The sequence below is a fragment of the Oncorhynchus clarkii genome, chromosome 6 (genome assembly GCF_045791955.1).
Source record: "Oncorhynchus clarkii lewisi isolate Uvic-CL-2024 chromosome 6, UVic_Ocla_1.0, whole genome shotgun sequence".
Lineage (NCBI taxonomy): Eukaryota > Metazoa > Chordata > Actinopteri > Salmoniformes > Salmonidae > Oncorhynchus > Oncorhynchus clarkii.
Genome location: NC_092152.1, coordinates 25,588,992 through 25,729,845, shown reverse-complemented (window position 1 = coordinate 25,729,845; position 140,854 = coordinate 25,588,992). Strand labels below are relative to the sequence as shown.

Below are 140,854 nucleotides of genomic sequence, written 5' to 3'. Positions count from 1 at the left end.
TGGGAACATGTTGCTCAGTATGGACAGAGCCAAGGCGTGTTCATGATGTGTTAGTGTGTAGACAAGCTTGCCAAAGCTGAGAAAAGCAGTCATGCAGAGAATTGGCTGTGACAGTCTTCAACTGGCTATACTCAAATAGGTTTTGTTGCTCTCTCATTTTGCATAAGGACTGAATTGTTTATTTCTTAAGGTAATAGTCTTGTTACTAGGTTTCCGGATTCCACTTTAATTCTTTATTTACATGACGTGTTTATTTAGAATACTGTCTGAACCAGGGTGATTAGCAACCTAGGATGATAATTATATGTAGACATTTAAATTAACCTTACCCTTACCAAAAAAAACAGGCTTCTGGCAAACAGTTGTGGCAAACTTTTGGCAAATTTGCTGCAAATTTGGGCTTCCCAGGAAAATGTTGCAAACAATTCACCCTTCACTAAACCCCGCCCCACTTGGTTACTGTTGCAACATTTTCCCGGGAAGCCCAATTCCCCTGTCACACCCTGACCATAGTTTGCTTTGTATGTTTCGGTTGGTCAGGGTGTGAGCTGGGTGGGCATTCTATGTTACATGTCTAGTTTGTCTAGTTCTATGTTTGGCCTGATATGGTTCTCAATCAGAGGCAGGTGTTTGTCATTGTCTCTGATTGGGAACCATATTTAGGTAGCCTGTTTGGTGTTGGGTTTTGTGGGTGATTGTCCTTAGTGTCCTTTTTCTGTCGTGTGTATGTGCACCAGTATTAGGCTGTTTTGGTTTTCGTTACGTTTATTGTTTTGTAGTTTTTGTATTGGATTCGTGTTGCTTCAGTTTCATTAAACATGGATCGCGATAGCCACGCCGCATTTTGGTCTGACTCTCCTTCACACCTAGAAAACCGTGACATCCTGTAACGGTTTTCTGTATGAGAAGGAGAGTCGGACCAAAATGCGGCGTGTAGATTGCGATCCATGTTTATTGTGACTATAGCAACACGAATCTAAATACAAACAGTGCAAAATAATAAACGTAATGAAAACCGAAACAGCCTAAACTGGTGCAAACTAACACTAAGGACAATCACCCACAAACACACAGTGAAACCCAGGCTACCTAAATATGGTTCCCAATCAGAGACAATGACTAACACCTGCCTCTGATTGAGAACCATATCAGGCCAGACATAGAAATAGACAAACAAGACATCCAACATAGAATGCCCACCCAGTTCACGTCCTGACCAACACTAAAACAAGGAAAACACACACGAACGATGACAGTACCCCCCCTCCAAGGTGCGGACTCCGGACGCACAACTTAAACCTATGGGGGAGGGTGTGGGTGGGCATCTGTCCGCGGTGGCGGCTCTGGCGCTGGACCCCACTCCATAACAGTTTTAGTCCACCTCCTTAGCGTCCCTAGATAGGTTAGCCTCCTTAAAGACCGCTCGGGACAGAGGGGCAGCTCGGGACAGAGGTAGCTCGGGACTGATGGGTAGCTCAGCACTGAGAGGAAGCTCAGCACTGAGAGGAAGCTCAGCACTGAGAGGAAGCTCAGGCAGGTGGTTGGATCCGGCAGATCCTGGCTGGCTGGCGGTTCTGGAAGATCCTGGCTGACTGGCGGATCCGGAAGAGTCTGGTCGACTGGCGGATCTGGAAGAGTCTGGTCGACTGGCGGATCTGGAAGAGTCTGGTCGACTGGCAGATCTGGAAGAGTCTGGTCGACTGGCAGATCTGGAAGAGTCTGGTCGACTGGCAGATCTGGAAGAGTCTGGTCGACTGGCAGATCTGGAAGAGTCTGGTCGACTGGCAGATCTGGAAGAGTCTGGTCGACTGGCTGCTCTGGCTGCTCCATGCTGACTGGCTGCTCCATTATGACTGGCAGCTCTGGCTGCTCCATGCTGACTGGCTGCTCCATGCTGACTGGCAGCTCTGGCTGCTCCATGCTGACTGGCTGCTCTAGCTGCTCCATGCTGACTGGCTGCTCCATGCTGACTGGCGGCCCTGGCTGCTCCATGCTGACTGGCGGCCCTGGCTGCTCCATGCTGACTGGCGGCCCTGGCTGCTCCATGCTGACTGGCGGCCCTGGCTGCTCCATGCTGACTGGCGGCCCTGGCTGCTCCATACTGACTGGCGGCCCTGGCTGCTCCATGCAGACTGGCAGCTCTGGCGGCTCCTTGCAGACTGGCAGCTCTGGCGGCTCCTTGCAGACTGGCAGCTTTGGCGGCATCCTGCAGAAAGGCAGCTCTGGCGGCTCCTTGCAGACTGGCAGCTCCTTGCAGACTGGCAGCTCCTTGCAGACTGGCAGCTCCTTGCAGACTGGCAGCTCCTTGCAGACTGGCAGCTCTATGCAGACTGGCAGCTCCTTGCAGACTGGCAGCTCTATGCAGACTGGCAGTTCTGAACAGGCGGGAGACTCCGGCAGCGCTGTAGAGAAGGAAGGCTCTAACAGCGCTAAACAGGCGGGAGACTCCGACAGCGCTGGAGAGGAGGAAGGCTCTGGCAGCGCTGGACAGGCGAGGCGCACTGTAGGCCTGATGCGTGGTGCTGGCACTGGTGGTACTGGGCCGAGGACACGCACAGGAAGCCTGGTGCGGGGAGCTGCTACCGGAGGGCTGGGGTGTGGAGGTGGTACTGGAAAAACCGGACCGTGCAGGCGCACTGGAGCTCTTGAGCACCGAGCCTGCCCAACCTTACCTGGTTGAATGCTCACGGTCGCCCTGCCAGTGCGGCGAGGTGGAATAGCCCGCACTGGGCTATGCAGGCGAACCGGAGACACCGAGCGCAAGGCTGGTGCCATGTAAGCCGGCCCAAGGAGACAGAGCCGGCTTCATGGCATTAGGCTCGACGCTCAATCTAGCCCGGCCGACACGCGGCCGACACGCGGAGCTGGAATATACCGCACCGGGCTATGCACCCGCACTGGAGACACAGTGCGCACCACTGCATAACACGGTGCCTGTCCGGTCTCTCTAGCCCCCCGGTAAGCACAGGGAGTCTGCCCAGGTCTCCTACCTGACGTAGCCATACTCCCTGTTAGCCCCCCCCCCAATAAATTTTTGGGGCTGCCTCTCAGGCTTCCATCCGCTACGTCGTGCTGCCTCCTCATATCTGCGCCTCTCAGCTTTCGCCTCCTCCAGTTCTTCTTTGGGGCGGCGATATTCTCCTGGCTGAGCCCAGGGTCCTCTTCCTTCTAATTCGTCCTCCCATGTCCATACCTCCTCTTTGGGCTGCTCCTGTTGCCTCTTCTCCTGCTGCACCTTTGGGCGGCTACACTCCCCTGGTTTAGCCCAGGGTCCTCTCCCGTCGAGGATTTCCTCCCATGTCCAGAAATCCTTATTGCGCGTCTCCTCGCGCTGCTCCTGCCTGTTGACACGCTGCTTGGTCCTTTTGTGGTGGGTGATTCTGTAACGGTTTTCTGTATGAGAAGGAGAGTCGGACCAAAATGCGGCGTGTAGATTGCGATCCATGTTTATTGTGACTATAGCAACACGAATCTAAATACAAACAGTGCAAAATAATAAACGTAATGAAAACCGAAACAGCCTAAACTGGTGCAAACTAACACTAAGGACAATCACCCACAAACACACAGTGAAACCCAGGCTACCTAAATATGGTTCCCAATCAGAGACAATGACTGCCTCTGATTGAGAACCATATCAGGCCAGACATAGAAATAGACAAACAAGACAACCAACATAGAATGCCCACCCAGTTCACGTCCTGACCAACACTAAAACAAGGAAAACACACACGAACGATGGTCAGAACGTGACACATCCCTATTCAACCACTTGAGAAACCCCCTCATAATGATCTCAAATTTGAATACACAATAAAACTGAACAAATCAGGAAACTCTTGTTTTTTTTGTGATGGACTGTGATTACAATTGCTTCATGGCACCCTTGTCAAGTTATATTTGTAAGTGTAGCTGAATGGCTCTGAATGGCTCTGAATTCACAGTCCGCATACAGTCAAACCAATAGCAACATTTGAAGCAAATTAGTGGTCTCAAATGATATTCTGATGTCAACAGCAGATGGGAGTTGTATTCATTACACTGCTACCTTCGCTAGCATACATTTTGAGAAAACAAGTTATATTTAAGGAGCTAGCCAGCATTAGCAATGTTTGGTGGTTAATTAGACTGAGAGCTAGCTAATAAGCTGACCTAGCAAACAGTGTTGAAATGTCTTATTTTAAAAAACAAATCACAAATAACTTTAAATTAATTTGCTACTCACAGAGGAAACTAAACTAAACATACTAAATGTACTAAAAATACTAAACAGCATGTATTAAGTGTCTTAAAAAAAGTGCTACAATATTAACCTTGAAAAAATCAGCATGTGAATAAAGAAAGAAGCAGACTGAATATTTCCTCTTTAAACTGTTTATTTGATCTTTTTTGAAATGTAATATTTTTGTGTAGCCACAACCTTTACATGAGAAAATGTGAACGCTATGGGGATGTTAACCTTAGGATGTTTAAAGAGACAATGTCAGAATGTACATTAGCTAAGTGATAACTGAGCAATGAGCTTTCAACCATTGGAATTTTTAAAGAGTATGAACAAAATGAAATAATTAAATCCACAAGAAATACAAAATCATACCCAGTTCAGAACTATTTACTTTATGAGTGAACTTTGGAGATGGCAGCCCTCTAGAAGTCCTTCGGCCAAAGCTTGTTGAATACATACACTAAAACAATCAAAAACAACATTAAGATACACCGACTAAAAGCAATTACTGAAAACATTTTATATTTTGGCATCTTAAAATTTTGACTCAGCAGCTAATGTGCAGGTTTGGCATTAGAAAAGCAGGGTTATCTGTTACAAAGTTGCCTTGATGTTGCTATGCTTCTCACTGATACTGCCATTCTCTATATTTTTTCAGCAAGGAAACAATCTGCCTTATATAAATGCTATATTATAAACTGGGACACATGCTGTGTTTATAACCAAGTGGGAAGGTGGTAATTTGCACTTGTGAAGTAGTAAAAACGAGTTGGATGCATTAATGTGCTTAGAACTCCTTGAGAAACACTGATTGTCTAATGACAAATAATAAACTAAAAGTACAACTATAATGCTCGCAAACAAATGATGGTGTTCCAAAAGCATATTTATAGATTGCTTTTTATAAATAATGTTTTGTCTTCCTATTTAATTGCCGGAAATGCTGTTATTGAAGTCAGCATGTGGGAGAAGTCAGAGCACAAGGATGATAGACGAGCTTCCCACTACTAATTACCAGTTGCAGGGGCGTTCAAGTGGATTTTTCCCAGTTTTATTCGGTAAATACCACCTTCCCACTTGGTTATGAACATGTGTTCACCAGAAACAACTAGTAAACTGATTGCCACTGGCAATACATTGCCAAAGGTTTTGCCACAGATTGAAATAGAATTTAGAGATAATTGTTTGCCTTGAGGAGTGATTATGCCTCCATTAGCAGCAATGAATATAATTGTTGCCAAAGTTTTCCCGCAAATTCATCACTAGTGGCAAACATTTGCATACTTCTGGCAACATTTTGTGGCACTCTATTTAGTTTGCAGCAAATTTGCCACAAATGTACAGGAAATTTGCAGCAAGAAATAACATTTTGTAAGGGTACTAGACGGTTATAAATAAATATAGTTACTTGCTTTCCAATAGTGAGTATGTAATAATAACAAAATATTAGCAGTTGCCATCATTCTTGCTCAGACTGTTGGTTTGTGATACTTGATCAAAGCTGACTGAAGAGAAATATTGGTCGGCTGAAACAGCAGGCTACAACATGTTACCATATTATAAATGCTACACTGTTATGTAAGCATGTTATTTCTCTGCTTTTATTGGAGCTTGGTGTAAAATAAAATCATTAAGTAAAACTGTGGGTTTTTACAATGTACAGGATGTCTGGCTTTTCCCTTGAGCTACATACATTCTAATGTGATTCAGATGTTGCCTCTCACTGCTATAGGTATACACATGAGACCTATAGGCTATTTAGCCTCCCGTCCATCAGGCAAGACCTAACCTCTTGTCGACCAAATAGTCAAATTAAGATTTACGTTTATAATCCTCCATTGTTTAAACACATAAAACATTGTTATGAGTCAGAGGGAATGTGATACTTACAACACTGAAATGCCAGGCTTTAACTTAACTGCAACCTGAAATATAGATTAAAATAGCTAAAACATCATGTTTATTGCCATAGCTGAACACATTTTTCTATTTAGAGTAGGCATTTTGCTTTCACATCATGACACCAACTCTTATAACAGTGAAGTTCTTAATTTCGCAGCCTGCCTTCATTGAGATTCTACTGATTTGCTACTTAACTGTTAAAATGCAGTAGGCCGACATCAATGAGCGTTTATGAATGAAAGACAGTTTGCATTTATGCATTTCTAACCAGAAACACGTTTGTATTATTTGCAAATGAAACCTTGAGTTCTCATTTCTATACAGAAAAGGGCTCTCGAGTGGTGCAGCGGTCTAAGGCACTGCATCTCAGTGCTAGAGGTGTCACTACAGACACCCTGGTTCGAATCTAGGCTGTATCACAACCGGTCCTGATTTAGAGTCCCATAGGTCGGTGCACAATTGGTCCAGTGTTGTCTGGGTTTGGCCGGAGTAGGCTGTCATTTCATATAAGAATTTGTTCTTAACTGACTTGCCTAGAGGTTAAAAAAATTAAAAAGACTGCATTGAGTAGAACGCTCAGTTGGGCACCAGTCCTAAAACAAACATTCAAAACAATATATTGTAGTTAAATAAAGGTTAAATATTTTAAAAAATACCGTAGTTTGGAAAAGGTGAAGAGAGTGCTCAGGTGTTCTTCTTGGCATTAGCTTTACTGAGCTGAGCAATTCCTGGAAAATTGTTGACTTTATAAAAGTAAATGCATATTGTGGATTCAAAGGTATTGAAAATGAACCCACTGAACGACAATATCTCGAAGCCGTTAAGATAAAGTAGCAGTTAGGTATTTGGTGGAGCTTGCAACTAGCGACTACTTTGAGAGTACTTTGACTACTTTGAGTTTCTTCTCACTCACTTGAAGACTGCATGAGATCCATCTACCCAATGAATTGTCTTTATAGCTCCAAGAGCCATCCTTCACTGAGCCAGAGCAGGTGTTTTTACTGGACGGACTGTGTGTTCATCATTATTGATCACTTCCATGAATGTCACTTCCATGAATGATCCTTCTCTGTCCGCCAAATGTGAATGGGCTATACTCTGCCTTTTCTCAGGGTGCTACGATGATATCCCTTTGGTGGAGTGGGGGATGTGCTTTGGTAAAAGTGGGTGGGTTTATATCCTGCCTGGTTGGCCCTATCGGGAGGTCATTTTGGATGGGGCTACAGTGTCGCCGTCGCCCCCAGTGTCGCCGTCGCCGTATTTCCTTCATGAGAATGGTTTGTACTGTACTTACAGTACCTATGGAAAGTATTCAGACCTTTTGACTTTTTCCACATTATGTTACGTTACAGCCTTATTCTAAAATAGATTAAATATATGTTATTTTCTCAGCAATCGAAACAACATAATAACCCATAATGACAAAGCGAAAACAGTTTTTTTGCAAATGTCTTAAAAATAAAAAACTGAAATACCTTATTTACATAAGTATTCAGACCCTTTGCTATGAGACTCGAAATTGAGCCCAGGTGCATCCTGTTTCTATCATCCTTGAGATGTTTCTGCAACTTGATTTACCACCTGTGGTAAATTCTATTGATTGGACGTGATTTGGAAATATATAAGGTCCCACAGTTGACAGTGCATGTCAGAGCAAAAATCAAGCCGTGAGGTCGAATGGTCTGTAGAGAAGGGAGGTGACGACGCCGGGGTTCGCGGCCACATGTAAAGCCCAAGAAACAGCCCAAATGTTTTGGGAGGGGGCACAAGGGGTGGTCAGCGGAGCCGAGGAGTGAACCAGAGCCAGTCTGGGAGAAGAGGGAGAAACTGGAGGAGAGTGAACGGAGAGAGTCAGAAACTGTCAGTGAGTGGATGGAGATATTGGAGGAGAAAGAACAGAGAGAGTTGTTGAGTTGGTGGAAGATGCACGACATTTGCCCTAAGGAGCGTGTTATCAGTTTAATGCCACCTGAGTCAGCTCCCCGTACTCGTCCTGAGAGCCCTTGTTTCTCTATGGTGGAGTAGGTCAGGGCGTGACTAGGGGGTAGTCTAGTTTAATATTTCTATGTGGAGTTCTAGTTTAATTTTTCTATGTTGGTGATTTGTATGATTCCCAATTAGAGGCAGCTGGTAATCGTTGTCTCCAATTGGGGATCATATTTAGGTAGCATTTTTCCCACCTGTGTTTGTGGGATCTTATTTTGTGTTTTGTGCATGTGCACCACGTAGTCACGTTTCGTTGTTTCTTTATTGTTTTGTTGTGCGGTTCACTTACTTCAATAAAAAAGATGTGGAACCCAGATCACGCTGCACATTGGTCCGAGTATGCTTCCAATGACGACCGTGGCAGGTGCTTCAACAAAGTACTGAGTTAAGGGTCTGAATACCTATGTAAATGTAATATTTCAGTTTTTATTTTTTTTAATACATTTGCAAAAAATTCTAAAGACCTGTTTTTGCTCTGTCATGGGCTATTGTGTGTAGATTGATGAGGGAAAAAACAATTTCATCCATTTAGAATAAGGCTGTAACATAACAAAGTGAGGAATAAGTCAAGGGTTCAGAATACTTTCTATGCTGCAATTGTCTATGTGCTGGGGTTTTAGGGTCAGTCTGGTATAATTCTCCAGTCTTATTTGGGGTTCTGTGTGATATTAGGTATGCTCCCTCTAATTCTCCAATCTCTATCTCTCCCCTCCCAGAGGACCTGAGCCCTAGAACCATGCATCAGGACTACCTGGCCTGATGACTTCTGTCTGTCCTCGTCCTCAGTCCACCTTGTTGTGCTGCTGATCCAGTTTCTGCTGTTCTGCCTGCAGCTGTGGAACCCTGACCTGTTCACCAGACATGCTACCTTGTCCCAGACCTGCTGTTTCAACCATCTCTTTCCCTCTCTAATCTTTAAGAACGATCTGGTCTTAATGGCCATGTAGTTGTATAATCTCCACCCGGCACATTCAGAAGAGGACTGGTCACCCCTCAGAGCCTGGTTCCTCTTTAGGCTTCTGCTTAGGTTCCTGGCTTTCTATTGAGCTTTTCCTAGCCACCGTGCTTCTACATCTTGCTTGCTCGTTGGGGTTTTAGCCTGGGTTTCTGTGTCAGCACTTTTTTTATAAGCACTTTGTGACAACATTGGACTGATTGATTCAATGCCATAATGGTTGTTATGCATGCTGTGTTGATGTAAACTAGGTATACACTAAACCTTTTTTCTCCAACTCATCTACTTATGTACTAAGCATGCATTGTTCTTTTTTTCTCAAATGTGTTTTGTCACATTCAGTATGAAAGCAAATGTACATATTATGAGATTTAGGGTTTAGGCTAAACGTTAAAAGGTGAAAGGACGGTCGTTAAGAGGGGACATTGCAATGAGCCGCCTTCCCTATCCACAGAAAATCATGGTAATGAGAGGCCTATACAAAGAAAAAGAGGTCTGCACTGCAGATCATTCACATACAGCTCACATCATCACCACATGGTGGGAGACAGGCTCAGGGACTTGTCACAGCCTATCAAAGACTCCCTTGCTAAGCAGTATCTATTTAGGGATGGAAGAGCATCTCATACAGAACACATTGTGCAAAGTTATTGTGTTCCACATTAAACTTAAAAGAGTTTGTGGTGGAAAGTGAAGGAATCTAAGTCTGAATACAGGCAATGGTAATGGATAAGCAGATGATTTGATGTGTTGCCTCTTGGTTTTTGGCCTATGCCTATATCAACTTTGTGTTGTCTTGCTGTTACTCTAAATGCATCAGGCCCTTTATCATAAGTAAAGCTTTATCCTAAATCATGTCTGTATAAGTAACAGAACTGCCCAAAAGAATCCCTAAGGATTTTGGTATGGATTTTTACTATGGCAAGAATCAAGTTGCAGCCTTTTCTTTGATCAATACAGGGAGTGAATTTGAGAAAATGTACTGTATGTTGTGCTAATCAGCACTGCATCCTGGTAACTGTGACATGAAGTTCTGAATGCCGTCTGATGCCCAGGGCTGAAGTTCAACAACTTGAAGTTCCTATCTGTCTTTATCCCTCTCTTAGTTGAGGGATGTACTGTAGCATCAAGCAGTAAGCAATAGGCCATGGGAAGATAAACAAGAGTGAACAGAAATAGGAAAACAGCAGAAATCCAAGCTTCCATTTTACAGAGACACTGTGACACACAACATTGTTTTTATTCATATCACTGTGATCAGTTCATCGTGGCTAATACAGATGGATTAACTGGCTTTCCAGTGTTCATGAGTATAAGCTCCCAGTTACTGTCGATGTGGCTGTATGTACTGTCAATGAGCAGCAGTGACCTTATTCCAACTGCAGAGTCATGACATGCAGTACTGTAGCATAGATATACCGTCAGAGTCACCGAGTGTATTCATAGGACAATAGGTATGATATATTTAGGAAAGAGAGAAAACATAATCTTACACAAATCAAAGAGATGGAATAGAGATGAGGTAGACATCTCTGTGATTTAGCTGAACAGTGTGTGCCTGATGTGTGCCCTACTGTGTCAGATCACCACACACACACACACATAGTGTGGTATGCATGCTGCTCAGCCCCTGCAGGATAAACATGGTTCTGCTGAACCACAATGCCAGAGTGTGCCCCTGTCTCCCTGGCCATGATGGATGGTTCCATGGTAACCCTAGAGACCTAGTCACCCCTGGGCTGCTCTCAACTGTTACTCACTGTTTGGAAGCCCTTAGTTGACTGACAGCTCTCGGACCAGAAGAGAAATATAGGTTTCTTTTTGTGTGGAATCTTAGCATCAGAGCATGCTTATTCCCTCTGGATGAAGTATTGGGTGGGTGAATTTCTGTCTGGAAATTATATTTATTTCTGGGTGACTTGTTTACTTACAATTTACAGTACAGTGCACTTACTGTACAGACTGTTCCACTCCTCACACACAAGCCCCAGAGCTAAAGTAAACAGTCAGTTGAACACCTCATCATCACTCAGTTTCAACTATCATGCATCATGAAGAGAATTACAGTCTGGTAGAATTATTGATATCTGTTTCACCTGTTCTGAGACGCAGAACAGGCACTCTGTAACTACAGTCTCTTGTATCCTCCCCCTAGTTGCTCACCAAGACTGGGGCCTTTTCCGTGTAACACTTGAGTCATTTTCCATCCTCTCATGTACTTTTCAACTTTGTGATGTTTTTATTTTTTATGAAATGGATGGCTCTATTGGCTGTGCATCTGGTGATGTGCCTGAGGAGGTCTGCTGTTGTGGAGCTGTAAAGACAGCTGGAGTTGCTGGGAAGATGGAGTGTTCTGGGTTAAGACTGACTCGGACGCAGGTCACATCTCTAAGTGAGTCACAGGATTTGCTTTTTGAAGAAGAGGGCGGGGAGGTCAATGATCTCACTGTTTGTACACCATCACACGGCATATGACTATTCTTTCATGATACATTTAGATGTTCACATGCTGTTGTTTTATGTGTTTTTTGTTATCAGGTCATTTCACATTAATCATATGAGTAATCCCACTTTGGACTTTCTCAGTGATGCAGGGGAAAACTGGCCTGCCTATCTTTACATAGTATGGTTCCAGCCATTGCATGTCAGTTGGGAAGGACTAAATGCTGTGCCGGATGTGATTGTTAAGCTGGAACCTGGTCTGATCCTATGAGTTAGAAATGTAGTTTTATGATGAGAGTGGAAAAAAAGTGTCTGGCTCAGGATTCTGTCAGAATCACACTGACTGTTAAAAGCCTCAGAATGAAACCACCAAATGTGGAACGTGTGAGAATTCAGAGGAATGGGATTTCATTTAAATTTTATGAGTCTGAAGTTGAAAGTGTGAGTGGCTATAGGAATGTAGGCCTGTGTGGCCTAGTCTTCAAATTACCTGCCCATAAATCCCAGCTTGTATGATTTATTGATTCATCACCACAAGTATTGAAGCTGCAAATGTCACATTTCAGGGATCTAGCAACCTGGTCTCCCTGAACTACATCCTAACCCTGTGCTGTTCTTCAATTACAGCAGGTTTTTACAGCCATTCAGCTTGACAGAAATCTTGACTAGAGATAGGGAGAATAGTCACCCTTCTGCAATCCTCCAGGATTACAGAGGAGCAAGCTCATCTAACTCAGTACATCTGTCCTCTAAATGTATTACATTTGACAACATACTATGTATTCCAAATCTAAAAGCCATGCCATTTCAAGTTCAAGGTTACATTTGTACAGATGTAGGATCTTAATTTGATCACCCTGTTGCTGGAGCAAATGTAAAACTTGTAGTATATGTCAGGTTTAAAAAGGTTTCTGAAGTTTGTAATGTCCACTTTCAGATTTGATTTTCCCTTAAGAAAAACCTATCAACCCCTACAGGAATAACATTTCATGTTGCTGCAGAATTATTTTCCTTCTGTAGCAAACTGTCTCAAATTAAAATCCTATATCGGTAGGCCTCAAAGGCTTCTAAAGCCATACCTTATGGTTTCGAGTCATGCATTTTATGACTGACTTCTGTACATTACTGGGAAGGAAATCAAAGAAAACAGAGTTAGGTAAAGATGTTAGCAGGTGCTCCATGTCAGGAAACATTGTCACCGTTTCAGAACATAATAACAACAAATAGAAGGACGTGCCATATCTCTTGACTGCCTCACCTAAACCGATAATGATGGATAAACTAAACGAGGAGATGAAAAGGCAATGGTAGCTGGACCAAATAAACATTATAGTGAAGGGATTTCCCTATCGCATACCTGATGGCATGGGACCTCGTGAGGAAGGCCTGGTAACGCTGGAGAGTTTCTTTCAACAGGAGTGGTCATGATAAACACTACAGCTTCCAGCTTAGCTGTCAGGTCTTCATCTCACACCACAAAATCATGCTGTCAATTACTTAATTGAATAGTATCAGAATATTTGACATCCCCCCCCCCCCCCCCCCCCCCTAAAAACACATTTTCTTTAGTTGTTGAAATACCAGCTTGATTGAAGTGGATGTAGAAAACCTGAACTTTTCTGTAATGATAAAATGACATGTATATACAGTTAATAAACACAATAAATGGTAAATGCCTTTACTTAGATCATTCCAGTGGACTGTTCTGTCTTAGTTTGTAGAGGAGTGAAGAATAATACTACCTCCAGTTTATTAGTTACACTTAGTAAGGCAAAACAAGACCCCGCTTCTAAGTTATCCCTAAAATCTTAATACAACACGCCCATGTGACAGCTCCGTTTTACAGCCTCTCGAATAATTATGTTTTACACCTCAAATTCCTGTAGTCGGTAATGTTATGCAACCTTTATGAGGAGAACAACATCATTTTGAAAGCAGTTTTGAACAAGCTGGTCTTCATGCCAAGTGTTGCTTGTAGTGGTGTTAACATGAATCCCATTTCAGTGCTGCCTCGACTGCTTGACTGTGGAGAACAAGATGTGCTCTGCTGGTGTGTATTTAGGTTCAGGTCTGCTGACTTTAATGGCTGATATCCTGGGGACAGCCTAGTGATCAGTGGGAACAGCGGTATGGGGGGGACTCCTGTCCTGATCCATCCATACCCAATTTCCACTGTGTTTATGTACCTTGGTGAGCAGAGCTCCAATCCCTACTGAAGTGTGGTACCATTCTGAGACAAAACTTTAAATCTCCAGTAGGCTTCACTGCTTAATAATAGCGAAAGAGTTCCAGCTGAAGAGTTACAGGAAGCAAGGTTAGGCAGAATATCAGTAATAACAATGTCGCTGAAGTGTTTTATTTTGCATGTTGCAGTCAAAAAGGTTGATGTAGATCTAATAAACCCCAGCACCAACGCTAAATCTGTAAGCAGTCTGAGGTAGTTTTCTGTTAGCTGATAGAGCTCAGAGATTCTGGAGCAAACTAAACTGGGTGATTATTAGGAGATTCTGGTGGATCTACCATACTCTAAGGACTGAGACCACATACCTAAGCAGCTCTCCCAGCTAGCAATGAGGAATCGGCCCAGAAGCGGCCTAATGCAAATTTAAATTAAAGAATACAAAATTACCCGATTTAGTCATTTTAAATATTATTGTTATACATTTTATACATACAAATTATACCCATCCACAAAAAAAACATTTTGTGTTGGAGGAAACACCATACAACTGGTGACCGTGTCAGCGTGCACACGCCTGGCCCGACCACAGGAGTCACTACAGCGCGATGGGACAAGGACATTCTGGCTGGCCAAACTCGGACGGCGCTGGGCCAAACGGCATGGGCCAAACGGCATGGGTCTCGAACCAGAATCTGTAACAAAGCAGTTTGCACTGCAATTCAGTGTCTTAGACCACTCGGGAGACTCTACCCAGAAAGTTTTTAATGCTTATCAATTGCCTTGCACAAAGTATCAAAATACTAAAATACTACTTAAACAGGACTCTTAAATAAATTTAATTTAAATCTTAATTGTATTTTTTTTAACACAGAAACAATGAGAAAATATGGATAAATAAATAATGAAATGTTAATTATATAAAACAGCCCGTGCAATCATCTGTCAGAGAGTAGCCCAAATCGGGCCGAGCCACAAGTAATATATTTGGGCCAGATAACTCACACCGGAATCGTCCCGAGCTCAATCCTCACATCCTAGCCATAAGTAATACTGCTGAATGCGGCCCAGACTCGGGCCACATGACGTAGGCCAAGTCTGAATCTCAGCCGAGTGCCCCGACTCTCAGCGGGAATCAGCCCAGATCCACTGTGCTAGCTGGGCTATTGCTTTATTTATGCACTGTCCTGTTAGCCATGTCTCCTATTTAAGCTATATTCTACCTTCTGTCACGATCAATGATATACACAATTGGTTAATGCATGTACAGTAATCTAAAAGTCAGTACTCATACAGCACTTAGTGAGGGGATTCCTTTTTCTTCTTGATTGGAATGAAAGTGGATGAAGTTGAAACGACTGTAGTTATGCTTAGCCGCCAAATATCTGACAGAACTTGAAGCCAGGAGACTTTCTTTAATGATGTACTGTATGTCTGATGTGTCTTCACTCACTGTCCTCCATTTCACATTAGTCTGCTAGCCATCCACCATTTTATTCAGATCAATTCCTGCTTAATGAGTATATTTCCAAGCCACAGACAGTGACCCTAAACACCTGGGCGTACACTCTGTCCAGTTTATTTGGCCAAAGTCACTAAAGTGTGGTGTTTTCCTCCCCAATGTTTGAGAATAGCATCTGTATTTGTGTGTCCCTGCCAAGAAACACACAACTTTCTGTGGTCACAGAAGCCCAGTCGCCTTGTGCAGAGATGCATCAGAGCAGAGACGCTGATGACTGATTTCAACATCTCCCATTGAGAGACCTTGACAACCGGAAACACTGGTGACCTTTAACCTGACCAGGTCCAATCCTCCGCTGGACAGTGTTATATTGCTCTATATAACCATTTTTAGATAGAATCTATGTAGCCCTCCCCTACTGGTGGTTCACTGGCATCATTCTGGCACATTGTGGGCAGAGTTAGAGTCGGGCACTACTACTGCAGTCACACACAGGTAGACCACACTGAGCTCTTTGAAAGCTCAGCCTGTTTGTCTTGGATCATTAGAACTCAAATAAGCAAACCAAAAGTTGGGTAAAATACTCAGGCCACCATGCTCCCTAGCTGTTCCATGGGGTTCATCCCCAGACCAGAGAGAGTTACAGCATGGACAACTTCTAATGAGATACTGATGGTCGAGAACATTTAATCACCAAGACCTACAAAACTGCGGTAGAGGATCATGAGGTAGTAGGATGTATAAAGATGCACTGGTACAATGGGATTAATTGACTGTGACTGACATTTGGTTGTTCTGTATTCTTGCTTTTTATAGGAAATTTCTCCACACTTGACAATGTCAAATTCACCACAAAGAGAAGGCTGTGTTGGCTGGGCTTTTTCCTTTATGTGTCCCCACTGTGATTGTGTTTGACATGAGCTTACAAATCAGTCGTGATGATTTCCTCTCTGAAAACAATAGTTAATCATTTTCTGGAAGGCCTTGGCTGCCTAGATGAGGAAAGCAGAAGGAAATCACTCTGCTTAGAAAGACTTTGGAAAAATAAGTCATTCTTGACCCTGTAGCCTCAGCTTCCTCATTATATGTAAGCAATAAGGCACAAGGGGGTGTAGTATATGGCCTATATACAACGGCTACGGGCTGTACTTACGCACGGCGCAATGAGGAGTGCCTGGATACAGCCCTTAGCCGTGGTATATTGGCAAATACCACAAACCCCGACGTACCTTACTGCTATTATAAACTGGTTACCAACGTAATTAGAGCAGTAAAAATACATGTTTTGTCATACCCCGTGGTATACAGTCTGATATACCACGGCTGTCAGCCAATCAGCATTCAGTGCTCGAACCACTCAGTTTATAATGCCATATTAAACATGAGGGAGTCCCTGACTGTCTGTGGGTTATCCACAGAGAGATTCCCACTCACACCTGTCCAGCAACCCTTCATAAATAACTGGGCTTTTGGATTGACAAACATTTTACATTTAAAAAACATATGGTTGAGCTAGTTAAGAAGCTGAGAATTAAAGTAGGTTTATTTAATAGATATAACAACACAAGGCAAGACCTAAATGCAGACATGGGAGGCAGATGGTTTGATCTCTGATATTTATTATTTATTTATTTATTTATTTTATTTCACCTTTATTTAACCAGGTAGGCAAGTTGAGAACAAGTTATCATTTACAATTGCGACCTGGCCAAGATAAAGCAAAGCTGTTTGACACATACAACAACACAGAGTTACACATGGAGTAAAACAAACATACAGTCAATATTACAGTAGAAAAATAAGTCTATATACAATGTGAGCAAATGAGGTGAGATAAAGGCAAAAAAAGGCCATGGTGGCGAAGTAAATACAATATAGCAAGTAAAACACTGGAATGGTAGATTTGCAGTGGAAGAATGTGCAAGGTAGAGATAGAAATAATGGGGTGAAAAGGAGCAAAATAAAAACATAAATAAATACAGTAGGGGGAGAGGTAGTTGTTTGGGCTAAATTATAGATGGGCTATGTACAGGTGCAGTAATCTGTGAGCTGCTCTGACAGCTGGTGCTTAAAGCTAGTGAGGGAGATAAGTGTTTCCAGTTTCAGAGATTTTTGTAGTTCTTTCCAGTCATTGGCAGCAGAGAACTGGAAGGAGAGGCGGCCAAAGGAAGAATTGGTTTATATATACAGTATTATAGTCCAAGGGGTAGGCAAAAGGCAAGAGTTCATAACCAGGTCAATGTCAGAGTCCAAAACGGCACAGGGCGGCAGGCAGGCTTGAGGTCAGGGACAGGCAGAATGGTCAGGCATGCAAGGGTCAGTAGCAGGAGGATGAGAAAAACAGATACTGGGAAAAACCAGGAACTAGGAGAAAACGCTGGTTGACTTGGCAAACAAGATGAACTGGCACAGACAGAAAACACAGGTATAAATACACAGGGGATAATGGGGAAGATGGGCGACACCTGGAGGGGGGTGGAGACAAGCACAAGGACAAGTGAAACAGATCAGGGTGTGTGTGACAGTACCCCCCCCCCCCTCCCCCCTCTAGGGACGCCAATCTGGTGTCCTACCCGGGTGTATACTTGGTTGACCAGGGTGCCGGCGGTGGAAGTCTGCGATAAGGGCTGTGTCCAGGATGTCTCTAGCGGGGACCCAGAACCTCTCCTTCAAGGCCATAACCCCCCCAGTAAACCAGATAATGGCAACCCCTGCCCCGTGGTCGAACACTCAGGAGGCGTCTCACTGTGTACGCCGGGTGGCCATCGATGACACCGGGGGATGGGTGGGCCTGGAAACAGAAGACAAAGGGCTGTGAGACACGGGTTTAATCCTAGACACATGGAACGTAGGATGAATACGGAGAGCACGGAGTAACAGAAGACGGACAACTTTGGAACTAAGGACTCTAGAGATGGTGAAAGGACCAATGAAATGGGGGGGAAAGTTTGCGGGACTCCACCCGAAGGCGGAGGTCCAATGTGGATAGCCATACCCTCTGCCCAATACGATAGCGAGGAGCCAGAGTCCGGCAGCGGTCCGCTTGTTGATGATACCTGGAGTTGGTCTTGAGAAGAGCTGCCCGAGCTACGTCCAGGATCCAGGAATGTGAAACCCCATCCTCGTTAATCCGGACCCGTCCCGTCAGCTTGTGGTTGAGGTCGATGCTTCTGACGTTGGAGTGGGGGCTATCCTGTCCCTGTGGTGGACCAACAGCTCCATCCCTGTGCCTTCCTGTCCCATTGTCTCAATTCTGCAGAAAGAAACTATGACGCAAGTAACTGAGAACTCCTAGCGGTCAAGATGGCACTAGAGGAGTGGAGGGATTGGCTGGAAGGAACAGAACATCCATTTTTGGTTTGGACCGACCATAAGAATTTGGAATATCGCCGCATAGCCAATCGCCTTAACTCCAGGATGGCCCGGTGTTCTCTGTTATTCACCAGATTCAACTTCACCATTTCCTACTGCCCAGGATCCAGGAATGTGAAACCTGACACACACTCTCTTGCCTACACAGTTCCGCTGCCACACCCTCTGACCCCGAGACCATCCTCCCTACCTCATGCCTTGCGACTTCAGTGGGCCGGGGTATTGAGACCCTGGTCCACAGGCACAACGTTCCCAGCCTGTCCCTGGAGGGAGCCCAGCTAACCGGTTGTTTGTCCCTAATTCAGTACGGTCCCAGGTCCTGAAATGGGCTTATTCCTCCAGGCTTACCTGCCATCCGGGTTCCCGTCGAACACTGACCTTCCTCTGACAACATTTCTGGTGGCCCACAATGGTTCCTGATGCCTCTGCCTTCGTCACATCATGTACTGTTTGTGCTCAGAATAAGACTCCGCGGCAAACTCCGTCTGGCCTCCTTCAGTGTCAGGTTTCACATTCCTGGATCCTGGGCAGTAGGAAATGGTGAAGTTGAATCTGGTGAATAACAGAGAACACCGGGCCATCCTGGAGTTAAGGCAAGGCAGTTAAGAACAAATTCTTATTTTTCAATGATGACCTACCCCAGCCAAACACTAATCCGGACGACGCTGGGCCAATTGTGCATTGCCCTATGGGACTCCCAATCACGGCTAATTGTGATGCAGACTGGAGTCAAACCAAGGTCTGTAGTGACACCTCTAGCATGGAGATGCAGTGCCTTAGACCGCTGCACCACTCAGGCGCCTAGTACAGTGTGCATGATGGACATTTTTTTTGTGAGACTGGGGGATTGCTGTGGTTACTGTGGTGGGTTGAACCTGCAGACTGCAGTGTATCAAATCTAATTTATTTGTCACATGCTTCGTGGACAACAGGTGTAGAGGAACAGTGAAATGATTACTTACTGGTATGTTTCCAAAAATTATAAGTTAAAGATAAAATAACAAATTGAAATAGTGACACAAGGAATAAATGTACAATGAATAACGAATAAAAATAAGTTAAATAACATGGCTATACTGTATATAGGCAGTAGAAAAAACATGGCTATATACAGAGAGTACAAGTACCGAGACGATGTGCAGGGGTACGAGGTATTTGAGGTAGCTATGTACTGTACATATAGGTAGGAGTAGACAATAGAAAGTAGCAGCCTGTGTGTGTGTGTGTGTGTGTGTGTGTGTGTGTGTGTGTGTGTGTGTGTGTGTGTGTGTGTGTGTGTGTGTGTGTGTGTGTGTGTGTGTGTGTGTGTGTGTGTGTGTGTGTGTGTGTAGGCAGAAGGATAGATAATAGACAGTAGCAGCTGTGTATGTGGTGTTTGGCATCAGTATGCATGTGTGTGTGTTGGGGTGTCAGTGTAAATATGTGTGAGTGTCTGGGTATAGTCCAATGTATGTGCATAGAGTCAGTGCAAGAGAGTTAGTGAAAAAAAGGGTCAATGCATTTCTATTCCTGCTCACAGAGCACTCTGGATAGAAGAGGAATCCAACTGATGTTATTGTTTCCCATGTTCTGCAAACCCCTGCAATACTTTCCAGATTAAAATATGGACTTCTATCCCCAAAAAAGACTCCAGGACGAGACTCAGTTTGGAGGGTGAAACCAGAGGAACCACAAAGTGGGAATTTTCTATTTTCCACTGCATATGAGATGATGGACTACTGTACAATTGGTGTGCCTGGATTCAACAACCACAGACTACAACATTATTTCCATACACGTTTCACAAGGCAATTTGGAAAAGTAATTTCTATTTCAGGCTGAATTTCCTGTAATCTGAAGGGATGGTAATTAGATTTAAATATTGTTAAAATTATATCACATAATGTATCATCATACCATACTTGTGGAAACTGTATAGGATAAAGTGCATTGAATAGGTGTATCCATTGTCCATATCATATACTTGAATAAGAATTCAAAACCATTTAGAGATCCATTTAAGAAGTCTATCTCAGGCCACAGTACTGTAGTTGTCATGTTTGTCGTACGGATCGGACCAAGGCGCACCGTGAGTAGAGTTCCACATAATTTTAATAAATCGAAACTCACTGAACAAAACAACAACCAAACGAAATGTGATGCTACTGATGTGCACTAAGGCAACTATACATAGACAAGATCCCACAACACGGATGAGGAACATGGCTACCTAAATATGATCCCCAATCAGAGACAACGATAAACAGCTGTCTCTGATTGGGAACCATATCAGGCCAACATAGACATACAAAAACCCCTAGACATACAAAAACCCTAGACATACAACAACTAGAGTACCCACCCTAGTCACACCCTGACCTAACCAAAATATATAGAAAAACAGAGATATCTAAGGTCAGGGCGTGACAGTAGTTGGCTTGAATTCAAGTAAAGAGAAGAGACAGTTACCTAAGAGCAGGGGTACGGTGAGTCTGAATGGTTATGGCTGTGGTTCTGGACTTGACCAACCACTCACTCAACTGCATAGAGGCGCTCAGTGGACCACATCAGAGGGACAGAATAGGGTGGAAAATATCCCCACAGCCCTAACACACACACACCCCTATCCCCTCGGCTCCCTGGTCCAACAGGCTCTGCTTGAGCTCATAGTTTGGCCCCACCTCTGCAGGCTCTTTGTGCTCATTGAGGAGCTCCTCCACAGCTACAGGACACAGGCCCACCATTCCTCATTCTTCTCCACAGCTACAGGACACAGGCCCACCATTCCTCCTTCTCCTCCACAGCTACAGGACACAAGCCCACCATTCCTCTTTCTCCTCCACAGCTACAGGACACAGGCCCACCATTCCTCCTCCTCCTCCACAGCTACAGGACACAGGCCCACCATTCCTCCTCCTCCTCTACAGCTACAGGACACAGGCCCACCATTCCTCCTCCTCCTCCACAGCTACAGGACGCAGGCCCACCATTCCTCCTTCTTCCCCACAGCTACAGGACACAGGCCCACCATTCCTCATTCTCTTCCACAGCTAAAGGACACAGGCCCACCATTCCTCCTTCTCCTCCACAACTACAGGACACAGGCCCACAATTCCTAATTCTCATCGACAGCTACAAGACATAGGCCCACCATTCCTCCTTCTCCTCCAGCTCCTCTTGCTCTTAAGATCAAAGAGTACTGTGTTTAACTTGGCAGCACTGAAGAGTGAATCACTTTCTTTTACTCCTTCAAAGTTCTTCATTGAGAGTTATAAATGCAACTAAATGGCAATGATGACTCAGATTGAATGGGTTCTTCTTCCGGTGAGGATATGAACTGATTATATCACTGACAGCACACTCACCCATTCAACCCTTATCAAACACAACAACATTGTGTGAAACTGCCAATGAGATGTTCAACATGAAATGCTGTCAATCTCTAACTGACTCCTTGGAGTTGATGTGCACTGTACACCTTTAAGAGCAAACTAGGGCCTCCTGAGTGGCGCAGCGGTCTCTCGACCTTCGCCTCTCCCGAGTCCGTATGGGAGTTGCAGCGATGGGACAAGACTGTAAATACCAATTGTGGAGAAAAGGAGGAAAACGTTTTAAAAAACAAATAAGAGCAACCTGGTCTTAGGGCATTTCGTATTATTCTGTACATAAATCCAAGACACTCTATTTAGTGTGATATGTTAGGTTTCATATGGTATGTATTAATTTGTGGATGACCATCACCCATTTCGTATTATATGTTACGAATTACAATTCGTATTATATGTTATGAATTTGTAAAACATACAATACATTACGAAATTTCACAATGTGTTATATGTTGCGAATTTGCTAAACGTACGACATGTTACAAACTTGCAAAATGTATGACATGTTAATGCTCTTTAAAGGGTCTTGATCTTTTGCTCACTGAGTCGAATGGAATCATTTCCGTTTTGAAAGTCATTGGCTCATAAATCCACAGCAGTCTTCTAAATGAACAATAGATTAACTGTTCACCTGCAATGACTACATCTTGTTAGCATGAAAAGTGGTGTCCTGTCATTGCGGACATGTTCCAACAACATTTACAGGAAAGTATTTTAGGACTTTATTCTAGGCAGGAGTTACAAGAACTGCTTGTCAGATAAGATGCCAGCCCCAAGAATATTTATATTTCTAAACGTGTATGGGAGAGAGGGAGAAGGGGACAAATCCAGTATAGATAGAGTGAGTAACTTATTGGCTATAGGCAATGTGAAAACCTGTCATGTGTACGCTGGGAGTCGGGAAGCAAGTATAGGGTGTGCAAATGTAATAATAAATAGACCATAGTACAAAACAAGAAACATGAACCGCGTACAGACATGAAACAGATAGAGAGACAATACTCCCTGGGGAATGGAACTAAGGAGGTGACATAAATAGGGGAGGGAATCAGGAAGGTGATGGAGTCCAGGTGAGTGCCATGAGGCGCAGGTGCGCGTAACGATGGTGGCAGGTGTGAGTAATGATGCCACAACTGGCGACGTCGAGCCCCGGTAAGGGGGAGCGGGAGTAAACGTGACAAAACCTTTATTTTACCTGAAATGTTTCTTTCAAGGTCAGCCTCTACCTCGGCAAAGGAAACAATAGTAATATGTTCAAAACTCCAAACAAACAGGTCAAATACTTTGCCTTGACTTTTAACACAACTCACAGGAGCATTCCACTGTCATGACCTCATATGAGGCAACAGGACCAGAGGGTAGTAAACGCCACAGTGACTGCCTCTGTGGAGATGGCTTTTCCATCCGTGTTCTCGTCTCCACCCTCAAGGACTGTCTATGAGGGTGTGAGAGAGAGTCTGTGCGATGCAACAGCAGTCACCGTCCTTTACTCTGCACTGCAGACTCTGGCTTAAGTGGTTCAAAGTTACAGTACATGTACTGTGAGGACCACTTCACACTGGGTTCTCTTATAAAACAGTAGCAAAGCCCCGATTGAACATGAATGATTATGTAATAAGTGATGGATAACAGGCACACAAGCAGACATATGAATAAAGGATTGATGCCACTGAATGAAAGTGAGAGTACATTCCCAGGGTGTATCTGTCTGCAGAGTTCTACCCCTTTGGAGAGAGGGGTTTTAAGGACACTGCCAAGAGAAAGCCAGTGGAAAGAGCTGACACATCCGTGGAAGCTAAACATTGGCTGCCACTTCATGGAAGGTATGAGTAACAAATATTAGGTAACTGTGCTTTTCCTTCTACTTTCAAGTGGTGAAGATAGTAATATGAGACATACAGTGCAATCGGAAAGTATTCAGACCCCTTGACTCTTTCCACATTTTGATTTACGTTACAGCCTTATTCTAAAATGTATTCAATTGTTTGTTTTTTCATCAAGCTACACACAATACCCCATAATGAAAAAGCAAAGACAGGTCTTTAGAAATTTTTGGAAATGTATTTACATAAGTATTCAGACCCTTACTCAGTACTTTGTTGAAGCACCTTCGGCAGTGATTACAGCCTTGAGTCTTCTTGGGTATGCTTGGAGCACCTGTATTTGGGGAGTGTCTCCCATTCCTCTCTGCAGATCCTCTCAAGGTTGGATGGGGAGCATTGCTGCACAGCTATTTTCAGGTCTCTCCAGAGATGTTCGATCGAGTCCGGGCTCTGGCTAGGCTACTCAAGGACATTCAGAGACTTGTCTCGAAGCCACTCCTGCATTGTCTTGTCTGTGTGCTTAGGGTCGATGTTCTGCTGGAAGGTGAACCTTTGCCCCAGTCTGAGGTCCTGAGCGCTCCGGAGCAGGTTTTCATCAAGGATATCTATGTACTTTGCTTCGTTCATCTTTGCCTCGATCCTGACTAGTCTCCCAGTCCCTGCCTCTGAAAAACATCCACACAGCATGAGGCTGCCATCCCCATGCTTCCCCGTAGGGATGGTGCCAGGTTTCCTCCAGACGTGACGCTTGGTATTCAGGCCAAAGAGTTCATTCTTGTTATCATCAGACCAGAAAATGTTGTTTCTCATGGTCTGAGAGTGTTTAGGTGCCTTTTGGAAAACTCCAAGCAGACTGTCTTGCACCTTTTACTGAAGAGTGGCTTCTGTTTTGCCATTCTACCATAAAGACCTGATTGGTGGAGTGCTGCAGAGATGGTTGTCCTTCTGGAAGGTTCTCCCATCTCCACAGAGGAACTCTAGAGCTCTGTCAGAGTGACCATCGGGTTCTTGATCACCTCCCTGACCAAGGCCCTTATCCTCCGATTTCTCAGTTTGGCTGGGCGGCCAGCTCTAGGAAGAGTCTTGTTGTTTCTAAACTTCTTCTATTTAAGTATGACGGAGGCCACTGTGTTCTTGGAGGACCTTCAATGCTGCAGAAATGTTTTGCTACCCTTCCCCAGCTCTGTGCCTCGACACAATCCGGTTTCGGAGCTCTACGGACAATTCCTTCAACCTCATGGCTTGGTTTTTGCTCTGACATGCACTGTGGACTGTGGGATCTTATATAGACAGGTGTGTGCCTTTCCAAATCTTATCCAATCAATTTAATTTACCACAGATGGACTCCAATCAAGTTGTAGAAACATCTCAAGGATGATCAATGGATCAAGGATGATCAATTTCAAGTCTCATAGCAAAGGGTCTGAATACTTATGTAAATAAAGTATTTATGTTTTTTATTTTTAATACATTTGCAAAAAAAAACTGTTTTTGCTTTGTCATTATGGGGAATTGTGTGTAGATTGCTGAGAAAATAAAATATATTTAAACCATTTTAGAATAAGGCTGTAACGTAACAAAATGTGGAAAAAGTCAAAAGGTCTGAATACTTTCCATAGGTACTGTAAGTACAGTACAAACCATTCTCATGAAGGAAATATTTTGGGGATGACAAATTCTGGAACGATGATGAGCATGCATTGGCAATCATGAGTTAAATTACTGTATGGGCACAAAATAATATTCACCAGGACTTGCATATTAATCCACATTAAATACATGTTTACATTCCTTAAGCGCTACTTATAATATGGTTGAATTAGAAGCCTACATGTAGCGATTCAATTACATCCCAGTGCTTTGTTTTGATTAGGTGTGTGACTAGAGAAGCATTCTGCCCATGTGCAGAACAATAATGCTTTTCAGTAGGAGCTTTGGTAATTACAGCTTTAAACATCTCCAGGGGTTCAGTAACATCCTGCCAGGAAAAGCAGCCACTCTGTTGGTTGGCTTCAGAGTAGCAGCCTATATTATGAAGTCTACCTAGTTGTGAATTAAATCAACAGGCCCCCTATTGTTCCAAACGGAAACAAGCTGCCAGGTTGGCTGAGTAAAACCAATGAAATGTTTCATTAGAAATTGGTACTGGATGAATGCAACTTTTGAGCTCTCAGCTATATTTTTATGTCTTAATGTGAAGTCTACAGAAATGACATGTGATCTTTACAGGAACATCTGTCACAAGAAGTTAGAAAGGAAATAATAATTTCTCATTCTGCCACTAGGAGGAAATTAAACACTTCACTATCTTAACAGCCTGGTCTCAGTGTGATTAACAGCAGCCATGGACATTTACAGACTTCAAGGTTCATGCAGCTTGAAATGTAATGCACACTTATATTTAGCCTCTCCTGTTTGTACTTTTACAACACCAATTGGTCTTGCAAACCTCTCCTGACTGTTGCATGAAATACTGCTGTGGATGGTTGTAAAATGTAGCAAACAAACCCTCTGCAACCTCACTGTAGCCATTTTGGACTTACAGTATACTGTAGACAGGCTATAGTCTAACGACAATATGGAATGTATAATACGTTGTCATGACCTGTGGTGGACTACAGTGTTTAATAAAGGTGTTTAGAGAAATTTGATCATATTGCCCTGGGATGTTTGCACTGTGCAGTAGTACTCTATCTTGCAGGGTGTGTGGAGTACAGGCGTTTTACGAAGACAGAGCCATAACCATGTATCTAAATATACCAAGGTCAGTCAGATACAGATTCACAAGAATAACTCTTGGGAATGAGAGAGAGGACTTGTGGTGTACATTCTCAATGGATCAAGCCTGATCCTTGAAACCATTCAAGGGATCATTGCAAGGTTGAGTCAAGAATAGACGGATGATTTCACAAACAGCCAGTTGAGCTCTTCAGGGTAAATGGCACTTTGTTGAAACCTTCAATAATCGGTAATTAGAGCTCCCTCCCCCACAGCAGAGATCAGACAGGTGTTAGCTGCAATGGTCAATGGTTTCAGGCAGGCCATGCCAGCGAGAACACACTCCAGGCTTGCTCCTCAGTCTGTTCCAGGGCACTGGCAGTGATGGATGGTTATCAGGCCCCCACCACCAGCCCTCTCCCTGGGGTCATGTTGCTGGAGGCACTGCCCTGCTGGAGCCCAGCCACCAGCACTCTCATTTCCAAGAAGCTCAGCTCTTATCCCATACATCCTAGACACTCTTAAAGTCTCAAGTCTCTCAAATGGAGCCAAATACGGGGGAAAAGATAGAGGATTGATCATTATTACTGAATGACTGCTCTGCCAAGACAAGCAGTCCTTTACTGTGTTATGCTGGCTTTTATTTTCTCTAAGTTGTTGGTACATATAAGACATTGGCCTACTTTTAGTTGTGGTAAAGACTTCAATTTATTGGATTCTTTTTTTATGTGCCATTCTACATTGAAACAATACTTAAGCAATAAAACCCAACTCTTTCTATTTTGAGACAAAGTATATTTTATTGAGCCTGACCACACCACTATAAGTATATACTATATTTTTACAATCTCAATGATGATATTGATCAAAGATGGTTTTCACAAACTTTAGCTACATGTGTGTATCCACTTAAATCAAGCTAGAGATCTGCATCGAGGGAAGTCTGGTCAAGTGTCCACTTCCTTATTTAAAACGTGTGAAACAGCAGTGAAACAGATTGTGTATGTTGTAGGTGTTAAACACTTGCTTGCTGTTGTTGACTCTCTACACATGGTGCAGGTAGGCTGTCATGAGTGAGCAGTAGGCCATTCAAGGTCACCAGGCTACCCACTGCATTTTCCCTATGATGAATGTGAGGGTCAAGACCTCTAACCCTAACCCAAAGGTTGCGAGTTTGAATCTCATCACGGACAACTTTAGAATTTGAGCTAATTAGCAACATTTCAACTACTTACTAATTTTTTACTACTTTGCAACTGCTTAGCATGTTAGCTAACCCTAACCTTTACCTTGTTAGCTAACCCTAACCTTAATAATTTTGGCTAACCCTTCCCCTAACCCTAAACTTAACCCTAATCTTAAACCTAACCCCTAGCCAGAGCTAACATTAGCCAGCAAGCTAACATTAGTCACCTATTCGTAACATATCATACATTTTACAAATTGGTAACATATAATATCAATTGTATTCGTAACATAGCATACGAAATGGGTGATGGACATCTACAAATTAATACATACCATACGAAGCGTTACATATTGTATCATACTAAATGGAATGTGACGGATTTACGTACAGAATAATATGAAATGCTCTGAGACCAAGTTGATACCACGTGTATTACACAAATTACTACCATTGCTAATGGCTGTATCCGTGTTACATCGTGCATAAGAACAGCCCTTAGCTGTGGTATATTGGCCATATACCACACATCCTTGGGCCTTATTGCTTAAATATAACCTATCTAGATGTGTACAATGTCATTGAGTCCTTGGCTATTTGGGTCCAGTAGTCTGGCAGAGCATAGAGGAACAGCTGTCCAAAACATGAACTTTTGGTAAAAAAGTTCATTTACAAGTGTCTGGTTACAGGCGTTGCCAGCATGGCATCTAGTTCAGCAGCAATAGGAAGGAAGAGTGGTTGGGCACTCCTGCTGTTACTGAGCCTGAAACAACCAAATTCAGTGGGGTTTCTACCTTGATCATCACATTTCTGCCACATATTATGCATATGTTGTGGTGGAATCCACCTACCAATTTTTTTGTATAAAAATGCCCACTGGTTAATTGTCTCTCACAACTGCCACCCTGAGGGTTATCATACGGTGGCCCAGAGTGATCAACACGACACCACAACATGGTCCTATTTTCACATTATGTGACCTGTGTCATGTCTCCAGTGATATTTTAACGTAGACCAAGGTGTTCTCGTTGCTGGTAGACTTCGCCTTGGCATGAGAAAGCAGACACTGTTCCAGCAGTGAACAGCATGGGGCTTGCCTGAGCATAATCACCGGTGCAGGATTGACAATTACCTGCCCAACAGTGCTGTAAATCTCAGCCTACTGATTACTGGACTGGGACTGGAGAATGGAAAGTTAACTCATGCTAACGGGGCAGAAGGCTGCAGAATAACCCTAAGGGGGTGGTAAAGTTCCACTGATTATCATTACATGCAGGCTGTGTGGCAGTGTGTTGAGGATGCAAGTGTGCCTCTTATGCAATATTTTTGCCACACATTACATAAAGAATTCATGAAACAATGTTAATGCTGCTGGGTTTGTAGATTCATGAAAGGTTTTGACAATCCCCGGAAAAAATGACTAATTCTATCTTCTTTGTTCTGTTTCTTTCATATTGGTGTAATTGTTTTTCTACTTTTTCATATTTCTCACTGAGAAGAAAATAGGAAGGGCACACCTCTTTTGAGTAGTTATGTATGTTGAGTTAGATCTTTGTGTAAAACTCTCATGTGCTTTGTCTATTTGTAAGAAGGCAGACTATTTCTCCATCACTTGATATATTTGAATTGTGTGGAAGCAAGTCCTGGATGGGAAATTGATGAGCAACAACATCTGACCTGGCATGGTTACTATTTTTATCAAATGTCTGTGCTATTTTGCCAGACATGAACTAGAATCAGACCCAAAACAGTAGCGGAGCATGTTTTAAATGAAATAAAACTGGATAAATATGGTCCAATTCCTTGTGGTATTATCACCTACTTCTACCATGTATGAACATTTTGGGGATTTGTAGTGAGCCTCTTTTTCTCCAAACTGCAGTCCCTGAGTATAATGTTAGGAAGCATTGCTGGCTGGATTGAGGGGACACACACACACACACACACACACACACACTTTCATCCAGGTCTTTTGTACAAATGAAAGAACAGATCCCTGAGTGTGATCCAGCCTCACATATTTTTAAATTGACATTTCTGAAAATGTTGACTCAGGCCCTACTCAATAGCCTTCTTTATACCTGCTGCTTACAAGAAGCCTTGTGATCTGATTGTGATCCGATCTTCCTGACCACCTCCGGAGGTAGTCAGTCAGGCACACATTGTGTCTGGATGTCTTACACGTGTAGAAGGATCTGGACAGTGAAATTATTTAAATAATTATACCACCCTCTAAAATCATTGACAGGTGGCAACATTGACTTAGGCCATCAATATGTGTCATCAAATAAATAAATATAATTTGGAAAGAATAGCAGTGAAATAGTTAGCATAAATTGTGGGACCAGGACATCAGAGGGGTATCCTACGAAGCAGGTTATATGGCAAAGAATCCTTCAGAACTAACCTGCTCCGGGGCAGGCTAACTCACAAGTAACTCCACTTACCCTGAATGAAATTACTAAGGCACAAGTTAAGGACCAGTGAAATCAGATTCCTCTCTCTTGCAAAGATTGAATCAGGATAAGGTAAAACCCAGATGCAGACGGTGTCGAAGTAACAAAGTTTATTACAGCAACAGAGGCAAAGGTACAGGACGGCAGGCAGGCTCATGGTCAGGTCAGGCAGAGGTCGGAAATCCAGATAGGGGCGATGTTACAGGATGGCAGGCAGGCTCAGGGGCAGGCAGAGTGGTCAGTGCGGGCTGGTTCAGGGTCAGGACAGGCAAGGGTCAAAAACCAGGAGGGTGAGAAAAAGAGAGGCTGGGAAAAGACAGGAGCTGACAGGACAAATGCTGGTAAGCTTGACAAACAAGACGAACTGGCAACAGACAAACAGAAAACACAGGTATAAGTACACAGGGAACACTCGAAGGGAGATAGGCCCATGGCAGCGCAGGGAAGGGTGTTGTGGAGTCCAGGTGGTGGGGTTGGCGGAGACCAGGCAGCACAGGGTGGTCTCGAGGTCCTGGTTAGCTCGCTCCGACTGGCCGTTGGACTCGGGGTGGAACCCAGAGGGCAGGCTGGCCGACAACCCAATGAGGGTGCAGAACGCCTTCCAGAACTGAGACGAGAACTGAGGACCCCGGTCGGAGACCATGTCCACAGGCAATCCATGGATCCAGAAGACGTGCTGCACCATGAGCTGGGCTGTCTATTTGGCAGAGGGTAGTTTGGGGAGAGGAATGAAGTGGGCGGCCATAGAGAACCGATCCACCACGGTCAGGATGGCAGTGTTGCCATCAGATGGGGGAAGACCCGTGATGAAGTCCAGGGAGATGTGGGGGACAGGCAGAGGTTGGAGGAGACCAGCCGGAGATTGCCAAGGAGTCTTGTTCTGTGCACAAACTGTGCAAGCGGCGCGAATGCGGACATGTTCGGGACCATGGTAGGCCACCAAAAGCGCTGTCGCACAAGGGCCAGGGTCTGACAGGCGCCCGGGTTGTAGGCCAACCTGGAGGAGTGGAACGATGTCGGGAATCAGGCCCCCCAATTCTTGGATCCCGGCCGGTACGAGAGGGAGAAGTTGAACCGTGTGAACAGCAGGGCCCATCTGGCTTGCCTGGAGTTGAGATCTTTGGTGGTGCGGAGATACTTCAGCTTCTGGTGGTCAGTCCACACGTTGAACGGATGTTCCGCACCCTCCTGCCAGAGCCTCTATTCCTCCAACTCCACCATGAGAAGTGAGTGCTGACAGGGGGGAAAGCCAGGGTGCTGTAACCCCAGTTAAAGCGGACATAGAAATTGGTGAACCCCAGGAAATGTTGCTGCACCCTGGACATAGGCTGAAGCCAATCAATCACTGCTCTCATCTTCTCGGGATCCATCTGGACACTCCCAGCAGAGTTGATGTAACCCAGAAAGGGGATGGTGGAGACAATATAATCGTATTGGCCACTGTCCGTATTGAAGGCTGTCTTCCACTCGTCCCCCTCTCGTATCCGCACCAGGTGGTATGCATTCTGTATATCCAGTTTGGAAAACACAGTAGCCCCCTGGAGCGGCTCAAAGGATGAGGAGATGAGTGGTAGTGGGTAACAGTTCTTAACCGTAATGTCGTTGAATCCCAGTAGTCAATGCACGGGCATAGGGTCTTGTCCTTTTTCTCCACGAAAAAGAAGTCTGCGCCAGCGAGAGAGGAAGAGGGATGAATAAATCCAGCAGCGAGGCAGTCCTCAATGTAGGTATCCATAGCCTTGGTATCTGGTCCCGACAGAGAGTACAGATGTCCCCGGGCAGCATGGTGCTAGGGAGAAGGTCAATCCCGCAGTCATTGGGCCGGTGCAGCAGAAGCAACGTGGCCCGGGCCTTGCTGAACACCTCCCGGAGGTCCTGGTGCTCCGCGGGAATGGTGGAGAGGTCCGGGGCATCTTCCAAGCCCACAGGAAGACATCCCAGGGCAGGTTGTGCTGACTTCAGGCAATAGAACAGGCTCCAGCCCATGATGGCACCAGTAGACCAGTTAATGAAGGGATAGTGTCGTTGGAGCCAAGAGAATCCCAATACCACGGGAATCAGAGGGGACTTAATGAGCAGGAACTGGATAGCCTCGCTGTGGTTCCCAGACACGCATAGGTGGATGGGAGTGGTGTTGTGGGTGACTCGGCCTATAGAGCGCCCGACCAGCGCTCTAACGTCCATGGGAATGGAGAGGGGCTGAGTGGGATGTTCAGCTCAGACGCCAGGGTAGCGTCCAAAAAAACTCTCGTCGGCACCAGAGTCAATGAGAACACAAAGAGATCTGGACTGGTCTCCCCACAGCAGAATGGTATGAAAAGGGGTGCAAGCAGGGGAAGCAGGAAGATTCTCCATATGGCCCACTAGTGTCCTTGCCCCTACCGGTGAGCCTGGCTTCTTTAGAGGACAAGAGGACACGAAATGACCAAGAGTCTTTGTGTCGATGCTGTATTGCCGTTCCGCTGGCGACAGCCCAGCTCTGCCTAGTGGCATAGGCTCAGGAAGTGGTGAACCGGTTGTCTCCGGCAGCCCTCGGGGCAGGTCGGGAAGCCTCGGGTCCTCTTGGCAACGTGGCCATCGGGAGCTTCCGGGTTGACTCGTAGGCAAGGTGGGATCCCTGGGCGTGCGAGCAAAATTGAATTTCATCTCCCTCCGTCGTTCCCGTAGTTGCCCATCAATTCGGATGGTCAAAGTGATGAGGGAATCGAGATCTGTAGGTAACTCCCAAGCAGCAAGCTCGTCCTTGACCTCCTCCAAGACGCTGTGCAGGAAAATATAGAACAGTGCTTCCTGGTTCCAAGCACTCTCCGCTGCCAACATTCAGAAACACGGCATAAGCCCTGCCGAAGCTGGATTAGCCTCCAGGCAGCTTCTCTCCGGGAGAACGGGGCGTAAAAAACATTCTTCACCTCTGTCACGAATCCCTCCAGACTAACACATATGGTCGGCTGCTGTTCCCATACAGCAGTAGCCCAGGTGAGAGCCCTCCCGGACATCAGCGTGATGAGATAGGCTATCTTGGAGCGATCCGAGGGGAAGGAGTAGGGCTGAAGCTCAAAAATGAGGGCACACTGAACTATAAACACTCAACAGGTGCTCGACTCTCCATTGGAGCGTTCCGGAGGAGGGGTAAACAGGGCTCCCAAGAAGGTGGAGCGGCCGATGAGACGGCACTGCTAGCAGCTGGGTTACGAAGGGGCTGTGGGGCTGCCTCCCAGACAACCCGCAGAATTGCTCCAGCAAACCGTCCAATGGTCATGGCGTTCAGCCAACTTTTGGACCCCTCCACAAGGCCACAAAGCAGCTCCTCGTGCCTCCCGATGGTGGTTCCCTGGGAGGAGATGGCGTCACACAGCTGGCCAGGGTTTGCTGGGTCAGTCACGTCCAGTTCGCACTATCCGGATAAGGTAAGACCCAGATGCCGACTGCGTTGAAGTAACAAAGTTTATTACAGCAACAGAGGCAAAGGTACAGGACGGCAGGCAGGCTCAGGGTCAGGCAGAAGTTGGAAATCCAGATAGGGGAAAATGTACAGGACGGCAGGCAGGGGCAGGGGCAGGCAGAGTGGTCAGGCGGGCTGGTTCAGGGTCAGGACAGGCAAGGGTCAAAAACCAGGAGGGTGAGAAAAAGAGAGGCTGGGAAAAGACAGGAGCTGACAGGACAAATGCAGGTAAGCTTGGCAAAGAAGACGAACTGACAAAAGACAAACAGAAAACACAGGTATAAGTACACAGGGGATAATGGGGAAGATGGGCGACACCTGGAGGGGGGTGGAGATAAGCACAAAGACAGGTGAAACAGATCAGAGCGTGACATATTGTGTCAATCAGAATGTGGACAGGATCAGAACATAGGACCCATGTTAGCACCGGGTAAAACGGGGCTTTTGACATCACCTCTTCTGGTCACCCACACCTCTAAATCCTTGTAAGGTGAGTTTTGTAAGGTGATGATGCCAGTAAATAGATGCCAGTAAATAGTTGTATTGTGCCAAAAAATTTAATCATTCATTTCCAAAACTTCATCATCTGTCTGTACCAGCAGTGGGGCAAACTCACCAATTTCTTTTTCAGATGCATGCCAGCAAAGCCACTACACAACCCACACTAAACAATACATTAATTACACTATAACAGTGACAAACAGAGCCCACAAACTGTTAGGGGCTACATGAAGCTGTCCCAACAGCAGACCCAACACCTTACCACTGCTACACCTGGCTTTCAGTGAAGCCTTGTCTGGCAGCGAAACAGTTCATTCAGCCTCATTTACTGCCTTTAAAAAAACATAGCTGATATGGCTGACTTGCTTAATAAACAAATGTGGTTTCTACTGACAATTGAGATGTACAAACTCCGGCATAAGGGGACGATGAGCGGATGCGAGGTAATCTGTTTTTTCGATTAAGACATTAATGAGCGAGCTAGGACGGCCGTAGTCCATAGAACTATTTGTTCAGCACTTTTCAAATGTACAGTGACAGAATTCAGAACATGGGCCGTTCTTATAGTATTCTCGGGGTACACCAAGTCAGAACTGTAGGATAAATAAAGCGGCATAAGCAGACAATGAAAGCTCTTACAATATTTGATTATGCCATTTCTCTAAAACATGTTATAGGCTACATGTGCACCACCAAGTCAGAACAGTAGGCTACATTATGAGGGGAAAATAGACCAAATTATTATGGTGAGGCACATGGGCTACTAACAGCTTACTACACAACTTACATGCTGACCACGCCATGAGCGTTGCAAAATAAATTTAAACATACATGTTATTCAATTATTGCACCTTCACTGCTCGCGCGCACCAACAACCATCTGCGTTGTCAAGAGTTAAAATAGAAGTCAGTTCTATTTCTGATGCTGAATGCGATGAAAGTCCTGCCTCTCCCATCTCCTCATTGGTTTATAGAAGCAGATACCCACGTGTCATCTCCTCATTGGTTATACCCACGTGGGTGATTGAAAGATGAACTGAGTTCAGTCGGTCGTTGTGGTGACTATGAAAGTTAGATGCCAATCACCATATAAAGTCCAAAGAAGAAAAAGCCTGGAAGGGGGAGAGATGACTAGAAAATATTTGGATGACTGTTTTATGTGTGGATTAATTGTCGGAGTAGAGGACCTTGTGCATTTCAGGTAAAATAACAACTCAATGTTTATATCCCAGGACGAATTAGCTAGCAACAGCAAGATGGCTAAATATGACAAATTGGCTAGCAACTGCAAGCTAGCTAGCTAAATTGCCATAAATGTTTAATGCTTTTCGACCTGTCCCCAAATTAATATAATTGGTTCAGAGATTGTTTTGTTATTTCAACCTGCGTGTCGTGATCGCTTTGGTGTATGGGGACAAAATCAATTTGCGCACGACGGCACGCGGCCGGTTTGGGTACGGTGTTAGTATTACTTTCTTAGCTACAGTATACATATCTCCCTGGCATATTGCATCATTTATGCAGCAGCATAAAATACATTTTTGGACTCGTTGTGCTGTGCTCACTTGAACAGGAAGGTGGCGCGGCAGTCTTGCGTGGGCAAATTTTGTCATCAAACTTTGTCATCAATGTCTGGCATTCTCTGGATTTATGTTAGATAACTCAGACAAAAACTAAGTCAAATCATGATGACATCAGTGATCTTCAGGTCGGAGCTCTAGAAAGGCCAGAGTTCCCAACATGAAATTCAGAGTTAGATGACCATTTTCCCAGTCAGCGCTCATTTCTTTCAGAGTTTCAAGTTGTCTTGAACTCACTGAAGTCTGAGATTTCCCAGTTCCAAGTTCCCAGTTGTTTTGAGCACAGCATAAGTCATGCTGGATTGACATCATGGCCAATGTTGAATGTTTATCCTTTTAAGCTTGGAAAAGAGACCTTTAAACACAGACTTGGACCACATATCCACTCCACTGAATAGCATTGCTTTGCAATGTTTACAGTTAGCCATTGATTCCTTCAAAACCACTCATTGTTGAATTTGCAATTTCCAACTTGTGTAAAGTTTATGTCCAATGGATGATGAGCACCGATATATTTAATCTATAATTTCTCTTCATTATTTATCTTCCTATGACAAGGGTTGAAAAGTATTTGCCAGTAGTTGGTCAACTTGATTCATGATGATAACTACCATGATGATAACTATAACTATCAGTGCATTCAAAGATACTGTACATATGTGATTTGATGTAATTTTATCTGTGGCCAATGACCTTGAGCCTTCTTGGGTGGGCTCTTGTAATGTAACTCTATGGCACCACCCAAGGGGCTTGAATTTTCGAGCTCTACCCGTAGATTGACAGAACACTGAGCCAATCACGGTGCAACTAAAGAACATTACCAAGACCTACGCTCCATATTTTCTGCTGGCTGTCCCATCACAGAAAGCACTGAGCTAGGCTGGAACACCAGCATTTTGGAGCTGCCTTACTCAAGGGAAAAAAAAGAGACCAAGTTTGTATGCGGCTTTATAAGTCAATTATATATATTTTTGACATTGTTTGCAAACTGACATGTGATATTTACTGCCAAAACAACATGCAAAACAGGCCCAAAAAATGAAGGGTCTCTACTGACCAGCAGTTGTTGCTCAGCATCCAGGAAGTCTTGTCCCTGCAGACAGGTAAACGGTGAGAGGGATGGTAGGGTGGAAAGTGATGCTCTCTTAAACAGACGGGGATGGAATGGGATGGGGGCAACTTGATATGGGTGGGTATGAGTGGGTTCGGAGTTAATGGGAACATGGTGGGTGGTTTTAAAACCAAGTTGTGGGCCCCCTCTCAACAATGGAATATGATGTCATCGGCTACATATTCTATAAGCAGACATATGAAGCTTTAATACAGGCCAATGAAAATAGATCCTGACCTGAAACTAATGTATAATGTACATACTCTCATATGTTGGAAGGGAACATTGTCTCGCGCCGTCAAGGAAACTGCAATGATTTACCAGTACCACCCAGGGGGCATGTTTGAGACTTGATTGAGGGGGCATGATTGAGACTTGATTGAGGGGGCATGTTTGAGACTTGATTGAGGGGGCATGTTTGAGACTTGATTGAGGGGGCATGTTTGAGACTTGATTGAGGGGGCATGATTGAGACTTCCAATGAAATCTTGTCTGTTGCAGCACAACTTTTTACCCAAAGTTTGTTTGTTATATTATTATGAACAGTAATGAAGGAGAAGACTATATGCTCTGTTACATAGTAGTTTCAATTAAATGTATTACACAATTCATATTTTTTATTTTAGTCATTTAGCGGACGCTCTTATCCAGAGCGACTTACAGAAGCGATTAGGGTTAAGTGCCTTGCTCAAGGGCACACCTACAGATTTTTTCTCCTAGTTGTCTTAGGCATTTGAATCAGCAACCTTTCAGTTACTGGTCCAATGCTCTTAACCACTAGGCTACCATTGCAAATTTGCAATTTGTGCGTGCATCACTGGATTTAATGGCTGCACATTGAGTGGTGTGATGGCGTTTAAGGTTCTCTCAATGACCCAGTTATGAGGATTGTTTTTCATAGCTGCCATAGTGACCAGTAAACATTACCATCTCATCCTTTATGCCTAATTGGTGGGCCAGTGGAAATGGAATGACTAAGAATAAGAATATGTTAATCAACACATTCACTAATGTCTTTAGTAACTGGGCTGTGGGAAATTATTGTAATTTAGAAATATTTGGCTTCATACATTTGGCTTCTCGGTTGAGCATAACATTGACTAAACACTTACTAACAAATCTTGTTAATGGTTCTAAAAACATGTTTCCAACAGCTTTGTATTTATTCCCCCTCTTATATAGTCTGAGAACATGTTTAACTTTAAGCAGTAGGACAGGAATGCACTTGGACTGATTCATTGAATACTGAAGAACATTGGAAAGAACATTGGAAATGACTCAAGATTTATACAGGCACGCCATTGACATTTCTGTCAAGACTCATGGCAGGCAAACATTGCATTACCCAGGTTTGTCAATCAGATGCAACACCACCAGAAAGTATGCTGTATTAGTGGTCACCTCAAAGTTTTGAGAAGTGCAGCGTCACATACAGTAGGTATTCTCAATGTGTACAGGAACAGTATTGTTGTCTATTTAAAAAGATTGCTCATTCTGTGGCTAAAGTACCTACCCTCGGCTGAAGTCCTCTACCACACCATGTCATGATGGTTGAGAGTATTACTTAAACTGCCATGTAGACAAAAGACCGATGAGTTATTCTGATGGTCTGAAGCAGATGACATTACTCATGCTGCTATTTTTGAGGATTCCAATGACAGAATGTACATGATTTTGTTATTTCATTTCTGACCTGTGATAAGATGTGTGTTGAGTTTCTACAGTGGTTGTTAGACTTTTTGTGCCATGAGTTAATTGGGGGGGGGGGGGGGGGGGGGGGGGGGGGGGGGAAGAAGTCAAGGGGTCTGAATACTTTCCGAATGCAATGTATTTTTAATATTTGGATATTATTTCCTACCGGTATTTGGGATACAGTAGACTAGACCTAGTAGCCTCACTTTGCTCCCAAACCTCTCTTTTGCTGGAAGGCTTAAAGTTGTAATGCCGATGGTTGCGGTCAGAGTTCCATAGCTTCCACACAGTAATTGGATAAAATGTTGTGCTCATTAGAGTGGAGCCCATAGTGTGGCCATGTGTCCTGACATCCTGACTGTTAAAAGCAGTAAGGGAGACGTGGTTAGAAGCCATCCTCAGCAGGAACAAACCAATGCTGCTTCACTTCCACAAATACTCTACTTTTTATAGCACTGTGGAAAAAGACCCCAAGACTGCCGTGATTGCATGTGTTAGTAGACATTTGTAAACGTAAAAACTTTATAAGAGGCCTACATTTATTTTATTCAACCCAAATGAAGTGTAGTCATGCTGCTTTTCCCAGACAATGATGTTGATTTCCCTTTGATGCAACTTTTACTTGATTTGTGTGATTGCTATTGTCCTAATGATCCTCCTCCACCCATTTCCAATGGTTCAGACTGCATATTGACATGCTACTAGGTACACATGTTCTACTTGGTAACTAACTACACATGTTCTATAGGTTTTATAAATGTCTGTCTAGAAGCAAAAGGTGGAAGAGGTAAGGCCCTAATGTGTGCTTATCACAGAAGATATACTGTACAACAGTGCATGGAGATGTTGGACCAATCAGTTTGACACAGTGGCTGAGATATTGTTTAATCACACCATCATTTATTGCATTGGATGAATAGCAATGTTTTAAAAGCTTTGATTTACTGTACATTGTCTTCTAAAACACAAGAGGGCACTATTTCTCCAAGTATCAACACGGTTCCCATAGAATAGCCTCACTTGCCATGTTAACAAGACTGCCCACTGTGCAAAAACTGGTTGAATCAACTAGTGTTGTCACGATACTGAAATGTTACTAATGATAAGATACAAGGCCAAGTATCAATACCGAGTTGTATCATGATACCAAGGGGGAAAGATTCAGTTGTGGGTAATATGGCACTAGCAAAGTTGATAGGCTATGTAACAAAACAGATAATTAATCTGTAGGCTACTTGCATATGTAATGCATGTGTGAAACTTACTCCTCAGCCTTAGTGTTAGGGTTAGGGTTAAGAAGAGAAACTCCTGGGGATAGGGACTGACAATGCCTCTGTTATGACGGAGATTAAAAATGGGGTCCATAAAGTGCTGAAGGAGGAGTATGGCCTCAAATATCTTTATTCGCTGTATTCTTTATTCGCTGTGTGTGCCACTCTCTGCAGCTTGCTGTAAGTCATGCTTCCAATGACACCATCCCTTGTAGTGTGGAGTACTTGGTACGAGAGACTTATACCTGGTTTTCAGTGTCTCCAAAGTGCAGGGAGGCCTACAAGGCCATATATGAGACCATCAACTGTGGGGAGAAACCTTTACAGATAACCAAGGGGTGTGCCACACGTTGGCTCTCCATTGAACCCGCGGTTTCACACATTTTGGACCAGTGGGAGGAGCTTAGGCTGCATTTCGCAGTCACCAAGTCCTGTGAACACTGCTACATGGCTGAGGTTTTATACTCCATGTACAGTGATCCTCAAAACATATTGTATCTGGCTTTTTTTAAGTCAGTGCTGGGTGAGGTACAGTTGGCCATCAAGGCTTTTGAGGGAGAGCAAGTAGATCCTCTTAAGCTACTTGGCAGCTTGGTTAGTCCGATCAAGTCTGCAAGCAGCAGGGTGCTGAATCCACTGGAAAATGTTGATGTACTCAAAGGGTTAATAAATGGATACATCAGTTCCAAACCGTACCTTGGTTACCTTTGAGTCAAAGGCAGCTGAGCTCCACCTTGCGCCTGAGGATGAAAACAATGTCCGAAAGCGGTGTGTAGCCTTCACCATCTCCCTCACTAATGAGTTGAGGGTGAGACTGCCGGACAACATCGAAGCATTGCAGTACATGTCAGTTTTCAATGTGGAGGAAACTCTAAAGCACAATAAGAGCCTTGGAGAAATAGAAAAAATAGCCAAGCTCCTTGGCTACTCCCCTGCAGAGATAGACAAGATTGTCCAGCAATGGCGTGCCATCCATCTTAGTAAATGGAATGAGACAAAAAACACACTGGGCTTCTGGAGTGAGATTTGGAAGTTCAGGGATGCTGCTGTGTCTGTGTTGTCCTTGCCACACTCGAATGCTGAAGTCGAGAGAGTATTCAGCCAGATGAGTGTGGTAAAAATCTAATTTGGAAATTGGATGTCCTTGCAGACCCTTAACTCCATCCTGTACATTCGATATGGACTGAAGCTGTCTGGTGAGGCTTGCTATGAGCACCAGCTGCATGATAATGTTTTTCAGCTTTATGGCACCCCAGCTGCTTACTCATTTAAGTCAGCTCCATCAGTTGCTGAACCTGCCATAAAGAGCCAGCACAGCCTGTGTGTGTGTGGAGGGGGGTCTTAACCTAAATTAGGGCCAGACCAGTTACCATAATTTTCTCACATTGTCATTGACAGTTTTTTCTATTTTCTCTTTTTGGTCTATTTAGATTGTTAATGTAGATTGTATACAAAAACATTAATAAATTGTTATGGTTAAAAATGTTCATGTTTTACTGTGACTTGTTGTAGGCTCCTAAGTGGACCTAAGGTTAAAAACCAAACCAGATGAAGAAAATAAATAAATAAATAAAAACATAAAATTAAAAAAAACAAAGTGACTCCACCAGAGTGTCTCTTTTGCTACATGGATGCAGCAGTCGCACCATTGGAAGACATACCTTGGATTGTAGCCTACAAAAGCATATTCCTGCTTTTTTTCCCGCGATCCATCAAACACATTTGGTGTGACATCATAGTGGTCTCTGACTTGTGCTCAGACTCGCTCAGGTGGAACAAATTTAAAAGTGCGCCTTTTTTTAAATTCTGATTTGAATGTCATTGAGAAAACTTTTTTTTGCAAACATCCTTTCTGAATTTAAAAGTCATCCTCAAAGTAATCTACTTTTTCAAAAGTATCAGTAATCTGATTACAATGTTTTCACTGGTAACATAACGGATTATAGTTACCGTTTTTTGACCCCTCCACAACCCTGCTGATATTCAGAGTTTAAATGGCCAAGTTGATTAGTCACAGAAATTAGGACTAATAAAGCCAATGCAACGGCCTGTTTTATAAACGGTGGGACTACAACATGGATCGGTATTCAAAATTCCATTGTGGGCCGACATGTTACCTCGTGCTTACTGGGGTGTAGCCTGCCATCTTTTGGACATATTTTTTCGTGTTTTACAAACGGTAGGCTTACCACAGATGCAGCACTGTAGCCCTCAGTAAGCACGGACCAACTGCGATGCCGTTTGAACGTCTTTATGGGGGGTAGAAAGTCGGCCTTGATTTCCACATCCACTGACATTGGTTTTTGGTCCGGTCTGGACCAAATCAGGACCAATCATAGATGTCTATGTTTGGTTCAGATTTTGTCCGGTCATAACATAGCTGTTTATAAATTACTTATTTCCAACTTTCATTCAGAACCAAAAACTAGCCTGATTTCAATATCTGGAAAATACATATTTTCAATGTCTGAAAAATATGAATTTTCAACGTCCTGGAACATCTATATTTTAAACATATGGAAAATACCTTCTCACCTTTCATTCAGAACCTACATTTGAACCGAACTTCAACCTCTGGAATATACGTGGAGGCGGCGGCATTTTTTGGTATCGTCACGGGCAACAGAACAGCAAAGACCAGCCTCGGAGGTCGTGCTGCAGGTAACTGAAACAGTCCAAATATAATTGTGTCATAAATGGCTAAGTTTAATTTCATTTTCTCATTGGTTGACTTACAGTTAAAACACATTTAACGTGCATTACTACCAATGACCAAAGCGGACAGTAATACACATTTTTCAAATTAGACATTTTTTTATGAATTTGATGGCATGACATGTGTATACAGTGACACTGAAATGTTGGTTAATTCATCATACAGCTAATAGAAGGGAGGGTGCAGTCGAAATTCGAAAGAAATGTACACTGCACTATTGCAGCCATGATTTTGCTGAGTTTGTTCAGCATGTTTAATTCACACAAGTATATTGTGCATCTTTTATATTAATATTCATCTGCTTCCTCTTTCCCTGTTTCACAAACACCCACTGAATGTGGTTCTTCACATTTTGGGGTTTGTGTGTGTGCACACTGAGTATGCTTTTGGTTAAACAATAAATAGTTGTTGTTCAGCACGATGTCTTTGTTGCTTCCTTCCCTCAATGGTTTTTAACCATGGAATTTTGAAACACATTTAGAAAGATGAATGGCTAAATCAGAATACTACAGCCTACAGACTAAACGTGATTAAGCAGAAAGGGACATTTTCTCTGATGTCCATGTTGTGGCCCTGCTAGTGGAGGCCAACTCCATTCAGCACAGAGTCCAATGAGAGCAATCAAACTCAAATGGTCTTCTACTTCCTGCTTAAGATGGTTTAGTCCAGGCCGGGGGAGGAAATGCTTCCTCATCCGTTTGTTCTTGTAACACAAGCACCATATGGCTCACGGCTCACTGCTTCGATGAAACTTAAACACACATAAGTACAGTACATTCAGAATAGCACCTTATAGCTGATTCATGTGACAACAATGACTTAAAAGAATAGGAAAACACAAGATAAAATAATATTGACAAACCTGTAGCATTTTCACAATATAAATAGCTGCACGCCATTGTAATGCTATAGGACCATCTTTGGCGTGTTCATTGTGATAAATCCAACAAAACAGAACAGATTTTTGACTAAACCATGTCCTCACAGTTTAAGATCCATTTCAATACAGTTTACATTGTACCACAGATAAGGGTCCAAATATCAGTGAAATCCTTAGGGATAATACTGTTTGCCTTGTCTCTTGATTAGTGCTTTCTTGGCTTGGCTTGGTTGGCATGCTCGGTCTCACAGGCCGGGAGCCTGATTCTACAGAGATTGAGGAAGGGGACAGGGGCCTCTTAGGGGAAAACACAGTCAGTTCCACGTTCCAGTTGGGGGGGGGGGGGGGCTCAGTAGGGGTATCTAGAGATGGAGATGTAGATGATGAAGATGCTCTGGTATGTGATGCGGCCCTGTGTGGAGAGGGTGGTGGCCTGCACCCTCAGACGCACCAGGCCTGGTCTCTGCAGGGGCCGTAGGGTGAAGATGATGCCCCTGCCTGCCTCATCCCTGATGCCAAATAGCTGGCCCCCTGCCCCCGGATCCCCCTCACTGTCCTGCTCCAGGATGGTGAAGGATGTTCTCTCCTGCAACACCCCCGCCTCAGAGAAGGCCGACAGGCGCACCACGTTGTGATTGGCTAGGATGCCGAGGGGGAGGGTCAGCAGCTTGTACTGCAGTAGCAGAGGGGAACTTCCAGAGGCACAGTCCCAAGAGCAGGGTCTGTAGCACGTCCTGCCATGGTGAAAGAAGAGTCAACTGTTACACTTCCAGAGGTACCAATACTGTTGCCAGCTGGCTCTAAAGTTCAGTGACACATACAATACATAAATACTGTACACAACAACCGTTTCATGGTTTTGTGGCATCAACGGTCGGTGACTTATTACATACATAGCTAACTACATATAAAATGACTATGGTTGTGTGATAAGTAACTACGGTAACTACAATATTACAAAAATACCCAGGAAACAATCTGTCTAACTAGCCACACATTGCAACAGGCCCCTTACCCTGGGCTCCCTCCTTTCTGATAGGATGCAGGGCAGGGAGTGTCCAGACACTGATGTCCTCCACGAGTGTTGAAGCACATCTGGTTGTGTCCACACTGGATGCCTTGCACTGCACACTCATCAATGTCTGCAAGCATCAGAAAGGAAACTCAGTACCTGTGTATGTTCTTGGCAATGTAAACCCAGTTGTGATGGGTGGTTATGTGTATTTTCTCCATACCTTTACAGCTCCTGCCGTTGGGTAAGAGCTGGTAGCCTGTAGGACAGAGGCACTGGAAACTGCCTATTGTGTTTCGGCACTCATGTTGGCACGGCTTCCTCAGCAAGCACTCATCCACATCTGTACAGAGATCAATGACATGATGAGGTAAGCACCGGTGGTATCAGATTAAAGTCCCTTGCTTGCGGCCTTTGCTTACAGAAAAATGAGAAGCTTCTTCTCCATCTTGTCCACAAAAACAGATGCCAGTTAGATGACAGAACCAAAGTGCCCTTGGTGGTTTGGGTTATTTAATAACAACATCTTTATGTGGGGAAATGCTTCCAGAGGGATTTCTACTTTAGGGGGAGCAACACTCACCGACACATGTGCCATCTCGGTTGGTGTAGCCTATGGGGCAGCTCTGTCTGGTGATGCGGGATACCCCATGATGCCGTGAGAGGATGGGCCTACCGAGCGATGACACCAGCTGTGGGCGCAGTCTTTCCCTGATGCGGGTACCGTTGGAGAAGGCCTGTCCTCTCTCTAGGCCAGCACAGGAGCGCCCATCCCCCAGTAACACAGTGCCTGGTGGGCAGAGGCACCGGAAGCTGCCTGGCACGTTACGGCACTGGTGGGCACAGGGACTCGGCGTCTGTAGGCACTCATCAACGTCTGAAAGGAAAAACAAGAGTCAGACACTACTTAGAACCACATTTTATTGGACAGTAGCATATTGTGTTGTGGAGTAAAACATGACTATGCCAAAATGAAGTGTCTTACCCAGGCATGGACGGCCCACCCCCTGGGACCGATAACCTCTGGGGCAGACACAGCCGTACCCCCCAATAGTGTTCTGACACATCTGGCTGTAGCGGCACATGTGGCTCCCATCCTGGCACTCGTCCACATCTGTGAGACAAAACGATGGTAAACACAGGGCTTAATGTGAGGGTCATCATTCTCGTGGCACAAAGCTATACCTGCATGCAACAACAGTCAGAGTAACAGACACATTAATTATGAATGGCATCATACCCACACAGGCCCCATTCTCTCCCATTCTCATGCCAGCTGGGCAGCTGTCGAAACACTGGTAGCCTCCCTCTGTGTTGCGGCACTGCTGCTGAGCTGGGCACACATTCCTGCTGCACTCGTTGATGTCTGTTTACAAACAAGCATAAAGGGTTTGAGATTCCATAAGTTAACTGCTTCCATAACTTACAGTTTACTGCCTCCTGGTGTGAAACATTTGAATCTGTTGAAAATATCATCAGTGAGCCGCAGGGGCCACTGACCTAGACATCTGTGCCCAGAGAGCTGGTAGCCAGGGTTGCAGACACAGCGGAAGGAGCCCAGAGTGTTCAGACACTGCTGTTGACACGGGGAGAGAGACGACTCCTGGCACTCATCCACATCTGAAACTCACACCACAGCCCTACCTCTGTTACTAATATGCCTTATACAGGTGATGAGCGGCTGAAAGAAAATCCTAAATAAACTTTTCATTTGTTGCGAATAGACTTGCCTTCACAGCTGGTTCCCATGGCGCTGGGCTTGAACCCTGGGCCACATTTAGCCTGGCAGCGGTACGTGCCAACCGTGTTCACACACTGCTGGTTGTAGTGGCACATGTGGGAAGCCTGGGCACATTCATCAATATCTGCAGAGAGGTACCACAAATTTGAAGTGTCTACAATAACAGTGTTTATACATTCACAGCGATACCATCAGTTCAGATCATCTCAGAACCAGATACTGTGTGCACTAGCTACCTGACTATTTAAATGAATGTAAATATTTGTGTTTTTCTATCTGTCACCATAGATTGCCTTCTAAATACAGTTTACCAATCCACATGATACCAGAGCCATATACAGACAGATCACCTAATGTAATTACGTATCTAAATAGGAGACATAAAATGGTGTGATAAAGTGTGCAGCATTCAGTGAGAGTGTTTTCTGTGGCTGACCTTGGCATGTGTTGGTCTTTGGAGAGATGGTGAAGCCGGAGGGACAGGCACAGGAAAAGCCACCCATCACATTGTTGCAGGAATGAGAGCAGGGCGATTCTGCAGCACATTCATCCTCATCTAACAAGTTACAGTTTATTAAGATTTTCTGCATGAGTTCATTGTATTGTAATACTTTGTAATTGTATTGTTGTAATACATTATAATTACACTGCAATACAAAATATTAAGTATTTGGATTATTTTCATTTCAACAAACATTGTTTGTTTTTTTTAGCTTATTTTTTATTTTAAATCACAGAAGGCAAAAGTATACAAAAACATACCAGCACAGTAAGAGGCTGTATCCAGGACAAAACCTTTCGGACATGTTTCTCCATCACCATCTAAAAATACAGAGCACCACCTTAAGTCTATGAACCGATTAAATTGCAACTTACATTTAAACAACTACAATGACAAAGATGCAACATGTTTGCTACAGTACATCAGTTTAAAGTCAAGTGTTTGTCTGTCTTGTGTTTGTCTGTCTTGTGTTTGTCTGTCTTGTGCTTGCACTGACCTGGTAGGAGTAGTGAGGCTGTCATCTGGAAGTCCAGACTGAGAGTTAATATGCTGTAGATGCCACTCATCTGGGACACCTTAAGCAGCTGCAACAGGGGCCCCTGACGCTCCTCTCGGCCCTCGTAGATGATGGAGTGGTTACAGCGCAGCACCATGGGACCGCCTGCTCTCTGATGTGCCTGGGACGACCACGAGTACAGCTGTCCTGGTCCCGTCTGCACGTATGACTCATCAAACTCCTCCAGGACACAAAGCAATCATCATATTAGAGATAGAGTGTCATGGTTAGTCACGGTCGGGGACTTGAGCTGGCTTTAGGATGAGAGTGTTAGTCATTACACACCTGCAGATTGAGATGGGAGGTTGATAATGTTGGAGGGACAAAGCCATTGATAACGATGTCCATTAGGAGAACCCCCTCTGAGTCCAGACCTCTGGCTACATGTGTTACCCGAAGGCTCTCTCCTGGTTACACACACACACAAACAGAACGTTCAGATACAGCATGGAATAATACAAAATAAAAATAAACTTGTTTTGAACATGAACTTTCCACACCCAAAATATTAACTTCCCATTATTTACACCCACTTCCTGGAGCACTCACAGAAAAGACATGCATTTTAGTCAAAGTCCAGAGTAGAAAATGCAGTCAAGCGTTTTGATACCATCAGAGTACACAGTATCCCGTAAAACAGAAATGTATATTAGCAATCACACCCTCTCCGCTCTCAGACTCATTTACCCAACTAAGAGAATATCATCAATATGACCAATGGGCAGAGCATTATCAATTATAGGGAGTACTATCAATTAATTTACCCAAAATATGTTATACCGTATTCAGTAATACTTTACTTGACACCCAGTGTCATAACACGTTACCACACGATCATAACTATGTCATGTGTCATAACAGCTGACATAACATGGCCATAACTGTCATGACCCATATATTTACATCTGTTGTGACATATATTGCATTATTTTATGGCTGGTTATGACACCTACATTAGTGTCAAAACCCACATTTATTCAAATGAGAATTTTCCCTGCCAAGAAGTTCCCTTTCATTTGTAAATCTCTTTTAAATCCTTTGTTTTGATGTAATGAATGCTTTACAGTCATGTTGTTTTCATCATATTTTAAATAACTTGCAGAAAATACACTTTATGCCATGAAGCATTATAACATCCTGTGTCACTTTACTTGGACTAAGAAAGTACACTTTGACACTGTCAGGAAGCATTATGACCTTAATAATCATACAAGCCAGATAGGCCTATCACGTACACGCCCTTATATCAGTCATCAGTCACAAAGAGGGTGTCTTGTCCTGCTCCTGAAATCTGTTCCTGCATTCATCTCAGTCATCAGCAACAGAGCATTGGGGTAAGCTGCATGGCTGACATCGATGTGTGCACAATTACAATAATAGCAGGTCAAAATATTTATATAGAAGTTTTGACACTTATGTAGGTGCCATAACATTGTATATAGACTTGTTTTTCTACTGTATTATTGACTGTATGTTTGTTTTACTCCATGTGTAACTCTGTGTTGTTGTATCAGTCGAACTGCTTTGCTTTATCTTGGCCAGGTCGCAATTGTAAATGAGAACTTGTTCTCAACCTGCCTACCTGGTTAAGTAAAGGTAAAAAAAAAAACATAAAATAATGCAATTGTGTCACGTTATGACAAGTTTTGTCAGCTGTTATGACATGATTATGACCGTGTCATAATGTATTATGACGCTGGGTGTCAAGTAAAGCGTTACCTAGTATACCATATAGCCTATGTTTTATACAATTCCTTTTTGCAATACAACCCAATGAGAATGAAAGTAAAACACAACATAAGGTTGCAAATAATTATATTTGTGATGAACTGGACAGTATTAAAGTGTTACTGAATATACGGTGTTTGGCTCCGTCCAACAGCACTTCATGCTTTTGGTTCAGCCTTTTCCACAGTGCTAAATGTTTCATTTACGTATGAAAGCGTAGAAAACAAATGTCAGCACACAAACCATACACATCCCAATGACAAAAATACAACCAAATTGTGCTTATGGGAAACGCGTGAGGGTGAACGACGAGCAAACATTTTTACCTTAAAAAACTTCTTCGGATCCAAACATGTCATACTCTAATCCAAAATAAATGAAATACTAAATACTTAAAATTCATTCCCATACATGAAAGTCTGTCTTAGGAAATAAGGAGGATTCTTAGAGGTTTCAAAGGACGGCGTAAACCATTGCTTTACTAAGACTTGTTTAACTGGGGCTACATGGAAAATATTTTAGCTGTTGTGAAGACGGTGCACTCTTATGCACATCGAATTTCCTCAGATAATTTCTGTGGAATACTAGACAGAGGCATACAGCATCACTTACAAACGTTTCACATAGGAATGGGAATGACTAATGCTGTAACACAATGTGACTTTGTTGTAGTAAATTAAGCACAGAACAAATACATACAAATATTGAAACATTGCTGTTTCCAGTCAATTTTATCTGTGGGAAACAGCTACTCTCTCTGTGTGCATTTCTCTTTGAAAAATCATCCTCCACATCTACTACATTTGACCTGTAACTAGTATACACTCAGGCTCTTATAAGTGAAATTTGTGAATTTGTCATCCTGTCTGCTTTTCATCTTGCTCTGACTTCCTGTTCCTGATTATTAGTCTATACTTCTACCCACTTGATAAACTTTAAGTGTGCCTTGTCCTACAAAATGGTCCACCCACACAGACAGTGTGGTGAAGAAGGCGCAACAGTTCCTCTTCAACCTCAGGAGGCTGAAGAAAATTAGGCTTGGCACCTAAAACCTTCAAACTTTTACAGATGCACAATTGAGAGCATCCTGTCGGGCTGTATCACCACCACCCTATCACCCACAACCGCAGGGCTCATCAGAGTGTGGTGCGGTCTGCACAACGGATCACGGGGGGGCAAACTACCTGCCCTGCAGGACGCCTACAGCACCCGATGTCACTGCCTGTTCACCCTGCTACCATCCAGAAGGCGAGGTCAGTACAGGTGTATCAAAGCTGGGACCGAGACTGAAAAACAGCTTCTATCTCAAGGCCATCAGACTGTTAAACAGCCATCACTAGCACAGAGAGGCTGCTGCCTACTTACAGACTTGAAATCATTGGCCACTTTAATACATGGAACACTAGTCACTTTAATAATGTTTACATATCTTGCATTACTCATCTCATGTATATACTGTATTCTATATTATCTATTGCATCTTAGCCTATGCCGCTATGTCATTGCCAATCCATATTTTTATATAATCTTATTCCATTCCTTTACTTAGATCTGTGTGTATTAGGTATTTGTTGTGGAATTGTTAGATATTACTTGTTAGATATTGCTGCGCTGTCGGAACTAGAAGCAAAAACATTTTGCTACACTCGTAATAACATCTGCTAAACATGTGTACGTGACCAATTACATTTGATTTGGACATTTTATACAAGCTTATCACCTTTTTGTACCATGAAAACCATTGATTCTTACAACTAATTCATGACTTGCGGATTACTCAGTGAGACTTATCTTCTGTACTGTCTGCCAATTGACTTGCTAGCTCAGATACATGTCTGTCTAACTGAACAGGGACTGGTAAGGACAGCCTTGTAATGGCATCAGGATAATTAAGGTACAATGAATGTAATACCTGTGAATTGCAATATGATGAGCTATTTGCAGCATCTACACAATTATTTAGCACGTTGTGTAGGCCACTATAGTCTGCCCTGCAAGCTCCACATTCTAATCCAGTAAATAAATTATACAAATAATACTTTATGATATGGAAGGAGCTCCACCCAGATAATACATGACATATTTTACAATAAGCAATTTGTTAAAAAGTCAATTATACTGTACAGGTTCAGCTTGAATACTTTTCCCCGTTGTTCTGTGTAACTCCAGCGATCAATTCTATTGGTCGGATTAACGAGATTAATTAAGCACTTGCTATATACAATTTAATTTGTCTAAACTCATACAATCTATTCCATTGTACCACCAGAATGTCAAATAAGCAGGAAGAAGCAAAATCCCAGATGCCAGGGGGTCTTGTAGTCACAAAAAAAGACAGTAGCTGTCACTACAATTTCACAGGTCACAGAGAGATATGTACTGTATAAACTGAAATGAGAGCAAACGGAGTAAATGGAATGCTGTAAAGGAGTAAATGAAATGGCATCAAACACATGGAAACCATCCCCTTTGTGTCCAGAGCCTGGAGCCCTTCTCTCCTTCCTCCAGCCTCCTGTGCTGTATGACCCAGGACTGCTCCACCGCTCTGTGCCGGGCCTCCTCCAGCACATGTTCCTTCTCCTCCTCTGTGACACCGTAGTGGATGTTGAAGTGAGTCCTGTTTTGCATCTGGATGTCAGCGAAGCTCCCACTACAGTCATCATCTGGGACAAGGTCATGTTGGCGCCGTTGTCCAGAACGCAACCCACTACGGTGTGGCCGACCACTCCTAGGTCCCCCTCCAGCAGGTCAGGCTTGATGAAGTAGTGAGTATCCAGAACACCCACCATGAAGTGCAGGCCTGACAGGTAGACTGCGTGGTTTAGGACTGCTGCCACACGAAGGCTGTCCTCGCTAGCAACCCCAATGATGAGATGACAACATCATCTCTGATGGCAAACTTGACGTCCTTACTAAAGATGGAGGAGATGGCAGAGAAGCGGGGCCTCCAGCCATGCCACGCCCCCAGCTGACCACTCACCTTACTCATGGGCAGCCGGTCCAGAGTGATTAAGTTCTTCAGGTGTTTCGGCAACTCACACTGGATACCCAACAGAACCTTACTAGGGTCCCAGTCTTGTGTCTTGGTTTGAGTCCTAATCATTGCGTAGGTTTGCTCCATGCTCTCCATCTCCGGCTTGGGATAACCAGGGACAACATTGTGGAGCTGAAACCCAAACAGTTGCAACCAACCGCTAATATCTGTAGCGTAGCTGTTGTTGAAGGAGTAGAGGTTGAAAGGCTTGGGTTGATGCTGAGCTCCATCCACAGGTTATGGTTGGGAGTGGTCCACCTCCCAGCCACCACATCATACATAGTCCCTCCTCCCCAGGTGCACCAGATTGGTTAGCGGGTCATAGAGACCGCCCTGGAACCCGATGATCAGCTAAAAGGAGAGTTTGAGTCTTGGTAATTGTCTCTGTAAGTGGTGTAGAGCATCTCCTTGACAATGTGTCCTTGGCTACTGAAGATGGCCAGTGGCGTGCCAGAGTTATCACAGGCTACGTAGTATTCCTCCCCACTGCTTAGCTCCATGACGATGAGGTGGTGTCCCTGCAGGTCAAAGTAGAGGGAAGTGATCTCAGAGCCGGAGTGGTTGAACATGTCGGTCACCCTGGTAGGTTTGGTCAGGCCAGCATAGAAGAACTGAAGCTGCGGGCCTTCACGGGTCCTGCCCAGGCCGTTATAGCGGTAGTGAATACTCCTCTCCGACACTGTCAGTTGGAGCTGTAATCAAACATGACATTGTCCCTTAGGCGAAGGAAGCCATCTTCATCCATTTCGTGCTGAATAACTCAGAGTCTTGTCATGCGGTCTTGTAAGTCATAGCGCAACGGCATTAGTCTGGCACTGTTGCCATGAATCAGTCAATTAATGTTGCCGTTGAGGTCGTAACTATAAGCTGACTATTAGCATCATACTTGTATGAGTAGCGTGTGATGTTATCTACACTGGTCCTGATCAGCGGAGGCTGGTGGGATGAGCTATTGGAGGACGTGCTTATTGTAGTGGCTGAAATGGAATAAATGGAACAGAGTCAAACGTGGTTTCCATATGTTTGATACCGTTCCATTTAAACCATTACAATGAGCCCATCCTCCTATAGCTCCTCCCCCAAGCCTCCACTGATCCTGATCTCACAGATAATGATGAGACCCCTTTTGTCATATTGCACTAGACTTCAGGATCTCATACTGGACCTCCATCACTTGTCTGTTGGCATTAAATATCTTATCTTACTTCATGATGTGAATCAGGTAAGTTCATGAAGTTCATGAAACTGAATTTCCCAAACTGTTCAATCCTTCCAGACACGTCAACATAATGGTAAAGGTCAATGGGAAGAGAAGTTTCATTGATCATGGCCTGCATGCTAGTGACCCGGTAGTTATTATTGCTGTAGTCAAATCTCCCAATCACCAGACCCTCCACACTAAACCTATAGATCTGTCTCCCAACCAGAGGACCTGTCCGTCTGTAGAGGATGGTGCACATGAAGCCCTGGTTCATGAGGTTGTGGTCTTCACCCCCCTCCTCCTGGAGATCCTTACGACTTTTTCCACATTTTGCTAGGTTACAGCCTGAATTTAACATGGATTCAATTGAGATTTTTGGGGGGTCACTGGCCTACACAAAATACCCCATAATGTCAAAGAGAAATAATGTTTTTTTGTTTACAAATTAATAAAAAATGAAAAGCTGAATGTCTTGAGTCAATAACTATTCAACCCCTTTGTTATGGCAAGGCTTAATAGGTTCAGAAGTACAACTTTCCTTAACAAGTCACATAATAAGTTGCATGGACTCACTCTGTGTGCAGTAATAGTGTTTAACATTATTTTTGAATGATTACCTCATCTCTGTACCCCACATATACAGATAATTGTAATGTCCCTCAATTGAGCGGTGCATTTCAAACACAGATTCAACGACAAAGACGAGGGTTTTCCAATGCCTCTCAAAGGGCACCTATTGTGGATGGGTAAAAATAAAATAAAAACAGACATTGAACATCCCTTTACGCATTGTGAAGTTATTCATTACACTCTGGATGGTGTATCAATACACCCAGTCACTGCTGTAAAGATACAGGTGTCCTTCCTAACTCAGTTGCCGGAGAGGAAGGAAACCAGTTAAAACCAGTTACAGAGTTTAATAGCTGTGATAGGAGAAAACTGAGGATGGATCAACAACATTGTAGTTACTCCACAAGACTAACCTAATTGACAGAGTGAAAAGAAGGAAGCATGTACAGAATAAAAATATTCCAAAACATGCATCCTGTTTGCAACATGGCACTAAAGTAACACTGAAAAAAATGCGGCAAAGCAATTCACTTTTTATCCTTAACACAAAGTGTTATGTTTGAGGCAAATCCAATACGACACATTACTAATTACCACTCTCTATATGTTCAAGCATAGTGGTGACTGCATCATGTTATGGATATGCTTGTAATAGTTAAGGACTGGGGAGTTTTTCAGGATAAAAAATAAATGGAATGGAGCTAAACAGAGGCAGAATCCTAGAGGAAAACCTGGTTCAGTCTCCTATCCACCAGACACTGGGAGATTAATTCACCTTTCAGCAGGACAATAGCCTAAAACACAAGATCAAATCTACACTGGAGTTGCTTACTATGAAGACAGTGAATGTTCCTGAGTGGCCGAGTTACAGTTTTGACTTAAATCTACTTGAAAATCTATGGCAAGACCTGAAAATAGTTGTCCAGCAATGATCAACAACCAATTTGACTGAGCTTGAAGAATTTTTTAAAGAATAATGGGCAAATGTTGCACAATCCAGCTCTTAGAGACTTACTGCTGTAATCACTTCCAAAGGTGCTTCTACAAAGTATTGACTCGGGGGTGTGAATACTTATGGAAATGAGATATTTCTGTATTTCATTTTCAATAACTTTGCATGCATTTCTAAAAACATGTTGTCACTTTGTCATTATGGGGTATTGTGTGTAGATCGGTGAGAGAAAAAAGTAATTTAATCAATTTTGAATTCAGGCTGTAACAACTAAATGTGGAATAAGTCGAGGGGTATGAATACTTTCTGAAGGCACTATGTTTTTGTCAGAAGCTGCTTTTGTGTTTCACTGTTCTTGTGTATTATTGCGACAAATTTGGGGACAATAAAGGACTAGGAATCTGAATTCTCAAGTGAACAAAAATGAACTGCAGTCAAGGAGAAATATGCCCTCTGCTGGTTCTCTTACAACGTACATACATAGGATCTTAATTAGACCACTTTATCATTTCAGGAAAATAATCCTGCATCAAGAAGAAATGTGAATTATTGTGATGATTATTAATTAAATGGACATTTGTTTATGTGTTGATAATTTTTTTTGTTAGGGCAAATTAAATCGGACAAGTTTCTAAGCCCTGTCTAAGCTGGAGCGGGGGGGTTCTACTAAGCTATATGGAATTGTTTTAAGATGGTCATACCAGGGATCATTTTGCTATTTGATTTGGTATTTTAAGACACCTCGAAGTATCACAAAAAAATATTTAATTTTTTTTAATTTGATGAAACATTATTTTTGGCCTTACTGCTATTTGGCCATAGAAATGCATTGAATAACAGATTCACTACATGAAACAGCGATATAAGAAAGATTAGGAAACATTTGTTATTTCTTTCTTACGTGTATTTAACCCCTTATTTTTGGCACTAAACGCTACAGACAGAAGATGGTAGATCGGCTGTATCGACTTCAGATGAGTCCCAAGACGCTCGTGAGAGTCTCATCTTTCCATAGAGGGGCCAAACAGACGCTACAGGCGATTTTGTGAGAAGACCGATCTTCGGGATGTCTCATGGGCTGACAGACACCGCTCTAGCTCTGTCACCACAGATGCTGAAGTGCGACTTGGGCAGACGCAGTGGATTGAGACGCATCCAATATCTATCTTAAACTGACTGATTTTTATGGGGATTGTTTGTATTATGCTAATTAAATATCCAGGGGGGCACGGACATTGACCTTGGGGGGGTTAAAGTGGAAATTATAAACTTGAGAAGCCTGTTTAACCTTGCAATACACTACAAGTTTGTATTTCCTGCTATTAAGAACATTTATTGCAACAACGGGGTGATCCAATTAAGATCTTACACCTGTACAGATTTAAAGGGAAAATTCAGTTCAGTAGAGACAAACACTGTTGTAGGACTACATTTAAAGTAGAGTAAAACAATTCAGGTTATTTTGCAGAATGTAACTGTATCTGTTCTTAACTGACCTGTGTCAAACTCCAGTTGGGACTCCTGTCTGAACAGGCCCTGGGTCAGTGAGTAGCCATTCCTGGCTGCTCCAGTCTGCAGCACTGTGGTCCAGTAGATGGGAGCAAACACAGACACGAGCGCCCGCAGCAATGGACCTGCAAAACATCCGTAGTAAGACCACAGCTTATATTGAAACATCTCTAAGAGTATGATAGGTCAGGGTACAGACATGCTCAATGACTGAGGGATATATATATACACAACGTCTTCACAACTTGATTAAGTTACTGACTTGATTGGTATTTCTAAACAGAATCCTCTCCCACTCCCATACTCACCCACACTAGGGGGGATGTTGTCCAGGTGGGCCTGCAGGGTGCTGGTTCCCTCCTCTAGGTCCTCTGTGATGTTAACCTCCAGGAACGACACCCCAAACTCCCTATCATTCACCATCCCTATCAGGCTGCCCCTGGCCTTACGAGGGGCCTCCCCTTCAGTCACCAAACATAGAGAAAGATGGAGGGGGGGGGGGGGAGAGAGAGAGAGAGCGAGAGCGAGAGAGAGCGAGAGAGAGAGGGGGGGGGGGGGGGGGTTATGGTACTAATCTTTTTATTTACATTATATAATTCCATTGTTAAATTCATCTGCATCTGTTTGGAGTGACAGGAGATCAGTTCAATCAGCCGTACCTGGACAGAGTCCAGTCTGACAACTTCTGGAGTCCATACTGGGACCGTCGCATGATCGCCCCCCATTGACTGGCTCTGGATTGTTGCATAACCTGATTCGCTCCTGAACCCCTCGTCCACAGGTGGTGCTGCATGGGCCCCACTCCTCCCAATTAGAGTAACCTCCCTTAACTGTGGCAAGAGAGAGAGAGAGAGAGAGAGAGAGAGAGAGAGAGAATACATTTAGAGAATGAAATAAAAAATGTGTGTAATTTTAAGAATACTGCTTTTTCATATTTTCACAACAGTATTTGGATGTTGGTGTGACTGTGTTTATGGTCCACACATCACTTACTCTGTATTTTGAGAGAGACGGTTCTCTCCGCGACTCCAGCCTCACTCTCAGCCACACACTGGTACTCCCCTGCATCTCCTCTCTGACAACGATGGCGACAGATAGATGTTATGGCATAAACACATTTAACACAAACACATTATTATTGTTCCTCTGAAATATGAGGATTGATATTGCTGGTGGGGACCCTCATCCTTACACTCTTCCAAATAACATCATATAATGTAGTGACATTACCCCAGTGGTTCAGCTAAATGTGAGTGTGTAGTGTGTGTGTGTGAAGATTGTGAATTAATTGGCCAATTATTAACTACGACATTTATAAATCAAGCTGATTATGTCTTAAAACATCTTTGTTTAATCCTCTGTATCAACTTTGTGTACGTCTAAGATAATAGAAAATAGGGGATCTTGACTTCCAAACTGATCATCATGACCTGTCAGCATTATATCCTTCAGTGAAGTAACAATCTGGTATGACGACCAAGGGATGAGTCTTTTAGGTCCTGCCCTGTTTCAAAGTTTCTAAAAGGGTGTGTTAGCTTACTGACTGGTCAGAAATAAGTTTCCATATGCTGAAGTATGGCGTACTGTTGAATGCTGCTGAATAAAGTCTTGCCGTCCTAAGAAGTCCCGTTTGAGTTTCTTTGAGTGCGTCAGTCAACTCTACAATAAACATTGTGTTCCACTGGCTGTTTTCATTTTTTTTCTGTTGAAAAAGACTGATGCATATTTCAGATTTGTTTATGGAACTTCTATCCCTCATTGACGCATTTAAAAGCTGACATTTTCTAAAAAGGAAAGTTTATGGTTTTTCCATTAGCTCGTTCGGCAATAACTCAGTATGACAACAGAGTATCACAGAGCTCTCTGTGAGAAGAACTATTTGTCTTTGAGAAAGTGTCAGCTGCAGGGTGTACTATTCCAGCATTAGCTATAGAGGTAACAAAGTTAACAACGTTACAGCCGGCAGAACAGGGAGAGAGCCTGGGAACATCCATATCTGAGCTCCCTCCTTCCCTCTCTAGCTAATACTGTTAGCCTCTGACTGAACTCACGCCAATCTGATTACGGCCAGACTCGGACACTGCAGTTACTGTAGGTCACACAATGTTCCATGACCCAGGATTGCAGATGGAGTGCAGATTGACTGCAGTCAGTGGTCCATCCTCTCACTCTTAAGCTGACTTCAAAATTGTCCATCATTTCTTGTGTAAGCCTACTCTCTTTTTGTTTGTACAGACATTTTTTAACTCAAGATATGAACTCTCAAATTCAAAGAACACTGGATAAAAATATTTCTGAGGGAGACAGATGGGACACGTGAGGTGTTACCGTGATGCTGTAGATGGCCAGGGAGCCATTATGGAGGGGTTGCAGGCGAAGGGAGCGGAGAAGGGGACTGCCGTCACGGAGCCAGCGGAGGACAGGACTGGGGTTTCCCTGGACAGGACAGTCCAGCATGGCTGTGCCACCCTGGGCCACAGTCTGAGAGATGTGGGCCTCTCCCTTCAAAACTGGAGGTTCTAAGGATACATGATACATCCCTTACATACAGTGTACCCCTATCAACAAATAGAACAACACAAATATAAACAGTCTAAACTCTGGTCATGTCCTGAAAGTGCTCACCTCTAATGCGGACAAATGAGAGTGCTCTAATGGTGCCCACACTGTTCTCTGCTAGGCACACATAGGTTCCCGCATCACTCATGGTCACATTCTCTATGACCAAGGAGCTTCTGCCTGCCTCATCCACACTGGAACCTGAGATAGATAGAGTTAGAGAGAGAAATAGATAGATAGATAGATAGATAGATAGATATAGATCTAGAGAGAGAGACTATTGCAGCAATCAAGATCATTATATCAATCCTTAAATCAATCATAACAGAATATGTAGCCAGTGGAGTACCTGGATAGGGGCTGTTGTTAGCGGTCCAGGAGATGACAGGGGTAGGGGTGCCCTGGCCATGGCAAGACAAGCTTAGACTTTGGCCTTTGTTTAGGGTCACGTCACCAGGTAACTCCTTGAAGGCGGGCCTCATGTTGACGGACAGGCGGGTGTCCTGTCTCGCTGTGCCTGCTGTGTTGGTGGCCACACAGGTGAACACACCACCATCACCTGGCTACAAGGGACAAAAAGTTGATCAGAATCTTCACCTAAATCACCTTGATTATACACTGTAAAGTAGAAACGTCTCTGACCTCTGCCCTCTCAATGATCAGCTCTCCTGATCGCAGAACAGTAAATTTGCCAGGGAGGTTGGGCACGATGTTATCGTCCTTCTCCCATGACACCCTGGGCTCTGGCAAACCCTGAGCCGCACACGGCAACAAGGCCTGGAAGCCCTGGACAACAGACAGCTCTGGCTGACCAGCAGGAATCATAGGCGGGACTAGAAGAGAGAGAAAGACTCAGTTTATTACTGGCAAATCAGTTACGCCAGTCACTGTTAATCCTAATGTTAGGTTAATTTACGGTTAAATCTGTCTCATGCCCTCAGTTCTTATCCACTCACTCATTATGACAAGCCTCATGTCATGGCTGGCCCTGCCAACAAGGTTTTTTGCAGAGCAGGTGTACAGGCCAGCATCACTACGTTGTGAGGCCGCGATCCTCAGGGTGCCGTTGGCAAAGAGCTGTATGTGTGCCCCCTCTGTGACGGGCCTGCGTTCCCTGTGCCAGGACACCTCCGGCTGGGGTTGCCCATCTGCCACACACTCCAGGCTCACTGGCTGGCCCAGCACGGCCGTGTACTCCACACGAGGAACACTCAGTACTGGGGGAACTGGAGCAACACCATCACACATAGTTGAACCTTTCACTATTGAGATATGCATTATTTACATTTCTCTGAGGCCCACAAGCATTCAACTAATTACCAACAAGTGCCTCCATACTTTTCAGACAAAATGTCTATGCTCTGTAGAGGTGTAGTGTGTTACCTTGCAGCACGAGCCGTGTCCTTCCCATTGCTGTGCCAGCTTCATTCTGTGCCAGGCACTGGTAAGTGCCCGCATCACCCAGTGTGACCCGAGAGAACTTCAGAGCTCCATTTGAGAGGAGAGCCAGTCTGTGACCTGTAGAGCCATAGAAAGAAGACATCACTATTCAGAAGCAGCAGAGTATAACTGACCAATGTGTTATATAATGGCTTGATTTCTGATCAAGTGTTTAAAAGAGGACATTCTCACCAGTTAATATGGGAACACCCTCTCGTTGCCAGGTGATGGAGGGTCGAGGGAAACCTTTCACCTCGCAGGGCAGAACCGTCCCATGATGCAACACTACTTGTACTTCCTCTGTCATGGGCCTGATCTCAGGGGGCTCTGAGTGGGAGAGGGCAAATCCATTGTCGTTGTTTATCATATACAGACTAACCATTGTTAAATGGTCAAATTAAGACAGAGTTACAAAGCAAAAACATTAACCATTACTGTATATCCTTAACAACAATCCACCCGAGGACCCACCTTGCACTGTGAGAGTGATGTGTTTGTGGGCCACCCCTGCAGGGTTCCGGGCAGAGCAGGTGTACCTCCCTGCATGACTGGGGGTAGCAGCTGTAATCTCCAGCACCCCTGGATCCAAACAGTACAGTACCACAACAATGAAGACCAAAGTACTAACATGACAGAATCACTGTTGGCCATAGTACCATGTTACACTCTGAGCAGCAGTTGGACCTACCTGTGGGCAGGACCCGATAACTCCCTCCTCGGGAGCCCAGCTTGGCTCCACTCTTGGTCCAGCTGACACTGGGCTCTGGGCGGCCTTGGGCATGGCATGGCAGCACCACAGGGGCCATTTTGATAGCAATGACTGTTGTGATGTCATCTTCAATGGTGGGGGGGGCTAAAGGGAAAGAGAGAAGAAATCTCAGTCTTTATCTTAGATTAAATGGCTCTCTACCAATGTTGGATTAGGACCTAAAAGCAACAATACCTTGTAGGATAACCTCAATGACACTGCGCTCCTCTCCAACCTCATTGGCTGCTGTGCATTCAAAGTATCCCTCATCCTGATTGGATGGAGAGAAAAGGACCAGAGATCCAGAGGAGAGTAACCTTGAAACAAAACAAAGTCACACACAATAATTCAAAATGAATCCTTTGTATGTATGTCCATTGTTTTATAATTCACAGGAGGACAGGCCATTCTGCTCCACGTACCTGTATGTGCCAGACTGCTGGTTGAGGTCTATGGGAGTCCCATTCCTCTTCCAAGTGACTTTAGGTGCAGGTATACCTGTGGCCTCACAGCTCAGCACGGCTCTCACCCCTGTGGTCACCGTCACGTTGAAGGGACCAGGGTTGATCGAGGGACCAACTACAGGGACCCAAGTCATAAAAAGAATACATATGTATGGCATATAAACCAATCTGACTGTAAGGTGCTGACTGTAATGCAGTGGCTGGAAACCTGAATAAGAGTGTCTGATCCAAAATGTTCATGTAAAAAGGTAAATCTACGGTATTATGGTGTGATTCTGTTTTTCTTTGAGTTGTATTTATTTACCAAACACGCGTAAGTCCCTCCCATGGTGATCTGATCCGGCCTGATTGGACACGGTGCAGTAGTAGCGTCCAGCATCACTCAGCTGAACAGCCTTTACACGCAGAGAGCCTTCAGACAGTGTGGTGTACCTGGGACACAGGACACACACAATCAGTCAGCTCCCCTGACAATCTACACATCTACAGTCATACAGAAGATGACATTCTGCTTTATGTGTAAAGACAGTATCCCAATAACCTCCATTAGCTAAGTCAGTGGAACAAAAAGTAAGAAGCCCTTACTTGTTGTCGTCAGGACCAATAGGGATGCCATCTTTCCTCCACAGGATTGTAGGTGAGGCCTCCCCCTCTACTTCACAGGGCAAGACTGCATCCTGACTGATATGTGCAGTGACCACAGAGCTGCTCTCTTTGATGACTGGTGGCACTGGGGGGAAAGAGACATGAAAATACACATTATATAATTGATTGAGGTTTATACTGCAGATTTATTCCATATCACTGAATGCATGATCTCAATCTTCTTCCTAACTCATCATGTTGTCAACTCACTGAGGATCTCCACAGTGAAGAAGAGGTTGGTGCTTCCAGCCATGTTGGTGACCACACAGCTGTACTGGCCACTGTCCTGAGGCCTGACGTCCTGGATCTCCAGGTACTGACCCCCGGCCAGCCTCTGGATACGACCCCCCAGCTGGGACCAGGGGAGAAAGAGGGAGACAGAAAAAGAGAGAGTCAATAACGTTTTGTACTATATTGTGTGATTCCTGCCACCCTGTTTCCATGATGTCCAGTCTGACCTGTAATTTCACGTCGTCCTTGTACCACTCTATGTCTGGTGGAGGGTCACTGTCAGCCTGGCACTCCAGAGTCAGGTGTCCTTTGGCTGGGACTGACAACGTTCTGACATCATCAGAACCAAGAAGAGTTGGGGGAACTGGAGCAGGGAAACAAGCGTTGATGATTAGGATCAGGATTTGATTTATAAGTACCTTGCTATCTATTGGCAGGATTGACAATATATGGCTAGGAAACACATGTATCACCTTGAACACGGACCCAGTGGTTACTTCCATCCTCGCCTGCTGGGCTGCTAGCCAGACAGGTGTATAGACCTGCATCCTCCACCTAACAACAGAGATATCACTGGTATGATCTGGTGTTTACCATTATACAGCAGTGAGGTCTGAATGTCAACTAAATGCCGTGTCATTACGTTTATGACTTACTTGCACTTTGGTAATCCTGAGGAAGTGTCCGTCCTCCTCTACTATCTCACTATCTCCCTGTAGAGGGCGCCCATCCTTGAGCCAGCTGAGGGTAGGAGAGGGGACGCCCTCTGCAGTACACTCCAGCTCCAGAGCAGTGTTCACGGCCACCATCAACTCCTCTGGAGAGCTGATGGAGATCTTTGGAGGCTCTGTGCAAGAATAGAAAATTACACCATTGTTAAACAACATTCCTATTGCTTCAGCGGAGCTTCAACTTTTCATCTGTGCGTAGGTGCTGTTTGGGTGAATGGAGAATGTTTGTTCTGCCTGCTCACCCAACACAGTGAGGTTGAAGCTCTTGGTGCTGCTGCCAGCCTGGTTGCTGGCCACACAGCTGTAGAGGCCTCTGTCAGAGAGCCCCACGTCAGGCAGCTGCAGCCGCGTCTCCTGGCCGTCAAGCAGCAGGTTGCGATGCAGGGACAGAGGCTGGCCGTCCTTTAGCCATTTCAAGGAGGGAGGGGGGACACCCTGCGCCTCACAGGTCAGCGTCACCAGGGACCCCCGCACCACTGTGACCGGCTTTACAGGCTCCACATGGTCCACACCTGGAGGAACTGAGACATAGACAGGCAGGCAGGCAGACAGACAGACATCCGTTTACAGGTATAGCACTTACAGCTCAGTGGTGTATTCATCAAAAGGAGGTGGGGAGTATAAGTTAGTACCTTGGACCTGTACATCAAAGTTAAGCTCAGCGAGGCCAGCGCGACTGCGTGCCACACATGTATAGACCCCAGAGTCTGACAGCTGCACTGGAGAGATCCTACACACACAGAGGGCATACACATTCACTTTCACCTCACCTGAAACTCAGGCATACTTACAAAAACATATCCTGTTTATTCCTTCATTAAGGCCATTTTGTGCGAGAGCTACCAAACTAGACATTTGCCATGTATAGAATCTTACCTGAGTACAGTGTCTGCGGAGAGGAGGCGGATACGTGGAGAGAGGAGCAGGGGGCGTCCATTCCTGAGCCAGCTGATCTGGGGTGGAGGGCTACCCGCTGCCTGGCACTCCAGGGTCACCACACTATCCTGGGTGGTCTGCACCTCTCTGGGGGCACTGGTCTCACCCGAGATAGAGGGGGGCACTGTGCGGAATTACATCATCATTATTACCAAGAATCCAGATTGTTTCTAGGAAGCTCAGTACTAATTTAGTTAGGAAATATTTTCTTTAACACGTAGATAAAAGACAACTGACCCAGTACAAGGAGGGTAAAGATCTTGCTCTCCTGTCCAGCAGGGCTGACAGCCAGACAGGTGTAAGTCCCAGAGTCCTCAGGCCTCAGCCTTAGCAGGGTTAGAGTACTCCCATCAGGGGATATGCTGTAACACAGAACACACACACATAAGTGATTACGAAGCAGGGCTGGACATTCAGGTAAATTTGCCAGTGTCACACAGGTCAAGTGCCAACTGAAGGCTCTAATAGCTACTGTAAATTGGACAGTGCAGTTAGATTAACAAGAATTTAAGCTTTCTGCCAATATCAGATATGTCCTGGGAAATTTTCTTGTTACTTACAACCTCATGCTAATCGCATTAGCCTACGTTATCTCAACCGTCCCGCAGGGGACCCACCAATCCTGAAGAAGTTTTAAAAACTAGAAGGTGAACAAAAATCGGTTTCCATTTGAAATGAAACGCTTTGCATGGAAAACAATCCAACATTCAATGTTGTCTTGCTCATAATAACTCCATTTAAACAGCGGGAAACATACGAACGTGTCTACATCTCTCATGAAAACTGATCAGAAATGAAATCACGGAATAATTATATTGGAGCAGTAGAACCTCTAAAGTACAAATAAAGAAAACCATTGAATGAGTAGGTGTGTCCAAACTTTTGACTGGTACTGTATGTTTTTTTTAAAGGCAGTAAATTATACTGAATGAACTGTTTCGCTGCCAGACAAGACTCCACTGATAGCCAAGTGTAGGTGTTGGGACTGCTGTTGGGACAGCTTTATGTAGGCCCTAACAGTTTGTGGGCACCATTTGTCACTGTTATAGTGCAATTAATGTATTGTTTAGTGTTGTGTTGTGTAGTGGCTTGCAGGCATGCATCTAAAATACTTTGTTGGAGCTTGCCCCACCAAGATTTACATGATAAAATCACCACTGGTGATAAATACTTGACATAAGGAACAGACAGCTAAGGGATTTCATCTGCTTGTTTGTCTTTAATCAGTTAAATAGCCTATTTTAAAAATAGCCTTATTACAATATTTCCTTCACTGGCCCAAGCGGGGCACTGATGGGGATGCTCGACTGAGTTTTTTCAAAACCTCCCCGGGCCAGCAGGCAGCCCTGTATGTCGAACCCTGTTAAGAGAATAACACTGATACACATACAGTTGAAGTCGGAAGTTTACATACACTTAGGTTGGAGTCAATAAAACTCGTTTTTCAACCACTCCACAAATTTATTGTAAACATACTATAGTTTCGGCAAGTCAGTTAGGACATCTACTTTGTGCATGACACAAGTAATTTTTCCAACAATTGTTTACAGATAGATTATTTCACTTCTAATTCACTGTATCACAATTCCAGTGGGTCAGAAGTTTACATACATTAAGTTGAATGTGCCTTTAAACAGCTTGGAAAATTCCAGAAAATTATGTCATGGCTTTAGAAGATTCTGATAGGCTAATTGACATCATTTGAGTCAATTGGAGGTGTACCTGTGGATGTATATCAAGCCCTACCTTCAAACTCAGTGCCTTTTTGCTTGACATTATGGGAAAATCAAAAGAAATCAGCCAAGACCTCTCCAAATTGTAGACCTCCACAAGTCTGGTTCATCCTTGGGAGAAATTTCCAAATTCCTGAAGGTACCACGTTCATCTGTACAAAAAATAGTACGCACGTATAAACACCATGGGACCACGCAGCCGTCATACCGCTCAGGAAGGAGACGCATTCTGTCTCCTAGAGTTGAACGTCCTTTGGTGTGAAAAGTGCAAATAAATCCCAGAACAACAGCAAAGGACCTTGTGAAGATGCTGGAGGAAACAGGTACAAAAGTATCTATATCCACAGTAACACGAGTCCTATATCGACATAACCTGAAAGGCTGCTAAGCAAGGAAGAAGTCACTGCTCCAAAACCATCATAGAAAAACCAGACTATGGTTTGCAACTGCACATGGGAACAAAGATCGTATTGTTTGGAGAAATGTCCTCTAGTATGATGAAACAAAAATAGAACGTTTTGGCCATAATGACCATCGTTATGTTTGGAGGAAAAAGGAGGACGCTTGCAAGCCGAAGAACACCATCCCAACCGTGAAGCACAGGGGTGGCAGCATCATGTTGTGAGGGTGCTTTGCTGCAGGAGGGACTGGTGCACTTCACAAAATAGATGGCATCATGAGGAGGTAAAAATATGTGGATAATTTGAATAAACATCTCAAGACAACAGTCAGGAAGTTAAAGCTTGGTCGCAAATGGGTCTTCCAAATGGACAATGACCCCAAGCATACTTCCAAAGTTGTGGCAAATGGCTTAAGGACAACAAAGTCAAGGTATTGGAGTGGCCATCACAAAGCTCTGACCTCAATCCCGTGGACAATTTGTGGGCAGAACTGAAAAAGCGTGTGCGAGCAAGGAGGCCTACAAACCTGACTCAGTTACACCAGCTCTGTCAGGAGGAATGGGACAAAATTCACCCAACTTATTGTGGGAAGCTTGTGGAAGGGTACGCGAAACATTTGACCCAAGTTAAACAATTTAAAGGCAATGCTACCAAATACTAACTGAGTCTATGTAAACTTCTGACCCACTGGGAATGTGATGAAAGAAATAAAAGCTGAAATAAGTCATTCTCTCTACTATTATTCTGACATTTCACATTCTTAAAATAAAGTGGTCATCCTAACTGCCCTAAGACAGGGAATTTTTACTAGGATTAAATGTCAGGAATTGTGAAAAACGGAGTTTAAATGTATTTGGTTAACTTCTTGGATATAGGGGGCGCTATTTTAATTTTTGGATGAAAAACGTTCCCGTTTTAAACAAGATATTTTGTCATGAAAAGATGCTCGACTATGCATATAATTGACAGCTGTGGAAAGAAAACACTCTGACGTTTCCAAAACTGCAAATATATTGTCTGTGAGTGCCACAGAACTGATGTTACAGAAAAAAAAACAGATAAAAATCCAATAAGGAAGTGCCGCATTTTTTAAAACCGCCTCATGGCAATGACTCCTTATATGGCTGTGAAGGAGCTAGGAGTCAGCTTATGTTTTCCACGTTTTCCCCAAGGTGTCTGCAGCATTGTGACGTATTTGTAGGCATATCATTGGAAGATTGACCATAAGAGACTACATCTACCAGGTGGTCGCTTGGTGTCCTCCGTCGCGATTATTGCGTAATCTCCAGCTGCAGTATTTTTCCGTTTTCTTCTGATGAGAAGGCAACTGCCACCACTGATAGATTATCGAATAGATATGTGAAAAACACCTTGAGGATTGATTCTAAACAACGTTTGCCATGTTTCTGTCGATATTATGGAGCTAATTTGTAAAAAAGTTTGGCGTTGTAAGTGACTGCATTTTCCAGTGTTTTTCTTAGCCAAACGTGATGAACAAAACGGAGCTATTTCGTCTACACAAATAATATTTTTGTAATAAATGAACATTTGCTATCTAACTAAGAGTCTTGTCATTGAAAACATCCAAAGTTCTTCAAAGGTAAATTATTTTATTTGAATGCTTTTCTTGTTTTTGTGAAAATGTTGCCTGCTGAATGCTAGGCTTAATGCTATGCTAGGCTATTGCTAGGCTGTACTGGTTGAAAAGCATATTTAGAAAATCTGAGATGACAGTGTTGTTAACAAAAGGCTAAGCTTGTGTTTGAATATATTTATTTCATTTCATTTGCGATTTTCATGAATAGGAAAAGTTGCGTTATGGTAATGAGCTTGAGGCTATGATTACGCTCCCGGATACGGGATTGCTCGACGCTAGAGGCTAAGGTGTATGTAAACTTCCGACTTCAACTGTACTTAGGCTGGCAATTGTAAGTGAAAGGGACTCACTCTATCTCTTGGGTGTCTGAGCCCTCCAGAGTCACTCCATTCTTCAGCCAGCTGAGGCGGGGTGTGGGTGTCCCTTTCACTTTGCACTCCAGAGTCAGCTCATCGCCCACTGGGGCACTCAGGTCAGATGGATGGCCAGAGTCCAGGATTGTGGGCGACACTGAAACAAAAGATCAGCACTATGACTCACAACACTGACATGCAAAAGGTATTTAATTCTCCTCACAACATGTGATTCTCTTGGGTATAATCTAATTTACAATGTGTAGGGACAATGGAGGTAAAACATTAAAAAAGTTATCCTTTTTAGATAAAACTACACTAAATATATTCTCATGTCACCAAATAATTTATTAAACCACAATGTCTTGCAATATAGCTTTAACAGCACTCTGTAGGGTAGCACCATGGTGTCGCCAGAAAACAGCTAGCTTCCGCCCTCCTCTGGGTACATTGACTTCAATACAAAACCTAAGAGGATCATGGTTCTCACCCGCTTCCATAGACTTACACAGTAATTATGACAACTTCCTGAGGACATGCTCCAACCTATCAGAGCTCTTGCAGCATGAACTGACATGTTGTCCACCCAATCAAGGATCAGATAATGAATATTGTACTGAAAGCATAAGCTACAGCTAGCTAGCACTGCAGTGCATAAAATGTGGTGAGTAGTTGACTCAAAGAGAGAAAGACAATAGTTGAACAGTTTTGAACAAATTAAGTTATTTAAAAAAATGGAGGAGCGAGAGAGAGAGTGAGAGAGAGAGAGAGCTAGCTATATTTCCCCCCAAAAAATGTCACTTTCACTTTAATTTACTTAGGTAGCTAGTGCAGCTGTCACGACTTCCGCCGAAGTCGGCTCCTCTCCCTGTTTGGGCGGTGTTCGGCGGTTGACGTGGTCAGCTTTCTAGCCATCGCCGCTCCATTTTTCATGTATCCATTTGTTTTGTCTTGTTCCCTGCACACCTGGTTTTCATTTCCCAATCAATTCATATGTATTTATTCCTCTGTTCCCCATTCCTGTCTTGTGTAGGATTGTTTGTGTTACGTGTATTTTGATATTGTGGATATGGTTACACGCATTACTTTTTATCTATGTTCCGTGTTTTGGGCACATTTTATGTTATTTTGTGCTGTCAGTGTGACCGGAATAAAAAGTGCGCCTGTTCACTACACTCTAATCTCCTGCACCTGACTTCGCCTCCAATACACACTCCTAACAGCAGCTAGCTAGGTTAGCCTACTCAAACACCCGGCTCAAATAGAGAGGCATGCTATGTTAGCTAGCTGGCTATTGTATGTCTATCCAACACTGGAACTCTTCCAAGTCAAGGTAAGCTTTGGTTTTACTAATTTATTGCCACTGGGGCCCACCGGCGTAACTGTTAATTGCTTACTGACTGTACTACATGATTATAGTAAGTTTACTAACACGTTAGTTCTATTAGCTATGCTGACTATGACAGTACTTTTGCTAATATGTTGACAACAATGTAGGCTGTGTGTAGCGGTTATGATATGAAGGTTTGGCTTGAAAAGGTTTAATCGCCTGGTCACAGACAGCTGATGTGTTGTGCATTGATGTCCACAAGCAAAGGGAAAAGGTGAGAGGAGGAGAGCGCGTAGATGCGAGAAGTAATACAACAAGTTGTTTTGTATCTGGCTATGAAAATGAACTGTTTGCGTGTGATCAGGGGTGTATTCAAACGGAAGCAAACGAAACACGGATAAACATACCTGAATTTGTCCAACAGGAACTCTAGTTTGCAACTGTTGGACTAATGATTACACCCTAGATCAGCTAGATGCAGGCAAGAGTGTGCAAGTCGAATATTGAATGTGTTACTGTCTGTCAATGTGTCACTGTTTCCTCAAATCTTTCTTTGGACCTGTGTGCACTTACGTTGTAAACTTTCATTCATAGGCATTGTTAACCTCATGAAACTCTGGGGGCAGTATTTCATTTTTGGATGAAAAACGTTCCCGTTTTAAACAAGATATTTTGTCACGAAAAGATGCTCGACTATGCATATAATTGACAGCTTTGGAAAGAAAACACTCTGACGTTTCCAAAACTGCAAAGATATTGTCTGTGAGTGCCACAGAACTAATGCTACAGGCGAAACCAAGATGAAATTTCATACAGGAACTGAGACAGATTTTTGAAATGCTGTGTACCAATGTCTCCTTATATGGCTGTTACGGATGATGCGAATTCTCGCAGCTTTTCGCAACTTTTTGTTAAAAATCGCGCAACATTTCAACGTCCTGCTACTCATGCCAGGAATATAGTATATGCATATGATAAGTATGTGTGTATAGAAAACACTCTGAAGTTTCTAAAACTGTTTAAATCATGTCTGTGGCTATAACAGAACGTGTTCAAAAACAAAAACACCAAAAAAATATTCATCCGCCAGTCTTTGAATTGTCTAAGGCGATGTCGCCAGTACTAGCATTTCATTGCAAGTTTATCCTTGGTGGGATGACGTATAGGCACTTCCTGTCTTGGGGTGCACCGAGGAAATTATGAAAGTGAAAAAAATGGACAATGATTTCAAGACTTGCTGCTATCGAATACAGATCGCCCCGTGATCAATTTGATCGATTATTAACGTTTATTAATACCTAAAGTTGGTTTACAAAAGTAGTTTGAAGTGATTTGTAAAAGTTTATAGGCAACTTTTTTAATTTTAAAAAGTGACGTTGTGTCTTGTAAAGGTGAATTTTCCTAAGGATCAGACGGCCTTCATAAATGGACATTTTGGGTATACAATGACGGATTTAATCGGGAAAAAGACCCAATTGTGATGTTTATGGGACATATAGGAGTGCCAACAAAGAAGCTCGTCAAAGGTAATGAATGTTTTATATTTTATTTCTGCGTTTTGTGTAGCGCCGGCTACCGCTAAATCTTTTGTTTAGGTCTCGTTCAGGTATTTCGGGGGGGTGCATGCTATCAGATAATAGCTTCTCATGCTTTCGCCGAAAAGCATTTTACAAATCTGACATGTTGGCTAGATTCACAACGAGTGTAGCTTTAATTGAGTACCTTGCATGTGTGTTTTATTGAAAGTTTGAGTTTTATCGAGTACTACAGGTGGCGCTCGGAAATTTCCGCTGATTTTGGTTCCTGTACAGGAACAACAATACGTAAGAGGTTATATGGCTGTGAATGCGCAAGGAGAGAGCCTACACTTTCTGTCGTTTCCCCAAGGTGTTTGCAGCATTGTGACGTATTTGTAGGCATATCATTGGAAAATTGACCATAAGAGACTACATTTACCAGGTGTCCGCTGGGTGTCCTCCGTCGAAACTATTACGCAATCTCCAGGTGCGCGCATTTTTCCATTTTGAAGAGAGGAGAAACCAAACTGCCAGGAGTGACTTATCATCGAATAGATATGTGAAAAACACCTTGAGGATTGATTCTAAACAACGTTTGCCATGTTTCTGTCGATATTATGGAGTTAATTTGGAAAAAAGTTTGCGTTGTTATGACTGAATTTTCTGGTTTTTTTTCTCAGCCAAACGTGAAGAACAAAACGGACCGATTTCTCCTACACAAATAATATTTTTGGAAAAACTGAACATTTGCTATCTAACTGAGAGTCTCCTCATTGAAAACATCCGAAGTTCTTCAAAGGTAAATGATTTTATTTGAATGCTTTTCTTGTTTTTGTGAAAATGTTGCACGCTGAATGCTACGCTAAATGCTACGCTAGGTATCAAAACTCTTACACAAATGCTTGTTTTGCTATGGTTGAAAAGCATATTTTGAAAATCTGAGATGACAGTGTTGTTAACAAAAGGCTAAGCTTGAGAGCTAGCATATTTATTTCATTTCATTTGCGATTTTCATGAATAGTTAACGTTGCGTTATGGTAATGAGCTTGAGGCTATAAATAGGATCCCAGATCCGGGTTTGCTCGTCGCAACTGAGCAAACTCATGATGGATATAGGGAAACTTTGAGTATCATGTAGTAGTCTAAATCTATCGATGTTACATTGAACTGGGTGAATGTAATATGAATGACAGTCATCTAATATGCTGTAATAGAAATAAAGCCATAATTCTAAAAATAAAAAAATCATCCTCCCTCATCTTGAACTACCTTGTACTGTGAGAGCAAAGTCCTTCTGAGTCTGTCCCTCCCTGTTCTTGGCCACACAGGTGTAGGTTCCAGCGTGAGAGAGGGTCAGAGGACCCAACTCCAGCCTGTTGCCTCGTACCGACCACTGCCACTGCAGACTGCTCTCTGGGAAAGAAATGACCACACAGGTCAGGCTAAACCAGCAGCTGGAGGTCTCATTCATTCAAATGCATTAATACACGTGTCAAAATGTGATCTTGTCAAAACTGAATTTGTCACAGTTAATTTATAAAACTTCAGCTTCTTACCAATAGGGATGCCATCCTTCAGCCAGGTTATACTGGGTACTGGGACCCCTGTAGGCTCACACAGCAAGGTGACATGGGAGCCCAGGTTTTGGGTGAGGGACTCATGAAGAGGCCCATCCAGGACAGGGGGTACTAAGGAGGAGAACAGAATAGAAACAATGAGATTCATTATACTGTGACATCTGATATGCCAGTATTACCATATGTAAGAAACAGATCTAATGGAGGTTACATGGGAGGCAAGTCTCACCATGAACAGTCAAGCGGAAGGTCCTGTCCACTTGTCCAGCCACATTGGACACCTTGCAGATGTACATTCCACCATCAGCCACCTATGGACCATGAACCATAGTCAGCATGAAACAGAACAACAGTGTTTCACTTTGATGCTTAAAACAGGGTTAATCTCATGCCCTTAGTTATCAGTGCTAACTCTTCTAAAGCAGTTAGGACAGCACCAACTGAAGGTGATGACAGTGTGTTTACCTGCACTCCCATGATCTCCAGCTGATGCTGCTCCACTTTCAGTCCAGTCCTAGCTGCCAGCTGTAGCCCGTTCCTGTACCATGTGACCTCAGGCGTCGGAATGCCCCGAGCTTCACAACGCAGAGTGACAGATGACCCCACCTGAGGGGTCAGGACATCTGACTCAGAGTCAAGGCGGGGCTTCAGCGTGGGCAGGACTGTAAACCCATAGGAATAAAATAGACAATATTTAAGTGCTAATTAAGATATTGTAGCAAGTGAAGTGTGACACTGATGAGGGCAGCACAGTTTCTCACCATAGACACTGAGCAGGATGCTCTTCTGGTCCTGGCCTGCTGAGTTGGTGGCAGTGCACACGTACTGTCCCGCATCCTCTAGTCTGGCCCGGGGCAGCTGCAACATCTGACCTCCTACAGTACAGACAACAATACGTAGTTCAGAAGGCATAGTTTATGATCAGTGAATTAATCAGAATGACAGTACAGTAAACTAGATAGCAGATATCAGAGGAAGTCAGCAGAGAACAGCAGAAAGACAGTGTACAGTAGACAAATCACAGATAAAATGCATTTTGAATTGCTATGCGTTTATTGTGTATGGTTGGCCGATTGAGTACACAATGAGTTATGGAATGTGTTATGGGCTCTGGGCAGTGTGTTGAGGAGCCAGCTCTGACCTGGCAGGATATGGATGCCCGTGCTGAACTGGAGGACCTGTCCATCTCTGGTCCATGTGATCTCTGGAGGAGGGTACGCCTGGACGTCACACATCATGGACACCATGTGACCCTTTATCACACTCACCTCCTCCTCCCTGCCAGCTACCATCCTTGGGGGAACTGGAGAGGAACAGGAATACATCAGCTCACACTCAGCTAACACGTAAACACATTCACAGGATATCTCTGTCCTTCCTGTGTGAATTGTAGAAATCAGCTTGATGTGGCATTTGAAGAGATGTCTGTACTTGTGGGCTCCATCTCACCTTGCACAGTCAGACTGAAGAGTTTTTCCACTGCTCCAACCTTGTTCTCAGCCACACAAAGGTAGCTGGCCATGTCTGACACCTGCACACTGAGGATCTGAAAGACAGAATAATTAATAACATAATATTATAGACCTGCCCCCTGAGACAGATGAAATAAGAGAGGGCTGTATATTTAATTAAATCAAATTAGTGACACCAGCGCAGGACGGGGGCCATTCTATTCCAAGGGAAGTCCTTATACTGTACTAAGCAGTACAGTGCTTTGGTATACGGGATTCTGACCTGTAGTTGTCTCCCGTCCTCACTGATGCTGTGGTGTTGTCCGGAGGGCAGCGGTGTGCCGTCCCTCAGCCAGGAGATGGCTGGTTCTGGGTGACCCGTCACGTCACAGTGGAGAGCCACGGTACTGTTCACCACTGCTCCTATCTCCTCCATGAACTCATCCAACTGACCCGTTATCACTGGGGGGACTGGGAAAACAGGACGCCAAAAGAGAAAAACATTCAGAAATGGCACATCCGTTTTGCAGGTTTAGGCATTAAGGCTTTTGACTGTACGAGGACCATGATTGAATAATAAGTTGACAGAATAACAGGGATAGTAACAAAGCGTGCCTACCCAGAACCTCCAGGTCAAAGTGCATGCGGTCCTCCCCTGCCTCGTTCACCGCCTGACACGTATATTTCCCAGCATCCTCCTGCTGGACCCGTGGAATCTGGAGTACCTGCCCACCTAAAGGACAACAACATAACAGAGCATCTTATTGGATCACAGTGGAGCTGATGCTGCAGTAGTGCCATACTGGTCGTTGTACCAGTTTGATATCGTAGAACTAGACCTAGAGGGCATGGTCCCCCTCTCACCTGGCAGCAGTACCACTCCGTCAGCGGTGGAGAGCTTGCGTCCCTCTCTGTACCAGCTGAGATGGGGCGGAGGGATGGCGTTACTCTCGCAGGACAGGCTGATGGGATGCCCCAGGACCACCTCCCTTCTCTCTGTCATCTCATCATCTCTAACCCCTCCCTCCTCCTCCTCCTCCTCCTCTCCTCCCAGACCCCAGGCTGCTGCACCGTTACTCCCCCGATGGAAGATGGGAGGAACTGGAGAGAGAGAGAGAACGAATGTTCAGTTAGTTTCACAAGAGTGCAGTGAGATTAGGTTGCATAGTGTGAATTAACTAATTTTGCCAATGGCAGACAGTTTAAATTCCATACGTGGACACTCACCCTGAATAGTGACGTGGAAGTCTCTCTTGTCCTCTCCTGCAGTGTTGGTGACCATGCAGGTGTATTGTCCCTCATGGGAGAGCATGGCATTGTCTATGTGAAGAAGGTGACCACTCTCACGGATACCAGTGTGGGAGTTCCTAGTCAACAACTAGAAACAGCAAAAATAAATCCAAAATGTTTCAAATAAGCAGAAATAGACATCTATTGCGTTAAATGAACTTGTGTGAAATGCAGTAGCTAGACAGAAACACAAACCAACCTGTCCATCTTTGAACCACTGGGTCTTGGGTTCAGGGAAGCCTTTAGCCAGACAGGACAGGGTTAATGAGCCGTTGATCCGGACTTTCTCATCTCGGCTACCGAAACTCAGAGATGTAGAGTCCCCTTCAATCTGGGGTGGAACTGATCAAATCAAACAGGCAGTCAAATACCTCTCCGGTATTTACGTACATTGAATTGTAATGATGTTAGACTACTGTTCAGTACATACACCAGAATCAACCCTCTCCTTGTCTGGTTACCTTACCCAGCACACTGAGTGAGTAGTGTTTAAGAGTGGTGCCTGCTGGGTTTGAGGCTCGGCAGGTGTAGAGACCGGCACTGTCGCCCTGTGCTGCCCCCAACCTCAGTGCCTGCCCACCCCGGGTGTAGGTGAGCTGGGCACTGGACACGATGGGCTGGTTTTCCTTCAGCCAGGTGATACTGGGCATGGGAGAACCTTCGACATCACAGGGCAGAACCGTGGGGAAACCCAACACCACAGACACCTCTGAGGTCTCACTGGGGCCCATGATGGTGGGGGGAGCTGGAAAAACAGGAGGAGAGAGGAGGAGCGTGAGAAGAGAGAAAGGTGACTTTCTCAAGGTATACTTTAGTATAGAAGGTGAATCTGCTTCAGCGATAAACATTGTAATTATTTATGAGATACAGAAGGAAGTTTGTGTTGTTGGTATGAGGTCATTGAGAAGGAAACATGAGAGAGGGAACAGTACCTTGCACAGTGAGTCTGAACTGGCGCATCTGTGTCCCAGCGCTGTTACTGGCCAGACACTGGTACAAGCCCTGGTCCCTCAGTCTGACTGCCTTCACCTTCATCACCTGGCCCTGCTCATGGAACTCCACATGGGGGTCCCCGTCCTTGGACAGCACCCTGGAGTAGGAGGGAGAGGGGTCAATACTCCAAAGCCTGACAGTGTATTGGCTAGGCTAATCCACACACAAAAAGTGATATCTGACACATGATGTATGTACAAATGTAGGATATTAATTTGAGCGACTTTGCTACAGCAGGAAAATAATCCTGCAGCAACAGGAAATGTGAATTATTATGTGGATTATAATTCATGGACATTTTTGTTGGGTCTGATACATTTTTCATTTGGACAAATCAAGTCTGAAATTTCAAAGTGGAAATTACAAACTTTAGAATCCTTTTTAAAACTAAAATACACTACAAGTTTGTATTTCCTGCCGTGCAGGAAAATTCTCAGCAACACAAGAGTAATCAAATTACGATCCTACATTTGTATATGAGTGTGAATAAACAATTTAATGTGATGGGTAGTAGCTATATGCACAAGTGTCAATGTCAAGAAAGACTCACTCTCCATCCCGGCTCCATTCAACTTTGGGGGCTGGGCGCCCACTGACCCGACACTGGAACTCTACCTCCTGTCCTGACACCACTGACAGGTCCTGTACCCTGGACATCCCCGAGATCACTGGTGGGGCTAACTCACACACACACACACACACACACACACAGAGAAAAGTTAGGCCATGGTAGGATGCAATTCAAACTTAGACCTGGAATTGCTAAAATTAACTTAAGAATAAAAAGTAAAAGTATAAATCATTTCAAATTAGTGACACCAGCGCAGGATGGGGACCATTTTCTTGTATTTTAAATTTACGGATAGCCAGAGGCACACTCCAACCCCCAGACATCATTTCCAAATGAAGCATGTGTATTTAGTGAGTCCGCTAGGCAATGGCGGATTTAGATATAGGCGACACGGGCAGCATAACTGCCCCGGGCAGCATCTTGCAGGGGACGGTATGGTGACATTTGTACGATCGGTTTGCTATCGCTCATTTGCACGTCATGTCATCATGTCACCTTGTGGGACTGTGGGTCAATTAACCTTGTCGGAGTGGGTGCCCTGATTCTAGTTTGTGAGCTAGACAGGCTACTGCCTGGGAAGGTCTCCCACTCAGAAGTACAAGACGGGGAGGAAGGTGGGGTTAGCTTAACCTCAGGTCTCCCCACTGAAAGCCCGAGGTAGGGGGAGTGGGGGAATCTATCAAATAGCGCACCTCTAACTTTGTACAGTACTAATGCAATTAGTGGAGAGAGATTCGCCTAGGGAGCCATACGAGCTAGAACCGCTACTGCCGCCAGGTCAGAGGCAGTAGGGATGACCAGGGATGTTCTCTTGATAAGTGCGTGTATTTGACATTTTACAATTTTCCTATCCTGCTAAGCATTCAAAATGTAACGAGTACTTTTGGGTATCAGGGAAAATGTATGGAGTAAAAAGTACATTATTTTCTTTAGGAATGAGTGAAGTAAAAGTTTTCAAAAATATACATAGTGAAGTTGAGTACAGATATCCCCAAAAAATGACTTAAGTAGTACTTTAAAATATTTATTTTACACAACTGACTTTGCTTAAACTTTAAATGTAAAATCAATGGGAGAGGTAGGACACCAACTTGATTTTAAGCACTATGAAGGCTCACCTTGTACAACAATGTTGTAGTCCCTTCGGGCCTGCCCAGCTGTGTTACTAGCTATGCAGCTGAACTGGCCACCGTGCTCTGTCTGGACCCGATAGATTCTCAGAAGTCTCTTCCCATTCTGTAGATACACTCCAGGGGAGTCCACCACCTATACACAGCCAGACATACATTGTAAGTGCTTGTTACTGTAAGATCAATATTGGACTGTGATAAACTAAATGACCACTTGGTGTCACTGTGTTGCTAGATACAAATAACATGGTTGTCATCGAAGTCAGTAGAAGTATGGTCACCTTCACAACCTATACCTACCTACCTATACGTTTTTTTAAAAAAAAGTGTTTTTAAGAAGTGTATTTGAATGCCTGGTAGGTGACTCACATTCTGCCCGTCTTTAGTCCAGGTGATTGTGGGGGAGGGGATACCAATGACATCACAGCCCAGAGTGAGTGGCTGCTTCAGGGTGACTGTCAGGTTCAGGGGCTGTCCATCATCCTGGATCTCAGGGGGAACTAGAGGAGTACGAGAGACAGACATCATCTAGAAGTCCCTTTGTTAAGACATTTTATTGTTATCTGAACTCACATCAGTTTTGAATAAAGATGGAATTGATAAGATCTCACCATGCACTTTCAACCGGGTCTTCCGCTCCACAGAGCCTGCATCATTGCTGGCTACACATGTGAAGTCCCCACTGTGACTGGCAGATGCTGAACCAATCACAAGAGAGCCGTCCTGTGCCACAGAGAGCTCTGATTGGTCAGGGTGTATCTCCAGACCGTTCTTGAACCAGCGTACCTTGGGAGGGGGTGAGCCTGCGGGTGTAAAGATAGCAGAGAGGGTGGTGAGAGGATTCTTTATCGATTATAGCTGACAGAAACAAAAGTGCCTTCTGTCTGCGCCCCCGCCTACAGGAAGGGCTGAATGGGAAAGTGTCCCAGACTGGAAAAAGCAGGCCCTACATTTACATTGGGGCAAAAAAGTATTTAGTCAGCCACCAATTGTGCAAGTTCTCCCACTTAAAAAGATGAGAGAAGCCTGTAATTTTCATCATAGGTACACTTCAACTATGACAGACAAAATGAGAAGAAAAAAAAATCCAGAAAATCACATTGTAGGATTTTTAATGAATTTATTTGCAAATTATGGTGGAAAATAAGTATTTGGTCACCTACAAACAAGCAAGATTTCTGGCTCTCACAGACCTGTAATTTCTTCTTTAAGAGGCTCCTCTGTCCACCACTCGTTACTTGTATTAAAGGCACCTGTTTGAACTTGTTATCAGTATAAAAGACATCTGTCCACAACCTCAAACAGTCACACTCCAAACTCCACTATGGCCAAGACCAAAGAGCTGTCAAAGGACACCAGAAACAAAATGGTAGACCTGCACCAGGCTGGGAAGACTGAATCTGCAATAGGTAAGCAGCTTGGTTTGAAGAAATCAACTGAGGGAGCAATTATTAGGAAATGGAAGACATACAAGACCACTGATAATCTTCCTCGATCTGGGGCTCCATGCAAGATCTCACCCCGTGGGGTCAAAATGATCACAAGATCGGTGAGCAAAAATCCCAGAACCACACGGGGGGACCTAGTGAATGACCTGCAGAGAGCTGGGACTAAAGTAACAAAGCCTACCATCAGTAACACACTACGCCACCAGGGACTCAAATCCAGACGTGTCCCCTGCTTAAGCCAGTACATGTCCAGGCCCGTCTGAAGTTTGCTAGAGAGCATTTGGATGATCCAGAAGAAGATTGGGAGAATGTCATATGGTCAGATGAAACCAAAATATAACTTTTTGGTAAAAACTCAACTCGTCGTGTTTGGAGGACAAAGAATGCTGAGTTGCATTCAAAGAACACCATACCTACTGTGAAGCATGGGGGTGGAAACATCATGCTTTGGGGCTGTTTTTCTGCAAAGGGACCAGGACGACTGATCCGTGTAAAGGAAAGAATGAATGGGGCCATGTATCGTGACATTTTGAGTGAAAACCTCCTTCCATCAGCAAGGGCACTGAAGATGAAATGTGGCTCGGTCTTTCAGCATGACAATGATCCCAAACACACCGCCCAGCCAACGAAGGAGTGGCTTCGTAAGAAGCATTTCAAGGTCCTGGAGTGGCCTAGCCAGTCTCCAGATCTCAAGCCCATAGAAAATCTTTGGAGGGAGTTGAAAGTCCGTGTTGCCCAGCAACAGCCCCAAAACATTACTGCTCTAGAGGAGATCTGCATGGAGGAATGGGCCAAAATACCAGCAACAGTGTGTGAAAACCTTGTGAAGACTTACAGAAAACGTTTGACCTCTGTCATTACCAAAAAAAGGGTATATAACAAGTATTGAGATCAACTTTTGTTATTGACCAAATACTTATTTTCCACCATAATTTGCAAATAAATTCATTAAAAATCCTACAATGTGATTTTCTGGATTTTCTTTTCTCATTTTGTCTGTCATAGTTGAAGTGTACCTATGATGAAAATTACAGGCCTCTCTCATCTTTTTAAGTGGGAGAACTTGCACAATTGGTGGCTGACTAAATACTTTTTTGCCCCACTGTATCTGTTGGACAGCGGGACAGATAGAGACTGAGAGCCCTATCGGTGGGCTGGGATACTTCAAGGTTAGAAAGTAGCACATGAACGCCAAACACAATATGTTGGTAGATGCCTGATTTAAAGTGTTAGTGTCGTGATTTACTACCAGAATCATAGCTTGAGGACCCTGGACAGTAAGAATAGTGGTTGGGCCAGAAGTTCTAAGCCTTGATGTGATGTATAGGCACCTGAAACAGATGTGTTTGGAGCTTTACAATGGGGAAAAGGGCCGGGAGCAGTGGCAGGAGTCTGGGATGGAAATAGAGGTGGAGCACGGGACGGAACGGGGTTAGGAGGGCGCACCTGTACCCGATATACCCCAGTCTGAGGTCTCTCTTACATAAATAGGACTGGACATACATAGCTGTGCAGACATCCAGTCCAGCTTTTTGCATTAAGAGCAAAGAAGGAAGTAAATCCCTGTCCCATCTCTATTTACAGAACATATCCAAACACAAGAGAGAGAGAAGGCTGTACGGGAAACTAAACACATATTTCATCCCCCGTCCAAAAATACTGAGGGGACAGAGAGGAACCACAGAGAGGAACCAAAGGTAATGTTATCACCCGGTCCCACGCGGAGCACATGTTTACACTTTACAGCACTGACTCAAATGTATAATCTCACTGCTGGCAGGAAATACAGATGTTCTGTTTAGATTAAAATAATTAAAACCTGTTTCTTGTATTTATCTGCTTGAGTTCACTACGCTTCCTTCCATTATCTCTTTCATTTTCTTTTTTAAACAAGTACTTCCATTATTATGGGGCATTAAGTGTTCCTGTTGGTAAAACATAATAATTTCCTGATGGCAGAATCTCCTTTCATCTTGCCATCCAACATTCACACAGACAGACACATTTCTATGATACAATGGGGGATGAAAAAGCTATTGTCTCCTAGTTTCCTTAGCCAGACACCTAGAGCTTCCTGCCTGGAGCTGTGGCTGCCTGCGAGCTTCGCTGTGAGGGCCCTGTAACAGTACCGGTAACAGTGTGGGCTCTACAGGGAGGGGCAGTGGACCCAGCTCCTCAGCAGAGGAGCACCACAAACATCTCTGTCCATTATCTGGCAGCAGCAGCCTGTAATTAGGATTCCTCTCCCAGCAGGTCCCCTCGCAGAGCGAAGAGGAAAGCAGATGTGGCCCGCTGAGGGAAAAGGCAGAATGATGTTCCAGCTGTTGATGTGTCCACATTAGCCTACTCCTCACCTTCTCAAACATGCCCCGTTACCATGGCACGGCTCCATACAAACAACACCTATTTAAGTGCCCTGTCAACAAGAAGCTCAATGGGCCCACGCATAAGAAATAATGCACATACACACACCCTTTCTCAGCCATGCTGAGTGCTACCTCCCCCTTTGCCAAGATGCTAAAATAGAGAAAGAAACAGTATACAAATTAATGAAAGCACACCATTAGGATAGCAGGGGTATTGAAACACAATTGTTTCCACAGACTAATGAAAGCCTCTGGAGATAGCAGAGCAATGCTTTGAAGGTACAGTAGCTAGATAAGTCCACACCTTTGTCCTGCATCTCATATGGAGCCAAAACGGTTTCATCCAAACATACCTGGAAAAAGATTCTCTAGATCTGTTCACTTTGGTCAGGCTGTGTAAATGTGTGTTTTGTCTGACACCAGACTTGCACTGTATGTTTCCTTCTAGCGTGTATCTGTTTCCCGTAAAACGGACATACTGTACATCATAAATCTTATCCTACCTTCAGCAGGGCAGGGAATGGTGACCTTGCTGTTAGACACTTTCTCCATGATGGCATCTCCAGCCTCTGCGAAGGACGGGGCCTCTGTGGAACCGATAAAGGACAGAGCATTATGACAACACAGGGAATAAGCTACACTGTATGACCAAGAGTATGTGGACACCTGCTCGTCAAACTTCTCATTCCAAAATCATGGGCATTAATTTGGCGTTGGTCCCGCCTTTGCTGCTATAACAGCCTCCACTCTTCTGGGGAGGCTTTCCACTAGATGTTAGAACATTGCTGCAGGGACTTGTTTCCATTCACCCACAAGAGCATTAGTGAGGTTGGGCACTGATGTTGGGCGATTAGTACTGGCTCGCAGTCAGCGTTCCAATTTATCCCAAAGGTGTTCAATGGGGTTGAGGTCAGGGCTCTGTGCAGGCCAGTCAAGTTCTTCCACACCAATCTCAACAAACCATTTCTGTTTGGACCTTTGTGCACAAGCGCATTCACTGGAACTAAGGGGCTTAGCCCGAACCATGAGAAACAGCCCCAGACCATTATTCCTCCTCCACCAGATTTGACAGTTGTCACTATGCATTTGGACAGGTAGCGTTCTCCTGGTATCCTCCAAACACAGATTCGTTGTCGGACTGCCAGATACTGAAGTATGATTCATCACTCCAGAAAACACATTTCCACTGCTCCAGAATCCAATAGCGGAGAGCTTTACACCACTCCAGCCAACGCTTGGCATTGCATATGGTGATCTTAGGCTTGTGTGCAGCTGCTCGTCCATGAAAACCCAGAAAAACAGTAATTGTGCTGACGTTGCTTCCAGAGGCAGTTTGGAGCTCGCGCTTCAGCACTCGGCGGCACTACCACTTCGCAGATGAGCCATTGTTGCTCCTAGCCATTTCCACTTCACAATAACAGCTCTAGCAGGGCAGAAATGTGACAAACTGACTTATTGGAAAGGAAAGTCACTGAGTTCTTCAGTAAGGCCATTCCACTGCCAATGTTTGTCTATGGAGATTGCATGGCTGTGTGCTAGATTTTATACACCTGTCAGCAACGGGTGTGGCTGAAATAGCCGAATGCACTAATTTGAAGGGGTGTCCACATACTTTTGTATGTATAATGTAAAGGGTTTATTCAGCATCATGAGTTATATAAATCCAGGGCTACTCTAATCATAAGTGTAAAAGTTAGGTTGAGAATTTTACAAGATATGGTCTTCATTTTTGTTTGAAGGTTCTGGTAGAGGAGCATTAGGGTAAGACAGTGTGAGGGTTAATCCTAGGGGTAGGGTGAAGATGTGCTTCTGGCCTGTGACAATGTGAGTCATGTCTCCTATACCCCATACTCACTCGTTAACCTGCAGCTCTGGCTTCCTCTAATCCTTCCCTCAGCTAAAGCTGACCTCTAAGGTCAAAGTGCACCTCAATCAACCCCCTAACATTAACAGACTGATCCATGCACTGGTCAAATAGAATGGGGTTTATAGGGCTGCTTGCACTCTGACTATGGTGCTGTGTTTCCAGAGAAAGCACCTCTAAAGACTACTGTCCTTGTCTATTCTGTCTTTGAACTGGGACACATTTTTCTCTCATGTAGTGCTGAGCGATTAGTGCTTTTTGAGATGGATTCGGTTTTGGCCCCATTATTTTTTTTAAATATCACAGTTTCACATTTAGATGTTTATTTTTTTACATAAAGCAGTATGCATTACGTGGGTTGAATGGCGTAACAACACAGAACAAAACAATGAATAAAAGTCCCATGATGATAGTGACCGCTTACCACTTAGGCCTAATAACCACCAAATGTTCACATTACATGACTTTACTTTATTTCAATGATGTATGTTCCATTTGTTTTATTTGATGACTTTATTATTTAATTCAAAGTAATCATCTCTCTATAGAGCTGCTGCCTACGCTGTCTGACAAAAATCACCATTTTAGTAGCTCTTCAAAGAAAATAAGTCCAATTATCCATCACTTAGATCAGGTATTTCCAGGTAGAAATACCTCGCAAGAAACCGCTCTCTATCTCTCTCGGTCGTGCATTCTACTGTCTCCTTTATGTAGCAGCCGTAAAAGAAACAGAGGTGACAAGTACAGTAGGTGCACAATGGATTATGGTCACTTTAATCATGTTTACATCATGTTTACACAATGTTTCATGTTTACATACTTGCTTTACTCATCTCATATGTATATACTGTACTCTATTCTGCTGTATTTTAGTCGTCCTAATATTTACATATTTCTTAATTCCATTATTTTACTTTTAGATTTGTGTATTGTTGCGAATTGTTAGATACTACTGCACTGTTGGAGTTAGGAACACAAGCATTTCGCTACACTCGCAATAACATCTGCTAAATATATTTAGGTGATCAATAACATCTGCTAAATATGTTTAGGTGACCAATAACATCTGATAAATATGTTTAGGTGACCAATAACATTTGATTTGATTGTAGTTAATTACCACATTTTCTGCACTAAATTATCTAGAATATTGGCCTGTTGGAAACTACAACTCCCTACTACATCGCACAGTTCGGGCTTTATTTGATTTATCTCTAGAGAAACTGCAATGTGTGCACTGACCTCACAGAAGGGGAAAAAAACAACAAATGGAATTCAAATAGTTGAACCGGAGTCAGTCAATTAGTTGTTTAAATGTTGGTTAATCGCTCAGCACCACTCTCATGTAAACCTGGAGGTATCTGCTCTACCTATAATATTACCGTTCTTGCTGTGTGAACTTCTTTTAACATGTAATGGTTTGGCTCAGTTAGTTTTCAGTGCTGATGGCAATGGGTGTTATCAGCTGACAAAAGGATACATGGGTGTACAGTATTAGGAAAGAGAAAAGCTGCATCACATTGATCAATCAGATCCCTCAAGTTAGAGACGCACCTAGCACCTCCAGTTTGACCTCCATGGTGTCCTGTCCAGCAGTGTTCTTGGCCACACAGCTGTAGATGCCCTGGTCAGTGAGGCTAGCCCTGTGGATCTTGAGGGCTGCAGTGTCCTTGGCCCAGACAGGACTTCCGTCGTGGAACCAGCTGATCTCAGGGCTGGGCTCCCCCTGAACCACACATGGCAGAACCACTGTCTGGCCTATCAGAGCCTTCAGCAGGGACGGAGCTGCCTGGATCTTGGGTTTAGCTGGGAAACAAACAAACAAGGTTTGTTTCTCATGATATCTATCTGTCTGTTTAGCATTTTGGGTCTTAGATGCACGACAGCATCTTGAACAGTGAAGTGAAACAGGCTCTACAAAGTGACTATCCATAAGGAGGTACCTTGTATGTGTAAATTGTAGTTGATAGACACGTTGCCTGCTGGGTTTTTTGCTGAGCAAGTGTAAAGTTTACTATCAACCAGTCGGACATCAGTGATCTTCAGAGAGCCGGAAGGCAGCACGGTGAACCTGGACATGGAAAGAGGTCAGAGGTCAAGCTGGGATAACACTGTCAGGAGTCACACTGAATATGTGCAACCCTGTAGGTGTTTCTGTGAATATATGTGTGTATGTGTGTATACATGTGACCGTGCATGCCTGTGTAGTTCTGGCTGTTGTAATACCATTCATATTGCACAATAGTAACTAAACTTCTCAACTGAACTGAAATCCCCAGCAGAATGTCATAACTATTTGCTTTAGTACCTACCCAGCTGCAGAAATGCACAAATGTAAACAGTGCTCTGAGATTTATTTGGCATAAGTGTATCTGCTAAGCAACTCAAATGTAGTTTGCTTAAGTGAAAACGATCTAGAACCACAAAGACTCCTCTTCAACACTGCACATGTTGCCGTACCACTCTGCTCCCCTACTGCTTCAAACCCAACCTGTAGCATACATCATTGAAACAGAATGACTGGCTCAGCAATCAGTGTCTAAGTCACCTTAGCAGAGAGCAGGGAGCCGAGCACACATTGGAGACATGGACCCAACACACAGTCCCAACCATCTCCCCACATCACTCCCCACTGTGGTTTACACTCATCTGTGTACACAGGCTGACTGGGACAAATTGAGCTAGAGGGGTCTGAGTGCAGCTCCATAGCCTCCCTAACTGACACAGTGTGGGCTAGTGCTCCTCTCCTCTCCAGCTGTGCTAGCTCTCTCTGTATGCAGCACTACTGCTCCTCTCCTCTCCAGCTGTGCTAGCTCTCTCTGTATACAGCACTAGTGCTCCTCTCCTCTCCAGCTGTGCTAGCTCTTTCTGTATACAGCACTACTGCTCCTCTCCTCTCCAGCTGTGCTAGCTCTCTCTGTATACAGCACTACTGCTCCTCTCCTCTCCAGCTGTGCTAGCTCTCTCTGTATACAGCACTAGTGCTCCTCTCCTCCAGCTGTGCTAGCTCTCTCTGTATACAGCACTAGTGCTCCTCTCCTCTCCAGCTGTGCTAGCTCTCTCTGTATACAGCACTAGTGCTCCTCTCCTCTCCAGCTGTGCTAGCTCTCTCTATATACAGCACTGGGGCTTGTGATGGAGGAGGTGGAAGAGAACAGGGCTAAGGCAGCAGACACTCAGAACACCCACTGACTGAGTTATTCCAACAATCAGCTCCCCCTGCTCACACCGGCTGGGCCAGGGGATGGGGGTAAATAGACTCCCGGATGGAGAGAATGCATCTGTCCTCTCCTGTGGCTGAGGGCTAAGAGGGTTGTTGGTGGATGTGTGTTATTCTCATCAGACAGCCAGGGCTGGTAGAGAGTCAACATGCTCTTTTATGGCAAGAGATCCACAGGGGAGCCAAACGTCAAACAGGCTTTACTTCTGTCTCTTCTTCCATCAGTGTTCCTCCCTTCTTCCTGTCAGCACACCCCTCCTCTCCTCCCTCTCTCCTTCCTGGCCCCACATGAATCATCCTCATTCTACCACAACCATAGCTTTCAACACTGTTGCTCAGTTCCTCCAGGGACAGGTCATGGCCAGTAAGTCTCTAATTTGTGCCCTACAGACAGACACCACCAGACAGTGAAGTCTGTACCGAGCGACCACAGACCCAGGCATGAGAGAGTCATGTGTGGAACCAGATGTTATTCCTCAGAGAAGTTGTTATTCCTCAACCGTTAATGGCTGCTTTGGATAGCAGCCGGCTTCAATCAACATCCCTTGTAAAAAGGAGTTGGTTAGTTAAGTCAGGGGTAAGGTAATCGCCTTGGTATGGTGAGAAACTTGCCCTTTATTGCCTATTTACCATTTTCACTGCTACGCTCTTATGTGACCAGTACTGGGAGATGGGACTTCCTCTTACCAGGCAGTGACTGGAGGGATGGGCTGGCCATTCCTGCTCCATGTGACCAGGGGAGAGGGACTGCCCTGGACCTCACAGGGGAGGATGACCTCAGAGCCCACCTCGGCAGCCATCTTAACTGTGTTCTCCTGACTGCTCACACCTACGATCTTAGGCTTGGCTGGGGGAAAAGTAAACATGATATATTTTACACCGTACCGGTACCTCTATCAATGAAACACTTTGAAGAGAGGCCATTGACATTGCAGGCACTGGACAGCCTTTGCAGTAAGTACATTTGCAGCGCTTACTGTTGACACTAAGCTGGATCTCACGGCTGGCGTAGCCCACTGCACTGGTGGCTGTGCAGATGTATATGCCTGCATCCTCTGCAGTGGGGTTGAGGATGTGGAGGTAACCATCGTTGTCTGACTGGGCAGAGGACATGTCCCTGGGCAGGGGCTCCCTTCCCTGGGGGCAGAGCAGGCAGAATGAGGCCCGGGCCCAGATACACAATCTCACCTGCACTGGGACACATATCTAGGCCAAAGGTTCAAAACCCAACTTCACTTCTGATGCCTGCTATAATTACAGAGCCGAGCCCCCTTCCCAAATTAAACTAAATAGATGCTCTCTCTCTCTCTCTCTCTCTCTCTCTCTCTCTCTCTCTCTCTCTCTCTCTCTCTCTCTCTCTCTCTCTCTCTCTCACTCACTCACTCACACACACACACACTTCCATTTTGAACACAATATGGCTTTTGCAGACTCACTTTCATCTGACAAGAATATATATTTAGTTCGCTCTAGTGCACTAATCTGAGAATGTATGGAACAAGGCTATGAAAAAACGTTCCTTAACACAGGCAGCCGTATAATATATAAACAAGTGTTACATTAGTTTAAAGGTTATTAACATGATGTTAGTTGCCATTCATTTTAAGACAGATGGGCTGTGATTATAATCCCCTCTAGATTCCCTTGTGCTAAATTACACGATTTGTCACGGGCCATTTGTCATATGTGTTTCGAGAGATGGAGCCAAAACCATCATTAGAGAAAGAATAGCTTCCGAGCAGAAAGCATAACATCCTACCTTGGACCAGACAATAGTTGGCTTGGGAACTCCACTGGACTCACATGACAGGGTGATGGCCACACCCTCATTGGCTATGTAGTGGTATGGACCCGCGCTGATCTCTGGGGGCACTGGAAAAGTAGGTCACAAGTACAGCTGTCGACTGAGCATGGACAACCATGGAGGCAGAATTATCACTGGATTTAGCTCACAGCATCAGCCTTCAAGACATTTCTTCATTACAACTTGTTGATGAACCCTAATCTGTGTGTGTGTCTGTCATTATTGTCTATGGACAAAGTGACTGTTCATCAATGTATGCAGTCTTAACTATAACACTGCAGGGTGCTCAAGTTACTCAGAGGTTGTTTTCCCATACTAATTGTCAGCATGTTCTTAAGATCATTAAATGACCCCATGACTATAGCAGGTGGGCATTTATTGGGATGACTCATGTACTGGAGGCAGCTCTGCAGAGTGGTCACTAGCTGGCACAGCCACAAAGTCATGCATTCTGATTTTAAACCTAACCCTAACCCTAACCTTAACCAAACTGCTAACCCTAATGCTTAACCCTAACCTTAAATTAAGACCAAAAACCGACTTATTGTTTTCATGCAATTTTACGATGCAGACAATTTTGACCTTGCAGCTAGCTCATCTAGTTCCTCAGTTCCCCTCAATAAACGTCAACCTGCATGACACTAGAGAATCTGCTATAGCCCTGTATTGACCATACTGTAAATCGTTTATCCTCTCACCATGGACTTCCAGGCTGACAGATATGTTGACTGACCCCGCTATGTTCACCGCAGTGCAAACATACGTCCCAGCATCCTCTGGGAGTGCCCTCTCTATGTACAGGCTGCCATCACTCCTCAGGAATGTCCTGCCACTCAGCCGCAGCTAGGGAACAGCAATGGATTAAAAAAGACAATGATAAACACACATTGCAAGAGGTAGTAAGATTGTAAGATTATTTGGGACAGGTCATCCTCACTTCATTTCCATTGTGGGTCCAGTGTCTCTCTGGCAGGGGTATTCCATCCAATAGCATGCAGGGAATGCTCAGAGACTGACCAATCCCAGTGGTGATGACTGGTGCACCATGTGCCAAAAAAGGGGGCTCTGTTGGACAAAGCAGGGGGGATATCGTTACATGAGCAGACAGACAGAGATACAAAGCAGCAGTAGAAAAAATAATGTAGGATCAAACTGAAACTATTATGGGGAGAGGAAGCAATGGATACTAGTGTTATCTATCAGCAGAGAAAGGTAAGACTGAACACAAACACTAGCTCATACCCAGTCCACTGACACTGACTCTGGCCTCAGTCCTGATGGTTCCAAACTGGTTCTTGGCCTCACAGACATACACGCCTTCATCATCCAACCAGACACCTGTGGACCAACGTATAGCAGGGGGAGAATACTGTTATCATGACCAAATATATATACGGATTGCACTCTATAGGATGGAAATATATCTCCATGCAAACCTCAGTATGAGAAAGGTAACATGTGGAAGTAATGTATTTAGAGTTGACAAGTGCATGCTAACAAGACATAGTTTTCATCAACTTTGTTTCAACCGTCTACTGGCATTATCTTGGTTTAATTATAATGTCATTAGGGTTCATTGAAAACGGATGAATACAATTAGGTGCAAAGTAGTACAGCTGCCCATACAACATGTCTTACACAGTATATTCTACTTAGAACACATGATGACAGATGGAAACATGATTAAATTGCCAGTGTCTACATGGCTGATGTCAACCCATGTGAAGAGTCAACAGTGAAAGTGGTGTGGTTCATGCATGTACAATATTTAGCCTACATGCAGAATCTGACACATGAATTAATATGGATGGAAGTCCACTTCTCCATGCAAATACTACTGTTTCTCCCTCGCCAATAAAAAATAACCCAGCCTATAAATATTGAGGATCTATGCTGTGGATATATCAATCTCTCTCTCTCTCTCTCTCTCTCTCTCTCTCTCTCTCTCTCTCTCTCTCTCTCTCTCTCCACCCCCCTCCGCCCCTCCCTCACTGGCCAAAGCTAAAGTCATGGTCCAAACGATATTATATCCACATCATACAGTTCCAACTCGACTCAACCCTGATTTAACATGGAAATCTCTGTCAGATCTCTAAGGCCCTCAAAGTGCCTGAGTTTGCTTCACTGCAGGAGAAAGGGGAGACGCTCTATTTATTCAGCAGTGCCAGCTGTATCCTGTTACGCTCACTCTCTTAAGAAAACGTTTACTGAATCTGATCTGAGGGGCTCCACCTCTTCAATATTTATGAACCCAAAGAACGTCAGCCGTGCCAGTCACACACTTGGCGCCAATGGAGGTTCTGGTCTCTTTGGAGCCTGCTGCTTTGGTATGGAATGCAATGGTGGGATAGTGAAATATTGTAAAGAACAATAGTGGGAAAGGGACATAAAGACTCACTCTGGATCAGGAGATGCCCTTTTTCTAGTTGCACATGGCTGCCGCTGCTGTCTACGTTAGTGAGAATCGGTCTCCCATCATCTCGACGCCAGGTAACCTTGGGCAATGGGAAACCATGGGCGACACAGGGCAGGGTGACATTCTCCCCCACATCTGCCATCATGTCAACGGGGGTTTCTGAGAACAGGGGGGCCGCTGTGGGAGAAAGAGTGGGGAGATCAGCGTGAAGCTCTCCATACACAAATAGTGTAAAAAAAAGTGTAATACAGACTGTTTATGTATTTTAAGTAGAGTAGTTATATGTCCTTTTTAAATATATCCTTTTTATATACTATTTATATAAAGGGTGAAATGCCTTGCCATTATTACTGGTTATCTGAAAGTAGCATTAATTCAGTAAGGCCCTCACCTCCAACCTCCAGAATAACGGTCGCGGAGGAGGTTCCAGCCGGGTTTCTGGCCACACAGCTGTACTCCCCGGCATCCTTCTCCTGCACCCCTCGGATCTGCAGCGTCCCACGATGCACGTCCTGTTCAGCAAAAGGAACTGAGCCTACTTGCAGATCACCTGAGAAAAAACAAGAAAATTACACACAGACACAGTGACTTATTAATGAATTCAAATATCAACCTAACAGTTATCACATCACAACGAATCACTCAGTGATCAGTATTTACCTTTGGACCATTTGACCAGAGGAGGGGGGACACCTGTTGCTTGGCATGCCAGAGTGGCATCACCTCCAACTGCTACCATCACAACCTGTTTCACCACCCAGATACTGGGTTCCTCTGTCGGGAGGGAAACCAAGATAGAGTTTAAATAATAAACATGACCCAAACATGTTAATTATCTACCAAATTGGCAGACATGTTCACAATGCTATACATAATCAGAATAGCAAAGTAATGTGAAATTAATTTTGTAAATTTACTTGGCAGCGGCCCAGGCAGGAGGTAAAAATAGAAGTAGCGCTGTCTGACATTTCACACGCCTTGTACGTCAGTGGAGACGTGACAGAGACAGATGCTACAGTAGTCAAGAGAGGGAGACAGCTGAACGGATAAGACGATGCATCCAGCCCGAGCCGGCATGATGGTGTCTTGACAGACCAGTGTTGTTCAAAATGACACTCCCAGACAAAAGTGACTATAATACAAGCACACCCCAGGGAAAAGCTGCCATGGTCCATCAGTGCTGTGCCCTCTGTCAAGCACTCACTGACAGCAAGGCTAAAAATACATCCTGACGACTGTCAACCCTGCCCACACAGGGAAGTTTCAACCCACTGAGCAAGACAGGAGGAAATATGCCACTGTCAATCTGAGCTCTACTCACAGCTAGACAACATAGCTCAAACACCATGGATCAGAGAGAAATTCATTCAAACAGCACTCAACAAAGTTTTCTAACACATAAACCATACAATAGTGACCCTACTCTGAAAATGTATGCCCGGGGAAACAGTGGAAGATAATCTTGAGTTGAACTAGTCTAGAGAGAACCTGTCATAGCCTTTATAGAGCTGTCTCGCTTGACCTACGGTAGGACTAGGGCTGTAACGACATCTCTACCTACCTGCATAATTGAGAGACACAGTCTGTTTAGCAGTTCCAGCCTCATTGGTTGCAAGGCATGTGTAGTTCCCAGCATCCTCAGGGAGGGCATCTCTGATTGTAAGGCCACCATGTTTGGATATAGCCATCCTGTATCATGTAAGACAGACATCAGTCACAGGAATTAATGTTTGTTGATTTAGACGATCACAAATGCAGATGTCTCAGTGAAATTCATCACTAGCTGTCCTAGGAACTGTTTGGATTGCTTAAGGCATTTCTCTTTTGAAAATGTATTTATTGGCAGCCATATGTAAATGTACAAAAAATCTGGAATAATATAGTTTTGTGGTTAGATGTAACTATAAAATGAAGCAAACAAGATGTGACATTTGTATATTCATAGTAGGCATTTAAAAAGGAATCAAACAAGTCTCTGCAGCTGCTGTGGTGTAGGTGTTGAGTGGGCTGAGAGTTGCTTTACCTTGGCTGATTAGTGAGGAAGATGTTTCCATGACTCCAGAAGAGTTGCGGAGTGGGGGAGCCGGACACTGTGCAGATGAAGTGGACCTCAGACCCCCTGGAGAAGGCTTGGCTCTGGGGGCTGACTACCACAGAAGGGGCCTCTACAGAGATAGAGAGGATCCATAGTAAAGGGCTGATGACTCAAGTCCCAGTCATGGCTTTATGATAAGTAATTTATTACAGGCAGGGGTGATCATGGCTAAACTGTGGTGAACCTCTGCTAGTCTGGGGGCAGATCAGGATTAACAGGGAGGGCCTGACGTCATGATCCCAGCGGATCACAGTCAGAGACATGTTTCAAATTAGTTTGGAGGTTTTCAAACGCATTTTCAAGCATCTGATGCCATGCCCATGATAGAACCTGCAATTTTCAACTTGCATCAATTGGGCTGATTTGAAACATGTTCTGACTGGGAGCGTTTCTGGAGAAGTGGATAAGTCCTTTTACTAAGGCAGTAATGAAAAGCAGATGCCAGAGGCCTGGAGGAGGTATGGAGGAGGCCCTGGTGTGTTTAGTGTTTAAGCAGATAACCGGTACGGTGCGGTTGGGGTGCGGTGAGCTACAGTACCTGGGACGAGCAGCCACACTGTGACTCGGCTGTCTCCATGGGCGTTGGTGGCCACACACTGGTACTGGCCGGCGTCCTGGGGCCGCAACCCACTGATCTCCAGGAAGGAGTTGGGCAAGACCCTTACCCTTCCGGAGCGGGTCAGGATATTGAGTCCTGCCCGCTGCCAGGTCAGGTTGTGGCGCATGGAGCCCTCCACCTGGCAGGCCAGCACAGCCACGGCACCCACAGTAGAGCTCACATTCACTGGGGCCTTCAGCACCGGAGGAGGCTCTGTCTCATGAGAAACACAGTCAACACAGTCAACACAGTGAGACAAACAACACACTATCAGCAGGGACTAAAAAGTACAGACATAGTTTACTGTCAATGTAAACATTTGGAATGACATGTTTTATATCAGTGGACTTTATATCAGCAATATATAAATAAGATAAGTATTTTGAAATGCTATTCATATATTTGAAGTGGTGTGTGTGTGTGTGTGTGTGTGTGTGTGTGTGTGTGTGTGTGTGTGTGTGTGTGTGTGTGTGTGTGTGTGTGTGTGTGTGTGTGTGTGTGTGTGTGTGTGTGTGTGTTCTGCTGACATACCTCTCACAGTCAGCTGTGTGAGGGCTCGTCCCAGTCCCGCGCTGCTCTGAGCGATGCACTCGTACGGACCCTCATCCTCACCTGAGGCATGCGGAATTTCCCATGATGCTTTGCCAGAGAACCTGAGACATATGAACAGTTAGCTGGCAGGTGAATGATGATGGGAACAGGATACTGTCTTACAGCACTGACAAATTAGCCTCTCTGGCACAGAGACACAGTGAATTCCTCTCGCCAGAGGTCGGCATTATTTAATGTACACTACCATTCAAAAGTTTGGGGTCACTTAGAAATGTCCTTGTTTTTGAAAGAAAAGCACATTTTTTGTCCATTAAAATAACATCAAATGGATCAGAAATACATTGTAGACATTGTTAATGTTGTAAATGACTATTGTAGATGGAAATGGCATATTTTTTTATGGAATATCTACATAGGTGTACAGGCCCAATATCAGCAACCATCACTCCTGTGTTCCAATGGCACGTTATGTTAGGTAATCCAAGTTAATAATTTTAAACCGCTAATTTATCATTAGAAAACCCTTTTGCAATTATGTTAGCACAGCTGGAAACTGTTTTTCCGATTAAAGAAGCAATAAAACTGGCCTTCTTTAGACTAGTTGAGTATCTGGAGAATCAGTATTTGTGGGTTCGATTACAGGCTCAAAATGGCCTGAAACAAAGACCTTTCTTCTGAAACTCGTCAGTCTATTCTTGTTCTGAGAAGTGAAGGCTATTCCATGCGAGAAATTGCCAAGAAACTGAAGATCTCGTACAACGCTCCCTTCACAGAACAGCACAAACTGGCTCTAACCAGAATAGAAAGAGGAGTGGGAGGCCCGGGTGCACAACTGAGCAAGAGGACAAGTACATTAGAGTGTCTAGTTTGAGAAACAGACGCCTCACAAGTCCTCAACTGGCAGCTTCATTAAATAGTACCTGCAAAACATCAGTCTCAACGTCAACAGTGAAGAGGCGACTCGGGGATACTAGCCTTCTAGGCAGAGTTCCTCTGTCCAGTGTCTGTGTTCTTTTGGCCACCTTAATCTTTTCTTTTTATTGGCCAGTCTGAGATAAGGCTTTTTATTTGCAACTCTGCCTAGAAGGCCAGCATCCGGGAGTCGCCTCTTCACTGTTGACGTTGAGACTGGTGTTTTGCGGGTACTATTTAATGAAGCTGCCAAGTCTAGTGTCTTAGTGTGTTCAACGAACAGAAGAGACAGATACTCACTGGAACAACTTATCCTCTCCAAGAGACACTCCACTCCGGGTGAACCTCAGCCTATAGGGAACATCGCTCTCTACCGAACAGCCAATCATAGCGGGCTGCATATAAAAGCTGTTCACCACAAGGGGCATGCTCACCGCTGGGGGATCTGTTTCAAGACAAAAAGGAGAGGAGGGAAGAGGTCACACACCGGACTAGGGCTGTCTGTGAGACAGTAGGGTGGAGACTGAGGAGAAGGGTCTCTTACCTGGGATGATGTTTGTGTAGGAGACACTGGACAACCTCTGGAAGCGGTAACCTTCCACATCCTTCCCTGTCACCTTGAGGAAGAAACTTTGGGAAGGAGTGCGAAATTCTGGAACACTCCAGAGTCCTCGGCTGCCCCTGTCAGAGGGCAGAGGCACAGGGAGGGTGCGTAGGGAGCGTCCTGACCCTGACACTAACTCCATATGACTCAGCTGACCTGGTGGCTTCAGTCCTGTACACTTCAGTAACACATGGGCTAGAACTCCTATAAAAGGGGAGGAAAGCCAAATGTTATTCAATGCAATCACATATACATACAAAGATGTAAAAGTACACGTACACATTACCTTTGATGGGTCTCTCCCTGGTATAGTTGAACTCAGACACTGGTATACTGGAGAACCCAGCCCGGAAGTCCAGATTGCTGACCCCTGTAACTCTCAAAGTGTGGCGGCCACCACAGCCCACCTGGTCATAGAAAGGGGTCATTCAGTTGTTGTTTTGTACATCAGAGGTGACTAAATCAGTTATCTCATTCTCAATACAGGAAGATCACAACCCTGTCAGGAGGTGCTACGGTACAGTACCTTCAGAGTCCAGGATCCAGGTCGGGGGAACTTCAGGTTGACAACACGGGCTGAGTTTGGGATATTCAGTAGCTCTGTGAGGCCCTGCTCCACTCCAACAATGCGACCTAAGCAATTGAAACACATAACAATGTAATTTCAAAATGTGAAATAGCATTTGATGTTCAGCTAAATGGATATATAGTAGAATTCTCAAGTAGTGACAATCTTTTCAGTGAGAATACATAATGAAAGCATAATGTACCAAGGGGATCCCTGAGCTCGATCTGAGGGGCTGGCCCACTAAGTGACACAGTGAACTCCTTCAGGCTGGGGTCAAAGGGCACCTCCCACTGGTTCTCCTGAGCACTGTCATGGTTGGAGGAGAGCAGGTGGACCTTCAGGCCCTGTACTGTCTCTTCCACCCACTTCAAGACCTGGCAGGAAAGAAGACATCATCTCAGCAAGACAACAGCACACCTCACACCCCACACAGCTAGAGGACAAACTAGACAGGGGTGGTCTGGAACCTGTCACACTAGACTAGGCTATATAGACATTCTGGCAAAGACCTATACTGGAAACCAAATCAGAGTGAAAGGACAGGAAGGATGTGGATGTGACCTCATGACCCATCTCTGATTCTGAAACTGTCTGCTTCAACACTGCAAGCTGGTCTTTGTCTTTAATAATTATTCAGCTGAGACACAGCGGATGAGGACCATTCTTCCATCGCCAAAGTATGTCTCAAAGGGATCTTCCATAAACAAAAGGAAAGTGAAACAGCTCAACTGTCAAAAAGATAACATACAGTTTTCTGCACTCTTAAGCATGAATTCCCCAGAGGAGTTTATCTCACAGTGGAAGGCAGCACACTGTCCTTCTGCAAACCACCTTTAATGAATCATGGGATTGGTTCTCCTGTCCTGGCTTTACAAGAGCCTAGGAGAGATCTATTCCAGATTATAAACAGGTCCAACTGTGCAGGATAAATGAAGACTATCAATGGATCAACTGTTTTACTCTGTATTATCTGAAAAATTGGGTGGGCTTTAAATAGCAGATGTGGCCTGAGAGGACTGGTCTTGTCTGGAGTTGATGGGATTGTGGCGGCTTCACTGAAATGAGGCTCATTATCTTGTTCTCAGAGGAAAGATGACCCAATGCCTGGCTTCTGCTGAGACTGAAATAACCCTGGGTGGCTTGATTGCATTCAATTCCAGTAGTAAACATCACTGAGTATACTTTTCCCCCATGACTATTACAGTAGAATATTTGAACGGTATAATTTTTATCTTTGAGTTTTCAACCCTGTAGGTGAAATCATGCTGGTGGTTATGAATCAGAAGAAAAACAACCTGTGTCCTTTCTCCTTTACAGGAGAAAGAAGAGCATAACCCGTTGTGTAACTGTGTCTTATTCATTTCACTGGCTGGACCATCCTTTTTTCCATCTTTCAAGTGCTTTACAAGCAACTGTGGTCTTGTATTTGATTTGACCCCATAATCGTGATGGCAGACATTATGGTTGCATTGTGTCTATAATAAAACAAACTGAAAATGGCTTATTCAACACATCTTCATATATTTAGGAATAATGAAGATTGGAGTGAGCAAAGCCTTTGATAATTTAATTAGCAGGCCTCCCCTCTCTGTGTACCGGCCCACTGGCTCCTCTCAGCAGCTGGTTCCTCTCAGAGTTTACAACTGGAAACAGCTGTAAGGTCTGCCACATGTGCAGCCGTCCCCAGTGGAGCAGGAAACTGCTGTAGAGTGAGCTACATCTTCCACAAACCGGTGTCTATTTCATCTCCAGCACCCAGGGAGGACACAGAGCAGACATTCATCTCCCCACAGCCTTAGACAAAGGGACATGGAGACACCGAGACATTCATCTCCCCACAGCCTTAGACAAAGGGACATGGAGACACCGAGACATTCATCTCCCCACAGCCTTAGACAAAGGGACATGGAGACTGTCTGGTCTGACCAAGGTGTGTCTCAAGGAACATGCTGTGTTCTGATGGTGCTGCTACAGCCGCTCCCTGCCTGAGCCATGGGGAATCCAGAGAATCTACGGATCTTTGAAACCTCATCCGCTGTGTCTCAGCTGAACAGGCACATGCCGGTATGTCAGGAAGAAGCATGCACTGTTCTTTACTTCCTCCAGCTTGGTGGTTGTCTACAGGGATTCCTCTTCCTCATGCCCCTTTGAACCCCTCCAGTAGACCGCCTGACTGATGGTTTCTCTCATCGTGGTTGGGGAAACTACAGACTACAGCCCTCCTTGCAGACAGGGGTCACCAAGCTCCTGCTTTGAGGTTAAGACGCCACCACCATCGCGGTGAGAGAAGAGACGGGGTGCCAGGAACCAGGCTATTAGGCCAGATCAGTTCCAGATGGATCTCCGTTCTCCTATTGGACGGGAATGTCAAAACACCTGCCTTGCCTTTCCCCCAGACAACAGACAAGAGTCTACCACGTCTGTCTTCCTGTCTCTGGCCTAGACCACAGAGAATGGCTTTGTTCACTAACCTCAGGAACACGACAGAGGATACAGGTTAACTGGATTTCATTTATATTTTCACAAACACTCCTGTCGCTTTAACTCACTACTGGACCCACCTGAAATCATTTGGCCAATGTTATCAGTGGTTATTTTATGGAAGGAAGTCCAGCTATTTCAGAGAGGAGTGCATGTGGATCACAGGAGGATGGTGGCACCTTAATTGGGGAGGATGGGCTCGTGGTAATGGCGGGAGTGGAATAGGTGGAATGGTATGAAATGCATCAAACACATGGGAGCCATGTTATTGATGCCATTCCATTAGCTCCGTTCCAGCCGTTATTATGAGCCGTCCTCCCCTCAGCAGTCTCCACAGGTGTGGATTTGAAACACAAGAGACACGAACATGCATTGGCCAGGATACTGCCATGGTGATCATAAACAGTCTACAGTATATTATAGATGGGAGGGCAATAACTCATGAGCTCATGGCCTGTCCTGTCTCTTTCTCACCCTTATTGAGTCTAAGCTGAGGCAACAGAACAGACATCCACAATATGCATGGATTCGTGCATGGATGAAACCTCCCAGAGCCAAGAACGATTTCTCTTGGCCAGGTTCTCAGTCCTCTTTGCATCCTTCACACACTGAGAACTGAGGATAGCCTCTGTGATCATTAGGACCATTAGTGTTAGTGTTCTTGTTCTACCCGAGCTCGGGATTGTTTGGCTATTTGCTCCAGTGATAACAACAAGTTAAGTCTTAAGAGTTGAAGGAGTGTCACACACAAGGTTTCACAATGAGCTGTTGTGTGTGGACTTGGAGCCAGCTCCAGTGGGCAGCTGTGTTGGAAAGGGAAGCCATGACAGATCATATCCTGGGATTAGACAGTAAAATAAGCAGTCTGTTTTCTCTCCACCTCTCCCCCCGGGACCACAAAACACTATGTATATTTGATTTGGCAACAGTTTATTAAACTCATATTAAGGGGGAAGATGTTAGTTAGACGTGAGGTATTCGTGCGGTTTCTAAGGATTAAAGGATTTACATTCATTTAGTAATAACATGCCACCTAGGAGTTACAATCCCACTGGTTGTAAATGCAACTGAAATACGGTAGTAGTTCTCCATGTGGCTCCATACTAAATGAGCAGAGAGAATAGCATGACATTTTAATAATGGGTCACATTAAAACATAAAGGCACTCCTGCCACTATCTACACTCGGGCCCAGGTTGAGAGGAGTGGTTTCTATTGGGGGGGGGGGGGGGGGGGACAAGATAGCTCCTCACTATTAACCATCATAACGCAGCACAGCACTGTCCTGCAATGTGGACATGACATTCAGTCACTCCTCAATGAACTGTGGAGGCTAGGAAGTGTTCATAGAACCAAATCCCACAAACATACACACATGCAACATACATACTTGTATACATAAAGACCTGCATGAGTTGAAAGAAAGCAGACACACATAAAAACACACATTGAGAACTGGGTTCAGGGGTTCAGTGGGCCACCTCCCCCAGTGAACAGTCATACTTGGCTCCAGTGTGGAGCTGCCCTCTCCTCAGCCCAGCCATCTCATGTGATGATATTCAGGATACCAGTGTCTCTCCCAAAGGAAACCGGCTTCTTTTATGTTTGATTGGGAGTTATTGAGCCTCGTTGAATTTGGCTTCCAATATTTGGGGTTCAGTTACATGATAAGATAAAGGAATCACTCACCCCTACTATGTAGTTCCTGGTGAGTTTAATATTAACTTCGAAAATATTTGATGTGTGTCTATGAACTATACAATGATTACATGTTCGGGTGATATGGGATTCATATCGCTAGTCTTTCAACTGCTTTCACATATCAAATATTCTCCATAAACCATTTGTTCACTTGAACCCACCTGCATTTTATTTAACCCATGTCCTGAAGAGACAATAAACCTTTGCTTCTTACAGAAAAATCACACTATGGTTGACCATTGACTCAGCACACCCTCGTCAGTATGCTTGAAAATAATATCAATTTGTTTGATGACTCTCACCTCATTGACTTGCTGCTTGTTCAGATGAAAGATCTGTCCAGAGCTGGTGGCAGCGATCTCCTCATAGGCTCTGTACCCAGGCTGAGAGCGGTCTCCACAGTCCCCAGTCAAGACAAACACAACCTGGGTGCACACAGAGGACAGCAGTGGAAGGTTATTATTACTGAACTTATACTGAGATTATTGTAATCATACATTGCAATCAATCATTACCTGTGACTGTCGGAGCTGCACCAGTTGCAGCACGTCCCTTTTGAGGTGGTAGTCCTTGGCCCTGGCGTCAGTGAACACGTAGATAAAGGAGCCTGGTAGAGACACCTCCAGGGCCTTCTTTATGGCTCCTACACTCATCTCTGGGCAGTCTCCACCTCCCTGAGAGAAGACAACACACAGACCATTGATTCAACGCCATCACTGAGGGCCTCAATAGGAACAAGCAATACATCACTATGCATAGGCCTGTGCTATGCTGTGTAGCCTAACCATAATCTTATTGAGGTTAGAAAACAATAGTATACTGTATTGACTATAGAGTCTATGGGCTTTATATTCTAAGTAGTCTGCATTTCTATTGTACAGATCCTGCATAGCCTACCTCTTTCCTGGTCTACAGATTGATATCAAGCATGTACAGCCTATCCTATGGAGTCTGTCAGATGTTCTGGCAGAGGTGGTATAGCTCTAACGTTGTAACAGGCTTTGGTTATGGTACACACCTGGACAAACAGCTCCTGCAGATCCTGCTGGAACTTCTTTGGGTCAGTGGTGATGGACACAGGGCCAATGTCTAGGAGAACACATCATGTGGACGCTATTAACATTATACATGACGAATGGCTGGATAATCAAAGGACAATCAATAAAGGACGAAAATGTAAATAAAACGATAGGTCAGTTGCACTGGATAATTATAGGGTTCTGGATGATAGTCCATGGTTAAATGGTAGTCCATGCTGCTCCCTCAAAAATATTGCTTGCAATACCCTAATTCATTAGTGGTGGACAATTAAGTATCACATACATGCTAGATGATATAATAATATAGCATGTCTGTGGGGGTATTGTGCCATCTCTGGGTCAAAAAGCCCATGATGACTGAGTAATCATTAGTTGTGTTTAGTGCTGAAGTTAAAGCGCCAGTGCAGTCAAACAGCAAACCACCCTGCATCCCACTGCTGGCTTGCCACTGAAGCTAAGCAGGGTTGGTCCTGGATGGGAGACCAGTGTTGGAGTGTTGGAGGGCCAGTAGGAGGCACTATTTCCTCTTGTCAATTTTTTTTAAAGATTCCAATGCCCCAGGGAAGTGATTGGAGACATTGCCCTGTGTAGGGTGTTAACCCCGATGTCCTGGCTAAATGATTGTGGACTACAGCAAAAGGAGGACTGAGCATGCCCCCATTCTCATGGGGCTGTAGTGAGAAGGTTGAGAGATTCAAGTTCCTTGGTGTCCACATCAACAACAAACTATTATGGTCCAAACACACCAAGACAGTCGTGAAGGGGGCATGACAAAGCCTATTCCCCCTAAGATGATTGTCATGGGTCCTCAGATCCTCAAAAAGTTCTACAGCTGCACCATCAAGAGCATCCTGACTGTTTGCATCACTGCCTGGTACGGCAACTGCTCGGCCTCTGACCGCAAGGCACTACAGAGGGTCGTGCGTACGGCCCTATACATCACTGGGGCCAAGCTTCCTGCCATCCAGGACCTCTACACCAGGCGGTGTCAGAGGAAGGCCCTAAACATTGTCAAAGACTCCAGCCACGCCAGTCATAGACTGTTCTCTCAGCTGCCGCACGGCAAGCAGTACCGGAGTGCCAAGTCTAGGTCCAAAATACTTCTTAACAGCTTCTACCCCAAGCCATAAGACTCCTGAACAGCTAATGGCTACCCAGACAATTTGCATTGCCTCCCCCCCTCTCTCTTTTACGCTGCTGCTACTCTCTGTTTATTATCTATGCATAGTCACTTTAACTCTACCTACATGTGCATATTACCTCAATTACATAGACTAACCGGTGCCCCTGCACATTGACTCTGTACCGGTACCTCCTGTATATAGCCTCGCTATTGTTATTTTACTGCTGCTCTTTAATTATTTGTTACTTTTATTTTAAATGTTTTACTATTTTTTACTTAACACTTATTTTTCTTAAAACTGCATTGTTGATTAAGGGCTTGTAAGTAAGCATTTCACTGTAAGGTCTACACCTGTTGGTTTTGAAATTCACAATCTGGCCCTCAAACCATCATGGCCAATCATCCCAAGCTTTCAATTGGCCCATTCCTCTCCTCTGTAACTATTCCTCAGGTGGTTGGTGTAGATGAGCACGTGTTCTCAATCAACTTACCTGGAAAAATAAGGGATTAATGAAAGTAAAAAATGTGAGGTTGAAATATAACTTTTTTTTAAACCATTTGAATTGAAAACAATCACAGTAATGATTTGATTTTGGGATAACAAATGCCTGCATTGGACCTCTCCCCTCTCATACTGCAGTGTATACCAGCATGACAAATAACAGCCTGCTAAGATCTGACACTTATTTGGACTCCTTCAAGGGATGATTGATGTAGCAGTAAACATTAACCGACAAACAGAGAATATATTGTTTGTGATAGAGAATAGGTTAGCATATAGAACAGTATTTCACTCAAGTGTGAGGGATGGGCCCGGTAGGTTGGGGTGGGGCCAACGTATGTGTGTTTTTGTGTGTGTGTTTGTGTGTGTACGTGTGGCGGGTGTGCTTCAAGCTTTGCCATCAAATTGCAAGCCTTGCTTACTAAATATAACTATTACAATAGACATTGATAATTTGTGGACATGTCAGACTGTCAGTCTGCCTGGTGATTATTTCTTGATCGCTCTCTCTCGCTCTCCCACCGTCTTTTTCTTGTCAGGCTTTTTAAATATTTGTCCCCACTTCACTCATAAAAGCCCATAAAACATGGATACTGTCACGCCTCTTTGTCAATCACCCAGTTTCTTTGCAATCTCAGGAGTTTTACAAGGTCCCCAAAGACAGAATGTGTGGAGTTAGTGTAGCTAGCCGAGCACAACATCCCCCTCCCAACTTCCAGCTCTTAGACCCAGGCTTGGTTACTGGGGCTGGTAGGCTTTCCGGAGGGGTGGATGGGGGGTGATTGGGGTAATTACACACAAGCAGGCAGCATATGCTTCTCATCAGGGCTCAAACACCCTCCCCCAATAGGGCACTCTCTATTTTCAAACTCCAGCTTTCCCATAGAGGGAGATTGGAAGAGGGACGCTTGGGGAAGAAGCTTACCTGTTGCCATCCCCTTTAGCCCAGTTATCCTGTTCCTCTGTGTGAGTCATGTTAAGCACACTAACTGTAGCCTCAAATGTAGCTGGGTTGTTCCACCAAGTCGGGCCTTTTGAGATGTGTAACTTAAAGATTTTCTGTTGTTGTTGATATCACCTCATTTTAACATTCTGTCATAAGGAGCACATGTTCAACTTAATACAACACCTGCTTTACCATCTCAAGAGGTTTATAAAGTGCCAAATAAAGTGACAGGGTTGACCATAACAGGGGTTGACGATTTGATCTTTAATCAGCCATAAATCCCCTTGTGACAGGGGAAATGGAAGCTTGTTGGGTGCAACAGAGAGGGGCAATTGAATGCAAGCTTCACAACAAACAAAAAGAATGGTTAAAATACTTCTAGGTTGTCTATCTATGGGTAACAGGGTTGAAGTGTTACAGTATGCTAGACTCACTCGGTTTTCCACCAGAAAACACCAGAAAATGGGCAAAAACAGTAGAGCCAGCCAGCTCGCTTGCTTTTATATTATGAGTTGACTATTAGATAGATGTTCAATGTTTCTTATATTTATATATTTTAAAAGGAATAGTTTCAACATATTAAAACAAGAGTTCAGTTCACATAACAGGGTTGACCTTAAAATGAGAGACAGGTTGTTTTTTGTTAAAATGTATCACTACTCACATTAAATAAATACTAATTTCCAGAAATGACTTTGTCAAAGCAACAAAATAACTAGGACAATGATGGCGAAAACTTGGTTAAGTTCATTAAAATCTTCCTGGAATTTTGGCACATTGGCAAGTCTTTATTCATATACAAATCTGATTTATTGAATTCTCCATGTGGTCTATATTAAAGGGCACTTCATTGAATACAACAGGCTTTTAAAATGTTATTCAACATTGGTGCACAACTTCGAATTAAAATATCAAAGGGATGTAAAAGGTACTCATTTCGTGGAAAGACCCAATTAGTGTCTTATTTTTCGAATTTGTTTATCTTGAAACAGAGCCATAAACATCTGTAATTTGTAGTTTGCTTCCAGTTAAAAACCTCAGATTAGCCAATGGATAATAATTTGCATGATATAAATCAGATAACGTTATACTGTATAGGCTACAGTTGATTTGGCTAGTAAATATTATGAGTGAATGCAGGAGACTGAAATCAATTGTTCATGTCAATTGTTTAATGTAAATAATGTAGGCCTATTGTCATTTTTTTTTAAATGCTAAATCTCTTACTCTTGTAAGAAATAATTAGAGTTCTGCAACTTTTCATCTTTTATTGTTTTACCTGGATCATGAAACGGGACGAGGACAAAGTTTTTGATGGGTCTGGTCCTCCGGTTGAGGGTCTTTTCCAGGATCCGAGAAGCGCCCTCTATCACCTGTTTGAGGTCGTCGTACATTGAGCCGGTAACGTCGAACACAAAGGCCAGGGTTGAAGCGCTGTCACTGTCCATGGAATCAAAGTCCTCCTGGACCCCCTCAACTCGCAGGTCAGCCAGTACTTTGGACCCGCAAATAAAGAGCGCCAAGACAAGGCACTTCAACATAATACCGGTCATTATCAATTCACTGCATCTGTTTTTGTTTTCAGAAATGTAACAAACCAGTTAAAACACAAAATTTTGGGCGAATAAAAAAAATCACCTATAGAAATACAATTTTTGCCAAAAACAACTCAAATCCAAAAATCATTGGAAATGTTGCCTCAATTGAAATGCACACCGATCTAGAGTAGATGATGTAGCACGTTATTTCCTCCGAGTTACATCCATGTACAAACGTTTGGAGGGACTGGAACGAGCTTCTCCCCTGGAGAAATGGAACGCTGAGCGCTCAGAACGGGGGCGGAGATGGGTGTTAAACGGGTCCTGAGTAGGAACAAGCAGATTTTTTTTGTGTGTGTAACTTGACCCGGCTATGACTTCCAGCCCCAACCCCATATCCTACATTCTCCTGGCTGGGTACACTTTATCTAGCAGCATTGGATCCGGCCAACCTAGTCTGGTGCAAAGCAATTGTGCACAACTTTTACAGTGGATAATATTTGTGGTCATGACTGAAGAGCATTGTCCAAATGGCTTGGGTTTTATAAATAGCAGCGTTTATATTCAGCTGGCATCTAATTTTGTACATGCTACTCTCTGGTAGTAGCCTGTCATAACAGTATACTATCCCTCTGGTGCATGAATGGAATCAGTGGCCTGACAAGATACAGAGAAATACTGTACCAGATGTGTTTTCAGAGGAAAGGTTTAGGAAGCCAAACGTCTCTTTCTCTTCAGATTACACATTCTGATAAGAGCGGATACTTACTTCGATTGCATCACATGCTGAAGCATTCGCTCTCAGTGATCTATTGTCTGTATTTTTTTCATTCGATTTATTTGAGCCCAAATAAATATGTAACTGTCACGCCATGCAAGCCGTGAGACCGAGGTAGCATATCCGTACATTTGGCGAGGAGATAAGGCAACCTACATGAGGAAGGAAAGGGGATGTCTAGATTGTGGACAATTCAGAGACCCAAAAAATAACCATTGGTGTCTGACAGGAAATAACAGGAAATCGACAGAGATTTAGAGTCACACTTCTGTGACTAAAGGAATTATAATTTCAGTCTCCTATTCCACATTTCTTCTTACACAAGAAAAGCATATAAAAGATAAACAATACCTTTTATAGGATGCTGCTGCAAAAAAAGAACTTAAAGCTGTTTGCTACAATGATAGACATTTTCTCTTTCTGAACCAACCAGGTCATACTTCAGACAAACAGCTCATTTGGAAAGTATTCAGACCCCTTGACTTTTTCCACATTTTGTTATGTTACAGCCAAATTCTAAAATGTATTTTCCCTCCTCATCAATCTACACACAGTAACCCATCATGACGAAGCAAAAAACGTTTTTTAGAAATGTTTGCAAATGGATTACAAATAAAAAATGGAAATATCACATTTACATAAGTATTCAGACCCTTTACTCAGTACTTTGTTGAAGCACCTTCGGCAGCGATTACAGCCTTGAGTCTTCTTGGGTACACTTGTATTTGGGGAGTTTCTCCCATTCTTCTTTGCAGATCCTCTCAAGCTCTGACAGGTTGGATGGGGAGCGCCACTGCTCAGCTATTTTCAGGTCTCTCCAGAGATGTTTGATCAGGTTCAAGTCTGGGCTCTGGCTGGGCCACTCAAGGACAATCAGAGACTTTTCCCGATGCCACTCCTGCGTTGTCTTGGCTGTGTGCTTAGGGTCAATGTCCTGTTGAAAGGTGAACCTTCGACCCAGTCTGCGATTCTGAGTGATCTGGAGTAGGTTTTCATCAAGGATCTCTCTGTACATTGCTCCATTCATATTTCCCTCGATCCTGACTAGTCACCCAGTCCCTGCCACTGAAAAACATCCCCAGCATGATGCTACCACCACCATGCTTCATTGTAGGGATGCCAGGGGTGCCAGGTTTCCTCCAAACGTGAAACTTGGAATTCAGGCCAGAGTTCACTCTTGGTTTCAGCAGCCCAGATTATCTTGTTTCTCATGGTCTGAGAGTTCTTTAGGTGCCTTTTGGCAATCTCCAAGCTGGCAATCATGTGCCTTTTACTGAGGAGTGGCTTCCACTCTACCATAAAGCCCTGATTGGTGGAGTACTGCAGAGATGGTTGTCCTTCTGGAAGGTTCTTCCATCTCCACAGAGGAACTCTGGTGCTCTGTCAGAGTGACGATCGGTTTCTTGGTCACCTCCCTGACCAAGGCCCTTCTTCCCCGATTGCTCAGTTTGGCCGGGCGGACAGCTCTAGGAAGAATCTTGGTGGTTCGAAACTTCTTCCATTTAAGAATGATAGAGGCCACTGTGTTCTTGGGGACCTTCAATGGGGACCTTCCCCAGATCTGGGCCTTGACACAATCCTGTCTTGGAGCTTTACAGACAATTCCTTCTACCTCATGGCTTGGTTTTTGCTGACATGCACTGTCATCTGTGGGACCTTATATAGACAGGTGTGTGCCTTTCCAAATCATGTCCAATCAATTGAATTTACCACAGGTGGACTCCAATCAAGTTGTAGAAACATCTTAAGGATGATCAATGAAAACAGAATGCACCTCAGCTTAATTTTGAGTCTCATAGCAAAAGGTCTGAATACTTATGTCAATAAGGTTTAAAAAAATATATAAATTTGCAAAGGTTTCTGAAAACCTGTTTTCGCTTTGTCATTATGGGGTGTTGTGTGTAAGTTGATGATAATTGTTTTTATTGAATACATGTTAGAATAAGGCTGTAATGTAACAACATTTGGAAAACATGAAGAGGTCTGAATACTTTCCGAATGCACTGTATGAGCATGGCACACTTTCGTCCTCCTTTTGCACCACGTAGTAACTCCAATTCTAATGGCTCTAAGATCTCCTGCACTCAACCAGATGGATAAGAATGAACAGACAGTGTTTAACTTGCTGAGAACCTGCCTAGCCTGTACCCAGCCACTATAAACCCAATCACTATGACTTTCACCCACACAGTGATGGCACATCAAGAACATCACTACTTCTTAATGGACTATTTGAAGTGAGGCAGTCTGCTGTAGGAATACTTAAAGTTAGGGCATAAAAGCTTACACTGTGAGCCTATGATGTTAGACTAGAGTATGGGTTTGAAATGGAAAGCACTCTTTACTCATATCTATGAACTGTCATAAAGCTCTGTTTAATGAACAAGTTAGTCTTTGTTTCACCAAGTGAGACCACCAGGCTATGATGGATAAATCCCTAATTAATGATAACAGGGTCATTTATGTTTCAATTGTACAAAAGCCAGAATCTCCATTAAAAAAATGCTTCAACCACTTTCTGTCTGAGTTCTGTTCCTGTATCCCATTTCGAATAAAGGGTATGAGGGAACCGAGCCACGATTTAGGAAACAAATTCAATCACACAAATGTAAAGGCAGCCACTTTTAAAATGATTTTTATTCTGTCCTCTGTGTTCTTAAATGTACATGACAGCACAGGGGGAAATGATCTTTCTCACTTGAGTAAGGCTAAATCAATGAAGCTGACAAATACCTAATGTTCAGACTGAAATAACCGAGACTGGAGGGGAAAAAGCATCATCGCATGCTGGGATCTGTGATTTCTGTTGAACACACAGGACAGACACAAAGACGACAGGCTCAAACACACAGCCCGCAAACAGCTTTACAACGAGAATGTATGCCTGTTTGTTCTCAATAGCCGAAGCCTTGTGTATACACAAGGTGGAGTAAGATGCGCTCAAAGGAAATAATGAGCCTCAATTGGGGTATGTCAACTGTGAAGAATTACACTGTGTTGCTTGGTCATGCCATTCAAGAAGTGGCTTTAAACATTACAGTGCCTTGATGGTAGTGCTGATGGGAAAGGGAACAGACATCTAACACAATAGGAGGCACATACCACAAACATAATAAATTAATCTTTACAAAAGCCACTCCCTGCCCACTTTCCCCTCAAATAAAAATCTAAAAGAAAGGAAGCAGTTTGTTTTAGAAGGACGATGAAAAAAAGGCATTCCATTTAAAAAAAAGTCTTAAGCTTAATTTCATGTGAATAAACAGCACTCCAACAAATGCAGCAAAGCAACAACTATTAAATGTTACACACCTATTTACACTGAGTGCACAAAACATTAGGAACACCCGCTCTTTCCATGACATAGACTGACCAGGTGAATTCAGGTAAAAGCTATGACCCCTTATTGATGTCACTTGTTAAATCCATTTCAATCAGTGTAGATGAAGGGGAGGAGACAGGTTAAAGAAGGATTTTAAAGCCTTGAGACAATTGAGACATTCATTTTAATTGCCTTTGAACAGGATATGGTAGTAGGTGCCAGACACACCGGTTTGAGTGTGTCAAGAACTGCAACACTGCTGGGTTTTTCACACTCAATAGAACTGAGGCTGTTCTGGGGGCAAAAGGGGGTGCAACACAATATTAGGAAAGTGTTCCTCATGTTTTGTACACTCAGTGTATACTATATCATATGTACATGGATTTATAAACAAGTTGATCTCTCTCCACACTCTCAAATCAGTGCCTGTTGATGTCTCCCGCTGTAGTCTTTCAGGTAGCCATGTCACACCACTATGGCTCTGTTGAGCGCCGTTCACAGTTCACACACACCTCAAGGGGTATCCTCCAGTGTAGACCACAGGGAAAAACAACCTTTAGACTCTCTCTAAAGCTGGTCTTCAGTGCTGTCCATCCCTTGTTTGAGTTCTTGAATGAAGTCCACAGACATATACCATCAACAAATTCCTTCCTCGCATGTTACGTTCAGTGTCTCTTACCCTCGTTTTATTTTACATGTTGTAATATCAGAGGGCTCCGAGTTGTTTTCAATGCTTAGTGGAGATGAATATGTGCAATTGAGGACAGTATTACACAAGTCTGTGCCCGCCTCCTCACCCTCCCACGTCTCCTTCTGGATGGTGCATGGAGGGATGTTGATGTTTGTAGATGCTTCTTCTCATAGCAGGTGTGATGGCACTGTGTTAGATTCACTTGGGAATCTGTAATAATAATCACCATTGAGTTCAATGTGGCAATGAAATCAGAGATGGAAACAAACAGTGCAAGATCCTATTGACAATAAGGGACCCTGAACTCTATAAGAAGTAAATGCAAGGCTACTTTAAACCCAAGCGGCCCCATGTATCTGTCTATATTGAGCTCAAAAACTCTGTCACATGTTGAGCCGAACATCAGCTACAATTGGCAATAATGGGCAGTTGAATACATTAGACAGAGGGAGGAGACCAGCTAACTGTCCTCTCTGCAACTGTGGTCTGACAATGGCTGCTCTGCATTGTTTTTAGACCATGCAAGTCTCTGCCCACTGTAATATAATGTCATCCTCAACAGATCAATTGACCACACAATTCATAGTTTCTCTAATTATAGCAACAACAACAAAAATGAGATTGTATGATATGTAGAACCATGTGACATTTCCATCACTGGGATGCTGCATGATTAAGATAAAGAGATGAAGATCACTTTATTGGTCAATTACACACAAGGTCCAACCAAACTGTTACTTCAGCTTTTAACCCGACCCCTCCGAAAGACACATACATACATACATACATACATACATACATACATACATACATACATACATACATACATACATACATGTACAGGTTTTTACACATACATACATACATATATACATGTACAGGTTTTTACATATACATACATACATACATACATGTACAGGTTTTTACATATACATACATACATACATACATGTACAGGTTTTTACACATACATACATATACAGGTTTTTACACATACATATACAGGTTTTTACACATACATATACAGGTTTTTACACATACATGCAGTTGAAGTCAGAAGTTTACATACACTTAAGTTGGAGTCATAAAACTTATTTTTCAACCACTCCACAAATTTCTTGTTAACTAACTATAGTTCTGGCAAATCGGTTAGGACATCTACCGTGTGCAAGACACAATACATTTTCCCAACAATTGTTAACAGACTAATTTAGAATTCACTGTATCACAATTCCAGTTAGTCAGACGTTTACATACACTCATTTGACTGTGCCTTTAAACAGCTTGGAAAATTTCAGAAAATTATGTCATGGCTTTAGAAGCTTCTGATAGGCTAATTGACATCATTTGAGTCAATTGGAGGTGTACCTGTGTATGTGTTTCAAGGCCTACCTTCAAACTCAGTGCCTCTTTGCTTGAAATCATGGAAAATTAAAGGAAATCAGCAAAGAACTCTGAATTTTTTTGGAGACCTCCACAAGTCTGGTTCATCCTTGGGAGAAATTTCCATACGCCTGAAGGTACCACGCTCATCTGCACAAACAATAGTACGCAAGTATAAACACCAAGGGACCACGCAGCCGTCATACCGCTCAGGGAGGAGACTCGTTCTGTCTCCCAGAGTTGAACGTATTTTGGTGCGAAAATTGCAAATCAATCCCAGAACAACAGCAATGGACCTTGTGAATATGCTGGAGGAAACAGGTACAAAAGTATCTATATACACAGTAAAACGAATCCTATATATATCCACAGTAAAAAGACTCCTATATCGACATAACCTGAAAAGCTGCTCAGCAAGGAAGAAGCCCCTGCTCCAAAACCGCCATAAAAAAAGCCAGATTACGGTTTGCAACTGCACAAGGGGACAAAGATCATACTTTGGAGAAATGTCTTCTGGTCTGATGAAACAAAAATAGAACTGTTTGGCCATAATGACCATAGTTATGTTTGGAGGGAAAAGGGGGTGGCTTGCAAGCCGAAGAACACCATCCCAACCATGCTGCACGGGGGTGGCAGCATCATGTTGTGTGGGTGCTTTGCTGCAGGGGGGACTGGTGCACTTCACAAAATAGATGGCATCATGAGGCAGGAAGAGTATATTGAAGCAACATCTCAAGACATCAGTCAGGAAGTTAAAGCTTGGTGGCAAATGGGTCTTCCAAATGGACAATGGCCCCAGGCATACTTCCAAAGTTGTGGCAAAATGGCTTAAGGAAAACAAAGTCACGGTATTGGAGTGGCCATAACAAAGCCCTGACCTCAATCCTATGGAAAATTTGATGGCAGAACTGAAAAAGCTTGTGCGAGCAAGGAGGCCAACAAACATGACTCAGTTACACCAGCTCTGTCAGGAGGAATGGGACAAAATTCACCCAACTTATTGTGGGAAGCTTGTGGAAGGCTACCCAAAACGTTTGACCCAAGTTAAACAATTTAAAGGCAATGCTACCAAATACTAACTGAGTGTATGCAAACTTCTGACCCACTGGGAATGTGATGAGAGAAATAAAAGCTGAAATAAATCTTTCTCTCTACTATTATTCTGACATTTCCCATTCTTAAAATAAAGTGGTGATCCTAACTGACCAAATACAGGGAATTTTTACTAGGATTAAATGTCAGAAATTGTGAAAAACGGAGTTGAAATGTATTTGGCTAAGGTGTATGTAAACTTCAGACTTCAACTGAACATATGCAGGTTTTTACAAATACATACATATACAGGTTTTAATATATACATACATATACAGGTTTTAATACATACATACATATACAAGTTTTCACTGCTTTACTCACCAAACACTTTATGCCTTATACCAGCCCATCGTACAGTGACAGTGCCTGCACAATGGAGGGGTCTGCCTTGGAACCCTCCTGAAACTCCTGCAGGGTCAACTTGCCATCAGCATTCTGGAATAGGAATACAGGAGAAGAGAATGCAATGGAACTGCAGCTGTATCACAGATCAGGCTACACCTGCGAGGGTAAAAAAAAAACACACCCTGTTAAGAACTCTTTTTATTTTTTTAAATATTTTTTTATATATATTGACTTTCAATGCTAACATTGCTATATGCATTGCTATATGTATGCTATATTGACTTTCAATGCTAACATTGCTATATGCATTGCTATATGTATGCTATATTGACTTTCAATGCTAACATTGCTATATGCATTGCTATATGTATGCTATATTGACTTTCAATGCTAACATTGCTATATGCATTGCTATATGTATGCTATATTGACTTTCAATGCTAACATTGAAAGTCAATAAAAAAATATTTAAAAAAATAAAAAGAGTTCTTAATAGGGCGTGTTTTTTTTTTACCCTCGCAGGTGTCGTTGAACATTGAAAGTCAATATATATAAAAAAAATATTTTAAAAAATAAAAAGAGTTCTTAATAGGGCGTGTTTTTTTTTACCCTCGCAGGTGTCGTTGAACATTGAAAGTCAATATATATAAAAAAAATATTGAAAGTCTTACCAGCAGGGGGCAAAAGTGTTTCTCAAACAAATCCTGAGTAAAGTACCAGAGCCTGTTCAACACGGCTTGGCTGATCTAGTTCAGTGCACTTGGATGGTCAGCTCTCTTCCCTCTGCCCATATAATTGACTGAGTGCTGTTGCTGTGCTCTGAAGCCAATCCTATTGGCTGATTCTGGCACCGGGTATTGAACTGACAAACACCCAAGCTGGCTCTATCTCATCTCTCACTAAGCCGAGGACGAGGAGGGCCTGAGTGAGCTGACTGGGCATTAGCACTGGGCTGTGGTGGTGAGGATAAATCTGTGGTGTTTATACACCGCAGGCAGTGTTGGTGACGCTGGGATGGCTATGGCTAAGAGGTTAAACTACACTCCCCGCCTCACTGCACTACAGCACAGGGACAACAGTAAGAACAAATCCACATTCAGTCATTTCTGTTGATTTTGCTAGTTAGTTCATTACAATAGTACTGCCACTTACTTGAACAACAGAGTGATCTATTATTTGTACAACAAAGTGCAAAATAGCTACCAACATACCAAAGATCAACACGTAGTTACATAATGATATCATATCATAACCCTCCCTTGGGTTGTGCCGTGGCGGAGATCTTTATGGGCTATACTCGGCCTTGTCTCAGGATGGTAAGTTGGTGGTTGAAGATATCCCTCTCGTGGTGCGGGGGCTGTGCTTTGGAAAAGTGGGTGGGGTTATATCCATCCTGTTTGGCCCTGTCCGGGGGTATCATCGGATGGGGCCACAGTGTCTCCTGACCCCTCCTGTCTCAGCCTCCAGTATTTATGCTGCAGTAGTTTATGTGTCGGGGGGCTAGGGTCAGTTTGTTATATCTGGAGTGCTTCTCCTGTCTTATCCGGTGTCCTATGTGAATTTAAGTCTGCTCTCTCTAATTCGCTCTTTCTTTCTCTCTCTCTCTCGGAGGACCTGAGCCCCAGGACCATGCTTCAGGACTACCTGGCATGATGACTCCTTGCTGTCCCCAGTCCACCTGGCCGTGCTGCTACTCCAGTTTCAACTGTTCTGCCTGTGATTATTAATATTTGACAATGCTGGTCATTTATGAACATTTGAAAATCTTGGCCATGTTCTGTTATAATCTCCACCTGGCACAGCCAGAAGAGGACTGGCCACTCCTCATAGCCTGGTTCCTCTGTAGGTTTCTTCCTAGGTTTAGGCCTTTCTAGGGAGTTTTTCCTAGCCACTGTGCTTCTACACCTGCATTGCTTGCTGTTTGGGGTTTTGGGCTGGGTTTCTGTACAGCACTTTGAGAGATATAAGCTGATGTACGAAGGGCTATATAAATAAATTTGATAACCCACGGCGGTGGTTTTGGGTTACTACAGTGTTTTATATAGCGATATACCTTGTCCATCATGGCAAAAATACGGTCCACTCTCTTCTCAGGTGTATTCTCTTCTTCTGGTAACTCTACAGTGTTCCCCTGGAGTACAGAGGCAAATATACTGTCAATATACTTGTCAATGTATTTTGCGGGGGTGGCAAGTAGCCTAGTGGTTAAAGTGTTGGGCCAGTAACCGAAAGGTTGCTAGATCGAATCCCTGAGCTGACAAGTTTTTTTTTTTATCTGTTGTTCTTCACAAGGCAGTTAACCCAATGTTTCTAGGACATCATTGTAAGTAAGAATATGTTCTTAACTGACTTGTCTAGTTACATGTAAAACACTATGTGCATTCTACCATTTCTCTTTGACATTGGAACATTTTAGCATTGTATAACTTACCACCATCAGATATATGGCATCTACGATGTTTAACATCTCGTCTCGTGTGATGTAGCCATCGTTATCAAGATCATACAATTTGAAAGCCCCTGTAAAGACAGCAAAAAAAATGGTGAATGCCCAGTACTGACTGTAAATAAAGTTGTTTTGAGATTGTGCAGATGGGAATCGGTGAGTGTATGTAGCCTTTATTTTGTACTAATGTATTGTATGCTTGCCAATCAGATTGAAAATGAGTGGCTGTGTGTGGGGGAGTGGAGTAGGATGAGGGTTTTGAAATGGAATGAACCCCTGCATAGTCAGAACCATTTCCCCCAAATATCTAAACCCAGGGCTCACACAGTAGGCAACATAATTTAGCTTAATGCGTTACCATGTCTAACTATCTCTCTTATTTGTTGTCTTCTGTGAGCCTGTTAAGCTCTTTGTTTTGTTCATGCATAACAATAGGATCACAAAGAGCCAGGTCCTGTCACTGAAGTGTCAAAGTGCATCTGGGGGTCACTGCATAATGTGAAGGGGTCATCTCTCCTTACATCTGAGCTTCTCGTCCAGCGTCCCCCGAGAGGTCACCGACAGGGCCTGGATGAACTCAGAGAACTCTATGCGTCCATCCTATTCAATGACAGAGAGAACAAGAGAGAGAGAGAGAACGAGGGGTAGGGGTAGGGGAGTCAGACAGGCAGAGAGAGAGAGTGAGAGAGCGAGAGAGGGGGGAATAGTCAGGCAGCAAGAGAAAGAGAGAGTGCGAGGGGGGATAATAGAGAGAGAGGCAGAGAGAGAGACAATTAATATCTTCTTTCACACTAACACCCCAATACACTTTGTTTGGTCTATTGCTGAAAACTTGTGCTCCGTGTCCGCTGCTATTTCTGCACTGCACCTGGCTCTCCCCCGAGGCTAAAGCATGTCATCGCTGGTCATTAGCGAGATGGATGCGTGCTGTACGATATTTTGAAAGTTATTACACACTCATAGAACCATTGTATATTAGAGCCAAATAAGTTTCACAGCTTTCACATCGATTATACATCTGAAATGGACATCACAGGTTTCTCCCTCTGTCCTACAGGGTAAAGCATTCTCCAGGCAGTTTTATTTCGCTCCAGCTTTCTTAGATTCCCTCACAGCATCCTGTCACAGCACTCAGAAGAATTTCCAATTACCTTCCAAATATTGGGGGCAAATCGGTGGCCTGCAGCTTACTGCTGCAAGGGTTCAATTTGTGCAGTACATGGAAATGTCTGCCAATAAGAGATAGTGGTCAAGTATAAAATGGAGTCATAAAGCAGCACTAACAAAGACAGACTGGCTGCAAATTCAGCTTGTTGAAGTTCTGAAATCAAAGCTCATTCAGCTGTACCAGACTTGCACTAATGTATTCTTTAATAGTGCAGAGTATTTTGCTATTCATGCTCTAAAGCAGCATATCTGTGACAGTAGCTGCTCCTAGTAAAGCCTGAGAATTGACACCTTGGATAGGATAGTAGTTCCCCACTGCTCATATTCAGATAGTCTGACCCCACTATTAAGACCAATGTGTTCTCTAATTACAGGGTGCTTAGCACAAATGAAGCCCATAAAAAAAGAGCAGAACCAGTGTGTGTGTGATCTCCATGGCACAAAACCCATTACCCACAGGCTATGGCCGCCAGGGGTCATCGGCCAGCCTGGAAGGGCTGTTCTTAACAACACATAGTCCATTTCCCTTTCATTTTCAGGCACCTCTAACCTGTGCTTTGTCAACCCGTCTCACCTCTGATTGGCCCCACAGAAGGGGGGGGCCAATCTCCTTTCTGTGCTCGGATTCCACCTCTGATTAGAGACCATTACACTCCACTACCAGTACCATGACTAGACACTACCAGTAATATGACTAGACACTACCAGTAATATGACTAGACACTACCAGTACCATGACTAGACACTACCAGTACCATGGCCAGGAACTATCAGTAACATGACTAGACACTACCATTACCATGACTAGACACAACCAGTGCCATGACCAGACACTACCAGTACCATGACCAGACACTACCAGTACCATGACCAAACACTACCAGTACCATGACCCGACACTACCAGTACCATGACTAGACACTACCAGTACCATGACCAAACACTACCAGTACCATGACTAGACACTACCAGCACCATGACCAGACACCACCAGTAACATGACTAGACACTACCAGTAACATGACTAGACACTACCAGTACCATGACGAGACACTACCAGTACCATGACCAGACACTATCAGTACCATGACCAAACACTACCAGTACCATGACCAAACACTACCAGTACCATGACCTGACACTACCAGTACCATGACTAGACACTACCAGTACCATGACCAAACACTACCAGTACCATGACTAGACACTACCAGCACCATGACCAGACACCACCAGTAACATGACTAGACACTACCAGTAACATGACTAGACACTACCAGTACCATGACTAGACACTACCAGTACCATGACCAGACACTACCAGTAACATGAATAGACACTACCAGTACCATGACCAGACACTAGCAGTAATATGACTAGACACTACCAGTACCATGACTAGACACTACCAGTACCATGACCAGACACTACCAGTACCATGACTAGACACTACCAGTACCATGATCAGACACTACCAGTACCAGACACTATCAGTACCATGACCAGACACTACCAGTACCATGTCCTGACACTACCAGTAACATGAATAGACACTACCAGTACCATGACCAGTACCATGACCAGTACCATGACCAGACACTACCAGTACCAGACACTACCAGTACCATGACCAGACACTGCCAGTAACATGACCAGACACTACCAGTACCATGACCAGACACTACCAGTACTAGACACTACCAGTACCATGACCAGACACTACCAGTACCATGACTAGACACTACCAGTACCAACCAGAGACAGCACCCTCAACCTTTGTACTATATGTTACCGTTTGTTTACTAAGATTGCAGTGACTTTGAAATTGTAATTTAAATCACATAAAAAGCACATGTACTTGTGGAGGAACAAATGAAGGAATCAACAATCAAGAACCTTGTTTTCATCAAAGACGTTGAAGACAAAAGAAGCAAACTTGGTGGGGTCACCAAAAGGGAAGAACTGCTTGTAGATGTTCTGAAAGCCCACCGCATCCAGCTGACCACTTGGACAGTCCTTTATAAAGCCTTTGTACCTACAGGACATGTTGATGATGAGAGGGGAAGGCAAAGAGAACACAAGAGAAGGTTAACAGGATAAGGATACAATTATGCCTATTGAATATAATATGAAAATGTGTTCAATGCTTCAGATACAGCTATTCACATGCAATCAGCATTTATCTAGTATAAAACAGCATGCTGTATCAAAATGTTCAACCCAAAGCTATTTGTCTTGCTAGCAGATAAGACAATGTCTCTAAACCGATGAAGAGGCAGAGGGAGTTTAATTCAAATTACTTTCTTGTCTCCTTCTGCTAATGTGCATAAATGATAGATCAATCTGTGAGCTTCTAGCGTCTGGAGATGATACATCCAGAAAGACATAACATCACAGTTAAATACAGAACCATGTTTCATATGTAATTTCCCAGTCAATCAAACATAGACAGTCTCATTGTACAACTCAATAAAGAAACAGTGTTATCAGTGGAATAACAAGCCTTTAATGGGTCTGTACAGAGGCAAGGAGGGAAAAGGAGAGGACAGATCCTGGGCTTCATTCAGTCCTTCCTTTGGCTCCTTACTCTGAAACTCATACTTTTAATCTGCCCAACAGACAAAACACACTCTTCCATGGCCTAGAATAGGACAGACAGACACAGGGAATATCTTAAAATATGCTGAGAAAAGTTTGAAGAGAAGACCATAAACCTTAAATTTGCATATCCAGATGTGGAGATATGCAGAGAAATGAAAACCCAGCGAAGAACAATGAGGAATCAAGTCTAATTGCCGTTCAGTGTGCAGGCAATACAAAGCACATCATAATCCCAAAATGACCCATTTCAAGTGAGATAGATTTCGTCTGGCTCATTTGTGAATTTCCCATTGTCTCCGTAAAAACTTAATCTTTTCAGTAGATTCATTGGGGAATTTATGCAAAAAAACTGTTCATGCAAAATCTCACAGCTCTCTAGATTTTATCAGTTGGTTAGCAGCCATTGACTACTAATTGGACATTAAGCAAGATGATCCCTATCTAACTAAACTAAATGTGAAGCAGCTCTTTCTAGTTTGAAGTAGCTCTGGCTAACTCAGTAGCATATGTGGAGTTGTGCATGGACACATATAGTCTAGCCTAGTGTAATGGATGCCCTGCTGCATGCTTAGCGAGTACCGCTTCCTCCTGATTCGGCGTATACCGAGGCTTGAACCCAGTACCTCTGCTTTGCTTCTTACCAGTCGGCACAGCCGAAAAGCTAGCTATTCAGTGACGCAAGTGGGGACACTTCAGGCTCAGGAGTGAGCTTCACACATCCCCATGTGATAGATTCATCCCCTAAACTTAATCCACAACGACCCCAGCGTTGTTCTGAGTGCAACTTCAGATCCAAATCACAGCACCATGTGTAACGGATGTCACGTTGCCAGTTTAGCGAGTACTGCTTCCTCCAGATTCGGTTCATACCGAGGTTCCAACCCATGGGATCTCTGCCTTGCTAGCAGACGTGACCACCCTCCCGGAGATTCTTACCAGTCGACGCCACCAAAAAGTTAGCTATTCGGCGGTGCAAGTGGGGACATTTCAGGCTGAGGAGTGAACTTCACACATCCCCATGTGGTACACTAGGTCCCAGGCCATTCAGGATAATTGTATTTATTCACATAGAGATAGCCAGTGCAATTATGTCCCAATTAGCGAGCCAACATGACTGACAGTGTTGTGGACTGCTCATAACCATCCACCATGATATTTAGCCATTTTCCCTTGTTGTTGTCCAGTTGACAGGGATACTTGGCTCTGTCCCTCTGTTATTGATTGCAGGTGAGCACTAAGCATACTAACATTTCCCCCTGAATATATTAGCATATAATCAATATGGAGGAGACTTTTAATGTACAGCACCGGCATTTATCTAACCCCGCTAATTCTTCCATGTCTGTCGGTGGCTCCTCCACTAATTACACACCATCTGGCATTTCCCCTGTTTAAACTCTCTCATCCTTCACACTCAAACATGATGATTGCGGCTGATCTTCAAGTGGGGAGTCATGCAAAGTTTCCGTGAAATAATGTATGGGAGGGCCACTCAGCTAGGCTGCAGTGCCCAGCCAAGGGGTTATTCTGCCCCAGTGTATCCAGGCAGCCCCTGAGACTGGTCAGCTCTATAGCGCCGTGCTAGGGAAGCCCGCCAAGCATTGTCTTTATTCTGCTGCTGGGTGTGGATGTGCCCTTGCTCACTGGCCCTATCAGAGAGGGCCAAGTGCATCAATACACTGACTGGCTGGCACACGAGGCACTGACTCCTCTCCCTATAGTACAGTCAGGATCAGGTTTTGACACAAAGCCAAGGCTGATAAAATAGCGTTAAAGACCATGTGAGATGGACAGGGAAAGGCAGCATTGGCACGTAATATGGGTTACTGTAAATCCTAATTTATTGTTTAGGCTAGATCTAGCCTGGGGTGAGATGTATTCAACTCTTTTCCACCACTCATTTACTACAAGAGTAAAAACAGAAGCATTTGCAGTGTGGAATAAGGATCCAGTAGGCTCAGCCAGCTACATCATCATTTTGCTTTGAGATTAGTTGGTTGTGTTTTATTGCGTTACATGGCAGAGGACATGACCCAATTCCCTGTGTGCTACAAATTGTAGAAAAATACAAATAAAATAAAAACTGTGAGGGGGAAAGCCATGCATGCAAAGACAAAGAGTACCTATAAATACTCACATCCTCTACAATACCAATCCTTGACTCTGTAGGAAAAAGTCATTCTATTTTCAGAACTCATCTGTCTCCAAGACAATGTGTGAAAAAATAACTTTAGCCTCAAATGCAGTAGCACTACACAATCTATTAGTGATGGGAGGGGAAACCGATACAGTGACATATATCGCAATACTATAGTTGGATGATTTTATATCGATATTTGACCCCAAGTACTGATTGAAAAAATACATAAAATATATATTTTTTGCTACTGTTGTAGCGTTAGCTGGTGCTAGTCAGCTGTACCTGCGCCAAAACGCAGGTATTTTTTAATCCTATAGGTTGTTCTCCATTTTCTTTTAATTAGTAAGCCAACATGTTTCCCTGACTGATCAAAACTTGTTTTCTCATGCTATCTCTTGTCTCTCTGCAGCAGACATATGGTGAGCAATATGTTTGGAAAATCGACTCGCAATACATATAGAATCATGAGAATCGCAATACATATTGTATCGGCACCCAAGTATCGTGATTAGGGTTGCAAAGTTACTGGTAATTTACCAAAGTTACCGGAAACCTTTGCAATTTTTGTAATTAACAGGTAATCTATGGCAATATATGGTAACTTTGGTCATTTATACTTGAATAACTTTTAAAAAATGTATTCTTTTTTTTATATCTGTGTCCATATTGTCCATGATTTTCTTGTGGATAGACCATATGGTTCAAGAGAAAATACTCAAATTAATGAAAAAATAATCTAATCAACAATGGCATTATTTTCAATTAACTATTGACTTTTTTCACAACTGCCAGCAGTTTGGTGCAAAAACATTTAAAACAAAGACATATTCACATAGTAAAATAAATGAATGCGTGTAAAAAACATATAATATTGAAACCCTCATATTAAACAATGGCATGAAATAACATTAAGGACCTGGCATGTGAGATCGATAGGGAAAGGCAGCATAGGCACGTGATATAAACTCAGCAAAAAAAGAAACGTCCTGTTACTGTCAACTGCGTTTATTTTCAGCAAACTTAACATGTGTAAATATTTGTATGAACATAACAAGATTCAACAATCTGCATGTAAGCTGCATCTCCTCCTCATGGACTGCACCAGATTTGCCAGTTCTTGCTGTGAGATGTTACCCCCACTCTTCCACCAAGGCACCTGTAAGTTCCCAGACATTTCTGAGGGGAATGGCCCTAGCCCACACCCTCCGATCCAACAGGTCCCAGATGTGCTCAATGGGATTGAGATCCGGGCTCTTCGCTGGCCATGGCAGAACACCGACATTCCTGTCTTGCAGGAAATCATGCACAGAATGAGCAGTATGGCTGGTGGCATTGTCATGCTGGAGGGTCATGTCAGGATGAGGATGTCTTCCCTGTAATGCACAGCGTTGAGATTTTCTGCAATGACAACAAGCTCAGTCAGATGATGCTTTGACACACCGCCCCAGACCATGACGGACCCTCCACATCCAAATCGATTCCGCTCCAGAGTACAGGCCTCGGTGTAACGCTCATTCCTTTGACGATAAACGAGAATCCGACCATCACCCCTGGTGAGACAAAACTGTGACTCGTCAGTGAAGAGCACTTTTTGCCAGTCCTGTCTGGTCCAGCAACGGTGGGTTTGTGCCCATAGGCGACGTTGTTGCCGGTGATGTCTGGTGAGGACCTGCCTTACAACAAGCCTACAAGCCCTCAGTCCAGCCTCTCTCAGCCTATTGCGAACAGTCTGAACACTGATGGAGGGATTGTGCGTTCCTGGTGTAGTCGTGCAGTTGTTATTACCATCCTGTACCTGTCCCACAGGTGTGATGTTCGGATGTACCGATCCTGTGCAGGTGTTGTTACACATGTCTGCCACTGTGAGGACAATCAGATGTCAATCCTGTCTCCCTGTAGCGCTGTCTTAGGCGTCTCACAGTACAGACGTTGCAATTTATTGCCCTGGCCAAATCTGCAGTCCTCATGCCTCCTTGCAGCATGCCTAAGGCACGTTCACGCAGAAGAGCAAGGACCCTGGGCATCTTTCTTTTGGTGTTTTTCCAGAGTCAGTAGAAAGGCCTCTTTAGTGTCTTAAGTTTTCATAACTGTGACCTGAATTGCCTACCGTCTGTAAGCTGTTAGTGTCTTAACGACCGTTCCACAGGTGCATGTTCATTAATTGTTTATGGTTCATTGAACAAGCATGGGAAACAGTGTTTAAACCCTTTACAATGAAGATCTGTGAAGTTATTTGTTATTTTTATGAATTATCTTTGAAAGACAGGGTCCTGAAAATGGGACGTTTCTTTTTTTTTTACTGAGTTTAGGTTACTGTAAATCCTAATTTATTGTTTAGGCTAGATCTAGCCTGGGGTGAGATGTATTCAACTCTTTTCCACCACTCATTTACTACAATAATAAAAACAGAAGCATTTGCAGTGTGGAATAAGGACCCAGTAGGGTGCGTAAATTACCTGTAACTTTACAACCCTAATCACAATACTTAGGTGCCGATAAGATATGTATTGCGATTCTCACGATTCTATATGAATTGCGATTTGATGTTCCAAACATATTGTTCACCATATGTTTGCTGCAGAGAGACAAGAGAGCATGAGAAAACAAGTTCTGATCAGTCATGGAAATATGTCACATGCTTCAAGATGGCCACCATTTTTCCTGTACCCTAGAAGGCAAAGATAACTGAACTAAATGACTACCGCCCCATAGCACTCACTTCTGTCATCATGAAGTGCTTTGAGAGACTAGTCAAGGATCATCACACCTCCACCATACCGGCCACCCTAGACCTAATTCAGTTTGCCTATCGCCCCAACAGGTCCACAGACGATGCAATCAACATCACACTGCACACTGCCCTATCCCAACTGGACAAGAGGAATACCTATGTAGGAATGCTGTTCATTGACTACAGCTCAGCATTTAACACCATAGTACACTCCAAGCTCATCATCAAGCTGGAGGCCCTGGGTCTCAACCCCTCCGTGTGCAATTGGGTCCAGGACTTTGACGGGCCGCCCCCAGGTGGTGAAGGTAGGAAACAACATCTCCACGTCGCTGACCCTCAACACTGGGGCCCCACAAGGGTGCGTGCTTAGCCCCCTCCTGTACTCCCTGTTCACCCACGACTGCATGGCCATGCACACCTCCAACACAATCATCAAGTTTGCAGACGACACAACAGTAGTGGGCTTAATTACCAACAACGACGAGACAGCCTACATAGAGGAGGTGAGGGCACTCGGAGTGTGGTGTCAGGAAAACAACCTCTCACTGACCGTCAACTAAACAAAGGAGATCATCGTGGACTTCAGGAAACAGCAGAGGGAGCACCCCCCTATCCACATTGACAGGACAGCAGTGGAGAAGGTGGAAAGTTAAGCTCCTCGGCATACACATCACAGACAAACTGAAATGGTCCACCCACACAGACAGTGTGGTGAAGAAGGTGCAACCTCAGGAGGCTGAAGAAATTTGGCTTGTCACTAGGGCTGGCGATATGGCCAAAATATTAAATCACGGTATTTAGACCGTATTTTTGTTTTTGAATAATAAAAGTTCTACATTTGCTTTTTGATTAATGAGTGATCCTAGGGTGGCAACACATACATTCTAAGTGATTTCAGTGAGTTTTCCTAAATTCTGAATATTTTATACTGTTCAATTCAACTTCAACCAAAACAAATTTCAGCACTTCAATTCATCAATTCTGCTTTTCCTGCACTCAATTGCAGAGGTGGAAAAAGTACCAAATTATCATACTTGAGTAAAAGTAAAGATACGTTAATAGAACATTTCTCAAGTAAAAGTGAAAGTCACCCAGTAAAATACTACTTGAGTAAAAGTCTAAAAGTATTTGGTTACAAATATACTTAAGTATCAAAAGTAAAAGTACAAATCATTTCAAATTCCTTCTATTAAGCAAACCTTTTTATTGACGGATAGCCAGGGGCACACTCCAACACTCAGACATCATTTACAAACAAAGCATTTGTGTTCAGTGAGTCCTTCAGATCAGAAGCAGTAGATGACCAGGGATGTTCTCTTGACAAGTGCGTGAATTGAACCATTGTCCTGTCCTGCTAAGTATTCAAAATGTACCGAGTACTTTTAGGTGTCAGGGAAAATGTATGGAGTAAAAAGTACAGCATTGTCTTTAAGAATGTAGTGAAGTAAAATGTGTCAAAAATAAAAATAGTAAAGTATAAAGACCAAAAAACAACTTAAGTAGTACTTGGAAGTATTATTACACCACTGCTCAATTGAGATAATTTCCACACTGCCACATAAGGCTGCACAATATGGAAAAATAATCTAGGATTTATGGAACTATTTGTACTGAGAGTCAGGAAGCATGTCCAGGGGTGAGTGTTTTAATAACATAAACAGAACATAATATAAAACAAGAAACACTACCAGCACACAGACATGAAACAAAAGCAATGACACCTGAGGAAGGAACCAAAGAGAGTGACATATAGGGCAGGTAATCAAGGAGGTGATGGAGTCCAGGTGAGTGTCATAATGTGCTGATGTGCATAATGATGGTGACAGGTGTGCGCCATAAGGAGCAGCCTGGGGACCTAGAGGCTGGAGAGGGAGCACAACTTATTTTTAACCAAATGTTGCAATTGCGATTTGACTTGCGAATTAGAGAAAAACTGTTGGAATCATGGAAATAGAATGGCTATTCTAATGTTATAGTTAGAATATAAAGTGGGCACTTTGAATAATGTGTTGTTTGAGATGAAAACAAATTAAAATGCCAGGGAGTTGTTATTGTGACATGGAAGGAACTAAAGTGTTGATATGTGTTTCCTAGGGGACCCTATTAGCTTTGACTACATTGCTTGTTTTCTCTTAGCTACTTCATGTAGGTTACATATTCCTCTTTGATTTAGAAGATACTGTTGCAAAAACAACATGCTGATTTAGGTCTACACCATCGCTGCTATTATCAGGTTGTATTAGCTAGCTATGTTTGCTCTTACTCAGTACATTTATTAGTGGCTAACAATTAGCATCTCAAGATTTAGGACAACTTGCTAAGAAAATACAAACAGCTGTTTGCTAATGTAAGAAACACAAACTAATAGTGTCATTATAGAACGCTAGTGGATTTATATTAATAAGCATAGTGAAAACAGCATTGTTGTCATCAACATTATTGCATGTGCTGCATTGACCATGCAGACTGAATGCAAATGTCTCGTGGTTGAGGAACATCAAATGTGCTCCTTGAGTGACGGGGCGTGTCTAGGTCTGTGTGGAAAGTGGCACGGTGAGAAAGAGCAGAGAGAGATGACTCGATTAGTGAAGTAAACTATAAAAATTGACATTACACATGGCGTATCACTTTTAACAAACCAAACATTCAAATACTGGTATAGAAGGTAATGTAAAAACCCAAACCGGTCCCTATATCAATTCTGATATATAATAAAATACGGTATACTGCCCAGCCCTACTTGCCACCTAAAACCCTGACAAACTTTTATAGATGCACAATCGAGAGCATCCTGTCGGGCTGTATCACAGCCTGGTACGGCAACTGCACCACCCTCAACTGCAAGGCTCTCCAGAGGATGGTGCGGTCTGCACAACGCATCACCGGGGGCAAACTACCTGCCCTCCATGACACCTACAGCACCCGATGTCACAGGAAGGCCAAAAAGATAATCACGGACAATAACCACCCGAGCCACTGCCTGTTCACACTGCTACCATCCAGAAGGCGAGGTCAGTACAGGTGCATCAAAGCTGGGACCGAGAGACTGAAAAACAGCTTCTATCTCAAGGCCATCAGACTGCTAAACAGCAATCATTAACTCAGAGAGGCTGCTGCCTACATTGAAACCCAATCACTGGCCACTTTAATAAAAGGATCACTAGTCACTTTAAACAATGCCACTTTCGGCCATTGCTCATCCATATATTTACATGTACATATTCTCATTCACACCTTTAGATTTCTGTCGGAACTAGAAGCACACGCATTTCTCTACACTCACATTAACATCTGCAAAGGATGTGTATGTGACCAATAAAATTTGATTTGATTATTCACTAAATTGAGGGTTTATATTTAGGACAATGTTTTACAGCTTCGTCATTATATATATATATATATATATATATATATATATATATATATATATATATATATATTATATATATATATATTATATATACAGTACCAGTCAAGAGTTTGGGCACACCTACTCACTCAAGGGTTTTTCTTTATTTTTACCATTTAGTGAGTATTAGCGAAAACATCAAAACTATGAAATAACACATATGGCATCATACAGTAACCACAAAAGTGTTAAAACAAATCCAAATATATTTTATATTTGAGATTCTTCTAAGTAGCCACCCTTTGCCTTGAAGGCAGCTTTTTTCCGGTAACTTTGAACTATCAAATTGAGGATTTAATCAAGGGGCTATATAAAGTTAGGCATGCTCTCGGCACTCTGTAGAAAGGCCTTAATAACCAGAGCAGAGTTGGAGCATCAGTCAGACATGAGTAAACAACTCTTGACACAGTCTGGCTGCTGCTCAGGAAGCTCCAGCCCAGCCAGCTCACCTCCCAGTCACTGGGCTCAGCCCATGGAGCAGCAGACCTGCATTCCAGAGTCAGACCAGTCAGACTGAGCCTGCAGGCTTCAGCCAGCCTTTAGATGGGACCCATTCAGCAAGGCATATGGCCCCTGGAGTACCTGACATTAACACCAGAACACACCTGCCAAATTTAGTAAACAGCACATGTTGCAGGTGAATCTGTCACTCACCCACATTGACAGGTACAGTTCTGAGAGTCTAATTGAGGACTAGGCCCAATGCAGACTAGAAGAATTTGAGTTTTTGGAAGAAGAGAGGGGTAGAAAAGGGTAGAGCAGAAAAGGGAGATTTGGAGGGTCATTGAAAATCACATGTACTTACCACTGTTGCACCTCTTTCTCTGTAACTGGAAGAAAAAAGGAGAGTTTTTAGCAAGCGGGAATAAAGTTATGTACCATGTCTCAGACCATTTAGATGACTTGGACAAATCCACTGTCAGTTGAAAATCACAGATTCCCATGACTGCATAGGACTGGGCTGTAACAAAAATAATCAAATTATGATTGCACTGAGCACTTTTGGGTTTCTTATCAATTTGCACCCACCCTGAGGAATAATGTGTAATTATTTTTGTTGTTTAATGTATAATTGAATTCAGTACTTTGGTGTTTAATGTGTAATTCAATTCAGTACTTTTGTTGTTTAATGTGTAATGGAATTCAGTACTTGTGTTGTTTACAAACTGAATGATTCATCACACCTGAAGCTATGGAATTCACTCATCTGCTACATTGCTCCCAAGGACTTCCACGTTATTATAATTCAAAGGTCAACTTAGCAGATTCATGGACAGAGGAAGAGAGGGAGAGAGAGAGACAAAGAGAGAGACAGAGACAGAGAGAGGTTAGCAGGAGGAAAGTGAGTGGCTTGGGGAGCAAGACGTGTTATCATGCCCGCAAACAGCGTTAGTATCAACCACTCCCTCGTGGTTCTCCCTCCAGCCTCCAAAGTAACCAAAGCAATTTTCACCATCTGAGCAATGAGGCATACTTTCGGAAAAATCTATGGCTGTGCAGGTAACCTGGTAGACCTGTGAGGGCGTTTTGAACGTACACTGCTCATAGCCTCAGGACAGACATGGGGTAATTCTCTAAACCGACAGGATGCTTCTTAATAAGGCTCCACAAACAACATAATGAACTAGATGTTCATGGGCTAGATTTGGCTGTTCTCACTGCCACAGGTCATACTGACACATGGATATGGTGGTGTGGTACTGTTGCCTCGGTAATGAGTGCTCTAATATCTAACCTTAGTTAGATTTTAAAAAAAAGCTAATATATAGAATATTTCAGTCTTTGGAGGGAATAGTTCATGGTTTTGAATAGTCACAACTATTGTATTACCTGAACCTTACAGTTTTTTTTATTTAACTAGGCAAGTCAGTTAAAGAACAAATTCTTACTTTCAATGACGGCCTAGGAACAGTGGGCAGAAGGACAGATTTGTTTGTACCTTGTCAGCTCGGGGGTTTGAACTTGCAACCTTCCGGTTACTAGTCCAACTCTCTAACCACTAGGCTACCCTGCCGCCCCACAGTGAGGGCTCTATTTTAACAAAACTAATGCAATGGTAAATCTAAGCACTGGCGATAGTGCTATTGGTCGGGGGGTGGATGAGAAATATTTTTCTATTTTCACAGCCTTCATTATCAGCGCAATAGCTGGCGGTAGTGCAAAATGGTTGGGTTTTGAGAGGCAGGTTCTCAATAAGCAAAATATACACTACATAACCAAAAGTATGTGGACACCTGCTAGTTAAACATCTCATTCCAAAATCATTGGCATTAATATGGAGTTGGTCCCCCCTTTGCTGTTATAACAGCCTCCACTCTTCTGGGAAGGCTTCCCAAAAGATGTTGGAACGTTGCTGTGGGGACTTACTTTCATTCAGCCACAACAGCGTTAGTGAGGTTGGGCACTGATGTTTGGAGATTAGGCGTTCCAATTCATCTCAAAGCCCGAACCATGAAAAACAGCCCTAGACCATTATTCCTCCTCCACCAAACTTTACAGATGGCACTATGCATTCGGGCAGGTAGAGTTTGGCATCCGCCAAACCCAGATTCTTCCGTCGAACTGCCAGATGGTGAAGAGTGATTCATCACTCCAGAGAAAGTGTTTCCACTGCTCCATGGTGATCTTAGGCTTGTGTGAGGCTGATTGGCAATGGAAACCCATTTCATGAAGCTCCTGATGAACAGTTCTTGTGCTGATGTTGCTGCCAGAGGCAGTTTGGAACTCGGTTGTGAGTGTTACAATCGAGAACAGACGATTTCTACATGCTACGCGCTTCAGCACTCGGCAGTCCTGTTCTGTGAGCTTGTGTGGCCTATCACTTCGCGGTTCAGTAAGGCCATTCTACTGCCAATGTTTGTCTATGGCGATTGCATGGCTGTGTGCTCGATTGTATACACCTGTCAGCAATGGGAGTGGCTGAAATAGCCAAATCCAATCATTTTAAGGGGTGTCCACTTACTTTTGTCCATGTAGTGTATGTAATGTATAAAGACGAAGTTGTAAAACTTTGTCCTAAAAATAAACCATCAATTTAGTGAATACCATTGTTTAATATGAGGGTTTCAACATTATATTTATTTTACACACGTTTATTTATTTTACTCACGTTTATTTATTTTACTATGTGAATATGTCTTTGTTGTGAAGCGCCAAACTTTTGTGAAAAAAGTAAATAGAACAGTTGCAGAGCTAATTTAAAAAAAAATGTTTAACCTTTATTTAACTAGGTAAGTCAGTTAAAAGAACAAATTCTTATTTTCAATGACGGCCTAGGAATAGTGGGTTAACTGCCTGTTCAGGGGCAGAACAACAGATTTGTACCTTGTCAGCTCGGGGGTTTAAACTTGCAACCTTCCAGTTACTAGTCCAACGCTCTAACCACTAGGCTACCCTGCCGCCCCAATTGAAAATAATGCCATTGTTAATTAGATGCGGTTTAAATTAATTATGCTATTTTCTCTTGAACCATATGGAAACAAATGGACAATATGGACACAGATATAAACAATTAAACTATATATGAATACATTTTTTCAAAGTTATTCATGTATAACTTATACATTTTGTATATATAGTGTAGCCTAGGCCTGATGTTGATACTGAATTATAGGACTGAATAATTGAAATACGTTTGGAGGAGAGCGTCTTTGGTAACCAAATGAGAGGCGCTCTTTGGGAATGGGGATGGATACAAGCCGCATGGAGTATGCACTGCAGGTATGCCTATGTGAATTGTGAGTACTGCATGAGTAGATGACCAGTTAGAAAGCTTTTATGGATCTAAGCTACTTGGTGAATGCATGGCCAGTATAAGAAAGACCCCAGATGCATTGCTGTTGAACCCGCTTTCCTTAAAGTAAGGTGAGGGTAGCTTACTAAGGACTTGTATTTTAATGAAACGAAACGGAAAACAAGCAAATGTTACAGGAAAATAACTGAAATGTTTCCAAATACAAGTGTAACCCGATTTATCTCATGTCTCGTTCCATGATGGGCATATAGCCTACAGTACATTAAGTTTTTTTTACGCTAATCCAAGATAATAACAGGCGCTGGATAAAATAATGTAAAGCCATAGATAAAAAGGGGATGTCCCCTCACTGTTTTGCTCTTGATCTTTTAATAAAGTTCTGGTGATTTTTTTTCAAAGAGGTCTAGAGACAAATCTTTTATCAATATTTTTGACCACTTGGCGAATGCATTGGGCAGGACTAAAAAACAGCCTTCATTGAGAGGAGGGGATATGCTTGGTTTTTAATCAAATTAAATTAAATATGAGGTTTACGGGCACAAAAAGCACATCTCTCTATTTCCATGTGCATATGGGTACTGTGTGACACGGCTGGATAGGCTGTGCTTCCTTTGTCAGAATCCATGTCATAACCAACCACCTTAACGCTAAGACCAGCTTTCGGTTGGTCTTCAATTTTGGCACTTTGGCGCACGTTTTTAAGGACACAGCTCAGATATGGCTACCCCTCCAACCTCAGCGCAAGCAAGCTCATATAAGACAGGTATATTACTAGTCCTGGTGCTAGGGTTTGAAAATAGAATAGTACTGGCTTTAACAGGTGAAAATTGCAAAAGAGCCCCGAATGTGCAAAGGTCATGTCCAGGAATACCTGTATTCAAGTATTTAGCCCATGTCAGTGGCTGCCTGAATGTGAGTTCCCAGTGGAAAGGGAGAGGGATGATGAATAAACAAGAATAGGTGTCAGCCTTTCCTCCTACACGCTCAATCAAATATCCTTTGGGAAAAGAATGCCTCATTTTAAAGGCCAAAACATAAACTCTTTATTTACCTCTTTCATTAACAGCAACCTAGACAGCACCATTTCAATGCTAAGCAGTTCAAATAAAACACTTTATTAGCATCTCACTGTATGTGCAGCAAATGGTAGGCTATTTATACAGTGCCTGGTGCAGTGTTGTTTTCAATGGCTCTTTCCTTGTTAGCAATGTACTTTATTTAGGTAGATTAGTGACTTTGACAATGTTACAGACATTCCTGACTGTAATACTATGTTAAAGCCTACATCAGTGAAGCTGGGCTATATCCTAGGCCTGTGTGTGCCAGGCTTTCAGAAATAAGTGTGTATCCAGTGTAAAAGAACAGGAAATGAGTCTCAGCAGAGTCCAGAGATTAGGAAAGCATTTCTTTTGGGAGGAATTTGGAGAGCCTTCAACCAGCATGAGAGAAAAATCATCATTCATTCTAACATCCAGACACTGTCTATGAGTCAGAGCTGCGTCATTGTGTCCATTACAGAAAGAATGGCCACATCCTGATAATGGTGAGATACAAGATATACCATAGATTGAAGACTATATATTTAGTACAAGACAAAACCTAGGTCTAGACCTTGTTCAGTGCTCTATATTTTGTAGTAGCTGGTGCGTTCTGAAAAAAAGAGATTAAAGATTAGTATTTAGTATTAATTTAATTCATGTGTATTATATAGTATATTTGAGATGCATTATTGACGTGTGAGTATGTTCCAGGAGCGCACACACGAACGCACCTGTCGCTCGTCACCCTAAACAAGTTCACAATAAAGAAGCACACCTTCAGAGGAGACGCTGATGACACTGACAAAAGCTTAGGCCAAAATGTTTGTCTTTCTACCGTGAAATAAATACTAAAAAGAAACCTTGAATCTTTTTTGGGGGAGTGTGGACCAGCTATGTAATAGGATTCTGGAATTCTATTACATTTTGGTCAACGCACCTGTTCTGAGAGCAGTGGTCACTAGATCATCCATATTATGTAGTGACAGCTTACAGGCATATTGCAAGCAAGGGAAAAAATGTAACTGTTATTATGGTCGCAGCCATAAGCCAGGCTATTAATTATCTCCAACAGACTGGTTACAATATTGGTGTTATTTAATCACGTATGGTGACTGACTGGTGCAGTTAGAATAAGTGCAGTATAGAGGCATGTTCATCCCTGCTTCACTTTGCTTTGCTCAGCGATTCACAGGGAATCCTCATGTGACACATTCAGAAATGACAGAGTCAATCTTATGACTGTCAGGCCAGCCAAGCTACCATTAAAATGGCCTCAAAAGTCAATGGCATCAAATAATTGAGGCAATTCACCATGCCTGCGATTCAATCAAGTTTTATTATGGAACTCAGTCAAAGACAATGGGCAGTAATATAATCAGCCTATAAGGAGGGAGGAAAGCAGTGAGGCCAGGGCTAGCAGCTCAGCTCCCTGTGCCCTGCAGGGCCTGCTCACACACATCCAGCTTGCACTCTGTCAGTATCAACCCCTGAGCTGACGGCTAACAAAAACACCTATTACATCCTCAAGTCATTTGACAGGGCTTGCTCTTTCCACATAATATCAGACCAGTCATTTCACAGGGCTTGCTCTTTCCACATGATATCAGACCAGTCATTTGACAGGGCTTGCTCTTTCCACATGATATCAGACCAGTCATTTGGAAAACCATTTAGGCGTGTTCAGTTTTAGGTACAGTAGGCTAAACTGTGGCCCCCTATATTAAAAGATGGGTATACAATGCCTTTAGGCATAACATGATATAGAAAATGCTTGTTACAGTGGCAAATTGCAATAGCTAATACTGACAGAAGCCAAGCACAGGAGGCCTCTCTGCTTTCTGTCCTGCACAACCAAACCTGTAAGACTGGTATCATTATAGATAGGCCTCCAAACGAGCTTCAACGCCATACAACACTCGTTCTGTGGCCTCCAACGGCTTTTAAATGCTAGTAAAACTAAATGCATGCGCTTCAACCGATTGCTGCCCGCACCCTCCTGCCCGACTAGCATCACTACTGGACGGTTCTGACTTAGAATATGTGGACAACTACAAATCCCTAGGTGTCTGGTTAGACTGTAAACTCTCCTTCCAGACTAACATTAAGCATCTCCATTCCAAAATTAAATCTAGAATCTGCTTCCTATTTCACAACAAAGCCTCCTTCACTCATGCTGCCAATCATACCCTTGTAAAACTGACTATCCTACCGATCCTTGACGTCAACGATGTAATTTACAAAATAGCCTCCAACACTCTACTCAGCAAACTGGATGTAGTCTATCACAGTGCCATCCGTTTTGTCACCAAAGCCCCATATACTACCCACCACTGCGACCTTTATGCTCTCGTTGGCTGGCCCTCACTACATATTCGTCGCCAAACCCACTGGCTCAAGGTCATCTATAAGTCTTTGCTAGGTAAAGGCCCGCCTTATCTCAGCTCACTGGTCACCATAGCAATACCCACACGTAGCACGCGCTACAGCAGGTATATTTCACTGGTCATCCCCAAAGCCAACACTTCCTTTGGCTGCCTTTCCTCCAGTTCTCTGCTGCCAATGACGGGAACGAATTGCAAACATCTCTGAAGCTGGAGTCTTATATCTCCCTCTCTAACGTTAAGCATCAGCTGTCAGAGCAGCTTACCGATCACTGTACCTGTACACAGCTAATCTGTAAATAGCACACCCAACTACCTCATCCCCATATTATTACTTACCCTCTTGCTCCTTTGCACCCCAGTATCTCTACTTGCACATCATCATCTGCACATCTATCACTCCGGTGTTACTGCTAAATTGTAATTATTTTCACCTCTATGGCCTATTTATTGCCTTACCTCCCTACTCTTCCACATTTGCACACACTGTACATAGATTTGTCTATTGTTTTATTGACTGCATGTTTGTTTATGTGTAACTCTGTGTTGTTGTTGTTGTCGCACTGCTTTGCTTTATCTTGGCCAAGTCGCAGTTGTAAATGAGAACTTGTTCTCAACTGGCCTACCTGGCTAAATAAAGCTGAAATAAAATCAAATAAAAACTACTTTGAAGTATCAAAAGAGAATGTCTCAAATTTGGCATTGGATCAAACTGAGGTTGGCAATAAGAGTAAAAAAGTTGCTCATGAGATTTACTTGACTGGCTGTCAAAGTACCTTGGATGCAATTTTTTTTTTTAAATCTGCAGAACTGCATCCCTAAATTTAGCTAATGCACAGACGGTGCTCCTCCTCTAAGTTGGGTGTGTGCCTTGGACAGGATAGGAGTGTAAGCCAGCTTCTTTTAATATTTTATTATGGCACTGAAAGCAGGCCTACAACATCCTGAGCTCAAAATTGATCACTGAAAACATCTTCCTATGGGAAAGGAAGAAAGTCCCTGCCCATTTTCTGAAAACATCTGAAACCCTACCTCTTAAAAGAGTATCTTAAATAATCCCACTGCACTTCCCCCCGCATCAACCCCCCCCCCCAAAAAAATAGAAGAATTTAGTGAACCAACATTCACACTTGATTTTTTCCCCCTTCCTAGCTCTGACATTGCTGATAGCTATTTATTGAAGAAAAATGTACTTACTATGACTGTGATATGTGGTTGACCCACCTAGCTATCTTAAGACGAATGCACTAACTGTAAGTCGCTCTGGATAAGAGTGTCTGCGAAATGACTCAAATGTATGTAAATGCTATAAGTCAGAGGAAGGATATTTAAGCTTCTCAACAGGATAGGGAGAAGAGGATCCAGAAAGAGGAGGGAAGGAGACATAATGAGGAGAGAAATTATAAGGGGTCTAAGTTAGACAAGAGCAGGGTAAGGGAGTGGGCATGCTGGGAGAAAAGACTGGGTGCCCCTCTGAGCAAAGCTAAGCAGATAAGATCCTAATTATACTAGTTCATTCCTTGCTCAAAGAGGGCAATCAGGGGATGTAGAGTGAGCAAGAGAGAGTGAGAGTGTGTGTGAGAGAGAGAGAGAGAGAGAGAGAAAACAGGAAAGAGAGAGAGAGAGAGAGAGAGAGAGAGAGAGAGAGAGAGAGAGAAAACAGGAAGCTGGCTAAAGGACAGCAGCAAATAGCCCATCCCAGCACGAAGCCCAATCTTCCTCACCCCTGCAATTTCCTGTCACAGCAGCCTTCCCTGGTTGTGGTGCGGTGAAGTCCACCGCGTGAAAAACACTGTCATTAGGCAGCCATAGGCTGTCAACTCCCACCCAACACCTGGCATGCTATGCTACAGGCTAGCCATCCATTAGACTAGATACAGTGAGGGCAACACATTTGAACAATCAGTTAAACTCTAGTCTGTTAAGTACTAAAGCAACAAAATATAATTGTTTTTATGCACAATGGATGGCTTGGCTTATATGGATTCTGTGATTAGAGAGTTTAGGCCTAAATAACATAATTTTGATTATCTTGTTATTTCTGCAAATGCCTCTAGTCTACTTTGCTTACACAGGTTAAGTGATGTATTGCCAACAATTAAAATATTGGTATTTCGCCTGCTACTTAAAGACCTTTTAAAACACTTTGCCTAAATGTGCATACTTATGGAAATGTATGAAGGCTCCAGCAAGCCCATATTTGCTATCTTTGGCAAAACACCAGTGTGATTGCTGATCCAAAGTCTTAACCCCCATCAGCATTTTCAAAGACCTCTCCTTCCCAGTGGAGTGTTTCAAAAGATGCTGATTAGAACCACTTCCAGACCTAAACTAATCACAATTTGTGACACCATATGAGTATTTATGCAAAAATATGAAGGCTATATCCACCGTGGAGCTGACATTTAATTTGTGCTGTTGATTCTGAGGATTAAGAGAAACAGAGGCGAAGATGTCTTACACAGGCTACACGCAAACCAGTTCATATGAGGCACACATTTAGTACTATTTCTATTCACTGTTGCTCATCTTAAAATGATAACGATTATACTTCGTCTTGGGTCACTGCGATTATAGTGCTGTTATGGGTATTAGCCTAAATAGGATTAGTTACTGCATGTTACAATGATTTTGTGATCCCCACAAATACAAACATATTAGCATTTTTTACAATCCATGTCTGATCAGTCCCGTTGAAAAGAGAGAACAGAAAAAAGCAAGAAGGCTACTCACAGTAGGTCTTCCTGGTCAGTTCCTCCACCACCTCCTGCTTGAGCTTGCTGTTTGATTTGCCCATGGTCTGTACCTTTCTCCTTACTGCCTTGAGTTACTCCTCCACGCCTCCTCCTGCTCCACCTTGACACCCACTAACTGAACAACCCTCTCAGTCCAGACCTCGCTGGTCAAACAGATGCAAATATGGGCCAGTAGTGGAAAGAAATACAATTATACCACTGAAACAGTCAACTCTGAAAGAGGATCGAACTCAATCCACCCACATCAGGCTTGTGTTCCGTGCAGTCCACTCTGGATGTGTCAAGACTTCAGCCCTCCAGGGCAGCCACTCCAACCCCAGGGGCTCAGGACTGAATAATGGGAGACTGCTGACTATCTGAGTCTGAGTGTTCGCTTCTCCTTTCTTTAGAATGTCCAGTGGGCGAGAGTGGTGTTGTGATGCGTTGCTACCTTCGTCCTTGGTTACAGGAGTCACCCAGTGTCTGGGTTTTGTGTACGCTCTCTACCTCACACTCTGCTCACTGTTCCTCTCACCCCTCCTTTTCCTCCTTTCACTCTATCCCACCCTTTTTCCCCACCACTGTCTCTGTGGTTTCGGGTAACTTATAAGAGAATCGTCCCTCTTCACAGCTGAGATAAGGGGGTGGGTAAACTAAAATACAATGAACATGGCTTGGCCTCAAAGGCATTCCGTTTTCAATTACACCCCCAGCTTGAACTCCAATCCCAGTAGGGCATCCTTCAGACACAGCAGCAGAAAAGTCCAAAGGGCTCTGTGACTTAAACTGTCATTTAAAATGCAAAATGCTGAAATGAGAGAGAAAATAGAAATGTCCCAATTCTTTGAATGAACAACTAAGGCGGTTTTCCCAGTATGTTTCCAGGCTGAGGGATTTACAGGGTGACAGTTCACTTTTCTCCGTCATTCTTACTCATCATTTTCCCTACTGCCTGGCCTCACAGGGTAATCTAATGATTTCAGCCTCTCACAGACGACAGGAGATGGATCATGGAATTTCTCTGTATCAAAAGCCTGAGGTGGCATTCATTGATGCTTAACCTCAGCAGCTGACTGAGCCTCAGGACAGGACACTACGGCACCTTATCTCAGTAAGCATTAGGATCTATGCCTATGGGTTTGTTCCGTTCCTGGCCTGGACTGTCTTCTCCATGCATGTAACTGTGGTGGTGGTAATCATCCTTGTGTTTGCTCAGCACTGTTTTCCCAGGTAACGCAGACACTGTGAAAACAAACAGCAGTTGCAAGGTCAAGGCAGTGCCAGGAGGGCCAGACTACTGTGAACGCCCTTCTGTGAACATCAGCTATCCTTAATCCCTGGCATCTCACCCACTCCACACCAATGAAAGGAGCACTCATCTGTGTCAAATGGTGAGCACTTGTTCTCCTCAAACACTCACTGTTGCCGAGTTTCCACTGTGGATTTACCCTGGTGTTTTACCCAAAAGACTCAAGACTTTTCTGTTTTCATCTACGTGGACCGGCACCCGCGTCTCACTGTGCCATGGCCCCGGCGGACCTGCCCTGATTTGGGGCCAAGCCCAGGTTATGGTGCGGCAGGGTAGCCTAGTGGTTAGAGCGTTGGACTAGTAACTGAAAGTTTGCAAGATCAAATCCCTGAGCTGACAAAGTCAAAATATGTCATTCTGCCCCTGAACAAGGCAGTTAACCCACTGTTCCTAGGCTGTCATTGAAAATCAAACTTGCCTAGTAAAATAAAAATGGGTACTTTTAAGCCAGCATTTACATAATAGAAATGGTGAACTTTAACACCTTCTCACAAAGCAACTGTTTTGAATGATGCAGAGGTTGTTGATTCTACTCACCCCATGTCTTAAAGTACTTCTCCAGCCTGCTTTTCACCTAATGTATCTCCTAATTTACTTAACAAAAGGCACATCTCAAAAGGTGGTCCAGGTATCTTTTGTCCTCTAATGCTCCTCTATTGTTCCTGCAAGCCAGGCATGTTGACATCACATCAGACCAACTCCTTGAATGGCCTAATCCTTGTAGTTGGGAGTTGTGTCTAAAAAAACAAACTATTTTGTGTAATACTATATTTTTTTACCCTTAAGTACAGTAACGTATTTATAATTGGAATATTGTATTTCAACAGGATAAGTAAAAAAATAACTGATGTGTGTCTTCAACAAATTACACTACAGCCTACATTAACATAAAATACAGGTGACCCACTGATGTGTGGGTAAGTTTCAACAGGAAAAGCAGATACAGCCAAAGAGCAACTTGCTTGACTTTCACTGGGGTGAAAGACATGCCCTGCTCCTATGCAGCCCTCACAATACAGGGCTGCTCTTGCCAATACTACATAAATTGGATCAATAATACCCCACTGTGGGTCATTCAATGTAGCATATATGTTATCCAAAAACAATAAATTATGCAATGTGCACTGAAAATAAAATCTAAATTAGATATAATTTTGCTCCTCGTTGAACAAACCTCATGCATTTTGGTTTGAGTTCACTACAATATTTCCACTATACCCAGACTGGGTGATGTTCCTTGCAACAAAATAACTTAATAACAAATCAATAAGGAAAGAGTAGGCTAAAATCTGTGAAACTTTTATTGGGCTCTGTGCATTAACCTACCTTTCCAGGTGGTGCAAAAGGACCAGAAGAAGAGACGGTTCCAAGCACTATTGCTTAGCAACACTAACAGTTTACAGATACGGCAACCGTGAGGGAAATTTAATATAAGCCACTGTGAGCTCTTCGCTTTGTAGCTGTCATTCGGTTACTTCTCAAACGACTATCACTGTCCAAGCTATGACAAATATTACCCTTGTAACAGACATAACAGCTTTCTTTTGAAACATTCACCTTAATTAATTTTCAGGCTGGCATCCGGAATTGACTACTGTAAATGGACGAATTATGTTCATTCCCGCGAGGCATCTGTACAAGAGCGCGTATTTCCTGCTGCTCTCTACCACTGTCATCTGCTCGATTCAGAACATCGCAGTCCGAACCACTGGACACAATTTGCTGTTAACCCTTTATTTCCTGTGCTATTTTCGAAAGCCTTGAACTGTAAATCAGAGGTATTGTGAAATTATTTAAAATGAACAACAACTGAGAAACAATAGGAAAGCAAACCTAATTCGTTTTCCTGCATGTGTAATTGAATAGTGTACTTTATTTTCCATTTGGTTAGAAACAGAAATTCGTCCTCTGCCTTTCCTAACCCCGCAGACGCACACCAACGTGGCACCGGGTAAACAGTGGTGCAGTGACTTTGGAGCAATTTTGG

General features: G+C 43.6%; 2 protein-coding genes across 2 annotated transcripts; both read right to left on the bottom strand.

The window, feature by feature from the left end:
• Positions 1-42,462: 42,462 nt before the first annotated feature.
• Positions 42,463-105,558, bottom strand: LOC139410868 (hemicentin-1-like). The gene is made up of 81 exons (XM_071156469.1): positions 105,285-105,558; positions 101,413-101,483; positions 100,910-101,068; positions 100,697-100,819; positions 96,416-96,587; positions 96,172-96,278; positions 95,932-96,052; positions 95,586-95,849; positions 95,342-95,486; positions 94,109-94,230; positions 93,518-93,790; positions 92,908-93,049; positions 92,446-92,573; positions 91,545-91,658; positions 91,276-91,434; positions 90,867-91,061; positions 89,711-89,806; positions 89,406-89,533; positions 89,167-89,311; positions 88,424-88,536; positions 87,642-87,801; positions 87,352-87,511; positions 85,388-85,515; positions 84,999-85,250; positions 82,084-82,167; positions 78,378-78,569; positions 78,136-78,266; positions 77,755-77,902; positions 76,616-76,742; positions 76,005-76,162; positions 75,539-75,817; positions 75,272-75,414; positions 75,010-75,160; positions 74,647-74,883; positions 74,402-74,515; positions 74,066-74,253; positions 73,781-73,877; positions 73,473-73,634; positions 73,093-73,206; positions 72,797-72,993; positions 72,561-72,642; positions 72,311-72,442; positions 72,024-72,167; positions 67,905-68,064; positions 64,061-64,185; positions 63,764-63,947; positions 63,520-63,617; positions 63,130-63,408; positions 62,813-63,003; positions 62,630-62,711; positions 62,384-62,520; positions 62,136-62,277; positions 61,866-62,010; positions 61,585-61,712; positions 61,239-61,395; positions 61,012-61,133; positions 60,757-60,921; positions 60,540-60,647; positions 60,261-60,395; positions 60,012-60,146; positions 59,585-59,854; positions 59,271-59,461; positions 58,978-59,191; positions 58,695-58,829; positions 58,398-58,588; positions 57,063-57,144; positions 56,729-56,899; positions 56,378-56,530; positions 56,057-56,194; positions 47,361-47,482; positions 47,016-47,256; positions 46,780-46,839; positions 46,454-46,573; positions 46,007-46,141; positions 45,777-45,896; positions 45,517-45,642; positions 45,262-45,390; positions 44,860-45,153; positions 44,500-44,619; positions 44,280-44,406; positions 42,463-43,998 (listed from the first exon to the last, which is right to left on the bottom strand). Exons 1-81 carry the CDS (start codon positions 105,556-105,558, stop codon positions 43,614-43,616), a joined length of 12,648 nt encoding a protein of 4,215 aa, XP_071012570.1. The 3' UTR covers positions 42,463-43,613.
• Positions 105,559-108,943: 3,385 nt separating this feature from the next.
• Positions 108,944-140,569, bottom strand: LOC139410867 (neuronal calcium sensor 1-like). Its single transcript, XM_071156468.1, has 9 exons — positions 140,194-140,569; positions 137,557-138,800; positions 128,454-128,478; positions 118,664-118,802; positions 116,122-116,200; positions 115,586-115,674; positions 115,208-115,285; positions 113,131-113,244; positions 108,944-110,541 (listed from the first exon to the last, which is right to left on the bottom strand). Exons 2-8 carry the CDS (start codon positions 137,618-137,620, stop codon positions 113,146-113,148), a joined length of 573 nt encoding a protein of 190 aa, XP_071012569.1. The 5' UTR covers positions 137,621-138,800; positions 140,194-140,569; the 3' UTR covers positions 108,944-110,541; positions 113,131-113,145.
• Between the last annotated feature and the right edge of the window lie 285 nt (positions 140,570-140,854).

Coding starts and splice junctions, on each gene's coding strand:
- LOC139410868 (XM_071156469.1), bottom strand. CDS start 105,558: ATGACCGGTATTATGTTGAAGTGCCTTGTCTTGGCGCTCTTTATTTGC. Junction 101,484..105,284: donor CGTCCCGTTTCATGATCCAG/GTAAAACAATAA, acceptor GTGTTCTCCTAG/ACATTGGCCCTGTGTCCATC. Junction 63,618..63,763: donor TCCGCAGACACTGTACTCAG/GTAAGATTCTAT, acceptor CTGTGTGTGTAG/GATCTCTCCAGTGCAGCTGT.
- LOC139410867 (XM_071156468.1), bottom strand. CDS start 137,620: ATGGGCAAATCAAACAGCAAGCTCAAGCAGGAGGTGGTGGAGGAACTG. Junction 116,201..118,663: donor ACGTCTTTGATGAAAACAAG/GTTCTTGATTGT, acceptor GTCATTGAATAG/GATGGACGCATAGAGTTCTC. Junction 115,286..115,585: donor ATGCCATATATCTGATGGTG/GTAAGTTATACA, acceptor TCTGTACTCCAG/GGGAACACTGTAGAGTTACC.